The sequence below is a fragment of the Nothobranchius furzeri genome, chromosome 3, assembly GCF_043380555.1.
Source record: "Nothobranchius furzeri strain GRZ-AD chromosome 3, NfurGRZ-RIMD1, whole genome shotgun sequence".
Lineage (NCBI taxonomy): Eukaryota > Metazoa > Chordata > Actinopteri > Cyprinodontiformes > Nothobranchiidae > Nothobranchius > Nothobranchius furzeri.
In genome coordinates this window covers 48832028-48939527 of record NC_091743.1, presented here as the reverse complement: position 1 = coordinate 48939527, position 107500 = coordinate 48832028, and the positions used below count along the sequence as shown (strand labels likewise).

Sequence of the window (107500 nt, the reverse complement as noted above, 5' to 3'; positions counted from 1 at the left end):
TGAAATGTTTAGTTCTGTAAGTTCAAATTTGCCCCAAAACAGGTTTTTTTTTCTATAATTCTTTAAAATATAGGCGCCTTTCTTTCATCTGTTGATCCAAAAGAAAAAAATCTAAAATTGGCTAGAAATTGCTTTTTAGTGTGTAAATCTTTTTTACAAAATCACTGGCAACAATCTACTGAACTCTGATGTTAAACTCCTGCAGCCAATATTATTTAACTGAGATGCTTTCTGCAGGTTGTCCTGAAATAGAAAATTAGAAATAAAGAAGAAACTGTTCATGTGAATGTTTAATTTTTTCATGATCTGTCCAGCTTTCTTAAAATGCCTAAACTTTTGCCCGTTAGATGCTGTGCTGTTTTAAATCTGCAGTGATTGTAGAAACATAACTAGACTCAATTCAAGACACATAGCTGATGGTTCTTATTCTGAGTTATCACTAAACAGCAAAAAGACAGACATACATTAATAGAACAACTCATGACACTGGAGAAGTTCATGGAAAAGCAGTTTTATAGACCTTAATACATGGATAACTGATCATGTTGGTGTGAAGCGGGTTGTTGTCAGTGGTTTTAATAAAGGGAGAGATGTTTGTGGGACACCTTACATGTACATCTGAGTGAGCCAGACATGACGATTTATTTAAATGTAATTGTTAAAGCTAAACTTTAATTGGGATCGTTTAAAATTAATTTCAGTGTAATCTTTGCTCTTTTTTTTTACCCTGATTTATGTAACTAATGCTGCCATAAAAAGTCTTAAAATTGGAACCTGGAAGATGCCTTTTGAAGTAAACGAGTAACAAGCCTTAAAGGGGTTGGGACCTGTAGCTTACGATGTAAAAAAAAAAAAAAACCTGCTAAATTCTTTCCAACAGTACAGATGTGTAGTTTATTTTGTCCGAGTGGGTTTGCCGTACTTTGACGTCATCGGCAGTCGAAGGACCCCGAGCCGATCTTGCACCCGAGCAGATCCTGTACAGACACCGGCGTTTAAGTCGGACAGATTTCCCTACATGTGTAGCTCGGGGGTGACGATGGCTGAAGATATCCCGTTAGAGTTCATACTTGTTTAATGTTTTATTGTAATTCTGGTGCCTGTTAGCAGCACACACATCCTCACATGCTTGTGGGTATCATATATTGTATATGGAGACCTGACTGTAATAATAAGTAAAGGTTATCAGCTGTAGGTTTAGTGTGCTCATAGGAAACGTGACAAAAGAACACAAAACACATTTCTCTTTATGGCCTATATTGTTGTCATCATCAACATAACATGATTTACAGAATACATGTGACCAACTATCATTTTTTTTCTCCTTGAATACGCTTTATTGACAAAGCACAGAATACAACTACAAAGAAATAACAAGCTCAATGTCAGGGGGTTTCTATGGGAAAACAAAACAGTCTAACAAAAATCACATGATATTGAACAGGGAACATAAGTTTATGGTTTTGACAGCGTTCAAATTTTGAGAATGATGTATGGTTTGAATTTTTTTGATTAATTTATTGATATTGATATTATTAGCTAAATTTCATATACATAAGTTGAAATTTTCTAATGCAAAACCTTCCTTTCAGTGCTTTTTAAATGAAACCAGACAATATATAAAAACCATGTGACCAACTAACATTTCATGTTCTACCACCGGATGTTTGGATCAAAATATGAACCAATCAGATCTTAGATCAGGTGAGAGCCAGGCGTTTCCCATCATCCTCTAGGTTTTGCAGCCGGTGGAGAGCAACTGCAGCGCCTTGCTCCAAAGTCTGCGGCCGCCTTGATCTCACAAGGCTATCGTTGCCTACGTATGCATGACGTCAGAGCAAGTCGGCGTCAAGTCGGACACAAATCTAACCGGCATGCACTGCACGTCGATCACTGGTGATCGAATCTGCGCAGAACTGGCTCATCTCGAACACAGCCAATAGCCGTGTTCGAGATGAGCCAGTTCTGCGCCTGCCCATGCTCAGAACCATCTCACCCAGTCCAACCACTTCCAGTCTTGTCTCCGTTCAAATCCTGGCTTCGGACCCTAAGAACTTTTAGTAGCCAGGATTTGAACGGAGACGAGACTGGAAGTGGTTGGACCGGGTGAGATGGTTCTGAGCGCGGGCAGGCGGGCAGGTGTGGAGAATGGAGACCGGAGGATCCTTGAGTGGCGAGACGTGAGACAACTCCAGGCAAGGTAGGTGGTGCAGAGCAGGATACTAGGACAGGATACAAAAATCATTTGTTCTGGATCGCAGAGACAAAGGCAGATTCAAGGCTAGATGCTACCCATGTGAGAGTATCAACCGGCACTGGGGTTGAGTCACGCCACTCCTTAAATCCTCTGCACCTCCAATTAGTGGAACTCCCAACAGCTGTGAAGACTGCCGCGCCCACCTGCAAACACAGAGCTGAACACCTCACCAGTAGATGGAGGCAAACCGTGACAGTGCCCACCCACCCCCCCCCACCCCCCACCCCCCCAAGGGACGCCACCTGGCGGCCCAGCAGAGGAGGATTAGGCAGAGGAGGAGGAAGCACGGGAGGCCTCGAAGTCCTCAATCAGGGAGACATCCTCAATCCAGGATCCAGGAATCCACTGCCGGTGCTCAGGACCGTACACCTCCCAGTCCACCAGGAACTGCCGGCCGCGACCACGCGGTCGAACATCCAGGATGCGATGCACTCGGTAGCCGATACCCCTGTCGGCGAGGCGGATGGGTGGAGGCAGAGCGTCAGGAGGGCACAGAGGGCTGGACACCACCGGCTTGAGGAGGGAGACATGGAAGACTGGATGTGCCTTCATGGATGGAGGCAGTGCCAACTAGACAGAGACCGGACCCAGAACTTCAGCCACAGGAAAAGGTCCAAGGAAACGAGGAGAGAATTTCCTGTTGGACCCACGGACCTTGATGTCCCGGGAGGAGAGCCAGACCATCTGACCTGGGGTGTAGGTAGGCGTCGGCCGTCTGTGACGGTCAGCAATCCGGTGGTTGCGCTCAGCAGTACGTTGGAGTGCTGCACGAGTCTGAGTCCATGTGCGGAGGGCCTGGCGCAAAACCTGAGGGACTGAGGTGGAGGAAGCAGAGTCGGAGGGAAACAGAGGAGGATGGTATCCAAGTGAGACTTCAAATGGGGACTGACCTGTGGATGACGAGGTGCGGGAATTGTGTGCATATTCCACCCATAGCAGCTGCAAACTCCATCCGGCAGGATTGGAAGAACAGATGCAGCGCAGCATAGCCTCCAGTTCCTGATTCATGCATTCCACTTGCCCGTTAGTCTGTGGGTGAAAGCCGGAAGTGAGACAAACCTTGGCTCCCAGGTGATGGGCGAAGTCAGACCACACACGAGAGATGAACTGGGGGCCATGGTCAGACAGGATCTCGCTGGGCAATCCATGAAGACAGAAGAGATGTTTAATGAAGAGGTTGGCAGTCTCGGTGGATGACGGAAGGGATTTCAGAGGAACCAGATGGCATGCTTTCGAAAAACGGTCAAAAATAGTGAGAATGACAGTGAACCCTTAGACATGGGAAGACCAGTTACAAAGTCCAGAGCAATATGGGACCATGGGCGATGGGGAACAGGCAGAGGCTGGAGGAAACCCTGAGGAGGTTGGTTACTGAATTTGCATCTGGCACATACCTGACAGGCGCTGATATATTCTTTAACATCACGGTACATGGAGGGCCACCAGAATGTCCTTCTGATGAGAGCAATAGTCCTGCCAAGGCCTGGGTGAATAGAAAATCTGGCGGTGTGGGCCCAACGTATGAGAGCTCCACGGGTGCAGGTAGGGACATAGATCTTATTTGGGGGCCGGGTACCTGGATTGAGATCCTGCTGCTGAGCTTCCAGGACCTTGTTAATAATATCCCAAGCAATGGAGCCGACTATGCAGGAAGCAGGTAAGATGGTGATAGGCTCCACCTCTCTGTCGGAGGCATACTGTCGAGAGAGGGCGTCAGGGTCTGTAAGATATGACAAAGTTAAATCAAGAGAAGAATAATGACCAACGAGATTGGCGGGGATTCAGTCTCTTAGCCTCTTTTAAGTACGACAAGTTTTTATGGTCAGTCCAGATGGTTATTGGATGCTCAGCTCCCTCCAGCCAGTAGCACATTCCTCCAAAGCCAACTTTACTGCCAACAGTTCACGATCACCCACATCGTAATTCTGCTCGGCTGGGGAAAGGCATCACAAGATACTCAAAGTGTCCGAGAGGAGTCTTGAATGCCGTCTTCCATTCGTCTCCTTCACAAATTCTGACCAGGTGGTAGGCGTTGCTCAGATCTAATTTAGTGAAGATGGAAGCATCATTAACGGGTTCGAATGTGGATGATAGCAGAGGCAGAGGATACTTATTCTTGAAGGTGATAAGATTTAAGCCACGGTAGTCGATGCAGGGGCGGAGCGAACCATCTTTTTTTGAAACGAAGAAAAACCCGGCGCCCAGGGGAGAAGTGGATGGTCGTATGATGCCAGAGGCTAGGGATTCTGAAATGTAATCAGACATACAGGCCTGTTCAGGTTTAGAAAGACTGCCCAGCTTACTGGTGGGTAGAATAGCATCCGGGACGAGGTCAATTCCACAGTCATACGGGCGATGAGGAGGTAGAGAGAACGCTCGGTCTTTACTGAACACTTGTTGAATGTTGTGATATTCAGCAGGGACTCCAGTAAGATCGGGTGATTCCTGAGGAGGGTTATTGGTGGTCTGGGCAGGAAGCGGAGCTGAAAGGAGACAGTGAGACAGACAGTAGGGGCTCCAGACAGACACAACCCGGTCTTCCAGTCAATTTGTGGGTTGTGTAAAACTAACCACTCATGGCCCAACACAACTGGCGACTGGGGAGAAGGACAAATGTAGAAACTCAAAGTCTCATGATGGTTACCAGAGATTTGTAGGTTAATGGGAACAGTGCGATGCGTTATGGTTGTGAGTGAACAGCCATCCAACGAGGAAGCGCGGATGGGGGTAGACAGAGGAATAGTAGGAATTTTGAGCTGTTGTACTATGGTTTGATCCAGGACACTTCTCTCGCACCCAGAGTCCACTAGCGCCTGAGTAGAAACAGTCTGTTGGTTGAAGGAGACAGCACAAGTTAAACTGCACCGGGAATTCAGGGTGCCAGGAATTCCACCCATTAGTGATCCCGGTCCTACTGATGGGCCCTGGTTTTTGGCTGAACCGGACAATTTTGCAGCAAGTGACCAGGCTGACCACAGTAAAGGCAGAGGACTAGGGAACGACGTCTAGCTTTCTCCTCAGAGGTTAAATGCGCTTGTCCTATCTGCATAGGTTCCTCAAGGTGAGCCGGAGGGGAGTGTTGGTGGGTGTGGTGAGGTCGTTGCTGTGGAGCATCAACAGGGAATGGTCTGAAGGTATGTGTCTTGTATCTCTCCTTAAGACGTTTCTCATTGTTAGCGGCCAGCTGGACCAGGGACTCAAGGTTCTCGGTTCTCGGCAAAACGCTAATTGATCCTTGATTTTTTCATTAAGTGCCTGAGAAAAAGCGTCCCTAAGGGAAGGCTCATCTAGTGTAGAAGTGGAAGCAAGAGTACGAAATTCGATGGCGAATTCTAAAACCGATTGTTGACCCTGCTGGAGACTCCATATTTGTTTAGCTATTTCGGCTGGGGATTCGGACTGATCAAAGATTTGATTAAATTCGGCTAGGAATGTTGAGAGCGTTCCCTGTAGAAAAGTAGATTGCCGACTTCTAGCCTCGGCCCATTGTAGGGCTCTACCACGTAACAGACCGATGATGTAAGAAATTTTAACCGCATCATTAACAAAAGAATCAGGTGATCTATCGAAACCCAACTGACAGAGTAACAGAAAACAGCGGCATTTTCCTGGTTCGCCGGAGAATGTTTCTGGTTGAGGAGATTGCGTAACCCGGAAACTGAACGTGTTGCTGAACCGGAAGCGAAGCCCGAGACGAAGCTACGGAAGTAGCGGCAGGAGGCGGTGTAAGTCTCTTGTTTACCTGTCGTATGGCAGAGTCAAGCTGGAATAAGCGCTGATTAACGAGTGACAACTGATCAAGGGCTGAACGGATGGAACCTTCATGCTGGGACAAGGTACCTGCCAAAGCTGCGGGGAGTGATTCTTCAGTGAGGGTGTTTGTGTGGCCGGTTGATTCTGTCATGTTGTGGGTAATGTATTTCACCGAGGACATGAAGAATCACACGAGAGAAGAGGTAAATAAAAATACAAGTGTTTTTATTTTGAATGTGAACAGAAAAAAACTAGAACTAAGGGCGCTGCTTCTATGAACAGGAACAGGATGGTACCGGAATCTATGAAGATAAAAACAGAAGGTGGGCGAGGCCAGAACCAGAAAAATCAGGATAATATGAGTCCTTAACTAAAAGTTCTTACGGTCCGAAGCCAGGATTTGAACGGAGACGAGACTGGAAGTGGTTGGACCGGGTGAGATAGTTCTGAGCGTGGGAAGGCGGGCAGGTGTGGAGAATGGAGACCGGAGGATCCTTGAGTGGCGAGACGTGAGACAACTCCAGGCAAGGTAGGTGGTGCAGAACAGGATACTAGGACAGGATACAAAAATCATTAGTTCAGGATCGCAGAGACAAACGCAGATTCAAGGCTAGATGCTACCCATGTGAGAGTATCAACCGGCACTGGGGTTCTTCTTCTTCTTCTTCTTCTGGGGTTTAAATGGCAGTTGGCACACAATGAATGGTGCATTACCGCCACCAACTAGTGTGGAGTGTGGTCTGGAATAGCGCTCAAAAACACACACACATATATATATATATATATATATATATATATATATATATATATATATATACACACACATACATACATCAAATTCTCCCAAACACCCGTATCTCCTTCCGGCACTGGGGTTGAGTCACGCCACTCCTTAAATCCTCTGCACCTCCAATTAGTGGAACTCCCAACAGCTGTGAAGACTGCCGCGCCCACCTGCAAACACAGAGCTGAACACCTCACCAGTAGATGGAGGCAAACCGTGACAGATGTTTGTAGTCTTTTGAAAAACTGCTGGCTTATCAAATCCCCCTGATAAATGCAATAATATGAATAAATTCCACACTTACTAATCATGATTACTTGTTTGCCTTTAGGTAGTCAAACTATAGTTCTTGTCTGATTTCTCACCTGACATTGTGTTGTTCTATAGGCCTATGTAAAGTATAAAGGCAACCACACTGTCCAGTTCAGTGTTTCCCTCACAGAGGCGTAGCCGTGGCGACCCGCCACGGCTGAAATCCCACCGCCACGCCTACAAGATCCCAAGTTTTATTGCTTTTTTTTCTTTCTTTTATTTTTTTTTTCGCCGTTTCCCAAAGAAGCAGCGGGAACTACTGTGTTGTTGCTTGTGATCACAGCCGGCAGGCAGCAAGGAGGAGGAGCCAGGGCAGGGTGGTTACAGCTAGTGATGAGCGTACGGACAGGGCCAGATTAAGACTTCGTTGTACCCTGGGCCAGGCCCGGAGTGGCTAATCGGGAGGGTCTGGAGAATTCCCGGTGGGCCGCGCGATGTTTGGGCCGCATGGGCCGGTGCTCTCGTTTTTGTTTTTTATCATTTTATTTTTATTTTTTGGTGCCGGTGTTCAGTCATGGCACTGAGGCCGCCGGGCTGATCACATACGCTCCTCCCGGCTGTCTCTGGCTGTCTCTACCTGCAGGCTGCAGCTCGTTTTTTTTTCCCCCGTGTGCGCCTGTGCGCACCACGTGACCACGCAGTTGACGGAAAGATGGAAAGTAGAAAGAGCAAGGGTGGCGCGGAGAAGGCAAGAATTAAAAAGAGGAAAGCGCTGGAAACAGATGCAGCTAAATGTGCAAAAATGAGCACCTTTTTTTCTCAAACAAGCTTGCGGTCTTTAACTTCAAATGAAGATAAAACGGGTAAGGCAAGTCAAGATGTTAAACTTTACCGGCTGCAAATCACCATTCAAGTTAATTAAGCATCAATAATGAATTATATGGCGTCATGACATAACGTTATGTAATATAGTTAACAGTATGATGTGACTGATGCCACCAAACTGTCTTGTAGCCCCTCAGAGTCAAACACAAGATCCAGTAGGCCTAATAAGCACCAGGCAGAAGCCCACAATTCCAGAGCGGGCATGTACAGGTAGGATTACTTATTGAGTCAGTGAACTGAATATTATTGAAATTTATATGATGAAAACTATCCTGGCTCTATATGAAAGTGTTCTAAAATGCTAGATGATTCAGCATTGATCAGAAAGCGTGTAAAAAAGGAAAATGAATGCTGAATTGTGACAATTTTCACACAATGTAGTGTCAGAAGAAGAGCCAGGAGCCAGCAGTGAGGGTATTGCTCCTGTTGGGATAGAAGGTGAGCCAACTCATGTGCAAACAAGCAAACATCAGTTTCATTATAATAATTTTAATGTCCAAATAATAGTAGTGACCTGATGTATTTTTATTAGTAAATGCACAAAGCCCACAACAGATCGCTATTAGAATGAAAGTAAAATTAAATAAGCCTGCATATTTTGCCATAGAAAATATTTTCATTGGTTACAAAAATGTGTTTTCCATATCAAATGTGCCAAAGCTTTACAGATGATTATTTTAATTGTGTGCAGGCGAGTCTAGGGAAACTGGAAAAAGTGTGAAAGGGAGTGCTGAGTCATTTCATTTTAAAGATTTGAAAATCTCAGAACAGCTGTTTGAACAGAATGTAGATTGTTATATTGTTGGAGAATGTGTTGTAAAGAACAATGTTGGAGATGTGCACTGATGTTCAAATAAACCTACATTGTAAAGCAACTCTTTCTTGCACTGAATTACAAGGCTTTACTGAGTAGTGTGCTTTTGTAGACTATACATATAAAGTTCTAGCATGATTTTAATAATAATTCGTTAAGTGGGCCGGTCTGGGGTCTGAAACTCCAGGGCTGAAAATGTGTCCCACTCCGGCCCTGCCCTGGGCAACAATATTCAAGGGCCCCATCATCACGACCCAAGGATCACCATAATATGGTCACATACAGAATATATTACTGTAATATGCAGTAAATATACTCAATACTTGAATGCCTGACTTCACGTAACCCGCTCAGGGTAACCTTTGATCCACCTTGTGTGGACTGACCAATGAGGAGAGAGTCTTAACTTGAGGCCCTCTCTTCATTGGTCAGTCTACAAGAGACTGACTCTCAACTGATGTTCAAAGCGAACAGTCTCTGTGCTGCGCAAAAGCCCGGGTGGACAGTTTGTTTAATACAGGGTGATCATATTTCCATTTCCAAAAAAGAGGACAGGGGATCTGTGCCTATGACGTCACACTATGGCAACGCCACACAACGCTGGGACCCATTTTTTTGTAAGAACTAAATTAATATCAGATTCTGTCAATAAAAGGGCTCTAAAACAATAAATACTTAGCATATTTACTGCAAAATCTCATTTTTCTGCTTTAGTGCTGCAACAAGGTTTTATTAATAATAAATTATAACTTTTGTTTTAGTACAGCATCGGTACGCTTCCTCTGTACAGATTATTAAGGATGCATGTTTCAGCTGTGAGATTAGACGATAGGATCAATGAAAAAATAAGTTGTCACACACTCCATGGAAACTTTCAGAGAATCCACAAATAGTGGCTTTCAGATGGTTTTGTTACTTTTTGCAAGTTTAGAAAAGAAGCAGATGAGACAGCGTGTCTGATAATTTAGTTTTTCATCTGATAATATTAGAACATGTCAGTAATGTCTGAGGGGCTTTTATAAACACTGTATAACTAACACTACTGGAGAGGGTATGAATTACACAGAGGCTTCTGGGGAGCCCAGATGGTGGTGGTGGTGGGGGTGGGGGGGTCATTTTGCCTTGGCCCCCAAAATGTCTTGAAACGGCCCTGGGTGTGTGACTGAGTTGTGAAGGTGATCTGAATTGTATCAGATGTATAAATATTACACGTGTATAACTTATTGTTTTGCAGGTAAAAACGTGTAGTGGAGATAAATCTACCTACATTTTACTTTTCAACACTTTGTTTTGTTTTTTTGTTTTTATTTAACTATATTTTCCTGTCCTGTCTGTCTCTCTTCTTCCTGCATCTCCTCTAAACTCTCCAGAAAATCTGCTGCCTGGATTCTTACTTTTTCACCTCATCAGTTACTTTTGAGCAGATCAAAGGGATCTCCTGACCGCAAAGCGGAGAGCGCGTTTCGATGCGTCAGTGAGGTGAAATCACCGCAGCACAGGTGATGAGCTCCGCAGTGGCAGAGCTCTTCAAGCACAAATAAGACAGAAAGTAGAGAACATGTGCGGACATTAACGATCGTGTGTTAATTATAGTTTTTTGGTTGCGCCACTTTGAGAATGGACCGTGCGCTGGACGCAGCAGCCTGGAGCGCTGCGCACCGATCATCGCTCTGCCGCTCTCTGCTGAAAAGAGTCCATGAATGATAATATAGAATATAGGTAGAAAACTTTTTTCCGGCTCCCCTGAATGTGTATATACAGCTCCCCCATCCCTGCTCCTGGATGAAAAGCCGGACATTTTCATCAATACAAGAACCCGGACATCCCGGACAGAGTGAAAAGCGGACATGTCCGGGGAAAACAGGACGTACGGTCACACTAGTTTAATATAAAGCAGGAGATTACAGATACAGTAATTTGCTCGTGCCCTTGCTGCCCTGGGCCCTTTAGAATTTGTGGGCCCTGGGCAATTGTCCAGTTGCCCATATGGTTAATCCGGCCTTGCTTACGGATAAAGCATTTTTGACGAATACAAGCATGAAACGAGTATAAAACTCGTAAATATCTGTAATCGTGCTGAAGGAAAATCCTCATTGGGTAACTGACTGTCTTCACGCTCTGTGATTGGCCAGTCACATTGAGCGCCCGCCCCTCCCTACACACGAAACTCTGCAGCCGGGATGGGAGCTCAGTCCGCTCGGCCCAGGCATCCACGCGCACACACAGACAGTAACGGATCTCTGTGCTTGCTTCACTGTAGCCCACGTTTCTTCGGTACTCCCTACGTTTTCTTCAGCTCGCCTCTTTTTCAGTTCAATATTTAAAGTTACTTTTTCGTAACGTACGTGGTGCATTTGACAAGACAGAGCTGAAAACGGCTCGTGCTGCGTCGGTCACTGCCTCCGCTCCGGTCAGGTTTTTTAAAATTATTTTAACTCTCTCTCCCTCTCTCTCTCTCCCTCTCTCTCTCTCCATCTCTATCTCTCTCTCACACACACCTTAATCAACATTGTTTTGTTTAACTGTGTGTGTGGGGAAAAATGCCAACAACGTTAGGAAAAAATCAGTTTAATAAAAAAAAAGTTGTGTTTGGTTCTCGTATTTCATATTTCCTAGTTCCTACTGCACGAGTTCAGATACATTAATTCATGCACTTAAATATGAATGTTCTGATTTTACTGAAAAACGTGTTCTGTAAGGCTTCCTTTACTATTGTGATCAAAAATATTTAATCCCAGTTCTGAGGCTGCTCTGTAAATAGTTTTCAAATGAACAATAGTTTATAAATAAACAACTTCTGATCAATCCATATCAATTTCAGATTTCAAATAATGTATTGATGTAAACCACAACCATTAATTTCCAAATAATAAATAAGAGGTGCATTCATCTGTGTTTCTCCTTTGATCTGCATTAGTGATATTTTCAGCACCAGAACAATGAAGCAAAGAAACAGATTCCTGAGTTTGTTAGTAATTTTATTTATTAGGTGCATCTGACCTGTTCTATTTTTCTCTGAAATTAGATCAAATCAGTCCTTCTATGGGTTGTCTCCTCTCTGCACTATAAAAGTTTACTTTATTATAATGTTCACCGTAATGCATCTTGATGTTCTTAACAAATGAATAAAATCAAAGATATTGGTCAATAATGCCAAATATGTACATTTGTGTTTCAGTCATTTTTATACTGGCTTAAAAATGCTTCATTAAGTCTACTAAGCAGGGGTGTAGAGTGTTTTTAATAGGGCCAGCCCAGTAATGATCTTGGACCAAAATTCAGGGGGCAGAAAGTCAAATAAAGGGGGGCAGAAGGAGATGTTTTCCCAGACGCCAAGAAAAATTAAATGCCAAATCCCCCTGCAAAGTGTGTCACCGAGAGTTTAAAACAGAAATTATTCTTGTGCAAATATTGGTGTATTCACCTTTAATACTAGTTATTAAAATGCAGCAGTTGCTGGATTGGTGCAGTTCAAAGTGGAGTGCGTCTAATAAAACAATATTAACATAAAGGTGAGACGTGTCATAATTTCACATCCCCCTTCACCACCACCACCACCACCACCACAGCTGGAAAAATTCCTAGGGGAAACACTGCAGTTACATTGGTAATTGTAATTTCAGGATTTGTTGTGCGGCTGTCATGATCCGCCCCTGCCCTTGATTAGTCCCTATTGGTTTCACCTGCCCCTTGTTAACATGCCCATGTGTTCCTGATTTTCCCCAGTGTATTTATACCTCCTGTATGTCCTGTGTCAGATCATTGTGGTTTGTCATCGTTGTCTCGTGCTGTTCGTTCCCGATCTACCATTAAATCATTTTTTCTTTATCCATGCCTGCAGTTTTGCCTCCTGGTCAGCTCCACCACACATGGTCCCCCTCCAACTACTCCGCAACGTGACAGCGGCGAGTCATGACCAAGCTGTCCTGCGATGTCTGCCGTGCCAGCCTGGTGATGGATGCTGCATCTGCCTGTGATGACCAGAGCTACCATTTTCTGACTCTGAAGAACAACGTGGGTCTTGTGGTCCCATCTAAAGGTGCTGTGAGGGTCATCAGAGCAGCAGAGTGGGCAATTCGCCAGGCAACAGTGGGCAGACGATCACAGCCCATCAAACCACTGGAGGTCATCTACATTGTGTGCAAGAGGATCGGGTCAGAGGATGTGTTTTTGCTTGGGGAGCACATCAGTGAGACACAGTACAGAATTGAGTCTCACTCCCATACACTGTTGACATCTATTGTCTCCCTGTTCTTTAAGCTGACGATGCACCACATTGCAAGATTAGCAACTCTTGGCTTTCAGTGTGACAGAGTGAGACGGAAGCTCACAAAAGCTGTCCTTTTCAAAGGTCAGTAGGAAATCACAATGTGCTTTAGCATCTGTCAATAGATCTGCTATTTTTAATCAAAAACATGTATAATCTGTAATAAACAAGTTTTTCTTAACTGTCAGTCTGTCATTCATTTACTCTTAAATTTTTGAAGTGTTTATCTAGCACTTTAACTCTCAATTATCCCAGTTTTCTCTTCTCAAACTTTCATTTTAAATGGGGTGCAGGTTGAAGGTGTAAATAAATATAAATTATTATAACTTGCCAAAGCCAGTATATATTAGTTTCACATTACTTGCAAATATTAAAGTCAACGTAAATAAAATATAATCTGTACATATTTTGTCTTTTTGTAAATATTTTCTCAGTCGTTGAGGTTCTAGAGTTGTTTTGCTTTTTGCTTTTTTTTTGGACTGGGTGTTTTAACTTAATTTTGTTTGCTGCGTCTGTGCATTTTAATTTATTTTTTTGGTTTGGTTTTACTATTTTCTGTAAATTAATTCAGGTATTTGAGTTTTATTTATAAGTTGATATGGTAAGTTATAAGGTATCTTAAAACTTATATTTACGAGTTGACCTCAGTTTACAAACTACAGCAAGTTAATCAGAAGCACACCTTGTTGACATTAAAACAGTAAGTCTAACATGTATTTCATAGCCACGTCTCTACGGTTTCTAAAAAACAAACCGTATGAAAATCGGTAGAAATTTGAAAAAGTTATGAGTTGTTTAAATAGCGCATGCACCACTAAACACCAGTGTTAGAGGGGGGCAGCTGTCCGAAGTAAGATGGCCGCTGCGTAGGACGTCGGGGTCCATTGACGAACAGCGCCGGTGAGGAAGACGTACCCATTATCCTCATTGTGCCACCTTGTGGAATAATCGAGTAATTGTTTCAAACAGAAAGTCTTTGTTTAACCAGCAGTGGTTTGATCAAGGAATTATCTTTGTACATGATATTATGGATAAAGATGGTGAAATATTACAGCTACAGAATTTTAAATACAAATTTAATAACATTCATACGTAGGCAAAGATAAACTCGTGAGATCAAGGCGGCCGCAGACTTTGGAGCAAGGCGCTGCAGTTGCTCTCCACCGGCTGCAAAACCTAGAGGATGACGGGAAACGCCTGGCTCTCACCTGATCTAAGATCTGATTGGTTCATATTTTGATCCAAACATCCGGTGGTAGAACATGAAATGTTAGTTGGCCACATGTATTCTGTAAATCATGTTACGTTGATGATGACAACTATATAGGCCATAAAGAGGAATGTGTTCTGTGTTCTTTTGTCATGTTTCCTATGAGCACACTAAACCTACAGCTGATAACCTGTACTTATTAATAATAATTATTACAGTCATGTCTTCATATACAATATATATCCAGAAGCACGTGAGGATGTGTTTCAGCTGCTAACAGGCACCATAATTACAATTATTATTACACTCATATAATTAGACTTAAGTTTTTTGCTAAATGGAAAGAGAAAACGACTGTTAGAATGAGATCAAATGAAAGGGAGGGCTAGATGTTGCTAATGCCAAAACACTGTAGCATTTTATTTTGAAAGTATTTACAGGAAGTGTTTCTGCCAACTATTTTGTCTTTATAAGTGTAGTTTCCTATTCTCATTCTCTTCTTCCTTATCCTTAATATTAATATTTACAAGATGAATAAAAACAGGCTTTTTTACAGTTTCATCGAGATACAGAGGTTAAAAATAAAAATCAGAGTTTAGTTTTAGCTTTTCACCACTGGAGGGCGACAATCCCCCGTTCTCGCTCAGGTCTTGAACAGTCTATGTATGTATGTACAGTCTATGGTCTTGAAGCGCTGTAGCTGTAGGAATGTGTACAGTCGCGCAACGCAACTTGTAATACATATTATTTTTTTCAGCGTGAGAAATTGGAAGTGTGGCATGAGAGCGTGGATAAATGCGTGTCTCATTGCGTGAGAGCTGGCAGACCCTCTTTGCTAAATTTGTAAACGCACTTGGGTGATTTTATTTTGAAAAACGGAAAAGGAATCTATTTTGTGGAAAAATAGGTCCAAACTTCCGGCTAGATTTGGGTTTCGCAGGTCGATAAATAATTTACTTTCCTGTTCAGGAGTCCTCGTCGTCAGGTAACTTTGACGCATTTAAATGAGGACTTGTTTCCATCGTTATTAATTCCGCTCATCTTGCTAACGTTACAGCTGGGTTTCATTATAAAAGCCGTTGAGTTTCTGGCAGCAGTTATTTAAAAAAAACAATTTCCTGTTCGGCTGGCGAGCGACAGCTCAGCGTTAGCTCACAGGTAACGTTAACAACTTGGTATATCAGAGTCATGCCGCTTCTGTCGCCTGATCTGTGGGCCTTAAAATTATTGTAACATATTTTAGTGACACACAAATAGACCGCGCTGTTCTGGTTGTTTCTATTGGGAGAAGGTTGTGTTCTGCGGTTGTTTACATTGTGTACTTCATGATCCGTCTGACGCTTTGCTAACGTTATTCAACATCCGCCTGGCAGCTTTTCGCTAAAAATGTCGATATTTGGTTCACATATTCGGTTTGTGTGTGTTCCGCATCGAATATATGTGGTCCCTATGATCTCACAGTAATCATGTAAAGTACTTTAATGTAACGCACAGCATCAGTGATGTGAGCACAATAACATGCATACTTTACGTGACTGCAGCACATAAGCGCCCTCATTTTCTGCATTTTGCTTCCAGTTAATCTGACTTTGATCTTGATCTGTATTATTTCTCAGTATTTTTTATATTTGGCTTGTGATCTGAATTTCCATTCATGAATGATGAATTATTCAAGTGAAGAAACCAACTCTTTTGTCTTTAAGGACACTGCACGTTATTGTCTTTGAGTTTAGGATCCTCTTTGTGCTTAAATAATCCACAGGTTCGTATGACGTGAAGCGTTAAACACAGAAAATATCTAATTATGATTTATGAAACAGAATTTTACTGTAAATAAGTTTTAAAGAAATCATCTAATGCAGATTAAAAAGCTTAGATACTAAAAAACCTGATGCCTATCGATGCAGGCTGCTTGCAATCAAAATACAAAGAGTTACTCGAGACTAAATCTAAGTTCATTTTCCCAAACTAATCAGGGATCAGAAAAGGTTATTTTAGATTCCTAAAGGGTCATGTAACAGAGTAAGATGGCTTTGTTGTTATTGTGCAGCTCAAGGTCGAGTGAGTGAGTGAAAGTGGGGGGGATAGTAAATACCGTAAATCCTCTAATACAGGCCGGTATTCAATTAAAGGCCGGGTCTCCAATTTTGGCCGGTGTCAGAGTCAGCGGAGGTAAATAATGGCCGGTCTCTTATTGTGGCCGGATGGAATGTGGTAACAAGCAAGTACAAGCGTCCCAGCGGCAGGGTTATAGTCCCTAAATCAACCAGCAGGGGGCAGTAGGGGTTCACGCAGACATTTATTAGGCTTTTTCTTCAAGCTTTATAACGCTTCAGACACGATCCTCTATCACGCTCCTACCACACAGAGTCACGGTGTCAGTTAACCATGCTAATTCAACCCGCTCCACAGAACACACATCACCTTCCCTGTGGCTTACATAACACTCACACAACACGCAAATCAGCACATAGGAACTAGCAGAACGATAGGAAACACATATAACACAATACCCAGAATGCACCTGGCTTACAACCCCAGCCAGGTCATTACACTATCAAGTTCAAAGAGAACGTGCTGATTATGCTGCAGAACACTATGGGGAGCAGCAGTAGGGGGTGTATGAACTACAGTAATCCCTCGTTTATCGCGGTAGATGCGTTCCAGACCTGGCCGCGATAGGTGAAAATCCGCGAAGTAGGGACTCCCAGCATGCCCCTCGCGGGGATTCCCTCCACGTCGCATCTACGTCACAAACCGCGGCTATAAACGGAAGTCGCCTTTACAGCTCAGTCATCGTTTCTTCAGATTCATGATCAGAGTTTCCAACCTACCGATCAATCCAATGAACTATCAGCTCATAGTAAGTTATCTTACTTACTTCTGGAAAGCCCGGCATTTCTGTGTCACTTCGTTGACGCTCGAACGCTCGGGGGTTTCCTAGAGCAGCCGGCGTTTCACCGACGCTCTCACTTCCGCGTCTGTGAAACCACGCTCCCTATTGAATTATCGTATGATCACATTCTCTGTGATCAGCAATGCGCTGTGCCAGACCGTAGGTACTGACACGCGATCGTTCATGTCGGTTCAATTCCTTTAATGTTTTCTGTCTTTTATTTGCGCCTGATGCATTTCGCTGCATGCTGTGGAGCGGGGCGGTGCGCGCATCAACTTGTCCTCCAACGCACTGATCACTGATACGGCCGCCAAACAGCGAGCGCTCCGCTGTTTTTGCGGTCGGTAGATATTTTAGAACTGCAGTTCAAAGGTAACTCATGAGGTGAATATATATGAACCCAGGCAGCAGTTTTTCTTTAGGATTGAGAGGAGATGCAGGAAGATAATAAACAGACAGGACAGAAAAATAGTCAAATAAAAACAAGTTAGTTTTTGTACCTGCTGTTGCAACAAACAGACACCACTGAAGGTCATCAGAAGTGAGGAACAGAAAATGAAATAATTATTTTAATGTTTAGAGCAGCAGGAACTCCGAGAGGCTGCAGGCACATCAGTGAGTTTGCGGCTGCTGCGCAGGGGGAGGGGGGAGAGGGCTGAAGCAGAAACTACCGTTGTTAAAAGAAATGTGTTTAACTTTGAAAATGTGGGCACAATTTTAATTGTCAAAAACTCCAGCAAACCATTAGTTCATTTTGCTCAAATAGAAATAGAGGCCTGCCTCTAATACTGGCCCTCCTTCCAATAAAGGCCTGGAGCTTGATGAGCTTGAGTCAAATACAGGCCCGGGCCTGTATTAGAGGATTTACGGTAGATGGAAAAGGGGGAGAACATTTTAGACTTTCTGAATCAAGTTGTTGTTTTTTATCCAGGTGTTATTACCAGAATCAAAATAAGACACAATATCATGTGCTGATCAATACCATCATAGGTCCATATAATTTCAGTTATTTCTACCTACATGTAATTTAGGATCCGTAGAAATATATTCCATTAGCTTGGCCTGTACCTCTGATTGTCATTTTGGCTTTTCAGGAAAAGTTTGCCACGTCCCATCTGAGGCAGAATACAGACGCTGTGAGTGGATCATCAGGCAGTCTCCCTATGTCAGGCCGAAACGGGTCTGCCAGTAAGTCAGACTGCCGGATCTCTGAGGACTGCAGCGTCCCAGATGTTGAGCTGATGGAGCTCGGGCCACTGCTGGAGGAGGGAGGGGGGCGGCAGGCGCCCTCTAAAGGTGTCCATCCAGAGGTATGGGAGTTTTTGCAAAAGTTTTTTTTATTTTTTATTTTTTGTAGCTGTCTGTGTCACTGCAATAGTAATCTCCTGTGATATATATTTAAAGGGAGCAGCAATGCTGGCTGAGGATGACGATGAGGATGATGATGAGGTGGGAGAAGTTCTGACTTTACCTCTTCAGGCTCACCATGCCATGGAGAAAATGGAGGAGTTTGTACACAAGGTAATTATGCATTTTTAGTATATTAAACAATATCATAAATATGATTTCTTCTTTACTGTAACAACATTAAGTTGACAGGGATGCTGTGGTGTGAGAAGTGGAGCTTATGTCACTCTGAGACATTTTCTGCATTATTAAATAATGCATTGGCTACTTTAAATCACCTGATACTCAACTCATTGTCCAGCATTGTATCAGTTTTTACAAAAGGATCTAGTTTAAGGCAGGTGGATAAAATTGTTCCAACAATAAGTAAAAAAAAAACTTTACAGCTAAAAATATGAAATGTGTTTCCGTAATACCTCTAAGGCAGTGATCTCCAACTCCCTTCCCCGAGGGCCAGTATTGAGCATGTTTTAGTTGTTTCCCCTAATCCAGCACACTTGATTCCCCTGTTCAGCAGCTCATCAGGCTTTGTAAATCACTTGCTGATTAAAATCAGGTGTGTTGAAGCAGGGAAAACAGTCAAACCTGCTGGATAGCGGTCGTCTGGGAAGGGAGAGATCTCTGCTCAAAGGCATGTCTAGATTATATTTGGCCTTTCAAAATCAAAATTCTTATAATTCCACTTTTTTTACACTGGTTTTCTCAGACTCCTGTTTTAATGGGTGATTGATAATGGAGGTTTTCTTCTGTTCAGGTTTGGGAGGGTCGCTGGAGGGTCATTCCCTTCCATGTCCTGCCAGACTGGCTGAAGGACAACGATTACCTCCTACATGGACATCGACCTCCTATGCCCTCCTTCAGGGCCTGCTTTGGAAGCATCTTCAGAATTCACACTGAGACGGGAAACATCTGGACTCATCTCTTAGGTGAGCACAAAATAATAAATAAATACATTAAAAAAATATATATATTTTTTTTTTCTCGATTTAAATGTTTAAAATTTCATTTTATTTAGCTTTTTCTCTCCCCAAATTCCAGGAACGAGTCAAATCTGTTATTTTGTCTTCCTCAGGGTGGATCTTGTTTGTTTGTCTGGGCACTTTAACCATGTTGCGCCCCAACATGTACTTTATGGCACCACTGCAGGAGAAAGTTGTGTTTGGGATGTTCTTCCTGGGAGCTGTGCTCTGCCTCAGCTTCTCTTGGCTTTTTCATACTGTCTACTGCCACTCGGAAAAAGTGTCACGCACGTTCTCCAAGTAAGGGTTCATGCAGTCTAAAAATATGATTTTTTTTTTTACACGCTCACAAGCTGCTCTGATAAAACCATACAAATAAACGAGAAGATTCATCCATGAGTTCTCAGGATTTTGTCGGAATTTTGTTGATGTTGTGTTCAAGCTGTAATTTAGGTTTGCTGTGACGAACCTTTACAAGCACATGTCTTTAATTCTTCTACAGTCTGACTTTGCCATTCTTAAGTGGAAACCAGCAATTCTAGCCTCAGAGTTTCTCCTCGACACAAATGTTTAAGGTTTTTCTGCTCCGTCTAGTTTTTCTGGGTTTTTGACTGAGAGGTTGATAAAGCTGCAAGTTCAGTCAGCCCACATAGTTCTGCATTTTTGAGCTGTTCCTGATAAGTTGCAGAGGAACTGAGCTGAATCTTGCTGCTGGCATCAATGAAGACCTCTAGTTTGCCTTCACTGACTGCATTGAGTGTTGTTCTGAACACAGTGTTGGAATGCTGTTTTGAAATGTGTGAAATTGTTAGAAATTTTCCAGGTTGGATTAAAGGAGCAATATGTTATAATTCTTCTATTTAAAAAATCACTGAACGGTCTAATGACTCAGTCTTGTTGGAAGGAAGGTTACGTTGAAACAAATTTCATTCTGAGCCAGCTGGAGGGTTATCTTAGTTTTTTAATGGTTGAAGAGGGACATAGTTACTGTTTAGTATCTGCGAGCCCGCAAGATTGCAGCGTCTGCGCCGATCTAACACTGCAGCACCTTCATTTGTAATTCAACGTTAGCAAAAAGCTCGAGTTGTAGAAAACAACTGAGCCAGTAAACAGGAGCAACCCAGAAGTTATCACCCTAAGAAGCCACACTCTAACGTGTGAAGAAGGCTAGAGGCTAACATTGAGCTAACAATGAATTAGAGGCAAATAATCTTACTTCCTTTATCGAGTCGTTCAGAACTATAACGGCAAGCTAACAGTAGGACATCAAACAGCTGCATTCCTCTAATTCTGGAGACATGCTACCGTAATAAGTGTGTAAGTGCTCCCTACCATAAAACACCCATAAGTGCTAACACCTGTTTACTGTGTATGACCCATCTTTGCTTGTCATCTAGAATGTTCTCTCAGAAACTCTCAGAACAGGAGTGAGAGAGTAACTTTTTGTTTAGAAAAATGTATTGCGGTACCCCAATTTGACCTCAGGATGTCGCTTTTACTTCATTCTTACATATTGCTCCTTTAAGTTTAAAAATAAGCATTTATAATTCATTTATAAACTGTTTCTACTCTATTTTCAAAATCTAAGTAATTTAATAATTTGTGCAGGAAATCTAAAGTGTAGAATAGGAAACAGAAAAGCATTCTGTGTTAAGGTAAAAATCACCTGTTTTGCATTCTTTTGAAGGCCCTGCATTTGTCAATGTGACTTTCTCTCCTCAGGCTTGACTACTCGGGCATTGCACTTCTAATCATGGGTTCCTTCGTACCCTGGTTGTACTACTCGTTCTACTGTTCCCCTCAGCCTCGACTTATCTACCTCACCATTGTTTGTGTTCTTGGCATCGCCGCCATCATAGTTGCCCAGTGGGACCGGTTCTCAACACCTCGTCACAGACCTACAAGGGCAGGTGAGGGTGATCTGTGTGTTTGCTTCAGATTATATTTAATGTGTTGATAATTTTTTTCTTCAGTGAGTACCAGGAGGACATTGGTTAGATACTGTTTGTGAAATAAATAACAGCTCATTTTATCTTGAGATCAAATCGTAGATATTTGCAGTAATTCTAGTACGGTAATTCCTCCTCTTAGGTGTATTCATGGGTCTTGGATTAAGTGGCATTGTTCCTACCATGCACTTCACCATCGAGGAAGGTTTTGTAAAGGCCACCACAGTGGGACAAATGGGCTGGTTTTATCTGATGGGAGCCATGTATATCACCGGCGCCGGCTTGTACGCAGCCAGGATCCCGGAACGCTTTTTCCCTGGAAAGTGTGACATATGGGTAAGTGTCAAATTATTGGGCTGAAAGTTAAAGGCTTAAATAAAAAATAAGAGTGGCAAAAACATATATAAAACAGAAAGATTTACTCTAGAGAGAGCCAAAGTCACGCCCATCTACTTTCGCACCATGGGTCCCCGGAAGAACTGAAAAATTAATGCAAGTCAATGGAGCTAAAAATGTTATTTTCTAATTGCGCTTGTAATGTGCCATGGATTTCACATATGTTGTCCGTGAATTTTAAAGACACATTTTGATACCAAGAACAAGCTTATTTTCTAACGTGTGAAAATAAGTCCAAGACTACAAATTAGCATCACGGAGGTGACATCATCAAACCAGACACAGAGAAGAAACAGAGGGAAAATGGCTGTAAGTTTAGCGAACTTCAAATCCTTCCTTCAGGAGGAAAAAAATCCACCATATATCTGACCATGTGGTAAGTAGCAGCTATGCTAGAGAAGAAGAGATTCTGTGGTGACGTCGTATATGTGATGTGCCGATATCTAATTCGTAGTCATACTAATTACAAGCTTTTACCAGCTAATAAATCTCAAAATACTTGACAGGCGTGGTTGAAACACCCATCAAGTTTTCATTTAAATTACAGTACAGCATATGTGTGATCCAGGGTCTAAGGCAAAGCTGATTAGAAAATAGCTTTTTTAGCCCCGTTGACTTGCATTCATTTTTTTGTTGTTGAGCCGACTGGAAAGGGAAGACACAGATGAGCCATTCCCATCTGTACCGGGTCGGCCCAGGCCGGGTAGCGTAGGTTGTTTACATATCTGGGTGGCCTGGTATTTTTCCGGGCCAACCAAGGCTCATTCTCAGCCCTCTTCTCGAGGGGGTCTGCTTCAGGCCGACCAGGGCCAACACACCCACTGCTGACAGCAAATTCACACCTTCCATCAAGCCTCTGATTGGTGGGCAGAATCAACCCACATGGGCTTAAGACAAGGATGTGTGGAATCAACCAGGCCAGGCTGGGGCCGACTGGGGCTACCCGGCCCGGGCCGACCCGGTACAGATGGGAATGGCCCATTATTAGGCTCCCTATAAAGAAATACTTTGCAACTTTTTCATATTTAAATTTTTTTTATTTTTTGAGTCAGTATGTGCTAAAATAGCCTTTTACATGGTTCATGAAAGGCCACCCATCCCCTATTGCCCGTGGCCAGAATATTCCACTTGCAACTTCAAAGTGCCGGTCCACACTGTTGGGACCTAGAAAAAATGGAGCTGACATACCTGGCACTGCAGTCTGCTTCCAGCATGTTTTTGCATGTTTTAGATCATGAACAGCTGATTTCTTGCTGTAGTTCTTTTTTAAAACACAGAACAGTTTTGTTACCTGATTTTCCCGCTACGTTTCGTTTGCGGCTGCAAACTTCCTCAGGCTGACGCTGATGGTGGCGTCACTTCCTTCTCCGTTTATCCACGGGCAGCAGAGGACGTTGTCGCCTTCTGCTGCCCGCTCTCCCCTCTCCAACGATGCAGTCCCATGCGCGGTCCAATGTGTAAACTCCATCGTCCCTGTTCATGGTCCCACATCCACGGCTCCTTATTTCGATTGCTTCTTTTATCCATCTTTTGTATTTCTGTCGTTCGGTGTTTACGATCCTTGTGTCGTCCCAGTCCATTATATGGTTTTCTCTTATGCAGTGATCTGTTACGGCTGACTTCTTTATTGTGCTTTCTGCTTCTTCTTTTGCTGCTCTTGTGTGTTTTCGATTTGCCTCTTTCTCGCACTCCTTTCTATGTTCTATTGTTCGTGTGTTGAGTTGGCGTCCAGTGCAAACTGCAATAAAACATACATTGGAGAAACCGGACGCCAACTCAACACACGAACAATAGAACATAGAAACTACAGCATGGAATTAGAGATATGACACAGCAAGAACACACCTAAAACCCTTTTCAGATTGACATTCTGGAATATGTGTGGACAATTCAATCCGGTTTTTAGGAAGGAATCGGACTTATGTTAAGATGGATGTTAAGCATAATTCTGCGCGCACGAAGATTCATAAGAGATCTGGATGATGAAGCTCAATGGTTAAAGGAATCACAGAAGCGGTGTGAAGCGCTCCGTCCCGCGTCTAGGAGACGGTACCGTAGAAGGCAAGCTGCCATGGTTCGCTGCATGCTACAGGAGCGAGCTATCTAGGTGCGCACAGCGTCCCCCGGTCCCCTCTTCCCTGTCCGGAACTCGACCTCACCAGTCTGAAGCAGCCACCCTGTTACTAGGGGCTTCGTTCGGTTTAATTACAGAAAACGTTATCCGGATGTTTGTATTCAGACACAAAGGTCTCACGGACAGAGTCCGGAACATTTCCGTTTTTCATGGCCTGTCTGAAGGGGGCTTAAGATGTTCAAAGAAGAATACAGCTGATTTGTTTAATTTAGTGATGAATCACTTGTGCAGACACTAAGGAAGGCTGGGGAGACTTTTCAGCTGTTAGATGAAGGTGTTAAAAAGACAAACACACAGCAAGGAGATAGGCTGGGGGATGCTAAAAGCAAACCACAACTGCCTAGTCTCCCTTTAATCAGTGCTCATTTAGATTTAACATGATGTGAATTTGTGTAATACAACAAATCATTGATTCTTTAAAATTCATTGAAACAATTTTTTCATTACTTTTTCTAAACAAATCTGCTTTAGCATTTATTTATTTATTGGTGCAAAGATTTAAAACTCAGGGCATCTACAGCCATGTACACACCTAGCCGTGTTTTTTATAACCAGATAGGAAACAACTTTGGTCCAAACCACCTCATATTCAGCAAGAAAAATCATGTTCTATTTCATCTAGTCTTAGCCCTTAAGCTAGCTGCTATTGGAAGGATGATCTCAGCATCAGCCAATCATGAAGAGCTTAAATGTATGCCCACCAATGGTGGGCACCCCTTGTGGGTATATAAGTGGAGCGACTCCACTGTTCGCCTCCGTTATCTCTTCAAGCCAAGCTTAAGAGCTTCTTTTAAAGAGCAATATTATCCTACAACATTCGACTCACCGACCATGTCCAGCGACGTCAGGACCTGCCCGGCCTGCCAGACGAGCTCCATCTCCAGCGGCGACCTGCACGCCAAGTGTGAGGTCTGTCTCGGGGCTCATCACGCTGGCCTGGCTTTGACCCCCCCAGGCCTCGTGCCCGTTTTGTGCCGCTCTGCCCGTGGCTGAAAAAATCCGCCGGGTCGAGTACTTCACCCCCGCCGCCGACAAGGAATTTCTGGTGGCTGAGACGTACTCGCTGGACAAGGCCTTAGACTTCTTCAGCATCGGTCAGGAGCCGGCTGGCTTCAACCGACCGGACGTCATCGACAGTGAGGAGTACGGCGAGGCTGGCTGCCATAGCCCTTCTTCCCTCCTGGACAACACGGAGGTCGACGAGCCTCGCTCAGTGGGTCCTTCTGCCCCAGTGGCTGCTCCAGGAGCTGCCCGCCATCATCTCCGCGGCTGCGGTCCGCAAGGGGCTAGCAGTGCCGGAACTGGCCCCGCCTGAAGCGGATGATTTGGCAGGAATTTTCGGGGCAACACAGGTGCGCTGTCCAGACCCCATCTGGCCGCGCTTTCCCGCTGCCATAAGCTGCTGGTCCGCCGCCTTCTCCGAGCCTGCCAAGCTCAAGGCGCCGGTTTCCACATATGCGCCCATTACCAAGGTCGAGGGCTTCTCCGACCAAGGCTGGCCATCCGTTCCTCCACTGGAGCCCGACTTGGCCTCGCTGTTTGGCGCCAAGAACCACCTCGCTGGCCCGCAAGCAGTTCCCACTTCTAAGCATGACCAGCTGCTGACGCGGCTCACTGACCGCACACACCAGTGCACCTTCCAGACCGGCGCTGCAGGAAATAACATCGCCCTTCTTGCCTTTGGCATTTCCAAAATGGTGGAAGAGCTTGACGCTCCTGCTAAGTCAAAAACCATTATTACTAAAACTGCTGATGCCATTCTCAATCTGTGTGCTGCTGTACTCACCGGTTCTGCTCGCATTGCTGCCTGGCAAACCCTTATTCAGCGGGCCCTGTGGCTCAAGGCCCTGCCCTCCATTCCTGAACACCTGCACAGGGAGATGCTGGAAGGCCCCATCACCTCTGACATTCTCTTTGGTCCCCGTCTTAGGAGCGTCATCGAGAGGGCTCAGAAGACAGCTGAACTGTCATCTACGGTGCGAGACCTGGTCCACCCTCGGTCAGCCTCGCACTCTGGCCATTCCTCCAGAGGATGGGACGAATGGCGCGGAAACTTCAGGCGCCCAGCTGCACCGCCCGTCCTGCGGAGCCGGCCTCCCGCTTCGGCTCCACCTCAGCGGGACCAGAGAGTTGGCGGCCAACGGTTCCGAAAGAGCCAGCAGACGCCGTCTTGGCAGTCACAGGCGCAGGAACCTCGCCAGAAGCATCCACGAAAATGACTCGTTGGGGGGAATGTGTGTGCTTATGACTGTAATGTTGATGATGTTGGTTTTGAAATAAAACCCAAAAAACGTCACTTGGAGAGCACAATCCTACAGTCCTCTGCCGAATCCTCACACATGTTCCCCACACCAAGCACTGCGACACATCTACATGTTCACGCAGTCAGTCATGTTACGCGGCCGGCTGTACGGGTGCGCTCCATTTGCGCACCGGCCCCAGCCTCCGGCCAGGCCCAACTCATTCCGCTTCCCCCACAACATAGGGTGGGACGGGATGTCATGGCGCTGTCGCGACCACGCGCGGCAACACAGTGCGCAGCTCCATCCGCTGGCACTTTGTCATCCCCATGCATGGGCCCGGCTCCCACTCGTCCTTCATCCTTGGACTCCACGCTCCGCGGTGCGGATCAGCCTCTTCCAGCTGTTCCACACTCGCCCTTTCGAGCGCAGCCCTCCATGGGTCGCTCCCAGTTCTCTGGTGCGAGCGACGGCAGTAAGGGCGCGAACCCAGTCCTCAGACATTGTTCACGTGACCTCGAACACGCGTCCGCTGTCGGAATGCGTGCACGAGTGGCGCCGCCTTTGTCTCGTGAGCAAATGGATATCGGAGACCATTCATTGCGGTCACACACTCCATTTTCAGTCCGCTCCTCCTCCCTTCAACGGGATCGTGGAGACGACGTTCACGTCACGGGAACAATCTTGGGCCCTGGATTTGGAGTTGCGGGGACTTCTGTCCAAGGACGCAATTTCCCAAGTCCCTTGCGGACAAGAGCTCTCAGGCTTCTACTCCCACTACTTCGTAGTACCGAAGAAGTCGGGAGGAATGAGACCAATTCTCGACCTTTCCCTGTTCAACTGCTCCATAGCAGTGATGCATTTCCGCATGTTAACAATGAGGCAAGTCCTAGAATATGTGCACTCCGGGGACTGGTTCACGTCAATAGACCTGAAAGACGCATACTTCCACATCCCAGTAATTCCCAAGCACCGGAAGTTCCTGCACTTTTCATTCAAGGGAGTTCAATACCAGTTCAATCGTCTCCCTTTCGGCTACTCGCTAGCCCCGCGCACCTTCTCCAAATGTCTGGAGACCGCGCTGCAGCCACTGCGCACAGCGGGAATGAGGGTTTTATTTTACCTGGACGATCTGCTCCTATGCACCCGGTCCAAGGACGAGGCGTCAGAGCAAACCAGGAAGTTAGGAGAGCATCTGTCAACCCTGGGGTTTTCCATAAACTGGGAGAAGAGCTACATCCTTCCATCCCAGTCGATTGGGTTTCTCGGGGTGGAGCTGAACGCCTCCCTAATGAGAGCATGTTTGTCTCCGGCGAGAGCGGCAGATCTCACCACGGTGATCTCCCGCGTGCAACCCCGCAAGATTGTGAGAGCTCTGTTAGTCATGAAACTTCTGGGCATGATGGCTGCAGCCCACGCTGTGGTGCCGCTAGGTTTACTGCACACGAGACGCCTGCAGCGTTGGTTCATCCGCCTCCGGGTACACCCGATACATCAGAAGAGAGGTATGTTGAGGGTTCCCCCTTCGGTGAGCGGGGACCTCGCTCACTGGGGTAATCTCTGCACCCTCTCACACGGGGTCCCCATCGGACGTCCTACGTCACACGTTTCTGTGTTTACGGATGCGTCACTGTTGGGATGGGGGGCACGTGCTTGTCCCATACGGTGGCAGATCGCCGGCCCTCCCACACGCACGAGCACATAAATGTGTTGGAGCTTATGACAGTGAGGAATGTGATCAGACACTTTGCTGCCCTTCTCAAGGGCCGTCATGTCGAAGTTCACACAGACAACCAGGTGGCGGCAGCCTACATAAATCGCCAAGGGGGAGTTCGATCCTTCCCACTATTGTGTGTAGCCACGGATTTCCTGTGTTGGTCACATGTCCACCTGCTGTCCATCAAAGCCACCTACATTCCGGGGGTCCTGAATGTAGCAGCAGACATCCTGTCGAGAGGGGGACCCCGCGACTCCAACTGGCGTCTGCATCCCGCACTGATATCACAGATCTGGACCAGGTTCGGGGAGCCATCTGTGGATCTGTTCGCGGCTCGCGAAAACGCTCAGTGTCGCCTGTGGTTTTCCCTGAGTCCCTGGGACCACCCCCCGCTCGGAGCGGACGCCTTCTCACACCAGCCCTGGCCTCAAACGCTTCTATATGCGTTTCCGCCGGTCCCACTGATTCCCCGTCTCCTGGACCGAATTCGGTCAGACCAGCTCTCGGTAATTCTGGTAGCTCCCAGACGCTTGTCCGCGTCATGGTTTCCAGACGTGCAAGCGCTAGTGTCCGGCTCCCCGTGGAGGCTCCCTTGGAGGGCGGACGCCCTTCTTCAGGCGGATGGGATGATCAAACATCCTCCAGAAATAGGCCAGCGGCTGTGGGTCTGGCCGCTGAGCGGTCACGCTTAGAGGCTTCTGGGCTGCCACATGATGTGGTCACCACGATTCAGAGTGTGCGGGCGCCCTCTACCGTCGCATCTTAAGCTGCTAAATGGGCAGCTTTCCAGAACTGGTGCACGGCGCGAAATGTTCAAGTGCTCTCCTGCCAGCTGGCGGATGTCCTATCGTTTCTACAGATACTGATGGACAGAGGCCTCGCATTCAGCACTATTAAGACATATGCTGCAGCTATCTCATCCTGTCACCAGGGTTTTGGAGATAGATCTGTTTTCAATCATCCCCTCACAAAACGTTTTCTAAAAGGTGTCAGAAGGAACAGGCCTGTGTCCCGCTCACTATATCCCTAGTGGGACCTAACGGTGGTTCTGTGTGGCTTATCTGAAGCTCCATTTGAACCCTTGGACCGGGTCTCACTCAAGTTCCTGTCACTCAAAACTGCCTTGCTGCTGGCGCTGGCATCAGTCAAGAGAGTGAGCTACCTAACCGCCCTCTCAGTGGCTCCTGCATGCCTCAGGATCCGGGAAGATGGTGGGTCGGCTGTTCTATGCCCCAACCCAGCCTTTGTGCCCCAAAGCATTAACACTTCCTTCAAATCCAGGTCAATTTCATTGGCTGGACTTTTTCCTCCTCCCCATAATTCTGATGAGGAGGCGGCTTCCCACCTTCTCTGCCCGGTGCGCGCGCGCGCACAATATGTGTCACGCACTTCAGGGATTCGCCGCTCACAAAGCCTGTTTGTGCACTACAGAGATTCTTCCCTTGGGCAAGCGCTGTCGACCCAGCGTCTTTCACACTGGCTATGTGACGCCATTTCACTCGCTTACACATCATCAGGGCGGGATCCTCCTGAGACACTCAGGGCTCACTCAGCCAGAGGGATTTCCTCTTCTATGGCGCTCCACAGTGGTGTGTCGATGGAAGACATTTGTCAGGCTGCTTCATGGGCTTCACCCTGTTCCTTTACTCGTTATTATTTACGAGATGTGTCTTCAGGATCCATCACTCGTTCAGTGCTTGGACCTCAGCAGGCTGAGTGAAGGCATTATGGCGCCACATCAGCCTTGTTTGAATGAATTTCATCCTCTTGTGGATGATATTTTTAGTGGGAACCCCACTCTTCTCTCTGGCTGCCTCAGCCTTTTAAGCCCTGGGCTGAGGCTGAGCGACCCCCACTAAAAGGAGACATGTTGGGTGTGTCCATTGGTTGAGCTAACCAGTGTGGCGTAAAACCCATCCAGCTGCGCATTATTCCAATAGCAGCTAGCTTAAGGGCTAAGACTAGACGAAATAGAACGTTGGTTACGTATTGTAACCCCAGATTCTATGAGTCTAGTCGCAGCCCTTAAGCCACTGGCCCCACTGGTTCTGTTAGGACTAAGAACCATCGGAGGTGAACAGTGGAGTCGCTCCACTTATATACCCACAAGGGGTGCCCACCATTGGTGGGTGTACATTTAAGCTCTTCATGATTGGCTGATGCTGAGATCATCCTTCCAATAGCAGTTAGCTTAAGGGCTGCGACTAGACTCAGAATCTGGGGTTACAATATGTAACCAACGTTCATTGTGAAGCACATTCATAGGCAAGCCTGCAGGTGGCAGTAGTTCCCTAAATCATTGGCATCTTTGCTGAAAAGCATTCCTTGGATGTAGAATAGATGGCGGGCGATAACAGTGCTTAACAATGTCCTTAATCTGTGGTCTTCTACACAGAGCAGTAATTGAGCCTGTGAAAACATAAGAGTATAAACGCAGGTCGCATGTGTGATACCAGAGCATTTTTTTTGCTGGTAGTGCCGATGCAAAACCTAAAAGCTTGGTTATGAATTTGTTGCTGTTTGTCTTCATTTCCACGTGGATGTCGAGCTGAACCGCAGAATTTTATCTTCTCTTTGTGTGATCCCTAGCTGTAGTTGACGTCCTGTTATCCCATGTGACTGACACGCAGATGTCTCTCCTTTTTCTAGTTTCATTCTCATCAGATTTTCCACGTTCTGGTAGTGGCGGCAGCATTCATACATTTCTACGGGGTTTCCAACCTGCAGGAGTTTCGCTACGGTCTGGAGGGAGGATGCACAGATGACACTCTGCTCTGAAAGTCCCGACTGTGACTTAATTTTCTTTACAGCTTCACACACACACACACACACACACACACACACACACACACACACACAAAATGCTGCTGGAATTCGATATAGTCACTTATTACTCCTGCTGTACTTTGGATTTGCTTACATCATTGGGTTTTATTGGTCTTTCTGCTTTGGCTTTTTTTTTTTTTTTTTTTTGTGCTCCAGTAAAGTAGCATTAACTAGCCAACAAAAGGAGGGAACAGACACTTCCTGTTACTATGATAACTTTGGTTCTTGGAGTTGGTGTTTCAAACTAAGAAAACTCTTATTTTAACCACAATCCTTCATTCCTGGAACTGATCGTTTCTTTATATAATCTGTCTGTTACCCCAACGTCTTCATAATCTGTTACAGTTGCACAAAGAGTAAAGAGAGCATTAATTGTGCTAAAGCAAATGTCACAATCCGTAAATGATTCCCCATCGTGTGCAGGCTTTAGGATAATGGCATGTTTCACAGGAACATGGTATGCAGCAGTCCAGAGCAGTCACCAGATGTTGGTTTGTTTTCTGTTGACAGTGATTGTTAATCTGTTCTTTTTCAAACTTCTGATGACCACCAAGAACTCACTTTTCAGCATTAAACTGTTCTTAAAAAACAAAATTAGATTTTTTTTAAAATTGGGTTTTAAGGTGAAACTGGAACATGTATCCAGGCACTCCAGAGGAAAGAGGGTCTCTAGGCTTAGGAAGGGATGCAACTTGTTAATGCACACTATTCCTGTTTAAAACTAAATAAATGAATAAATATTTTGTAGGATTTTAAAAGGAGGAATTATATTGAATTTTATTGTAATGACCAATACTCCCAAAATATCACTTTTTAATTCCTTAACGACACACAAAAACAGTTGTGATTGTTTAAGATTCATTTGCAAATTTCAGGTTAGACTTGGATCAAATGTACAAGCCATCTTCTGTCAATTGAATAACAATTCTGAATCTACTAAATGTTTTTTTTTTGTGTGCTGGAGATTTTCTTTCTTTTGTGCTTGGTTTTAGATGCAACAAGAGGTGTAAATATCAAGTGCACCTTACTGTATTTGAATAAAATCCAGACTTTAAATCACCAAATGAGGTTTAAAATGGGTTCTGTTTGATTCCTATAGTATACTTGTGCCTTAGGCCAATGGCAATGTTTTTAAATGAAATGGCCTATCTTCACAGTCGGGTGTGCATCAAGTATTTCCAAGTACTGACATTTTTTTCCTTTTACAAAAATACAGGAAATATACAATCAAATCATAGTTAAAGTCTCAAGTCTGAGTGGTTGTAAGAAATGCTGGTAATCTTTTTTCTAGAAGATCTTATTCAAGCTTTATTACAGAGACTAAAAAATGTGTTCTTTTGACTTTGTGTAATGTCCTGTGTAGAAAAAAGATAAATAATAAATTTCTCTGAAATGACAACCTAAATATTTATTAATGGTAATATTGGAAAATTATTGTAATAAATTTTTTTCCACATGTAAAATAATGGTGTTTGTTTATTTTGAATTACATTTTTTTTCACTGCACAAGCCATTAGAGAGAAGACTTGTTGGATTTCTCAAATGTAGAACTGCCTCTGTTACTGGACAACAGGATTTATCTTTCTCTTATTGTTTATTATACAAAAAATATGTTGTCTGTTTAAAATGAAGAAAAATGGGTTTATGTTGGTTACAATTATTTTCTTGTTTTCATGCTAAAATTGGAAACCACACTGGAATTGTGTGAAGAGAAATGTCAAAGTGCGAACAAAACTATAAAACAAAAATTCAAGGGTTTGAAGCACAAAGTACAGAATGTTGTTTGTATTCTGTTACTGAATTTATTTGCTCACATCTTACAATTGAAACATTAAAACATTGCTATAAAAATCTAAAAGGTTTTTACTTTTCCTCACCTCACTGTTTTATATAGTTTAAAAAGGAAATATTGATCTTGGGAGTTATTTGTAAATTCGTTCAAATTACATTTATTTCAGAACATTTGATATCAAAGTTAATTCTCAGAAATTTCCTAGTTTAGCAGCTTATATTGAAGGCTGTGAGGTTTTTCATAATCATGTCATTGTAGAAAATTTTAAATGCTTTCAAAACGTCACAGTTCTTTGTAAAAAATAAATGTAGAAGGAATTTGTTTTCTCCGAGGTAGGAACGCCAAAGTCAATATTTGTTTCGATACGAGAGTATTTCTTGGCAACACTTCCAAGACAAGTTAGCATGCTAGCGTTAGTCGGCTAACTTTTCGTATGGTCAAGTGTTTTATATTCCAGGTAAGGCATTTATGACGATAAATTACAACATGTATATTTTAATGTGTAGTTCAGTCATTTGTCGGTAGAATTCAATGTTAACATAGATATTAGCACGAAGTGTCGTTTTATGACTTTAGCTATTACGTTCTCCCTTTTAAACTAGAAAAACAGAGAATGTCATTATTAGTTAGCCTGGCAAGCTAGACTACATAAATATATTATTTTGCAAAGCCAGCATTTGGTCTAGTTTACTGGGGTTATTAGTAGTATGAATTAATAATGCATTTTTGGTTCAAATGAATGAACGAATTAACATTTTTTAAACTTCCGCACTACAAAAGTCCAGAAGGTTTTTACTTCCGGTCCAATCCAACTGTGCCCAGCCTTTGTTGCTTTTTAGATCACAAATTCCCAAATGTCCTTGCGACTCGTCACATTTTTGAGTAGTATACTTTGAACTATTCGGGCTTTTCCAAACCTGCGATTTTGTGTTCAGTAGTCTGTTTTTGAAGAGTCGAGATGGACAATAATCAGGGGTCCAAAGAGAGCTCTGATCGAACCGAGCTGGTATCTGAGGACGGGAAGAATACCAAGTCTGTGTTGTGTCAACGCTGCGGCTCCAAGGTGCTGTGCCCTGCCATGGCTGTGTTTACAGAGACGGAGGTATGTCAGATTGCCCAACTGTGTCTACTCAGTCACTTATCTAATGGTGTTAAATAGGGTACACCCATCGACATATAAATATGGGTACACCTCAGAACTTAACGATAGATAGATAGACAGACAGACTACTGACTGCTCTGTTTAATTCTGTACAGTTCTTTCTCTGTGCATAATTAAACAGAGGAGGAGTCTGGCAGGCAAGGCTATATAGATTGATAGATTACTTAAAAGATCGAGAAAATAGCACTTGTAGTTGTTGATTTTAATTTGGTCAAGAATTTAAATTTTGTTTTTTCTGTGTGTTGATGCTTTGTTTCTATTGTAACTTGTGATTATGGGCTAGTCAATGTATTATTTAGTGTTACTTTCATGCACCTGGTCACTCTTGAGAAAGTCTTTTGTTTTATCTCTGTGAGTTTTACCTGGTCCAAATAAATAATAATTTTATATAACAGACAATTAATCTATTTAGGCATCAATTAATGAACCGGTATAAAAGCATAAATGCAAACAAACCAGTGTTGATGTGAATGTGTTCAAATTAAACTGTAAGGTGTATTAAAATGCTGCCTTTAAAGTGTCTTGAATAGTAAGTAAAATGAAAAAATTTTCTGTGTACCTGCATGTACACATGCATGCTTGCACTAAAATACAAGTTATTTGCTGAATGAATTAAGAAATTATGATTTTGATAGCTTTGATCACAGGGTTATGTTGTCTCTATTGGTGATCACAAATCAAAGCTAATCACCATGAAATGTGTGGTCCCCCCAAGGACCTTGAACCAATGGAAATTCTTGGACCACCGCTCTTTAATCTCTACATGCACCCCCGGGGTCAGGTTATACACAATAACAACATTGCCTATCATATTTATGCAGATGACACCCAGATCTATCTAGCTGTATCATCTAGTGACTGTGGTCCTCTAGACTCACTCTGACGGTGTTTGGAGTAAGTTAATGACTGGATGCAGTCAAACCACCTCCAGGTAAACAAAGACAAGACTGAAGTTATTGTCTTTGGAAATAAGAAGGATAGGATGGAGGTTGTTGCTCAGCTTGGCTCCAAAGGAATAAAAACAAAGACCCAAGTTAGAAATCTTGGTGTCATAATTGGTTCAGACCTGAGTTTCACTGGTCACATTAAGGCTATAACGACTCAGAGGTCTCATGTCCGGACAAGACCTAGAGAAACTCATTCATGCTTTCATCTCTTGCTGGCTGGACCATTGCAGTGGTATTTTGTCTTGTCTTCCCGTAAGAGCTGTAAAGCAACTGCAGCTTATTCAGAATGCTGCTACTAGAGTCTTAATAAGAACCAAGAGAACGGAGCACATCACTCCTGTTCTTAAGTCTCTACTCTGGTAACCAGTAATCTACAGAATCGACTTCGAAGTGCTTCTTCTAGTTCATAAATCACTCAATGGCATGGAGCCAGAATATGTGTCCGATCTCCTGCAGGTATACACGCCCAACAGGGCTCTGAGAACCTTAGGAAGCGGTCAGCTGGTAGAACCTCGGGTCAGAACCAAACAGGGTGAAGCTGCTTTCAGCTACTATGCAGCACACAGATGGAATCAGCTTCCCCATGACCTCAAATGTGCCCAAACTCTAGAAACGTTTAAATCAAAATTGAAAACCTTCATGTTTTCATCAGCTTTTGAATGAATGTTCTTATGCTGCACCTTTTGTACTGTAACTGCTCACCCTTTAACTTTGTTTCTTTTTCATTTTTAAATTGTATTTTCTGTCACATTGATTTTAATGTTCTTGCTTTTCTTGCTAATGGAAAGCACATTGGATCGCCTCTGTGTATGAAATGTGCTATATAAATAAAGCTGCCTTGCATTACTCATTTGTTTCATTTTTACTTTCTAAAAAATGACAAAAAATTAATTTCTTTAAAGTTTGCCGTGCAGTTAGTATAAAATTAAAGAACGGCAACTTAACCTTTGTAGAAGTGTTTGATTTCATAAACTTCAGTGTTCCAAAATCATTAAATAGACAGCAGAATTTTCTAATGAGTAAAAATAAAGTTTTTACAACAGAATATTTGCATATTAGAGGTAAATACTTAGAAATTTAGTTTATACTCAATTACTGATCCTAACTAAATCCTTCTTCATGCCTGTTTTCTCTCAACAGCTGTTCTTGCCATCCATGCGGAAAAAGAGCAGCCTCAGCACCACAGAGGGCTCAGTCGATGGTGACAATCTGACTGCCCACTGGTTAGTGGACGACATGTACACCTTTGAGAACGTGGGCTTCACAAATGACGTGGGGAGAATCAAGTATCTCATCTGTGCAGATTGTGAAATTGGACCAATTGGCTGGCACTGTTTGGATGACAAGAAGAAATTCTACATTGCTTTGGATCGAGTGAATCATGCGTAATATTGGTGCGCATGAGGACTTACAATATGTCTTGGAAGGCTATGCATTATTTTATCGATTTTCCGAAAAGCTTCACTTTACAAACACTTATTGATACTGTTAAGAACATTGTAATGAGAGAATTGTGCCATATTCATTCTCGTCATACTCGCATCAGTATGATTATTCTGTTCTAATAAAACTTTAAGAAGAGTATTTTTTAATTCAGTCTTGTTATTTTCACTGTTTTTTATGCGGACAAGTGCTGACTAACCAATCAGCTGTTGGCAGTGTTTACAGAAGCAGCGTAACTTATAAGGAACCTTTGCTGATGAACTAACAAGACTCAGGGTGTTTTAATGTTTTTAAATAATAGCATGATGCTCTTTAGCAAATTTAGAAGCACTAAACTAGTTTGTTGTACATTTTGTGTTTTATGTCAAATCACTGAAACAAACTGATGGGAATAAAAATAAATTTACAAAAAGATTAATGTAAATCAGAGTGGGGCAATAAATCGCAAATGTATCGTTATCAAAATTTCTGACTGATATCATTTTTCCCATGTCAATAAATTTGATGATAAAAATATTAAAATATGACATTGTCACAACGTGACTCAACGTAACACGTGTGAAAGTCCCATCTAGTAGAAAACTTCTTTTTACGCATGCATGTCTATTTATCGTTATCAAGGTGAACTCCTCAATATACTGTGACATTGATTTTAGTCCATACCGCCCAGCCCTAATGTGAATGCAATTCTAATTCTTCACACATACATGATAAATCCAAGCAAAATGCCTAAAATTAGCTAGATTTGTTAACGTAGTCCTTTAAAAGGTGACAAATCTGTATCCAACAGCTAACTGAATGCTGTGTCCTCTCCATATTTTGGTTGAACATGAGCTGAACCAGACCCAACTTTTTATAAACACATAACAGAAGGAAGGGTTCTCAGTTTGAGCAACTAGTGGCAAGTCTTTGCACTATTTAATTTGGTTTGCAGTTTGTTTATGCAACACTAGATGTCCTAGTTTCATTGTTTGAGAAGCAGCCAGTGAATTTTCTGAGTAGTCCATTGTTACTGTGTGTGCTGCACACCTCCTAACCATGAGCTCTGTTCAACAGTAATCCAGTCACTAATAAATAATTTGCAGTTGTAGCTAACTGAATGTCTAGTGGTGTTGGTGTCTGATGTGTTTAAGCTTCCTTTTGCATGTGTGTGTGTGTGTGTGTGTGTGTGTGTGTTAGGAGGGAATCCGTCATGGATAGATGAGTTTTGTGTTGAGAATACCATTAAAAAGGGGATTAGACAGTAGATGTGAAAGGACCACAGCTGTGCTTTTTCTGTTCCTAATCACAAGATTATCTTATTTCATTTAAAAAACCGAATCTGTCCAAAAAATTACACTACATTTGCTCCAGAGAGCTAAAAAGTTCAAAAGATACCTAGGAAGTAGGGTTAAACTAAAAAATGTCTTAAATAAAACAGGAAGAATGTGATGTAAGCAAGCGAGCTATGCAGATTTACACACTTGTGTTTTTTACAACCCAAAGACATCAGCCTTGCATAGTTTCTGAAATCCACTACCAGGAAGTCCAAGCAAAATCGAGAACAGGAACATTCAAATAACATGTGAAACAAAAGTGAGTAGTATTTTTAGCAGCAGCAGGTGGAATTTCTGAGCCTCTTGTTACAAATGTTATGCATTTAAAACTATTCATTAGCATTTATCAATCAATCAATCAATCAATCAAAGCTTTATTTATAAAGCGCCTTCCGCAACCCTGTCAGGAAGCCCAAAGCGCTGAACATGGTACAGTTGTAAGTAATTATACTGAATAAATCAACAATAAAAGAAATTCAAATTACAAAATACAAATTACATTTATAATGTAAATGCATGATTCATTAATGTACTTTGTAATGAGATTATAATAGTTCATCATCATAATAAAACTGCTGCTTCTGGACAAAGAACCAACAAAGAACTGAAGGGATGTAACAGCACAGCATATCATTAATAGAGCCAAGTTTAACATCCCCGATCAAACTGTAAAACGATATAATTCAACTAAATTACACAGGTCTGTTCAGGATTTTTATGGGACAAATGTTTGTTATAAAAATATAAACATTTGAGCATATGACTGCCTTCTACCAATGAACGAGCTTCTTCAGACCATTTAAAAACAATGTCCCGGTCGGCGCGCATGAATCTGGTGGGTGTGTTTGAATAGAAGGCACAGTGTCGTCTGATACGTTTATTCGTTCAGCCCAGCCGGGCGGTGTTGGATCAGTCCGTCACGCGGCCCATCCCTTCCTTCGTGGCACCGTATAACTTAATTCCCCGTCGTACCGTATAGGTATCAGAATCAAATACGCTAATGGGAGAGGTAATTATTTGTAAAGAAAACACGGAACCAGTAATCTATAAATCTTGAACTACGTATTTAAAAGTATGGAACGTGTGAAATTACTCGCGCACTTTTAAAATTAAATCTAAGTGTTAACGCAGATTTTTCCGGTGAGTAGGTTCTCACTTCTTTTTATTTAAAAATACGGGTTGGGTTTAGTTCAAACGATTAAATGCTAATCAATCTGTGTCGTCGAAAAAACAACGATGAATGTGCGTGTTTGTCGGTGTTTGTGCCAAATGTCTACAATATCTTGGGTGTCTACTTTTTGAAGCGGACGTACACCTTCCCTAGTTGTCACTAGCTTGTTTCCAACTAGATAATTCGTCTTTGAGTTGAATGAGTGGAGAGTGGACATGAACTGAAAGACCGACGTTTTACAGCTATCCTATTCGGTGCCAGTAAGCTTTTTAACAGATATTTTCAGCTGGAGTCTTGACGAAGATGCGAGAATGGCTCAGCCACAGCTGAATGAGTTCATTCCTCCCCCGGAGTGCCCTGTTTTTGAGCCCAGCTGGGAGGAATTCACCGACCCTTTTGCGTACATCAACAAAATACGTCCAATTGCTGAAAAAACTGGTATCTGCAAGATCCGACCGCCGCCGGTGAGTATATTTTCATTTTGACCATTGACTCAGGCTTTCTGCACGCTGTGGTGTCCGTGGCTGCTGTGGATAAATTAGCAGGATAAGTTGTGTTTTTAGACAGGTTTCAACATGGCGGATTGCAGCTCAGTAGAATAGTGAAGCCAGTCTGAGTTGGAGTGTGTTGGTAGTAACGGTCAGTAGCTCTCAGACGAGCCATTCAGGGGGGAAGAGTAGCTTATTGAATAAAATTAAACCTATAAATCCAACCGCAGACATATTAATAAACATTTAAAAACACATTTTGTACAAATAATCCAAAGTTTGCCTGTACGCAAAAATAATGTAAATTGCTAGCAAAGAACAAAGTTTTCCCTGGAATTTATAAAAAGAAAACCGTTCGATTTAAACTTCCTCTTTTAATAACGTCTTTGTTATATTTGTAAGTTTTCTAAGCAAGATGTGACGAATTTAGCCAGTGTGGGGTGACCAAGTCAGCGTCAATTAGGCCTGTTTAAAGCTGCAGTTGTCCGACATCTAAACGCTGGCTAACGTACGTGCTCGGTGACCAAGTGTTTATGGAGAAAATGTTGGCCCAAACCCCGTTTGGCTCTTGGTGTGCTAGTTTTATCACTTTTGTTTTTATTGAACTCGCATTGATTCTTCAATATGTATTTTTTTATATTGATCACATGTTTTAAATAATCACAGTGGCCTATTACATAAAACAAATATTAGATTGCTGCCTTTTTTATGTCATTCTTACGCGGGATATTATTCATTTAACTTTATTAAAACACAATAAATCTCCAAACTGAGAAAATCAAAGAACGAATCCTCCAAATATCCAAAAGACGAATTAATCATTCTTTGACCTTATTTTGATGTGTGATGGGAGATGGTAGGACTTTTATTCAAGGGTGTGCCCTTGCATTACCTTACATTAGATACGGGCTGATTCTCTAGACAGACAGGCTCTTGTTGTGATTGAAGGATTATTTGACAGGATCTCTTTGTCATCTGGAGGGTCCTGCTGGGTATGGTTTTGTCTGACCTACAGGCCTTCTGATAACATGGCAGTCGTGCCTAGCAACACTTGGGCAGCAGTAAAAACCCCACTTTGCAGGACAGGCTGGACGAGGAACTGAATTGTTATCAAACACCGGTGGGTGGGGTGACTGCTTAGTGTTTGCTCGCCCTACTGCCCGAAACAGCCCAGCTCATGTAAACAAAGGCACCGGTATAAGGTCTGAACAAAGATTGGTTACGGATTGTCTGTTTGTCCTGAAGCAAAATGATAAAATGAATGCACAGCTGGTCAGGAAGTCTACCATCATTACATGTGCATTAACGTTTAATCACATTAAATGTTATTTAAATTCATTTAATTTAGCCTTACATTACCTGCAATAATAACCTTGAATTTGATCTAGTCAGATTAAAAATGCAGCTTTGTGTTGTCGTGTGGGCCTAAGGCATTCATAAACAATGTAAAACATTTAAACAGGAAATTATATGTTTTAGGGTTCCTCGTCAAACTATTTTCTATTATATTTTTTTCTGTAAAGTTTCATAATTTAGTACAGGAAGAAAAAGTGTAGATTTGTCTGACAAAGTAACCCACCATACACACTTTAGATTATGTTTGTTTTTCACTTTTCCTTTCTTCAAAAAGGAGTTTTTAGAGCGGAAGTAAACATTGCAACACAATCTGTTTTTGATCACTGCACAGGTTGTGGTTAGAGTTTCCTCCAGGGTTCTATGCAGGTCACATTTTGACTAACTGATACTAGAAGCAGGCATGTTGCTTATTTCAGGATGTATTAGGATTAGGGCTGCACGATATTAGGAAAACCTGCGATAATCAATAACAGTGCTTAATATTGCAATATCGATGTTACTCACTAGGGCTGCACAATATATCGAAAAATTATCATCATCGCGATAACAGGACGTGCGATAGGCCCATCGCAAAGCACGTCAAAAACGGCGATAAATATTTGGTTCAAACTTTTCCATCCGTGTCATACATCAACTTTTTGTAAACCAGCTCTGTTTTTTTACAGGAAGTATTATTTGACCAATCAAATGTAGCCCTTCTGATATGCGGCCAATCAGATGGGTCCGTTCACGTAATACGCCCGCCCCCTACGAGCTGCAATGAGAGAATTTGCTGTTGCATTTAAGTGATGTTAACTATTATTTAACATTTAAACTTATTTTCAGTTTTTTTTTTATTCAAAAACCCTGGTAAGGGATGTTTTTCTGTATTTGGAGCATCAGAAAAAGTTTTATGGTGGAGGTGATGTTTTAAAGTCACTGAGAAACTGCATGCATGCAGTTTGTTGTTTTGCTGCTAATACAGTAGCAGGTGCAGCTGCATATGTTTGCAATAAAAATGTTATATTGTAATGGGATTCATGCATTAGTTTTTGTTTGCTTTGAACCCAGAGCAGACGTCACACGCCAGACGACATCAACACTGCATACTTTAGTATTTGTTCATTTATTGTGAGTAATATCAATATCGCAATATTAAGCACTGTTATTGAATATCGTAGGTTTTCCTAATATCGTGCAGCCCTATTACTCACGATAAATGAACAAATACTAAAGTATGCAGTGTTGATGTCGTCTGGCGTGTGATGTCTGCTTTGGGCTCAAAGCAAACAAAAACTTATGCATGAATCCCATTACAATATAACATTTTTATTGCAAACATATGCAGCTGCACCTGCTACTGTATTAGCAGCAAAACAACAAACTGCATGCATGCAGTTTCTCAGTGACTTTAAAACATCACCTCCACCATAAAACTTTTTCTGATGCTCCAAATACAGAAAAACATCCCTTACCAGGGTTTTTTGAATAAAAAAATCAAAAAATAAGTTAATGTTAAATAATAGTTAACATCACTTAAATGCAACAGCAAATTCTCTCATTGCTACTGAGCATTCTCTCCACTTATGTGGTTATGATATAAGGCTGTTGCTGTAATTGGGAAGTGAACTGTGCTGGGCCAAACTAGGAGAATATTAAGAATTTCTGAGGGAAAGAGAAAAACAATTGTCTACCTTTCAGAAGAGGAACTGGCAAAAAAAAAACTACATGGAAAACATGTGAAAATGTTTGGTTTTAACCCCAAATTGAACAAGTTTACATAGATCTTAAAAAGCAGCTCAGATGATGAAACTGCAACTATGATTCTGATAACAAGCTAACAAATTGAGCTAGCTCCTCTTAAGATAAGCGGCTAGCAGAGCTTCTGACTGACAGTTTATGTGCAGCAGCAAATCAACTATCCTGATTAACAAGGTTATAAAAGCTCATAAATGAAAAATCACTTTGATGTGTGGGGGAACTTTTCCAGGCCCTCTTTAGCAGGGTGGGACTGGGAGGAGAGTGCTGTAGCCTTTTAGCTGGAAGCTAACCGGAGCCAGGGGCTAACGACACCACCCGGTGGAACACTAGTGACATGAAGGTGGGTTGGTTCACCGGCACATGTCGGGAGTCAGCCCGGTAAAAATGATTAACGACACCGAGCGGATTCGCGTTCATGTTTGAAAGCAGCGCTGATTCCAGAAACCTCAGCACAAAGTGCGTTCGTTGCTCTGAGCCAACATGACGAACAAGGGAACGGTGCAGCTAACTTTCCATCCTAAGGGTCTACGTAGGGGGCGGGCGTATTACGTGAACGGACCCATCTGATTGGCCTTATATCAGAAGGGCTACATTTGATTGGTCAAATAATACTTCCGCGTAAAAAACAGAGCTGGTTTACAAAAAGTTGATGTATGACACGGATGGAAATGTTGAAACAAATATTTATCGCCGTTTTTGATGTGCTTTGCGATGGGCCTATCGCACGTCCTGTTATCGCGATGACGATAATTTTTCGATATATTGTGCAGCCCTAATTAGGATTGTTTGTTGTTAACTCACCTCTGGTGGCATTTTGAGGGGTAGCAGTTGCTCCTAAACACCAGAGTAGCTGCTGTAGTAGGAACTGGTGATGGCAAAAACTCTTATGAGTGAATTCAGGTCTGTTATGTTTTTATATGACTGTTTACTTTGGTATTCATATATTTGTTGAGCTAATACAGCTTTTGATTGTGTATTTTTTTTAAAGTAAGGATAAGGCAAGTCAAACAAATCTGTCATGCAAATATAACAGGAAATGAGGTGACGTTTTATGGGCAAGTCACATGATTTATTTAAATATAGAATTTGAAGAGTTTTGAAATATTCTGACATGTTTACTGGCCCCAATGTGACACTTTAAATCTAAGCTAACACTGCATCTAAGTATCGGTGGTGCTAGGAAAATGCAAGTTTTTATTTTAAAGAAGAAAATTTATTTCTGCATTTTAACAAATTTATAGATTGATGGAATTATCTCAAGTATCCATGTCTTCCAGACATTTAATAGACTAAGTTATTAAGGAACAAAACAGTTTGTTGCAAATTTCATGAATGTATGCAAGTTGTCAGTTTATTAAGTTACATTATAGCACTTGTATGTAAAACACAAATGTGTGGATTATTGCTTGTTTTTGTCTAAAATAATTTTTTGTTAGACTGAGTGAAAGAGAACTATGAAACTAGGTTTTTACGCTGTTGGGTTTTATTTATGCTCATCACAGCTCTTAAGCCAAGAATGAAATTATATGTGTTCACCATCGTGTTTATGTTGGTGAGAAAAGCGCATTTCAGCTTCACACTCGCTGAGCGACTTTCTCTGGTGTTTTTTTTTTTTTTAACTTGTTTGTGAATTCTCTCACTCACCGAGCTGTGCTCCATCACACTTGGATTGATGCAAAGCTCAGACTGATTTGCTAATTCTTGAATCCCAACCCTGGTTAGAAATCTTGTAGAAGATGGATGGTTTGTGTGAAACAGATTGAGATGTAAGTGATCCACAGATTAGACAGTTGGAAAGCTGTTTTTGTGTCAAAACAGTTTTAATACTTTCATGTTGTTTTTGGGTTAATAACCATGGTCTTGTTAAATAGAGCTGTGACGCTGCTTCAGGGTTGATTGAGGCCTACATTTGCTAAACAAAGCAAGTATTATGGCTCTTCTTTAATTCTTTCTGTGGGGCTTGATGCCAGCCTTTTCACTCATTCATATTGATGTCAAGCTGTTGCTCATGAGTTTCACATCCAGGTTTATTCTAATTAAAACAGCAGAGGTTTGGTCGGGCTGCTCTCATAGATTTGGTGGGGAAATTTCAGAGTAATACAGATTTTAAAGAACTGATTTAGATTTTTTAGGCCCTGATTGAGAAGGTGTTTATAAAAGATTTAGGGCTGCAACTAACGATTATTTTCGTAATCGATTAATCTATCGATTATTTTTTTGATTAATCGATTAATCGGTTTGTTATTGTTTAGCTATTTAACCTATACAAGTGATGGATGCATTTCAGTTAAGAAAAAAAAACATAAGAGAATTGTGCAGTTGACTGCAATCTATTGTATTGCACATGAACAGTCAGCAGTATAAAATGAGCTAAACAGTGCAAAATATCAGTCCAGAATAATTTTTTTAGCATTAGCTGGAAGCCTGCTCCTTCCACCATGGATAGTGGCCTCATGTCTTTTACCAGCATGTTTAGAATAGAGTTTGTAAGTGGTATGCATTGCTGGGGGGTGAGTGTCTTGTTCCCCATGTAGTTGTCCATCGTTGCTTGTTTTTTTTCTGCATAAGAAACACAAATAGACTGAAATAAGTACACATATAAAATAAAGCAGCACACACACTACAACACTAAATCAATATTATATTATTTGAATTAATTAACAATATACAGTGATCATTTATTTTGAGGGTTACGTTCTACAAAATAGCCCGCAACAGGAGATATTCAGAAAAAAAGTCCAATTTTTTTTACTATTAAAAAGCTTTAAGTAAGAAGCTCATGAGGTTTTTACTTTGAGTCGGGAGTGTTTAAATTAGCTAGAGAAATGTGAAAAATGTTTATTTTGTGTAATACTGTTTAAGAAACATGATAAAAATGTGTTGTGAGGCGTTTTACAGTGTTAGATAGTAAAACAGCCTTTTAATAGTAAAAAAAGGACTTTTTCTGAATTTCTCCTGTATTTAAAAATTGAAAGCGTACAACTATGCCGCGTTATATTCACCTGGACACAGCTCGTCTGTATATTTTTCACCGCGGAGTTGTCCTTTTTTGAATGAGGAACATAGTTATGGGTTTGTGCCGTTTTTCTCTTAACCAGAACATTCTTATAAACAGACGTGCTAAATTTGGCAAGCGCATGATTCACAACACGGAGATTCACGATTGCATCTAGTCAATCTGAAGTAGAACACCGTAGACTGACGCGGCAAAAAAAAACATGTTTAACATCCACTATAACAAACTCCGCTAAAACACTAAGTCCAGCTTGTTTATTTTCTGTTACTTACCGGGCTGGCTCTTCCAAATGACGGCTCACTTGACTGCGGTGCTCTTCCTCTGCTGCATCAGCCCCCACATGCTTTCGTCTCAAATGTTCACTTAGGGACGTCGTGCTTCCGTGCCATGCTAGATGGTTTTTGCATATTTTGCAGGTCACCCGTCTTTTCATGACATCTAGAGTGAAGTGCTCCCATACTCGTGAGGTTTTTGTCCAGGGTTTCTCTTCAGTTTTGTAGCTTCTATTTTTCTTCCGTATTTCTTGTTCCGCCATCTCTCACAGCAAGATGAGCGTCAGTAACGTGATACGTCATGAAAACCGAGGGCACTCATTGGCTCATTTCTTCTTCTACGGCTCCACTGGTAGATCAGTGGCTCACTACTGCCACACACTGGCGGCAAATTTAACAGCTTGTAACCAATGTCAGATTGTGGTAAAAATAGACTTTATGCGGTAAAATATGATTATTAAACAACTAATCGATGACTAAAAAAGTTGTTAACTATTTTAATAATCGATTATAATCGATTAAATCGATTAGTTGTTTCAGCTCTAAAAAGATTTGATTTGTGTGGTCAACATGTATGTTGCTCTCTAATTTTGTCCTGTTTGTTATCCAATCCTGTTATTTGGTTCTTTTCTGAACACGGAGTATTAGAGATTTGTTATTTACCTTTTTGGCCGATCAGTTTTAACATCGGCGACACTCTGAAGAAGGTTAGCTGAGATTTTTCAGCAAGAAGGTAAATAACAAACCTGCATTACTCTGTGTTCAGAAAAGAACCAATTACTGGATTTGTTGCTCTCCTTTTATTACATTTATTTGTGATTTTCGTAGGATTGGCAGCCGCCTTTTGCCTGTGATGTTGACAGACTGAAGTTCACGCCTCGAATACAAAGGCTCAATGAGTTGGAGGTAATTTATATCATGTATTAAACTATTTGTTACTGTAATGTTTTAGCTTAACTATGATTTTGTAAAATTTGTTTCTAATTCAAAATCAGAGTAAAGCTTCAGGATGTAATAAACCCATTGTGACTAACGCATATAAACTAAAGACATTTCTCAGTTGTTTTATTATTTTTTTCCCCCCAAGGTAATCATGTCCATATAAAGGAAAATTGTGTTTATTTAAAGCAACTTTCTTTTGTTTTTAGGCTCAGACCAGAGTTAAACTCAACTTCCTGGATCAAATTGCAAAGTTTTGGGAGCTCCAAGGATGCACTCTGAAAATTCCTCACGTTGAAAGGAAGATTTTAGATCTATACCAACTGAATACGGTTTGCAGTATTTCTTCTACCCAATTATAAACGTACACAGGTCATCAAACAGCCAGAACACACAACACAACACATTTGCTCCATTATAATCCTATTATGATATTTTTAGTTGGTGAATGAGGAAGGAGGCTTTGATGCAGTCTGCAGAGAGCGACGCTGGACTAAGATATCAGTCAAGATGGGGTTTGCTCCCGGCAAGGCCATTGGCTCTCATCTGCGGGCACACTACGAACGGATCCTCTACCCATATAACCTTTTCCAGACCGGAGCCAATCTGCCATCTGTACGTTCTTCACCTGCTTTTTATTTGTTTTAACAAGCCTCGTTTCTAATAACTGTGTGAATGAATGCTTACTGGACCACTCTGAAGTCTGTTACAGCTCAATTTCAGGCATTATTATGTTACTTTAATAAAGTCTTATAAGTAGCACTTAATTTTTAACAAAGTTAATGTCAACACTGTGTTTGAGGAAGATCCTTGTTTTAGTCTAGAGCTGATGGAAACACAGGGCTGAGGTATGTTTGGTATTCAAACATTCAGTCTGAGGTTTCTCGGCATGAACCCTGCTGCTGAAACAGTCATGCAAATTATGTTATTGCAGCTTTTTAAGCAATTTTTGACATTAATCTCAGAGGATGGACACATTTGAACAATGAAGTCCATTGAAAATAACAATTTGTAAAATTTGCAATTGGAATAAATTATTATTCTCTTAATTTAGTTGCAGTAGATCTTTATCTTAAGTCTATCCTTATCGGATTAGATTTGTGCCAATAGGATCAAGAAAAACACTTTGAAGATCAAACAAATATTAAGACATTGAGAGAAAAAAAATTTGTTTCAAAAGAAAAAGTTACGATCTGAATCAACTTCTTAAAATGAGTAACAAAGTATGTTTCCTTTTTCTGTTTGCCTCTGTGTTTTTGTTATCAATTTCCTTAGTTTCATTCTCGCTGCTCACAGCTTTGCTCTCACTACCAGATTTGCACTTACACTGTCTGGCTTTCTCCTTTGCAATCCCTGAGTTTTTGGTTGCAATTCTGACACAACCCTTTCGGGTGGGTGGGACTTCTGAGAAGTCCTCTCCCATAGGACAGTGGTTTCTCTTGAGTGACAGTTCAGTGACCCGGAAGTGATGTAACCTCCAAGACTTTTTTTTTTTTTTTCCCCACCTCGGTCAACAACATGAATTTTGAGCCCCAAACACATTATTTCTGCTGTCTGTGGTGTCTACTGAGGATCTAAAGTGAGTATTGATAATATATTTTATCTTTTCTTAGTTTATCTGTAAGTTAAGCCACTTTTTAAGTTGGTTTTAACCAGACGTTAGCTCACTAGCTAGCTGCTAAGCAAGCCATTGTGCTAGCCTCAGGACAATGGTCTATTGTTCCAGAGAGATGTATTAAAAACTCAACATATTCATTACTGGTTTCATGGAATTAATTATTGCAGTTTATGTTAATAAGTTTGCTAATTTTTCAGGAACATATGGAACATCAGAGACTTTGCAGCTACTGGAGCTAACCTGTGTACCGCTAACTTGCTACAGAGGAAGCAGCAGAAAGCTGAGCTAACAGGCTGTTTTGCAGGTAAATACTCTTAGTGAACTGCAGGATTTTTATGGTATAACTCAGACAGAATCTACATGAGCTATTGTGGGAAGACATTTAAACTACATTTACATACAGATACATGTATTTTTTTATTCCATGTTACTTGGACGGGCTAAACAAGTTCATAGTTCTGCCTGCTCCTTTTTTCAGTGAAACAAATGGATTATATGATGTAACTCTGACTGAATAATTATCTAAGTGAGTATGTTTGATAATAAATTTCTTTCCAGTATACAGATCTGACATTTGTTTGTCATAACAGGACAAATCAGATTCCATGTGCTTTCTGTCACGTGTTCTGTATTCTCATCAAAAGAATGTTATCCAGGACAGATAATCAATAATGAGTTAAATACATGCTTTTAATTAATTTTTACATAAAATCTATATTTTTGTCTAAAATCTATTTTTTTTTATTTATTCTTTTCTTTCTTTTTCTATTGAAAACTACTACATTGCATTACAATGGAAGTGCTACACGGCCTCATGCATCAACTGCAGCTGGTGAGCTAAGACACACCATAGTGTACACAAAGTACACTGCAGACAAGGGATGTAAGAAAATATCAATATGACAATATATCACGATATATTTTCCCAGTGATATTGTATCGATATTCTCAAACTGTCTCTAAAATATCAATATGACAATATATCACGATATATTTTCCCAGTGATATTGTATCGATATTCTCAAACTGTGTCTCTAAAATATCGATATGGCAATATATCGTGATATTTTTTCCTGAGATATTACATCCATTTTCTAAAGCAGTGTATCTAATTTTTGGAAGCATTTACATGCAAACATTTGTGTATTTGTTTTTGGTGCACTTTAAATGTCGACCGCTAGTTGGCAGCAGTGTGCATTGGGATTGGTTTCCACCACTGAAATTTAAATCTCGCTATTATGGTTCAGATAACTCGTGTTAAACATGTTAAGTATCAGTTTGGACTGTTTATTGAATATTCCTACAATAAATTCAGTCAAAAATACACATCCCTACTGCAGACCAATCCCACCTCATGTATTTCATATGCTGTATAATAAACCCACAGTGATGGTTATGGATAAATATCTGTACTAATGGTAATCTTTTTCCATCGTTTCCAGTTGACAAGCTTATAGACCTATTGTTCGAGTCTGTGGTGGTGGATGCTCTATCATATCAGGAGCCTGACTAAGTACCTGTGCCTGAACCTCTCTGTGTCAAGTTCAAAAGACCTGAAAGACCTGCTGTAAGCAGGCACAGGTTAAGATTTTAAAAGAACCTGCAAGGTGAACAACACAACAGAATATAAATCTTTATTATTATTGTACGCTGTACAGCTAGAGTAAACTTGCATGCTCAGAAGCCACGTATGATTACATCGCCTACAGGTTGCCTGATGCTGAACTTCGGGCAGCTGCGTGTACTCCCGTGGAACAACCGCCTGTGGGAGGAGTCGTTGTGTTGCTGTTAGGAGTTTGGGTCGGAGTCCTGGGTTTGTGTTCCCTTTAATCTCTTCCTTAGCCTTGCTAGTCACCATTGCAGAGCACCATGGAGAGGCTTACCTGAAAACTCTTCTCATGGGGCAGGCACATCCTCACACACCTGTAACCCCATCCTTGAATAAAAGCTGGTAGCTGGTCACTCATCAGTGTTTTAACCCATATCTAGCCCATGACTCTGCCGTTTTTCAAACTTACATTCTCATTTTCTATGCAGATCTATGGAAATTCTTTCCTTGAAGCTCCTGATCACACAACCATACTGGCAGTCAGCTTACTCACTACCTTCTGCTCACCCGCTTGCAACTCATGCTGTCATTCTCCCAGACTTCTGGTTGTTTCTCCACCATTCTGCTGTCTCCCGTCTGCACTACAACTTCAGACCGTAAGTACCTAAACTTTTCCTTTTGTAAGTCTCTCTTTAGCCATTACTAACACTCAATTTTACCTCAGGGCCTTCTGATCTTTAAACACTAAAACCTGTGGCTCCATCTCTGTGGTGTTTCTCAGTCTCTGCAAGCTACCTGCACAGTCTAAGAAAAACCTGACCTCTTACTAACCTCTGCTCTTCCTCGCAGAAGCTTCTGGTTCCTGATCTCCAGCAGTTACCTCTTCAGTCATCCGTCAGACATTTTAATAAACTGTTTTTAGCTCATTTGTCTCCTGAGTTTCTCTGCATGAAGGTCAGGTTATTGCAAAAATCATGACATTAGCAATTATTTTGCACCACTCTGTTAAACAGCTGATATTAATTTCAAGTGTATCTTTATAAATACATTCAATGTCAAAGTGAATGAAAGGCATCCATTCAGCTTTCGGTGTCTAATGCAGGATTTTATGGACAGGCACCAAAACAGGAAATTTATAAATTGAGATTTACTAAATCAGGTAAACCAAAATAAAATACTAATGTTTAAAGTCCAGAGGAGGGAGGAAGGCTTTATAGCAGGGGTATTCAATTCTAGTCCTGGATGGCTGGTATCCAGCACGTTTTAGTTGTTTCCCTGCTCCAACACACTTGAATCAGTGGTTGAATTACCTGTGCAGCAGCTCTGCAGAAGCCTGTTAATTATCTGCTGACTGAAATCAGGTGTGTTGAAAAAGAGTTAAAACTAAAACGTGCTGGATACCGGCCCTCCAGGCCCAGAAGTAAATACCCCTGCTTTATAGGCACAGAGAACTCCCATCATGATCCTGGAGACGGCACAATGAGATGACGACATGAGTGTGCCCTCCCAGATCACACCAACACCACCTGACCACACGGAGGCATGTGTCTGTAAGAAAGAAAAACTGGTGATGTATGAGATCTAAACAAAATCTACGAACAAAATGAATTTTACAGTTGTTTAACCTGCTGAGCATCGTCTCTCCAAAGAGCTGCACAAAGGTGCAACTGGCTCAGAACCAGAGTGCTCCGTTATGCAGGTGGTCACCTCCTCCTGCTGACACCCGAGGATTACCTACAAAAAAGGGAAAACAGTTATTAATAAGGAAATAATTAAATCAGAGCTAAAAGTTTAATTTTAGTGTGACGTTTGAGATTGTGTGAAATAAATGTGGACATGATTTTTTATTGTGGGGTCAGTACCTTGGGCGTTTCTCTGTAGCAACACGTTGTCTGGCTGACAATGAATTAGAAAAGTCACCAGTTGAGGCAGAGTTGGACTATATTACTCCAGCTAAGCTAAATGCAGCTAAACTAGACACTAGTCACCAGACTATAGTTACTATAGATTTTATTAGATTTAATGAAGGCATCAGCTGTGACATAGAAATTGGTGTGTGTTTATGTATGTATTAGGTGTGACAGAAAAAGAAGAGGGTTGTAATTATTTCGATGCCAAACAAGCTTGTAAAATACAAATGCTTGTGGTGCATTACCTAGATCAGTGCTTCCCAACTATCTCTAACCAGTACCTAAAAAAATATATAATTTTGTTGTATCCATTGTTTACATTTAGTGTCCCACTTCCTCAAGTGCTTATGTGACATCAGTTTCACTTCAGAGATGTAAAAGTGGTATCAAATGTACTGTTCATACAAACTTAAGTAATAAAACATCAGAGATGGATCTGATTTAGGGTGACAGAAAGCACATTGAATCTGATTTGTCCTGTTCTGACAAACGTCAGATCGGTATACTGGTAAGAAATTTATTATCAAACATACTAGGGATGTAAGAAAATATCGATATGGCAATATATTGTGATATTGTTTCCTGCAAGATTATATCGATATTCAAAAGCTGTGTATCAAATTTTGGGAAGAATTCACATGCAAACATTTGTGTATTTTCATTTCCTTTGGTGCAATTCAAACGCCGACTTCTATTTGGCAGCAGTGTGCAGTGGGCTTTGTTTCCACTATTGAAATGTACATCTCTTTATTATGGTTCAGATACATCACGATAAACATGTTAAGTATCAGTTTGGGCAGTTTATTGAAATTTCCTTCAATAAAGTCTAAAAAAAATTGCTGCTATTGTCTGGCTGAATGTATCGCAATATATCGTGGTATATCGTATCGTCTCCCCCGTATTGTGATGCATATCGTATTGCCAGAATTTCACCAATACACATCCCTAAAACATACTCACTTCGATAATTATTCAGTCAGTTACTTCATATAATCCATTCGTTTCACTGAAAAAGGAGCAGGCAGAACTATGAACTTGTTTAGCCCATCCAAGTAACATGGAATAAAAATACATGTATCTGTATGTAAATGTAGTTTAAATGTCTTCCCACAATAGCTCATGTAGATTCTGTCTGAGTTATGCCATAAAAATCCTGCAGTTCCACTAAAAGAGTATTTACCTGCAAAACAGCCTGTTAGCTCAGCTTTCTGCTGCTTCCTCTGTAGCAAGTTAGCGGTACACAGGTTAGCTCCAGTAGCTGCAAAGTCTCTGATGTTCCACAGGTTCCTGAAAAATTTGCAAACTTATTAACATAAACTGCAATAATTAATTCCATGAAACCAGTAATGAATATGTTAAGATGAGTTTTTAATAAGTCTCTCTGGAACAATAGACCATTGTCCTGAGGCTAGCACAATGGCTTGCTTAGCAGCTAGCTAGTGAGCTAACATCTGGTTAAAACCAACTTAAAAAGTGGCTTAATTTACAGATTAACTAAGAAAAGATAAAATATATTATCAATACTCGCTTTAGATCCTCAGTAGACACCGCAGACAGCAGAAATAATGTGTTTGAGGCTCAAAATTCATGTTGTTGACCGAGGTGGAAAAAAAAGTCTTGGAGGCTACATCACTTCCGGGTCACTGAACTGTCACTCAAGAGAAACCACTGTCCTATGGGAGAGGACTTCTCAGAAGTCCCACCCACCCGAAAGGTTTGTGTCGGAATTGCAACCAAAAACTCAGGGATTGCAAAGGAGAAAGCCAGACAGTGTAAGTGCAAATCTGGTAGTGAGAGCAAAGCTGTGAGCAGCGAGAACGAAACTAAGGAAATTGATAACAAAAACACAGAGGCAAACAGAAAAAGGAAACATACTTTGTTACTCATTTTAAGAAGTTGATTCAGATCGTAAGTTTTTCTTTTGAAACATGTTTTTTTCCTTTAGTCAATATTTTTGTTCTGTCAATTTCTTAATTTTTGTTTGACCGTCAAAGTGTTTTTCTTGATCATTTTAAGAATCAGATTCAGATCGTAAGTTTTTCTTTTGAAACGAATGTTTTTTCTCTCAATGTCTTAAAATTTGTTTGCTCTCCAAAGTGTTTTTCTTGATCCTATTGGCACAAATCTAATCCCATATATCCTGCTTTGGGGTCTTTATTTATGTAGATAAACCTATGCAGTGCACTAGGGTGTAATGAAAGTGCAATCAAAACATTCTTTTGTTTAATACATTTTATTTTTAGTTTGCATGAGTGCATTTTTTTATTCATTTATATTCTAGGGAACATTTATTGAGTTTCATTACATTTTCCTGTTTTTGTGCAGAAAGCCACACTGACCCATGACACTAAAGACAAGGAGTACACCCCTCATGACCTGCCACAACGTCAGTCTGTCCAGCCTCAGGAGACCTGCAGTATCGCTCGGCGAGCTAAACGGATGAGATCTGAAGTTAGTTTGTCTTAATTCTCTGTTTCTATGTGACCTTTTTTCTCTTCAATCAGTCACATCAGTTACTCTGACAAAACCATTTTCACTTGTGCATTTTTAAATTCTCAAAACCTAATTTCCTTGTTAGGCTTGTATTGATCCTCATCAGGGATCGTCATCAAGTTAAAATCTCTAATAAATTAGACATACTGTTTTATTTCTGCTTTTGAAACATAAATGAGCATTCATTGGATCTAATGCATTACAGAAAACATTTATACATTTTGCCCCGGTTCTTGTTCTGGCGCAGAGAGGCTGTTTCAAAAGCGAACTCGGAGGAATTCGTGAGTCTCGTCCGAATCTGAGGAGGAGAATGGGAACCTTTGTGGCCAAATCGGAACCCGGTGAGAATTTATTTATAAATAAACAGGAATGTAGTTGTTTCATGGAAGCGGTATTTATGGAGGACTCCCAAAGCCTCCTCTGAATATTCTTCGTTGTCTTTCAGTGCAAATGCCAGTCACTGAGGTGAAACAGGAGCCAGCTGAACACATGGATCCAACAGAAAATGAAGAAAATGTATTTATAAAGATAGAAAAACCTCCATCCAATAAAGTAAATGGGTTTTTATTGTTTGAAGTTAAAGATAAAAATAACACAATAAATTAAGTGTGTAGTGCTATAAATGCCTAACTGTCCTCTCCCGCTCAGGTGGACACGTACATGTGCCTGGTATGTGGTAGTGGAAGTGAAGAGGACCGCCTGCTGTTGTGTGATGGTTGTGATGACAGCTATCACATCTTCTGTCTGATCCCGCCCCTCCATGATGTCCCTAAAGGTGACTGGAGGTGCCCCAAGTGCCTGGCTCAGGTGAGCTTTCTTCTCTCCACCCTCAGAGAGCCAAAGAACAAGGGTTCCTTAAAGGACAACCACAGCACCATTATCTTCTTTTACACAAGCAACTACAGCATCTTATGGGGGTGGCCGTCATTTGTTGTGTTTGTTTTCCAGGAATGTGGAAAACCTCCTGTTGCATTTGGCTTTGAGCAAGCTGGCAGGAGCTACACCCTCCAAGCGTTTGGGGACATGGCCGACTCCTTTAAGTCTGACTACTTCAACATGCCCGTTCATGTGAGCTCACATTACCTCATGTCTGCTTTCCCAGCTTGGTGTTTAGGTTTTACTCCGTAAACGATGGACTGTGGTGTTTTGTTCCACATCAGCACTGTTTAACGACCTTCATTAAAGCTACTGCTTTTTGCTTTTCGGTGTAGATCGAAGAAGTTGGTTGATGTTTGTCTTCATATGAAGTTTGTTTTGGCTTTAGTTCAGCAGCGAAGCCAGTAGGTGGGAGGAGTGTAATAAAGCTCCAGGGCCACAAGTGTAAAATAACTTTGCTCTTATCTGAAAACTGCAGCCTTTACCTCAAACACCAATAACCTTGGTATTTTGTTCTAATCATCTTTTGTGTTTTATGTTGTTATTCAAGCGACTCTGACTCCAACTACAAGGTCTTCCACTGTTAAAGTACAATGCACACTAACACCAAGTGCTGCGTGAACTGAAACTGTTTTACTATGAGCATACAGATTATTGTACGGCTCATTAAAACGTTCTATTCTTATTACAAACGGGGTCAGTTTTACATCTTTAAGGGGAATGCTCCAGGACTGTCTGTTACTGTTTGTGTGACGAAACAAAGAAATGCTTTGATAACCGCTTCAGCTAGTCTTTTGTGTCTCTTATCAAGTGTTGATGCAGTTGAGCAGACTTCATTTACTATTAATAATTATTAAACCAGTGTTACATTTCTGTGCAAACATGCATGTTCATCATCAGCATGTTCAGGGTCTGTTGGTTTGATTTTAGATGGTTCCAACTGAGCTGGTGGAGAAGGAGTTCTGGCGTCTTGTCAGCACCATCGAGGAAGACGTCACTGTGGAGTACGGAGCAGACATCGCCTCAAAGGAGTTTGGGAGTGGTTTTCCTGTGAGAAACGGCCATTTTGAAGTCCCTGCAGAGGATGAGGTATCGTATCTCTGTCATGGGAATGAATGTGTTCTACTGCCAAAACATGTTTTTCTTTATAATTAGAAAATTTGACACTACGCGTAAACATGCAGAAAAGCCAGTTGTAAACTTAATCAACATGGACACAAATCTATAATGAAAAGGAAAGCATTACAAGAAAAAAGTATTTTAACAACAGTTGTTTGCAGTCTGCTGTGGAAATCAAACTCACAGGTTCTTTATTATATTTATCCTAAAAGTGATGTCTAGGCTGGATCTGGGTGTGAGGTTAAAGCCAAGTGTTGGGCTCTGTCTCTGACCTGCAGCATTACCTGACCAGCGGCTGGAACCTGAACAACATGCCGGTGCTCGACGCCTCGGTGCTGACTCACATTACAGCCGACATCTGTGGGATGAAGGTCCCCTGGCTCTATGTGGGGATGTGCTTCTCCTCTTTCTGCTGGCATATTGAAGACCACTGGAGCTACTCCATAAACTATCTTCACTGGTACAGAACCTTCTGCAAGCTTGATCAGCAGCATAGGAACTTGATCTGCACGATGTTGGAAGTAATTGACATTAGTCTTTTTCTAACTGCGATATATGAATATATTAAAAATAAAGGAACAACAAATGACTTGAATATCAGTTAAAATAAATTATACTTATTCCAGACATCTAGTTAAAATCTGACCTGTTGGTGTTTTACGTACTGTAGGCAGTAAATTACATAATTTTGGGTCAAATCAGTATTTGTCACAGTGATACTGTAATACTGTAGGCTTGGTAAGCGTTTGTCAATCTGCTTGGTGATGCAAAATAACGTCAAACTCTGTTCGAAGGGTTTAAACCTTTTGAGAGTAAAGGTAGTCTCAATATATGATAAACTATTACCATTGGCACTATTGAGATGTAATTTATTGAAATACGGGTTTAGTCAGCCTGAATTTATACCCAGAAATAAAACGCTTTGTTTCAGTGGAACTCCACCCACGCCCCCTCTGACAAAGCATGCCTACAACAGCAGCTTAGGCCAGTCAGTTGCTGTATTGGATAAGTTGTCCAGTGGTTAAGGCGTCGGCCTGCCGTCTGTTTTGCCACACGCTGACTTGGGTTTGACCCCCTGTGGTGATGCTCAAACATTGTGCAGCTCTAACAGATCACATAGTTTAGTTATTGATTTTAGCTCTGGTAAAATTTTGTCTGGTCACATGTGCAGGGGCGAGCCAAAGACCTGGTATGGAGCTCCAGGTTATGCTGCTGAGCACCTGGAGTCGGTCATGAAGAAACTGGCCCCTGAGCTGTTTGAGTCCCAGCCTGACCTCCTTCACCAGCTGGTGACCATCATGAATCCCAACACGCTGATGAACAACGGAGTCCCGGTAACCTGCCCATTTACTCATTAGGGTGTGAAGTAAAGCATCACCATGAGAATCAAATTCAGTTGTCAGCTTTATTTACAGAATTGTAGTCTCTGTTGCAGTTTTGCATTTCTTCTGAAAATAAAAGCAGTTTTACAGTAAAAAGTTATTATTAATGGAATCTTCTAATGACTCCAGAAAGCAGCACATTTAGTCTCCACTTTATTATCTTATAATATTTTTTATTGCCAATCTCAGATCTATCGCACCAACCAGTGTGCAGGTGAGTTTGTCATCACCTTTCCTAGAGCATACCACAGTGGATTCAACCAGGGTTTCAACTTTGCCGAAGCTGTCAACTTCTGCACCATGGACTGGGTAAGAAAATGGATTCATACTGTACAGATGTAGTTAGATGCCTGTGAATGTAAGGCCTTATTTCTATTACTATTGCTTTTCCTTTTGTTTTCACTTCTGTTTGTCATTGTTCTCTTGTCGTTCTGAAACCCACTCGTGTCCATGTTTCCTGTCAGATGCCCATTGGCCGTGGTTGTGTGGGTCATTATCGGCAGCTGAGCCGGTACTGTGTCTTCTCCCATGATGAGATGGTTTGTAACATGGCCTTTAAAGCAGACACCATGGACGTTGACCTAGCATCAGCACTGCTGGAGGACATGACATCCATGATCAAAGAGGAAGAGGAACTTCGACAAAAGATTAATAAAATTGTGAGCAGTTATTTAGCCTCAGTAACCTTATTACTAAATTAATGTTGTTTTCTGTGACTGTAAATTTGAAAGTTGTCTATCCACTAGTATGGCATCCACTAGTATAAATAAAGAGAATATTTTATTACGTATTCTTAGTTGTAGAAGACTTTTTTTATTGTCTGCACAGATGCCACACTTGGCTCCACTGTCTCCTCTTTGGCTCTGATGACTGAGTTTGTGTCTCCAGGGTGTTGCACAGTCTCGACAAGTTGATTACGAAGCACTCCCAGATGAGGCGCGGCAGTGCTGTAAGTGTCGGACCACCTGCTACCTGTCTGGCATCACTTGTGGCTGCAGTCCTGACAAGATGGCTTGTTTGTACCACGCCCAGGACCTCTGCTCTTGTCCTCATAGCAACCTCACACTCCAGTGAGTCTCTAATAACCACAACAACTGAACAAACTCACTTGTGAATTTACAGCCATGTCACCCCGCCTTTCTGTCTTAACTCCCCTGCAGCAGATTTTACATAAACGAATGGAATTATTGCATTAATGGTTTGACTTTTCCCTCATAACACCTTCCACCTGAGTCTGGGCGTCTTTTTCATTTGTGGTTTCTGCAAACCAGTTTTTGAGAAAGTATTTGACAGAGATTCCTCCCTGGTAAAAACTGATTCACTCCTGTGGTAATTATTGTTCACTGCAGTTTCAAGTTTACCCTGGACCAGTTGTATCCTCTGATGGAATCAGTGAGGCTGCGCGCCGAGTCGTATAAGGACTGGATTCGTAGTGTGCAGGACATCCTAGAGAACAAAGGAGCCGTGAAAAAAGGTGCCTCATAACTTTTCAGCAGTCTAAAACTTGTTTCAATCAATCAATCAAAGCTTTATATATAAAGCGCCTTCCGCAACCCTGTCAGGAAGCCCAAAGCGCTGAACCGTTTCCATTGTCGTTCTGACCGTTTCCATTTCATTAGTGATGATTAAATATCGAGCTGTTAAATGTGTTTGTAAGGCGTAGTTCTGTTTTTTTGTCAGGCTTGGAGGAGCTTCATAGCCTCGTGGAGCAAGCAGAAACCAAAGCGTTCCCTCGAATAGACCTGCTGGATCAGCTGCGTACGCTCACATCGGAGGCTGATAAAGTTGCTGTAATGGCACAACAGCTTCTCAATGGGAAGAGACAGACAAGGTACTAAAATCACCTGGATCACAAAAACATTTACTTTAATGAGATCTATAATTGATCTCAGACTTGCTTATGCAATTATCTCCCATTTAAGTACGTTGTTGCTGAATCCATTATTTATTGATTGGTCATTTTTGATTGTGTTATTTGCCAGTTTATAAAATGGGAACAATGAAACAAAGTTTTCGTCATAGTTGTTACAAATAAAACTAAACGAACCTTTGTTTCAGGTATCGATCGGGAGGAGGAAAGACTCAAAACCAGAATGAGTTGTCGGTGGATGAGCTGAGGTCTTTTGTCCAACAGCTGGACAACCTTCCATGCAGCATCCGGCAGGCTCATTTACTAAAAGTAAACAACATTTATTGCTTTTATTGATTACCAAAATATTTAATAAACAGCATAAGTATTTTTTATTTATTTAAATGCTGGGCACCATTGTTAGTGTGGCTCTGCCTGATGTTTCATCCCAGTAAATGAACCGATTAAGTTCATGTGAAGTCCTCAAGTGCTTGCTGTGACTTCCAGGACCTGTTGACCCGGGTGGATGACTTTCAGCAGCGCAGTGACCGTCTCCTTTCTGATGAGTCACCCAGCCCACAGGAGCTGCAGGACCTGCTGGATGTGAGTCTGGGGCTGGACGTGGAGCTGCCACAGCTGCCCTCACTGAGGGAGAGGCTGGAGCAAGCTCGATGGCTGGAGGCTGTGCAGCAGGCCAGCAGCAGACCAGACAGCCTCTGCCTGGACACCATGAGGAGGCTGATAGACCAGGGAGTGGGTCTGGCCCCGCACAGCTCTGTGGAGAGGGCCATGGCTCGTCTGCAGGAGCTGCTGACCGTATCAGAGCAGTGGGAGGAGCGGGTCCTCAGTCTCATGGATGCCAGGTAAAAATGTCATCTAAGAGTTTGTCTTTTAGCTTTTTAAGAAGCCTCCTGCCATGAGTCAGAAGCATGGACTGAGTTCTCTGCACCTGACATCAGCTCAAACATAGAGGCTGCCAACAAGCATCAGCCCACTGAGGATCCAAACAGCACAAATAATAGTTTAGCTGTGTTATGGTTGCAGTATTTTTAATTTCCTATTGTGCCTATATTAATTATACAAAAAAAAATTTACAGGCCGTATCACAGCATCGACGCTCTTGATGATGCCCTGCAAGAAGTAGAAAACATCCCTGCATATCTGCCCAACTGTCTGCAGCTAAAGGATGTCGTCACTAAAGCCAAGAAATGGCTTCATGAGGCAGAAATGCTTCAGGTAAAATGTACTTCCACCATCTGACTCGGACAGATGTGTGGATGTGAACTACAGAATAAAAATATTGTCCTTATTTGCAGCTGGGAGGGCGTATTCCTGTTCTTGACAGCCTCTCCGAGCTGGTTCTCAGAGCGGAGAGCATCCCTGTGAACCTTGAACCTCTGAGTCGACTGGAGACCCTCGTTGGTGACGTTCAGAGCTGGAAGGAGAGCGCAGCTAAAACATTCCTACTGAAGAACTCCTCCTTCTCTCTGCTTGAGGTACAAAGGAACAATTTGAATGGGATTAGTTTCAAACCTGCATTCTGATTGATGGTTTAAAATGTTTGATGTTTTCTCTTTATTTGGAAGGTCCTGTGCCCACGATGTGATGTAAGGTCTGCCCATCAGAAGTGCAAATCTAAAAAAGCAAAAGAAGCTCCTCAGCTTTGTAAGAAAATCCCCACAAAACTGGAGTCTGTGTGTGACGTAGAGAGGGTGCTCTCTGAGAGCAAAGACTCTGCTTCTGCTGTAAGTTTAACCACATCCGTCTGTTTTATCGGCCTAAATCAGAATAACTAATCATGTCTGGCCTGATCTCTCCACAGATGACCACACTTTCTGAGGTCCGACAGAGGGAAATGGAGACCCTGTTGGCTCTCAGGGCTTCAAATGAATCCAAACTTCTACCTGCTGAAAACTCTTGTGCACTCAGCGTCTGTGTCTGCCAGAAGCCCCCTTCAGGTGCCATGGTTCAGTGCGAGCTCTGTCGAGACATTTTTCACTGCAACTGCGTCACATCAGCTGCAGACCTGGAGTACGGCCAAGCCTGGCTCTGTCCCCTCTGCCAGCGATCGCGAAAGCCTCCTCTGGACAAGGTCCTGCCATTACTGGCCTCGCTGCAGAGGATTCGGATTCGCCTGCCAGAAGGGGACGCTCTGCGCTTCCTCATTGAGAGGACGGTGCAATGGCAGCACAAAGTTCAACAGGCCTGTACAGAAGGCGTGCTGGAGAGGGTGTCTGCAATGGTATGTTGAGATGGTTTAACTTCACACGTGTGGAGGCTGCTGTGTTTTTGTTACAGGATGTAATAAATCTCTGTGTTTCAGGGGAGAGTTGGCTCCAGAATGTCTTCATATCTGACTCAGGAAACAAACGGTTCATCATTTTATATAGAACACCAGTCAGTTCCACTCCAAGGTCAGCATTAATGCTTCTCAGGTGTTTTAGTAGTTTTTTTTTTTTTTTTTTTGTCCTCTGACCTCTCTTTGTTATATTGTCCCAGGACTCAGCCCTGAGCTGGAGGAGCTCATGGTGGAGGGCTTCCTGCTGCAGGTCACCCTGCCTGAGACCGAGCAGCTCTACAGATACCTGTTGTACAAACTCGCCCCGCTGCCTTTGCACAGCGCCCCCTATGGGAACGGAACAGAACAGTCTCAGAGAGGGAGTCCCCAGCACAAGGTAAAGGACAATACTTCCATTTATTTTTGTTTAGGACACCACCATTTACACAAGAAAATATTTAGAGTATGCCGACCAGAATCCTGAACTTCAAAACTTTTTAATGTTAATTTGTCTCTTCAGAACGGAGTGTCCAGTTTGAAAAGTGAGGCAGCAAACAGACAAAGCAAAAGGACTAAACGGCGTAAAGACAGCTCTGACTCTCATCATTCTGAGAAGGCCAAGAAAAAGAAGAAGAAACTCAAGAAGAGCAAAGAAAGGAGTGAGGAGTCAAAGAGGACGTGCTCCCCCTCACACACCGTATCCGACCCTGCCCTGTCAGATTCAGAGGAGGACTTCTCGCTGTGTGCTGCACCTTGGTGCAGAGAGCCCGAGGGCGACGAGGTACTTCTCTTTAGTCCAATATTCCTCAGCATCTTTTAGTATCTGGCTTCATAATTCTAGCATGATATGTTTTCATTTCAGGTGAACTGGGTCCAGTGTGACGGCAGCTGTAACCAGTGGTTCCATCAGGTGTGTGTTGGACTTTCTGCTGAGCGAGCAGAGAAAGAGGATTATGTCTGCATAAGCTGCACACAGCCGGACTATGACCGAGGAGAATGAAGACCAAAAACAGATGTTGAAGGCCGAGCAGCTGTTTGTAAACCAGCTGCAGCACTTACATGCACACCTGAACTCCGTGTATGCTGTGGCTTCTCCTTTTTACCTTCTGGCTTTGCCCTCAGTGAACATGGTGCTATTTCCCTTTTCTCCCCTCAGAGTTAATAAAGACTCCTGTCACTGTTTTTGTCACTTAGCTGGTTTTTCAGCTAATCAACTAATCCTTTATGAGACTTGCCGAGATACGGATGTGGTCAAAGAAGAACCAACGGCGCAGGGATTTTTCAACCAAAAAATGTCAAGTTTGACATTTCAGAGCGGATTTTCTTCTTCGACATGCATCAGAACAATGTGAAACTTATCTTTCTTTTGTAGAGTAAATATTATTTATCTGAGCAATAGCTGAGCAGATTAATTCAGGTCCAGTTTTCACCTGAGCTATATTTGTGTGTAGAAAAACTTTGATAAGATGCCTTCCCGAAGCAAAAACCCTGAAGATCTCACCTCACAAACCCTGTAATCTTCTACAGCACAGTCAGAATTTGTTGTCTCCCCTAAACAGAAATGGCTCTGTGATCCTACACGTGCAAAAGTTTGCACCTCATGATCTACCCACATCTTTTAATAGTTCACTGGCTGAAATATGAAGTTACACTTCCCTCTTGCGTTGTCTGCAGAGGAAGAATGCAGTTCCGGACTCCTTGTTCCTGCTGGTGGATGAGACTAGATTATATTCACAAAGTTAGAATGAACAGCCCGACATCAAAGGAATGTACATTTAGTTTTTGGGTGGATTTTCCCTGTATGGTTGAGGTTGAACATATTGTGTTGGACTTAGATTTAAGACAGACTGTGTGATTTATCTGCCACAGGTATATGACCTTTTTCTTGCTTCTTTGGATAAATAATATAATTCATATGTTGCAGTTTGCATTATTAAATAAAATGTTTGTTCCCAAATGCCTGGCCTCTTTAATCCTGTTAACCCACATTCATTATTTTGCGTTTTTTTAGGTTGGTTTTGTTTTTTTCCAACCACATCGGTAATAATAGTTGCATTTGCAGCCGAAGCCTAGAGGCTCAGACTTCCCTCTCCCCAGCTATTTGGGCCAGCACCTCCAGGGGAATCCCAAGGCGTTCTCTGGCCAGCCGAGAGACACAGTCACTCCAGCGTGTCTGGGGTCTTCCCTTGCGTCTCTTCCAAGTTGGATGTGCCCAGAAAACCTCACCAGGCAGGTGTCCAGGAGGCATCCTGAACAGATGCTCGAGCCACCTCAACTGACTCCTCTTGATGTGGAAGAGCAGCGGACCTACTCTGAGCTCCTCCCAGATGATTGAGCTTCTCATCCTACTTATCAAAAGATTATACATTACTAAGGCATTTTCAGCATACGAGAATTTTTTTAAAGACATTTCTGTATCGCATCAATCCTGACTAACAGCAATAGTGAGATTATAATACGTAAAATTAGATTTGATTTTCATCTTAGAAGTATTTCATCCATTCAACTATGGTAGAAAATATATACGTTTAGAGGATAAACTACCAAAAAACAATGTGTCTTCTTGACACAGCTGAGCCTGACAGTCTGTACTCGGGGATTAAAGCGCCGCGAATCTGCTGGCCATTTTCCTCTTCTTGTTAGCTTACTAGCTCATAAGGCTAGTCTTCTAATTATTGCGTTTGCCGGAGTAAAACAAACATATGCCATATTTAAAATTTACAGCTCGGTCATTTTAGCTGTATCGGGGCTTCCTTTCTTTCCGCCGTCATGGATGAGGAGTATTACACAGGTGGAGGAGACTGGGAAGGCCCAGACGGTAACCTGGTGAGGACGGGACTTGTTGCTGTTAGCATTAGGTTAGCCTCGGCTTTAGTGAACCGTTGACTTTCTAGTAGTTAGTTAGCTACATACAGTTAGCTGCATGCTAGATAACTGCGCAGATGGTGTATTCACTATTAATTCATTTGTACTATTTACTGTTGAGTATTTTGTGTTATTCGAATCACCAAATTTCACCATAGTTATATCTATTCTTCTGCAATTAAAGTAAAATATTCATATCGACAGACCCAGACGCCAAAATAAAGCTATATTTCAGTTTGGCACATTAAAGCTACTTCTTTTTTTTAACCAGTTTATTATGAATGAAACTAAAGGCACAGTTCGAACATACTCCTGTGTAGTTTCAGATATGATTTTTATGTAGGTTAAATACAAAGATAACCTCAATGTAAATTAAACAAGCGACAAAATGTAGCTGTTTGGGGGCAAATATTGTTCGAAAACAAGTCCTAATTGTTACTGAAGTACAAAATTGCTGTTTAAAATTGACTTTTTAATCACAAATTCAATTATATTTTTGTATCAAATGAGCAGCAAAGGTTTGCATTTAAGTAAAAGACGTACTTCAGTAGCTTCCAATTAAAAAAAAAACACATCACTGACTGCACCATGAAAGACAGTGAATGATGGACACAAAAAACGCATTGTTCAGTCCTCCATAGGAAGATCGTTGGTGTCCACATATATGTTGGGTCATTGATTCTTTCAGGATGATGTTTATGATGAAGGAGAAAGCGATGGGAAAGTCCAGGAGGACTGCCTGCAGAAATTCTCCAGCAGAGATTATATCATGGAGCCTGCTATATTCAACACATTGAAACGGTAACATTTAGCCTTAAAATACAACTATAGTTTAATATTTTTGGGTTTAAAAGTTTAGAAACTGTAATGCAGAATCAAAAAGAAGTCATGCTGTTGTGTTGCAGGTATTTCCAAGCAGGTGGCTCTCCTGAACATGTCATCCAACTTCTCTCAGAGAACTACTCAGCTGTTGCTCAGACGGTCAATCTTCTAGCGGAGTGGCTCATCCAAATGGGTCAGTAACATGTGGTTAACATTATACGTTTTGTTCTGCATTTTATTTTTCGTCTTTGTGTTGCCTGCAGGTGTGGAACCGGCTCAGGTCCAAGAGCGAGTAGAAAATCACCTCAAGAGTCTCCTCATAAAGCACTTCGACCCCCAGAAAGCTGATTCTATCTTTACTGTGGAGGGAGAGGTAAGACTTCTGAACAGTCACAAAACCTATTAGAGCATATTGTGGGTGAGAAGTAGCTCACATTTCTGCTGTTTTTTTAGACGCCTGCTTGGCTTGAGCAGATGATAGCACACACAACATGGAGGGATCTGTTCTACAAGCTGGCAGAGGCTCACCCCGACTGTCTGATGCTCAACTTCACTGTAAAGGTAAAGTACAGATGTGTGTGTTATGCTCAGTTTCTTTTCTCTATGTTATTATAAGTTAATCTACAAGACTTTATAAATCCGGTCAGTTTAATCTTTAAGGAGGTTTCCTTTTTTTACTTGTTTTGAGACCTATTAGTAGGAATCGAGGCTTATTTTGTTGCCGGTTGTGTGTGTGTGTGTGTTTAGCTTATTTCTGACGCGGGTTACCAAGGAGAGATCACCAGTGTTTCGACAGCATGCCAGCAACTGGAGGTTTTCTCCCGAGTGCTGAGGACATCTTTAGCCACGTTGCTGGATGGAGGAGAAGAAAATTTGGAGAAAAATCTGCCAGAATTTGCTGTGAGACTTGCTTCTTTTCCTTTATCCCAATGTACACGACAACTTTTGACCCCATCAATAAGGCTTATTGTGTGTTAAGTGTTTTAGTTTAGTGTAACATTTTTTGGGACAATCTCTGATCTCATCATGTTCCTGTTTTTGTTTTTTTTCCCCTAATAAATTCTTTTTTATTTAGTGGTTGTGGTTCATTTTGGATCACTTGTTTGGTGTATTATTGTCTTAACGTGGTTGGAACTCTGGGAGACATTTGTAAAATTGAGTTGATAAGAGGGCTGCGCAGTGGTGCAGTGGTTAGAGCTGTTGCCTTGCAGCAAGAAGGTCCTGGGTTCGCTTCCTGGCTTCGGATCTTTCTGCATGGAGTTTGCATGTTCTCCCTGTGCATGCGTGGGTTCTCTCCGGGTACTCCGGCTTCCTCCCACAGTCCAAAATCATGGCTGTTAGGTTAATTTGTCTGTCTAAATTGTCCTTAGGTGTGTGTGTGTGCATGATTGTTTGTCCTGTGTGTCTCTGTGTTGCCTTGCGATGGACAGGCTCTCTGTCCAGGGTGTACCCTGCCTGATTGCCCATTGACCGCTGGAGATCAGCAGCCGCCCCCCCCCCCGCGACCCTACGTGGACAAAGCGGGTTCAGACAATGGATGGATGGATGGATGGATGGATGGAGTTGAAAAGATTTATTTGCTTATTCTCTTTCAGAAAATGGTGTGTCATGGAGAGCACACCTACCTCTTCGCACAGGCAATGATGTCCATCCTCGCTCAGGAGGAGCAGGGCGGTTCAGCTGTTCGTAGGATCAGCCAGGAAGTGCAGAAGTCCGCACATGAGAGGTACTCTAGTCATGTAGCCATGTTGTTATGCTCATGGTTGATCTTAGGGCTAGGAGGTCAGGATTTAATGCATAAACAAATTAAATGGTGTAAAAGCAGGGTTTCCCCCAGAAAATGAGTTAAGCCTGGCGGATTCTGCCGTCGGGGGGTGGGGCCCGCGCTCTGTCCCGCAGCGCTCCTCCGTGAGACTGGGAGTTTTCTCACCAGTATCAGCTGATGGAGGGCTCTAGTTTTGTTGCGCCGTTCGTGCCGCCAGGCTTATAAAGCACTGGGGGAAACCCTGAAAAGTAACTAGTTACAGTCCATGTTAAAGAAGAAAGTGCTAGCAGCTTGATTTTGTGTGTGTGCGTTTAGTACATGTCAGTATCACTATTAACGCTGATTTCTGTTTGAATCCAGGGGTCATGATGCCAGTCAGATCACCCTCGCACTTGGTACGGCAGCAGCCTACCCTCGAGCCTGCCAGGCTCTGGGCGCCATGTTGTCCAAAGGAGCCCTGAATCCTGCCGACATCACAGTTTTGTTCAAGATGTTCAGCAGCATGGACCCGCCTCCTGTAGAGCTGGTGAGAATAAACTCCTTCCCATGTTTTATCCCTTGTGAAGGTGCTCTTAATTAAAACATTGGTGTTTTCTGCCTTTTAGATCAGGGTTCCTGCCTTTCTAGACCTGTTCATGCAGTCTCTTTTCAAGCCTGGATCAAAAATCAACCAGGACCATAAGCACAAATACATCCACATTTTAGGCTACGCAGCCAGCGTTGTTGAGACGTGGAAAAAGGTACAGATACATGTTTGAAATGTGCAGAATTCACATGTTTTACTTGTCATCTTGATCCACTGAGGCCTAGTCCACACGTAGCCGGGGTTTTTTAAACACGAATATCCGCCCCTCCAAAAACTTGCATCCACACCACCGCGTTTTAAAAACAAACTCTGTCCACACGTACCCGGATAAATACGTTGTTAAGGACATGCCAGACCTGTAGGCGGCAGTACTTACCCCGTTCTTAACCTCGTCCTTCGTCTGTGGTCTTCCGCAAGGAGCAGTAATTCCGCTTGCAAAAACAAACAAGCAGAAAGCGCTTGGACAATTGATGGATCGGGTAGTGACAGAGCACAGCTTTGAGGGCATCCATGATGCCGGCTAGTGTAAGCACAGTTCGCACACGTGATGTCAGCATTTTTTGTCGCGGAAAGTGACGTTGCGGACCTTAAAACTCCGGTTTTGTCTGTCCACACGCAGACACCCAAAACGGAGAAAACGCAGATCTTCACTTTGGCCGGAGTTTTTAAAAAGATCCGTTTTCGTGTGGATGACAGGCCAAAACGTAGAAAAATATCTACGTTTTGGCAGATCCCTGGCTACATGTGGACAGGGCCTGAGACTGCAGTCTTCCTAACGTTTTAACCCTCTGTCTTAATACCAGAACAAGCGAGTCAACATCAATAAAGATGAGCTGAAATCAACTTCCAAGGCCATAGAGACCGTTCACAACCTGTGCTGCAATGAGAACAAAGGAGCTACAGAACTGGTGGCTGAACTCAGCACCTTGTACCAGTGCATCAGGTCGGTCTAAAGGGAACACTGTTGAGTAAAGGATGATGGATTACAGCTTAGTGGCACTGTTGAAAGTAACGTATTGCAAAAGTAATGGCTTATAGGAATATGTTGCTTTTTTCAATAATACAATATCAGTAACTCAAGTTATATTAAGTGCTTTCAAAATGATTTGCATTGATATACGGATTAAAACATGCTAAAAGCTCTTCTAAAAATGCTACTGTTGTGAGTAGGGATGTTCAACATTATCGGTCACATATACATCAAACTCTTCAGCTATTCTCTCAAAATGTCAAAATATGACAGATCTGAGTAGGGGTAGACCGACATATCAGTTGGCTGATGTATCGAGCCGATGTTTACCGGTTTTTATACATCAGCATCGGCCGATATTTGTCCTTTAATAAAGCCAATTTAAAGTCAGGCACATCCTTGGGCAGCCTGGTGCTGTTGCAGGATTTAATTTAAATGTATTTTTACGTTCACTATTAACTTCTGCATAATAAATACTCTAAATTAACTTTATTTAGGTGTCTGACTTTAACACATATCAGTAATAGAAAAAAAATAACAGTCAACCTCTAGATCTGAAGATACTGTAGTTTTTTCTGTTTGTGGAGTAGTAGTTGGGATCTGCTGTCCTCACAGCACATGGCTACGCTACAGCAAACAAACAAAAACTAAAATCTTCACACAAAGTTTGCTTTTCTCTTCTGAACATCTTTATAAATGTTTTATCACCATAGCTTCAATATAATAACATAATAAGTAAGAGCACATTATTACTAACTAATGCACACTTCTTGGCGTCACACTTAGGGAGAATGAGATTCAGATGCAATATGTCACTTTTCCTATGAATAACTTAAATTGAAGTAGTTGTCATTTTGCACAGAAAATATTTAAAGTTTAATCATTGGAGATATGTGATGATGGCAACCTAAAATGTTTTATTTTTATTTATTTTTTTATGACAGAGGGACACAGCAAATATTGGTATCAGTGTCTGAAATTATGAGTTAGACCAGGGATTCCCAAAGTGTGGTGCGCGCACCCCCGGGGGTGCGCGAGCTGCCACTAGGGGGTGCGCAAGGTGAAAAGTGTAATGGCTGCGGAGCTCAGAGAAGTCTGTCAGATGTCACCTTTAACGTAGCCAGAAACTCATTTGTGGGTGGGCCAAAGAAATAGTAAGAGGGCACAATAAATTTAATTGAAAACAAGTATATTTTTGCGTGTGTGTCCTCCACATGTGCCCTAACTTCATAATAACAATGCGCCGAGCTTCAGCACTCTGGCCTGCGCACGCCGATATGTTCCGTATTTGATCATTTTTAACGGTGTTGGAGAAATCTGAAGGTGGCGAGTCATTCTGGCAGATTGTAATTAACACCCTGTCTCATGCAGGTGTTCTGACATTGTAAACCTCACACACAGAACATTGTGGATGTAACTAAATAAATCAAGAAATTATTCCCATCCAGGCTACTAAAAGCGCGCTGAAGATCTGAAGTTCAGAGTGTGTCTGTCAGATCAGATGCGTTCCAGCGGCTCTCGGGTGCACAAGTGAGCACATCTGGGCTGGGCAGAAGTTTAAATAGCACCAATAACGAGACGCAGTGACTTAAACTCTGCAAGTTGTGAAGCGCGTTCCATCCGCCAGCCGCATCACCAAGCGGAAAGTGAATGCGTCAAGCATAAACCAAGCTTCATGGAGCTGTGCCCTGCGCACGCACACACACACACACACACACACACACACACACACACACACACACACACACACACACACACACACAGAGATTCAATAAGCACGCACGCCGCGCAAACTCCGGCGCGCCGTCAGACTGAAGACAGAAATGAGCGCTGCCTCCTCTGTGATAAAAACTTTTAAGAGGTTTTATAACATTTTTCATTCAAGGTCAAATTAAGATATTAGCTTCTATTTTGGGATGACGTATTAAAGTCGGGTCCGCTCCAGCCAGTGACTCCGAACCTGAACTCATGCAGCATTTGTTATTCTGGTCCACGTGGCAGCGGATCGCAGATTCAGCCACACCATAAAACAGCAATAAGTCGGTCTGAGGTAAAAGTGAACATCATGGCTATATCTTGTCCCCTATTGACATTTGATTACGCACAAGTAGGTGACCAGCTCAGGTTTACGCAGAGCAGAAGGAAGGAGAGCGCTCTGGCCGCACAGGTTAAACGTTCCTACTTTAAGAAAACTGTTAAATTGCATTGTTTATGTGCTACCTGGGCACTCTAAATATTTATTTAAAATTAAATCAAAGGAAATTGTAATGGTATCGAATGCTTTTTAATTACTATTTAAAAACGAAAGTGATGGGGAAAAAGGTCGATCATATTTTTTTAACCCTGTCTGTTTAGCTTGACCTCTGATATATATATATATATATATATATATATATATATATATATATATATAGCCATGCCCTGATGTGGGGGCTGGGGGGGTGCGTCGACATGGTTGGGACATAGAAGGGGGTGCGCGGCTAAATAAGTTTGGGAACCGCTGAGTTAGACAATATCGGTTTTAAAGCCAATATCACGCATCCCTAATTGTGAGATAACTTATTGTTTATAGTGGGTTTCCAATGCCACCTGGCGAGCAAGAATAACAATGCAATGTGGATAAGCAGTTTATATAGTTAACCTGGTTGTACAAGTGGCGACCTAAAAAATGGTCACAAATATAAGTAGTTGCTCCTCTTTGTCTCAACCCTCCCACTGTCTTTATGGATGACCCCGCGAGGAAAGTTGACCATTGAGCAGGATTGATGGTTTATTCCTTGAGGTCCACGTGGCAGGAGTGAGGAGTGAGCACCACCTCACCCCTGCCACGTGGACCTCAAGGGATCAACCATCAATCCTGCTCAATGGTCAACTTTCCTCACGGGGCCACACCCATTAGGACAGTGGGAGGGTTAAAGCTGCAATGGCAAATTTGGAAAACAAAGGAGCTTAAAACATTTTAACAATGTTCTAATGTACTTTAGCTATAAATATACTTTGGAGATTAAAAAGAAAGAAAGAAACAAATTAAATTGGTCTCGCCAAACCGCCACACTTCCTTGGGCTCTCCATTCATTACACACTCACCTATTTAGCACTAGAACTCCACTGGTGTGAGAGGTTCTCCACTCAATAATATCAGAGAAGGAGAAACAGCCGGTTGTTAGGACAAACTACTAGAGTCCTAAAAAGAAAAACACCATTTGAAGTCACGGACAACAAAAGATGTTTGGACCTAGAAAACAGCGACTGGTGTTTAGTGCTATCTAGTTTGCTCCGGCATCGCGGGATTCCGGTTCCAGTAGAAACGTCTCAGGGAAGATACCCAAGGGGAGGGATTAGTGATTGATGACCGTGCAGATTAGCTATGAAGTATCTAGTTGGAGTTAAGCAGCTTTTATGAAAAAAGCTTTTATTGGACATGTTATTGTCATGTGTCTATGCCTATGTAAGTATGTCTGATCTCAGAATTGTGTGTACTGAAACTCTAATTTCCCTCTGGGATTAATAAAGTATCTTTTGAATTTGAATTGAATTTGAAGGCAGTTTGTGACGAGATGTGAGCAAAGTGCCCCTAGAAGTGCGGTTTAATTAGTAAATAATGTTATCTCTCACACATAAGACTCTTTAAACCAGTTTTCTTTTAATCAGTACTCCAATCATTTCAGGATATGTTAATAAGGACGTCTTCACTGGTCCCTGTTGATGTGTTCAGGTTTCCAGTGGTTGCCATGGGAGTTTTAAAGTGGGTGGACTGGACTGTATCAGAGCCACGCTACTTCCAGCTCCAAACGGACCATACTCCCGTTCATTTAGCTTTACTAGATGAGGTACGACAAGATTAGCGGGTGCATGCTATAGTTTCCTTCAATTTAAAGGTGGTGTGAAAATACCAAACATGATATTTCTTCTGCACAGATCTGCACGTGTCACCAGCTGCTACACTCGCAGGTCCTCCAGCTGCTCATCAAGCTCTTTGAGACGGAGCACTCTCAGCTGGACGTCATGGAGCAGGTGGGTTTCTGAGGCACCGTCACGCACAACGTTTCACCTGTCTGATAAAGTCTGAGTGATGCTTTGTTTCTACTGTAGCTGGAGCTGAAGAAGACGCTACTGGACAGAATGGTTCATCTCCTGAGTCGTGGTTACGTCCTTCCTGTCGTCAGTTACATTCGTAAATGTCTGGAGAAACTCAACACGGATATTTCCCTCATTAGATATTTTGTCACTGAGGTAAACGGCCAAGAACATACGCAGGTTGAATAAAATGTTAGTCTGCAGCCAGTCCCAGTGGATAAACACCAACCACACGTCTGTTAGATCACAACGCTAAGCTAGGTACTTAAGTTTGTTCTTTTTTTTCAACTGTGCTTTGCTTTAAACAAAGTTTATCTTTTTAAGGTGTTAGACGTGATCGCACCTCCTTACACTTCCGATTTTGTTCAACTCTTCTTGCCGATCTTGGAGAATGAAAGTATCGCAGGAACAATTCGCACCGAGGGAGAACACGACCCTGTGGCCGAGTTCATTGGTGAGTAAAAACATTTTAATAAACTTATTTACCCAGTCTAGGCTTTTCCTGGCTTTCCACCACATGTGTAATTGTCACATAACACGTGCGAAGCTTAATCTGCAGCTAATAACAGTCAACGCGTGCGTTTCCACTGGGTGTGCAGCGGCGCATCCCAGAAATTGCTAAATTTACTCCCCAGGTGCCTCATGTATCAACCGTACATAGGCACAGATCAACAGCATTTAAAATCTCTACAACTTGTTTGGTTCTTTTGCACTTCAGCAGACAAGTTTTTTTTTTTTCTCGGGTAGAACGCAGGGAATCCCCTCATGTGCTGAGGATGTAGCGTGACCAAACCTGGTTAATTAAATGTAAATGACTGAGAACAGACACGAGCACCTGGGTACGCACAGGTGGGACTTATCAGACGATTGTGGAGAAACATGCATACGAGAGGCCACGGCATGTTTCATAGATCAGGATTTTAACTGTTCGTACGCACATTCTAAATTTCACTCGTAGGAATTTAGGAGTTTCTATGAACGTTTGAATGAGGATCCAGGTCTGTTTTTATACACTTACCCTTTCAAAACATGTCAAGCTCTGCAGTAAAGATCTGACTAGAGAGGAAACCAAACACTGGTGAAATTTCAAAATAAAAGACTTTTACTTAACTAGTAGTGATGCGCCGGTATGAAATTTTTGGGCCGATATCCAATATTAAGATCACTGTTATGGCCGATAACCGATATTTGCCGAGATCGATTTACTGACATTAATGCTTCTAAAATCAGCAGATTTTGTATAGAATGAAAATTATTACAGTTTTTCTCTATTGGTTTGGCTCATTTCATGAAACAGAAATTACATTCTTAAAATAGCATGGACAAACCTCCAAACTTCATTTTATCAAATGGCAAATGCCTTAGTACATGTCTCAATTGTCTCAGTGCATCTTTGCAAATGATTAAGTACCTGTATCCTACAGTTAGCCCACATTTAGCACATTTTCCTAAATGAATAGATCTTGTAGATCTAAACTGATTAGTTGATTCTCAGTCCAATGATCATTCTCTCCAAAACATGTCAGCATGCACAACTGTAATGAAATAGATTAGTTATTTAATGAGCCGTAAGGCGTGGGATTCCATAGGAAATATGAAATCCACCTTACGGATCGATGGGTTATTTAAAGCAGAAGATTGGATCTTTTTATTGCAGGGATTAGATAACCGCTACGTAAGAGACAACAGAAGAGAGAGAGTCAAGTTTAAAAGTTAAGAATTTTATTACTAACTAATTAAACTAGACTGACTTTAAAACTAAATGTATGGTGTAACTAAAGTGGATGAGACGGTGGATGGATGACGTGTGATGTCAAATCAGAACCAACAAATCCGAAGAAGCGATTGTTCTGACGAGAAATGAAGGTGATGTTTTCGCATTAAGCTTTGGTTTGGAAGTTCAGAAACACATGAGACACCATCATGCCGGTCTACCTACCTTTCGTGGAAGTCCTCTGTAGATCAGGAATATCGAGGTCCAGTGGACCCTCTCTGGAACCGAGCCGGTAGGAAAAGCCGCGGTTCCGATCAGACCCTTCTTTGAGTTACTTCCGGGTACACGACAGGTTATTGGCGTCTGGTGAGACCCCCGGTCTGGATGGTTCAGCTTTTATTCTGAAAGGAACTGTTGTCGCTGTTGGAATAGCAACACATTTTTCAGCTTGTCGTTGTTCTTTCAGATGAAGAGTATAGATCAGGATTGGCCACTCGTCACTTTCTCTGGAACGCTTTGAACTGGCGTTAGAGCTGACGTTGCATAGTTTTATACTTCGGATGTTATGGTTTATTGTCGAATGAAAAATTACCAAACACCATCAGAACCACGCCTCCATCAGATCTGTAAGATTCTGATCGGATCAGTGAAAGGAATGTGTTATGTCTTTTAACGCTGCGTGAAATCAGTCCTGTTGGAACACTTAAAGTCACAGTACCTTTATGTTCTATAGGATTATAATAAAGTAATTAATATTTTGATTTCACAGATCGGTCACGTCTTATTTATTGACTAACACTTTGATGGATTAGCTTTAATAAAATAGAGTTCTTTGATTAATTAAAAGAAAAGAGTTCATTCTTCGTTCTTCTGTTGAGCTGAAAATAAGCAGGTTAGAAGGAATGCATGAGACCTTGAGACCAAATGTCATGCAGACTAGTCTTGAGCAAAGAAGGGAAAAACACTGTCATTCCATTCCATTACAACGACTGTCTGTTCAATTGTCATAATTGGTCAAGAACATGATACCATGAATACTATATATGGATTTCTTTGAATATTTGATACATTGATGACAGTCATTGACAGTCAGGTGATACTAGACCAGTGGTTCCCAAACTTATTTAGCCGCGCACCCCCTTCTATGTGTCGACCATGTCGACGCACCCCCCCCCCCCCCACACACACACACACATCACGGCATGGCTATATATATATATATATATATATATATAATCAGACGTCAAGCTAAACAGACAGGGTTAAAAAATATGATCGACCTTTTTCCCCATCACTTTCATTTTTTAAATAGTAATTAATAAACATTCGATACCATTACAATTTCCTTTGATTTAATTTTAAATAAATATTTAGAGAGCCCAGGTAGCACATAAACAATGCAATTTAACGGTTTTCTTAAAGTAGGAACGTTTAACCTGTGCGGCCAGAGCGATCTCCTTCCTTCTGCTCTGCGTAAACTGGCCATACTTGTGCGTACTCAAATGTCTATAGGGGAAAAGGAAAAAGCTTTAGCCATGAGGTTCACTTTTGCCTCAGACCGACTTATTGCTGTTTTATGGTGTGGCTGAATCTGCGATCCGCTGCCACGCGGACAGGAATAACATGCTGCAGGTTCGGAGTCACTGGCTGGAGCGGACCCGACTTTAATACGTCATCCCAAAATAGAAGCTAATATCTTAATTTGACCTGGAATGAAAAATGTTATAAAACCTCTTAAAAGTTTTTATCACAGAGGAGGCAGAGCTCATTTCTGCCTTCAGTCTGACGGTATCAGTCTGGCGCGCCGCAGTTTGCGCAGCGTGCACTTATTGAATGTGTGTGTGTGTGTGCGCGCGCGCGGCACAGCTCCACGAAGCTTGGTTTAAGCTTGACGCATTCACTTTCCGCTTGGTGATGCGGCTCGCGGATGGAACGCGCTTCACAACTTGCAGAGTTTAAGTCACTGTGTCTCGTTAATGGCGCTATTTAAACCAATGCTGTAAAATTACTTCTGCCCAGCCCAGATGTGCTCACTTGTGCACACGTGAGCCGTGGTTCCGCTGGACCGCGTCTGACCTCTGACAGACGCACTCTAAACTTCAGATCTTCAGCGCGTGTGAGGTTTACAATGTCAGAACACCTGCATGAGACAGGTGTTAATTACAATCTGCCAGAATGACTCACCACCTTCAGATTTCTCCAACACCGTTAAAAATGATCAAATACGGAACATATCGGCGTGCGCAGGCCAGAGTGCTGAAGCTCGGCGCATTGTTATTATGAAGTTAGGGCACATGTGGAGGACACACACACACACACACACACCACACACACACACACACACACACACACACACACACACACACACACACACACACACACACACACACACACACACACACGTAAAATATACTTGTTTTCAATTACATTTATTGTGCCCACTTACTTTTTCTTTGGCCCACCCACAAATGAGTTTTCTGGCAACGCTAATGGTGACACCTGACAGATTTCTCTGAGCTCCGCAGCCATTACACTTTTCACCTCGCGTACCCCCTAGTGGCAGCTCGCGCACCCCCGGGGGTGCGCGCACCACACTTTGGGAATCCCTGCACTAGACTAACGAACAGGAAGTGTCACACAGGTGATTTCCATGATCGTGTGCTGCCATTTTTGGCGATGGTGTGGCCACTCACATCTCCAGTCTTGGTCCATACAACACACACAAGCTCCTCATCTTCTTGGATCGCCTTTATTCTGATTTTATCCCAGAAAATGAGAGAGGTCTCATAGGGCCTCACCTACCCATTTATGTTATTGTGGGGGACAATGCCAATTCCCACCTTAGCCCACTCATTAGGGGCTGGTTTGCAACACATCCAAGGATGGCCATGGAGTTCCAACCACCTTACTCTTCTTTCCTCAATCCGATAGAGGAGTTTTTTTTCATCTCTGAGGTGGAGAGTGTGTGAGCATCATGCTCAGGATCAGCCCCCCCTGCTCCATGCTATGGACGCAGCGTGTGACGACATTACAGGAGATCAATGCAGGGGATGGTTGCGGCATGCACGCCGTTTCTTCCCTCGTTGCATCGCAAGAGAAAGTGTCCGCTGTGATGTGGACGAGATTCTGTGGCCAGACGGACAACAGCGTGTAAATAATCAGGAGGGTGAAGACAGAGGACAAGAGCGGTAGAATGAGTACAGCGACCACTGAATACGTCCTTGTTTTTTGATTTTGTGTTCATACAATTTACTGTATTCCTGTAATGTAAATTTTCTTTTTACATATGTATGAAACTTTCTTTGTGTGTGAACGAAAATGGTTATAATTTCCTTGGTAGTGTGAGTGCAAGCTGTGATGTCAAACCTTGGAGGCTACTCATTTCGGTTATATTGTTGGTCCTCTGCCATAGGGACAAAACATCTAAACACTTTGTATGGCAGCACTCACACAATGCCAAAGGGACGATGCATTTTGGGGGCACTTACTATTCAGATTAGAAAGAAATGTAGTTTTGACACATGAGTGAACTGTTTTAGGAGAGATATGAGCTATTGCAGGTAAACCATGTTGTTGTGATCAACCATCCAGGTTTATTTTGACAAAAGCACCAAGAATGATGAGAATGTCCAATCTGTGTCGAGAAATGAGCCAAAGCTATTGAGAAGGATCTTTGCCATTTTGGAGACACTGACTGTTTAAATGAGAAAGGGATTTAGATTGAAGCCTGAGTGAACAGTTTTGGAAGAGATATGAGCGTTTGCAGGTGAGCTGTAGTGTTGTGCTAAACTGTAAGAGTGTTTTGCCAAATGGTCTTAGAGGTTTGAGAATGTAATTTCTGTTTCAACAAATGAGCCAAACCAATGGAGAAAAACTGTAAAGCTGATTTTACATTATTATGTACACACACAACACACACATTTACGCTTCTGAGATGATTTCATTCACTGTTCACATGACTAAACAATCACACACCACCACCCTCACCCTCTGAAACAGGCAAACAAATGGAGATGAGATGGAAAAAATATTGGTTGTTAATATCGGCCCGGTTTTATTTATCGAACCGATACAGATATGTTAAAAAATGACTAACATTGGCCGATATCGATATTGGTGCCGATATATTGTCCATCTTTATTAACTTGTAAAAATAAAAAAGTTATTACCTTAGATGTGTGCTGCCTTATCAAGTGAATGTGCTGTAGCGTATGTTTTTTACCAAAATGACCAAAGTAAACTTTTAACTTACAGGCCAAACTTCTTCATTCAGGTCAATCTGACACTGTGGTGCCCATGTGAAGAAATTAACTTGAGCCAATATATCATAATATTATTATTAATGTTTATCATTTGTGCTTCACACTAAGAATTAACCTCTTAAGTGTTTAAGTGAAGGAGTGATTTTGTGAGGAATATTTGTTAAGACCCTTTAAAACTTGTCAAATTCAGATTTGTCTAAATTTGTCAACAACAGTTAATAAAAATAGAGATCTGCCAGCTTACTTGGTGGGCCGACCGGGTGAGCAAAGCACTTGGGACCATCCTCTCTTTGACCTCAAGGTCAAAAGTCACTCAGCAACGCGTGCGAGTGGTTTCAGACGCTACAACACCTCAGACGTGGAACGTCTAACTTGCAGACCCTGGTAGCATCTCATGGCCGGTGATATCTGAACTCAGATCCTAGGAGCCACTGTGTCCAGTGACATCACCAATCTGGCTGCCTCTGCCCCGGACTGCTCAAGAGCTGCCATCACGCGAGGGTATCATAGACTTGCACACTGGCGTTGATGAATTTATGAATAATTGATAGATTGTTAAACCATACAGTCAAACTGATTTTACAACCCAGACATCACAAGATCTCAGATACTTACAGGTGATTTCTGAGTGTGCAGTAAAAATGTTAAACATTAATAATATTTTATTGTGTTCAAACTGATAGATTAAATTATTAAAATCAACAAATACCGATCTGGTGTAATTTAAGATCTGAAATGAATCATTACAGGAAAAATATTCATTTAAACTCATTCATTAATGTATAGGACACATTATTCAAACACTGAATTTAAGCATCGTCCATTTTTTATTTTTTTATTTATTGCGATTGCCTGTTTATTGTGTTCAGCACCTTGGGCTTCTGCTAAAGATTGTGGAAGGTGCTCTATAAATGAATTAAATGAAATGAATGAATTCAACACAATATGATTAAATAAAGTTTGAAAGTCATTTATGTGTCAGGAAAGAAGAGCTTTAGTCAGAGGATAGATAAGTCCTGCGTCTTGCAGCCTTGAGGACTCGTGTCGAACACCGGATAAGTTAAGAATATTGGCTCAAGTTCATTTCTTCATATTGGCCCCCACAGTGTCCGATTGACCTGCATGAAGATGTTTGGTCTGTAAGTTAACTTCTGGTCATCTTGGTGAAAAACATGGCCCTTCGGTACGCTACATTGCAAATTCTCGCGTGATCCTGCAGTTCCCTGTAGGAAGGGACACGGTTATGCATCAGGTGGAAAGTCTGGGTAAAGCTGTTTTACAAAAATAAACCATCTTCATGCTTAAGCACTAATGTTTGCTGTTTGTGTTTTCAGCTCACTGCAAGTCGAATTTCATCATGATTAACTGACTGGGTTCAATGTCTAATTTCAACTTGTTTTTTGAGGGGAAAAAAACTTTTTTTTGGTGACATTGGTCTCTGAAAGGGTGAAATATGGACAGTAAAGACAGCCTTATCTTATTTCATGTTTTTTTTTTAAATAAAAACCTGAATGTCTAGTTTGATCCTTTTTAATTTGTTATTAAAAATGTAAATAAAAAAATGCCATTCAGCCTCAGTTTATTCTGGAAAACCATGGATAAAAACACAGTAAACCTGTTCACAGTGATTTAATGTAGACAGGAAGTGCAGCGTTACAGAACTTTGGCTGATATAAGAAACTGAATTAAATACAAACAGGATAACTGGACTGACAGGATCAATATGTGAAGCATCACGATGCATTTACTGACAGATTAAAAACCAGGAAAAACACTTCCTTGCCTAACTTGAGGTACAATTTGTTCAGCATAAAAACAGACCCGTAGCATTAATCTAAGCTTAGCATCAAATGCTTATAAGGCACATTTAAGGTTGTTTTCTGAACTGTAGTGCAGCGTTGTCAGCAGCTCACACTGGAAACACTGCTCTCTTTGGCTGAGTAGGTTGCATTTATGAAGTAAGCCATATACTCTAAACATTATAAACTCCAGAAATTAACTAAGTGGTTCCTCAACAAGCAGCGTTTGATCTTATCCTAAAGACAAAAACAGTTTTTACAGGGTATCTGCAGGTTTAAGGGAGCCAAATTTAAGACTTTTTAAGGTCACTTTCACCAAATTTAAGCTGTTTAAACAGGGCAGCAGTAGCTCATCAGGTTGAGCGGGTTGTCCAGTAATCGGAAGGTTGCAGGTTTGATCCCGACTCCGGACAGAGAATTCTGCGATTGTGTCCTTGGGCATGACACTTAACTCACCTTGCCTGCTGGTGGTGGTCGGGGGACTGGTGGCGTCTGTGCTCAGCAGCCTCGCCTCTGTCAGTGCGCCCCAGGGCAGCTGTAGCTACATCGTAGCTCATCACCATCAGGTGTGAATGCGTGTGTGTGAATGGATCAATGATACACTGTAATGTAAAGCGCTTTGGAGTCCTTACTCTGACAGGCACAATACAAGTGCGGGTCATTTATCATTTTTAAAAATTTACTTTAAGCTATAGTTTCCAGCTATTGCCTGGAACCGTTGCTAACCACGCCACGATCGTGGGATTAGTCATCCAGTTACCATTTAACTTCCACTTCCCCATGGCGCAAGCTCCCACTGGCTTAACCAGCTAACGTGCTCATCTAAAAATAGCTCCCTTTCACAACCAACTGAACATGTACGGTTCCGCTTACGCCAATGTCATACACAAAAAATGCTGAACACTAACTAGAAATTCACGAAAATTTTATAGAAAAAAAAATCTTGTTTATTGGGTCCTTGGTCATTTAAGACCTCTGGAAACTGTATTTAATGATTATTTGTCATTTTTAAGGATTTTTAAGGCCTTAAATTTGGAAAAGCTAATTTAAGACTTTTTAAGACCCCGCAGATACCCTGTTTTACTGCTGCTCAGCAAGAAAAAGGGATGGAAGACAGTTGAACAGACTGTAGTAATATCTGGTAAACATCTTTGATGTGACATGCACTGATTAAAAAAAATCTGAACTCATTCCCTTTCAAACAGATTACAAAAAGCTTCCCTTTTCCCCTTGATGGATGGCTGAGCTGGTCTAAAGATATTCTTTAGGGACAATAGGGTCTCCGTACATGCAGTCCTCCTCCAAAGCCAGGTTGTACTTGCTGCCACTTCCTCCTTTGTAGGCGCTCGTTACGATCCTGAGCCAGCCCTTTTCACCCTGAGGGGGATCAAATATTTAGTCCATTTGAAAAAAATAAATTCAAACTTTTTATTGCATCGTCTTCCACGTTTGTCAGAAAAGGGCTAAAGCTGAGATTTACACGAGCATTAGATACAAACATAAAGCTGACACAGGAAATGCTTGTGCACCTTTCTACCCGTGTGCACACAGGAAGTTGGGCTTCTGGTTTAATTATTCTTCCAGCTCGGGACTTACCCACGGCTCGCCCCAGGAGTTACGGACCACCCAGTACTCAACGCCGTCCTCCACTCCCCATCCTGCCACCGACACGATGTGATTGATGAAAGCTTCCTCCTGATATTCAGAGTAGACTCCTCCTGCGTACGCGTCCAGCTTGTCTGTGGCCATTATCCCACAGCTAAAGAAAAAACACCACAGGTTACATCCCGTTTCTGGATAATGATGAGGTAGTTTCTGAAATGAAATGCAAAACTAGACTGGAACAAGGATCCTTTTTTAATCCTGCATGATGATAAGATGTTCTACAGAAACTGAGGTACATTTAAGTTCAGAGTCAAAGACAGGATGAATATCAACTAATGAAGCAAAAATGTCAATCCCTTTTTTATGCTTATGGCTCCTTTAGGATAACAGTTTATTCAACAATTTAATTTTAGATCTGTCAAATAGATACTTCCTTTTCTTTTTGATGCATCAAAAGTAAATATGACTTGCACCTGGTTGCAAGTAAAGACACTATTCAGATTTTTGTATAAAACTGCACCAAATTCCAAGTATTTGCACTAAAATAATGTCCAATGACCTTCTTTCAATCATTTAATCCATGATTTTTCAATCCTTGTCCTTGAACAGTGTTCTGGTGACAGTTTGCCACTATGAAAGCAGCAGAGTGGAAAAGGAATTCCTTTGTTTCAAACCTGATTGGTCCCCTGGCATAAATCTCAGCCATCATCTTCTCTCTCCCGCTGACCGATCCATAATCTCCCACCTTCCACAGGGTGTAGTTCTTGATTATGTTGCACTGTCCAAAGGTGGTGCATGTGCCACATTCGTTGAAGGGATTGCAATCTTTAAGGAGACACAGCATGCACGCCTCATACTTAAACATATCTGCAGAAATTACTCTGTGCCTTGTGACACACTTACCCTGATCTTTAGCCTGGTAGTTATTGCAGGTCTCATCTGGGATGCCGTGTGTGTTGGCGTACTGCCAGACGCCACTATGATCCCCTCCATGGCAGGAACCGGCATCGGCGCAGTCGACCACATGCTGGATGGAGAGGTAGGCTGAAGGCCATACTGCTTTACGCTTAATGTTGATGCGATCTAAAGACAGGAGATAAATCAAGAAATGAGCAGAAGAACCAGTTTCTTTTTAGCCTCTCTGTGAAAACAGGAAGTGGAGCTTCCACACCTGTGTGACATGTTGCGATCTTGTGATTTAAATTGCAGCTAAACCACCATGACTTGGCATTAGAGATCAACTGATATGGGTTTTTCTGTTGCCGACCCGACATCTGCTGCAGATTTTTGGTGCTGATACCTAGACATTTTTTTTCCTTATTTACATGCTAAAATGTCACTAATGACAACATTTCTGAACCAGAATCGGTTTTTGAACACTGAATTGAACCTTTTTAATCTTAATTTTGTGCACCCCTCAGTAGTGAAATCAAACACTGACTGAATAAAACATGGATGTGCCCGATGGTAAATCGAATTTACTGGCTGTAAAGGTGAACTATTTTTTTACGTTTAACAACGGCAAAGGTATACAGGCTTTTATTTTGACAGCGTCATAGCAACCGTGGCTAAGTAGGGAGACACAACACAGAAGAAGCAAACGTAAAGACGGAGCAAAGGGTAGACTATTAACGGTTCACGGAGAAGAAGACACAAAGTTTGAAGAATACTTCTGTCTAGCTTCAGTTGATAAGGGGAACAAGGTTTGTAACTATAATTCAGAATGTTATGAAAACGGAACGTGAATGGGAATCTATATGATTGTATTAGTTGTGAAAAAAGGCTAGCAATGTAATCAGTTATGCATTATAGTTTAGTTTATGATGAAAATGTTTTATTTATTTATTTTTTGTTTATGCCTAGCTCTTACGCTGGTTGATACGGACGGCTCAATAAATCATCATTTACCATCAGTTCTGGCCTTCTCAATATTGACTGAATGCTACACTGGCAAATAAAAAAATGGTAAATATTGAACTAATTACTCTTGTTTTAAAAATTCTGATAACTGAACTATGCGGAGTCATACCTGCCATGGCGCTGGTGCTGCCATGAGCCCAGCAGGAACCACAGTACTGAGGAATGTGCTGGTTGCGTGTCGTGCTGACAAAGTTGGTTCCATTGATGTTCCTCCAGTCCCACGCCTTGGGCAGATCTGAGATGTTTATGTACTCATGAGGTCGAGGAGCAGTTCTGTAAGGAGAAGTGGTTTTAGGCAGATCATGTTTTCACACTTCTGTTTCACTTCTTGAGTTAAAAAAATGCATGCTTCTCAAAACTAACTGTGTAAACACTTGAGTTGATTACAATCAAAGTAAAATAAAAATGACTCAATTTTTGCACATCAATTAATTTACTAAACAGGTAAAACTGAAGAGATATGTTTTACAATCAGGTGTTTATTTTACAGCTTTTAGTAAACAGGACATTTGTGTAAATCAGTGCACATTTAAAATCTTAAACCTTGTATTCAAAAACAGGGTAAAAAACTGTTAAGAGGAAACAAGTCACATGGGGGAATTTTCATATCTGCTAGCTGTGAAAATTACTCAGTTATTTCATTTTATAGTCATCTAAAACATTTTAAAGTCGGAAATCCTCAGTCATATCAATTCTTTGCTATGGTTGTGTATATAAATTAATGTTGGGAAATAGGTTTATTTTAAACATGCACTTGCAATTTATTTTTTTCACATGCTTTGCAGGTAGATAGCATGCATTTGTGTTTTAAAATTTGCATTTGACAATTATTCATTCATTATTACTTTATCCTGCCAGTAGGTGGCAGTGTATGGACACTAGTCTACTGTGGTGACTGAAAGTATACCATCAGAAGAAGTCCACTCACTCACCACTGAGCATTAAAGGGTTAAAAATCTGTCTGCTTGCGCGTCGTAAAAACAGCTGCAGGGAAATACTTCCTCCGTTTATCTTTAACCAAACCTTGTGATGCGAGGGATGTATTGCTGACAGATTTTTTTAAAATCTCAACTGTGATGGGGAAAACAGTCAGAAAATGGAACGAAAACTACTAAAAAAACTCATGACCAACAGAATTTCACTCATTCTAACTAAACCATATTATTCACATATTGTATAACTAATGTTGCAACTTTATACGCCTAAACATTACTGTTAATGTAATTGTTTTGTCACGCGCTGGTTTAACTATGTGCTGACGAAAGCTAACAGCTACCATGCTAGTAGCCAAGTGAGAAAACGGCACTTTTAATAACTTTTTTAAAACATTTTCTTAACGTAACTTATCTGTTACTAAACAGCAGCGACCCCTACCTCAGACCGAAGTCGTTTTTCCTCGGGGTGCGAACATAACACGGCTGCTGTTTCTGGAAAAACACTCCAGCCGAGACACCGAGCGAAAACAGGACCACCAATGCGGCTGTGCGAGCCATTATTCCCCCGGTGAACTGTCACAGTTGTTCAGAATCAGGAGGAGAGGACGGACGGAGCGGGACTTCCTGGAAAAGAATCTGGCAGAACCAGAACACTGGTGTGTTTGTGAATAATTTCAGTTTTTATCAGCCGGTTCCGAGCAGCTGTCACATGACCGCAACGTGTTTCGTGGAAAGTCACGAGACGCACAAGAAAAGGCAGCGATGTGCTGCGCACGCACACGCAGACTCAGGTTGGCGCGTGTGTGCCACCGCTGCCTCTTTTATCATATACATATTTAAATGTGCACGTGCTCTTAGTGGTATATACCAAAGGTGTGACCAAGTCACTGCTTTGCAAGTCACAAGTCTTTCCAGTCAAGTCCAACTGAAAGACAACCAAGTTCAAGTCGAGTCTAAAGTCAATGATGTGGAAGTCCAAGTCAAGTCCAAGTCCTTAACTTTGAATTTTCAAGTCATAATCAAGTCATCTGTCCAACTTCAATTTAATGACAATGATAATAAATAAATCCCAGAAATAAAGCTTCTTAAAGCTCTATGTCGGGCCACTCTTGTGGTAAAATATCAAATATGCTCAAGTCATCATCAAGTCAACCGATGCAAGTCGCAAGTAATTGGCATTCAAGCCCGAGTCAAGTCAAAAGTTTTTATAGATTTGATCAGGTCACGTCAGAAGTTATTAAAATAATGACTCGAGTCCACACCTCTGGTATATACTCAGTTCCAATACCTCATGTTAGATTGTGAGTACTCACTCAATAAGACGTCAGCAGGAATAAGTCTTTTGAGCATCACCTCATTTGTCATGTCTTTGATGGCTGCATGCCTACAGTAAAACCGTTTTTGGAATGATTGCATTGAAACTACATTTCATTGTACCGAGACGCTGGTTCAATGACATATACAACTATTTTATCCTAACAAAAGAATTTCTAATAAAGTTCTAATTAAATCTTTGACTTTATATGAGTGGTCATCATTTGTGGTGAAAACAGAGACAAATAACTTGGAGACAATTTGTGATGATAAAAACTTGAGACAAAAATCAACATAGACACCTAATAAATCTGGAAAGAGAATGTTCAAAACTCACATGCAGTGCTGTGTAAAGTATTGGCCCTGTTAGATTCATGTAAATGCTTAAAACAAGCATTGTTTGTCAAAAACACCAAGACTTTCATAAAATAATTATGTGGACAGGTGAGACAAAAGTGGGGCTTTTCAAAAGTGTCCAGTTACATAAGGTTTAAAACTAACACTATTTCAGAATAAGAGCATTATACTAACAATCAAACACGGTGGTGTAAGAGTGATGGTCAGGGGCTGCTGTGCTGCTTCAGGACCTGGACCACTTGCTGTAAATCTGTTTCTCAACCCTGTCCTAAGTTTTCAGCACACCTGATTTACATAGGCTCCTCAGGAGGACACCAAGTACTGCAAATACAGGTTAATCACTCATTCACTTAAGTCAGATGTGTGGCAGCAGACACACTGTTGTTTGAAAGGGCAACATGGAAAACATGCAGGACAGTGGTTCCTGAGTACCAGGGATGGACCTTTGACCTTTAACAGGCCATTCAGGCTGGAAACCCCTCCAATGTGAGTGAATTTAAACAGTTGTGTAAAAACCCCAGAGGTGTCTCAGTACTGTTGTTGCCACCAAACAAGCTATGAAGTTTCTAAGCATATGGAGGAAATTGCTTTTCTATAAAGGACCAGATTGATTTAGATCTTTGTTTTATTTAATAAAATCAAACTCTTAACAAAAAGCATCTTTGCCTGTTTTTTTTTTTTTTTTTGTCAGCACTGTACTGTTTGTCGTGTCAGGAGCATTTACCTGCACCTTTCACATGATGAGTGTGTTGGCAGTTTGAAGGTTTATGACACATGGGGACAGATGGCACAGTCTTTTATTGAAATATGTGATTGTCAAAGTATTTATGCAGGAATCCCGTTAACTTTTCAACTTACAGTTAAAACATGTCATAATTCATCAAATCAGGAACTGTAAAAACTCTAGCTCCGTTTGGGGGCAGAGATCACTAAGTGCAGTGGTTACAGATCACAAATCCACTAGTTTCCACAATGTTTATGACGTGTAGGGCACACTCGGTTAGTCGCATGGATACAAAACGTCCTGCTCATGAGGTGGTTAGTTGAAAGTAAAGTCTACGAGGTATGTAGTAAAATCTTAAACTGCAGTTTACTGGAAAGTCTGTCAAAGAGAATTACAAAACAATATAAATCACCACAGAGAACCTGAACAAACATCAATGAGACCCTAAATGCAATAATCGTTTCATAGTAAAGAGGACATTGGAGAAGCTATGGAGGAGATTAGTAACGAAGACAAGTGTGAGGCAGCCTTTAATCGTTTACTCCTCATCTGATTTACAGATTTTCTTTTATTCTCTGAAGCCAAATTGTACCAAACTGTTTCAAATGAGCTCCCAACAGATAGACAGCAGTTGTGGAATGAACCGTTCTGTGCTCTACACCAGTCGTCGTCTTTTGCAATCCCGCTCCATCTGGTCCTCGGCCCGAGCGGTGGGAGCACCCAGAGGAGACACCTGGTTCAGCATGGAGTCATCAGAGGCCTGACCAAACAGCGCCATGAGCAAAGCTACACCGAATCCTGTAGCACGCTCCCCCTGGAGAGACAAAAATGTAGGAAAAACAAATAAATAATTAGAAAGTAGTTAAAAAAAAAATTAAAAAAAATTAATAAATAAATGTTTTTGTTCAGTTATTTTAAATACGTGCAAACTGCAACAAATAGTGAAATGTGAGAGAACTGTAGCTGAATCACTTGATCGGTAGGAAAATTCACACAACGATCATCTGTTAAGTCTTTAAAACACTGTTGCTGTGGAGATGCGTTCAGTTTTTAAACCATGCAACAAACACATGTTTCGAACTTCAAGGTGTAACCTTGTAAAGATAATTATGTATCTCTTACTTCAAAGTCCAAACTTCAACATCAAAAGGAGGAGGAGCTACCCTGTGATTAAAACCAACGCTGGGACTAAGGCTAGAGGAACTCACGGCATGAACAGGAGAAGCGATGTCAACATGGACCCAGACCCCAGGCCAATCAAAGCCCAGGTGGGAACCGATGAAGAGGCCAGCACAAGAGCTCTGGGCGTTCTCCCGGTCCTAATGAAACATGACAAAGACTGTGAATCCCACAGCTGAGAGAAACGTCACCATGCCCTGTGTTGTCTCGCTGTCACGTACAGCCACAGAGTTCTTCATGTCAGCCATGGCAGAGGTAAACTCGCTGAAGTGCAGCTCGGGACAGTAAACCAGAGGGTGAGCGAGATCACCGCTGCTACGACCCGCGCGTACGCACGCCACCTCCCACTGCTCGCTGTTGGTCATCACAGCAGCGTGGTACTTCCCTGTGGAGATTCCCTAAACAACAGGAAACAGTAAGAGTTTTACAGACAGACACAAAACCCATAAAAGGCATTCTCTCTTTAGGGAAGATCCCCCACCTGTGCCCCCGTCAGAGTGGCCATGTCCAAAATAATATCAGCAGACAGGTCTCTGGAGGCGTACACCACTCCATCCGCCAGCACCAGCCTGCCTTCTGCGTCAGTGTTGTTGATTTCCACTGTCCTTCAGAATAAAACCCCAAAACTAACATGTCCGACGTGTAAACCGATAACAGACAGACTAAACCAGGAGCGAGGACAGATCAGAATGTAAATGATACCATTTTTATTTTAAAAGAGTCTCACTTTCCAGAGTAGAGGGTGTGGATGTCATCAGGTCGGGTGGCTGTGGGGCCCACTGCGTTCTCTGCCAGACAAAACACTGCGTGGAGGTTGTCCTTAAAACCCTAAGAAAAGACAAAAGTCTGAATAAGGAAACGCTTTCAGCTGCAGACAAACAGACAGTTTGATGAGGTTACATCACCTGTTTAATCGTGGCCTTGAAAGCTCCCAAGATGGCTGCAGCGCCACCGCAGTCTCTCTTCATCCCAGGCATGGTAGTCTAACAAAAAATTAAAAATACCATTTTAAAAGTGTGCTTTTCTTCACGTTTATCAGATCAGATCAACTTATTTTAAAAAGCCCATTTAAAACAAACCAAATGATGTATACCACAATAAAGCTAAAAATCAATAGAAATGGAAACAAAAGCTGAAAATACACATTTGTATCATTTATATGGATCTTTTTCAAGCCATTAAGTAAAATAAAGCACTTTCAGACCTGATAATTGCTTAAAAACAGCCTAAAGGATTACGGAATGTTTGGCTAACTGACATGTTTGCTAAAACGTTTAGTTTTAGTCTTTATTTAAACAGACAAAATTATTATTATTTTTTTTTAGGTGACCATGAATCAGCTTATTCTGTTAAACCAGATTATCTGTGCTCACCGGGTTAAACTTAATTTAGCTTTACAACCATTGCTATTGCACATCCACAGGTGAGTGGGGTCTACCTTTCCCTTGATGCTGAGTCCACCGGTGTCGTACACGATGCCTTTGCCCACCCATGCAATGGTTTGTGTCGCCCCATCGGGTGTGTGGCTCAGAACTGCTAAAGCAGGAGGATGCTCCGCTGCCTTTCCAACCCCATAAATACCTGAACAGGTGCAGGGTAGGGGGAGACGACATCTTCAGCACCAGCGATCAATCACGGAGCTGACAGACCTGAACTAGCAAAGGTCCCATATTTAAAGTTTTCAATAAAACATTTTACTTTTACAGAGTTAAATGAACACTTAAAATAAATCGATTCAGCTGTAATTATATGAGTTTAAAACAGATCACAGTCATTAATAAGTGAACTCATCATCTCACAGTTTATGGAGAAGTTGGAAGGATAGATCACATTAAGAATTAACGAGCCTGATAACGGTGTGAATCGGGGATCACCAACACTTAGCAGCTCATGTTTTCTGTGTGAATTTGATCATCTGTTATTGATTTAATTACAGAACTGATTTAAAATTGCACTTTCCCAGAAGTAAGCACAATCTGCGGTCACCTAAGACTGATATGAACTTTCAAATCAAATCGCTCATTGAGCTGATTGTATTTTTGCTGCTCCTGTTTTCATCACCTTGTTGTTCAAAACTAGAGATCTCTTGATTCTACCTTTAGCTGTTGCACTTTTCTCACATTTTATAAGCCGCCATGTTTATTTGAAGTTCATTTAAGCCCAAAGTAGCTCCAGAGCTAACGTTCTGCGCTCACTGGGTCTATTCAACATCGGTGCATGGCAGGAACATGACCCGACTGTAACATTGGACATAAACTCTGTGCTAGGTCCTGTTTTTACCTTTAGATCTCGCCGAGTCATGCTGATACGCCACCGGATCAGTGCGTTGCTAAAGTAAACATGCTTTTAAATCCCACCTGTGTTACTGTGAACAATGGGATATGGCAGAGCTCTACTTCACATCTGGTCATGAAACGTGTTTATTACCACAAAAAGAACACGACTTTCTACTGATTTAGCACCCAAGAACTCCTGCCTTCTACATGCTCCCTAAAATCCACAAGAACTTGGAGAACCCACCAAGTAGACCAATAATTAGTGGTAATGAATCAATCACAGAACCGGCCTCTCAGTTTGCAGCAGATTTTTTTTCATCAAACCATTTGTGTCAGAACTGCCTTCTTTTGTTCAAGATACTACACAAGTACTGAACGCACTGAATGATATAAAGAACATCGGACCAGGACTTCTTGTTACTATGGACGTGGAGGTGCTACACACCAACACTGACCATACAGAAGGACTAGAAGCACTAACCTATTACCTGGACCAAAGGCATTCAGAAGATATGCCTCCTTCTTCTTTCATCCTTCCGCAAACAATGTTTGAGAGAAATGGTAATATTGTGTATCTGGAATGAATTTTAGATCTTTAAGTCCACCTCATGAAAAATCGGAGCAGAAACGAAGGTGTTGCGTTTATATTTTTGTTGAGTGTATATGTATACTCTGATTGTAATGTCTATGCTGATGAGATGATGTGGTGGGGAAGAAACTTTGATTACATTATTCTGCTGTGGTCTGGGTCAGAATCAGAACTACTTCAATTTCATTCATATCTGAACAATACTAAGAAAAGTTTGAAACTCAGCCTAGATTTCTCCTCATTTGAAATTAATTTCCTAGACCTGAAAATCTCAAAAAATGTGAATGGAGATTTACACACTTCCATTTTTAGAAAACCAACTGACCGCAATACAATCCTTAGAGCCGACAGCTTCCATCCATCATGGTTAATAAACAACATTCCTACTGGTCAGTTTCAAAGACTTAGACGTATTTGTGACACAGAAGAAGAATTTGGAAGGAAAAAAAATGCTACAGATATGAGCCAGAGATTTACAACAAGAGGATACCAGCAAAGAACCACACTCAAAGTGAAAGACTAAAAGCCTTCCAAGAGAACAACTATTGGTTCCTAAAGAGAAGAACCCACAAAGATCAGATGGTGCTTATTTTGTGACACAATTCAGTCAGTGATCAAGCCAAGATTAAACAAATAATTACAAACAACTGGGATTTACTGAAAAGCGACAGCACTCTTAGGGAAGCTCTCCCAGATACTCCTACTATCAGCTTCAGACGAGCTCCAACGTTAAATGATCAGCTTGTTCGAAGTCACCTTCCTCCACAGCAACAAAGAACTTGGCTCTCAACTCGAAAAGGTAGCCATAAATGTGGAAACTGTGTTCATTGTGACAACATGACTAATACCAATTGTTTTGATATTTTCTCAGGACGCACCTTTTACATTGATTCATTCATCAATTGCAGTATTTTCATTTGTGGTCTACAGACTAGAATGCCCATGTGGCTGCTTCTATATTGGGAGAACTAAACATGAGTTAAAAGTAAGACTTGCAGAACACAAACAAGCAATCAGATCCGGTATTCCTCTATATCAGGGGTGTCAAACTCATTTTAGCTCAGGGGCCGCATTGAGGGAAATCTAGTCCCAAGTGGGCCGGACCAGTAAATTAAAAACAACTTCAGATTGTTTTCTTTGTTTTAATACAATCCATTTAAAACAAAGCTGGAGCCTGAGGACAGTGTATCCAAAATAGTACAACATCTGAAGTGTACTTGAAAATTTGAAAAACATTAAAAATCAATAAATGAAAAAAAAAAAAAACATTCCTTAGTGATTCAAAGAGCTTAAAGATCACATGGCTAGATCAGTTTCATGCAGCACTTAAAATATATTTGACTCACTTTACTTTTACATCTTTTTGCTTTCGACAGCACATCAATATCAGAAGTCACATCCTGAGTGGCGGCCAACTTCAGGATGTGATTCAAGTTCTTGTGTGAGCCTTGAGCGCAGCTTTGTTTTATTTATACTCATTACAGAGAAAACTTGCGCACAAAGATAAGTTCATTTTCACTCTACATTGTAAAGTTTGAAAATAAACCGTCTCGCGGGCCGGACTTAATCCGCTTGCGGGCCGGATCCGGCCCGCGGGCCGCATATTTGACACCCCTGCTCTATATCCTATGGCAGTGCATTATAAAGATGCAAATCATGGAAGCTGCAACTCTCTTAAAATCACAGGGATTGAACATGTAAAACAATCAATCAGAGGAGAAGATAGGCTTAAAAAAAACTCTTGCAAAGAGAATCTTTTTGGATTTATATTTTAAAAGCTACACATTTTCCAAGTCTTAATGGAGAATTGGATTTTGCTCCTTTTTAATTCTGTTTTCTTACTGTATTTGTACTGTTTGTCTTTAAGTTTGTATTTACTTACTTTTCCTTTTTCTCAATTCTCAGAGGTAATTTAACATTTGTGAGTATTTCTCCTCATAATAGGATTTTTCAGAATGTAAAAAAGTGTTTTTTTGTGCGATACTGGTCATCCAATCATGGTGCTGTCTACCTGCCCAACTTCAGGAGGCGTCACTGATTGGCCTTCTTTACAAGGAAGTGAGAGGACCTACAAACATTTTGAGACCTGACGAAGGCCCTGTGGGCTAAAATGCGTCGGCAGAAAGCTTTTAACCATTTAAGCCATGTATCAATAAAGGCTTTTTAACTGTCCATCTCCTGAGTGCCTCAGACCTCTTTTTGCTATACATCCGTGTTTATTAGCTGTGAGATTTGCCAAAAACCACGTGTCACTAAGTATTGATAAATTTTACTTCAACTTGGTTTTCAAAAATGGAAATAATGTTTTTTTTTTCTTTGTCTGAATGTTTTTGGACATTGTTGAATCCGGTCGACCTGTTACAAGTTCAGCTACTGACAGCAAAGAAAGCAACAGAGTCACAGAACTAAAGAGAAGTACCTCCGAATCCTTTTTGTTTCAGTTCCTCTCCACGAATGATGACTGGAGTGATTCCAAGTTCAGACCCTACAGCTTTTATTTCCTGAAACAGCAGTGAAAGTTCTTAAAACCCTTAAAGATGAAGCTCATCAGGGCAGCAACCCTTCACAAACATCCAGTGAAGGATCTTAACGCCTCTAATGGTGAACACATTTCTAGAAATCAGGGAAGATAAATACTTACATCTAAAAAGAGGTCAGTGTTCATCTCACTGCACGGTGCGTCCACAATGCGAGCTGCCAGACGTACGCCATCAGCGGAATTGGACAGACACTAAACAGAAGAACAGATTTCAGGCTGAGGCACAGATGTGAATTCATGCCACTCTTGGAAAAATCGACAAGAAAAACGTCGCAGAGCGATACCTCAAGTTCTGCAGCATTCAGAGGACTGCTGTCATGACCAACGATCAAAAATTCCACCGTCACGTGCTTCTTCTCAGTCCTGCGTGAGGATGCAGAGCGGCGGGAAAAGAGAGGGAAGGCTCTAGCGATGGCACAAGAGGAGGCAAAGACATCCGAACGCTCACACACCATCTAGAAAAGGTCGACAGATTCACAGCAATCAGTGTTTGAACCACTTGATGAGATTTAAAAGTCACAGAATAGCTTTTTGTGTTTATAACTCAAAAGACTCCTTGGCAGTCAGAGAAAAGGATGACAGAAGAAATAAATTATTATTATGAATGATCACAAGCAAATAAACGTTTAGAGGAAGATACTGACCACAACACAGCGATTGTTCCCTCCGGGGAGGCAGGATCTGATCAGACGAAACACAAAATGAGAAGACGACGGACTGTTGTGTCTGCTGACCCGAGAAGGAAGAGCAGCCACCACAGCTTGATTCAGGTAGAGGGGGCAGCTGTCGGTGGGGTTTGGGTTCAGAGTACCGAGAGCTGCCTGCCAGACCTGAAAAGACATAAATCAAACCTTAAATGTCTAGTTCTCTGCAAAGAAACTAAAGCATTGTTCATTCAGCCTAAGCTACATAAAGTGACCTGGAGCACACCACATTTTTGGGAGGGGTTTACAATTTGTGGAAAATGATATGCATGAAGATGGAAGCACAGATTCAGAATCCAGTATTCCTGATGTGAAAGACTGGCAACTCTATAACCACCTGTGATCCTTTATTACATATTCAACACTTGTTTCAGTGTTTTGTTTGGATGCAAATTATTAAATAAATCTCTGTATCAACTTCAGAAAAGTCACCCTTTTCGTATTTATGGAGTGGAAGCCACCTGTGTAATGCTAACATTCAATAAAACTATGTTAAATACAAATCACCAGAGTAGTTTTAATAAATGAGTTATTAAAGTCATGCATGTCAGCAGCAGAAGGTTAAGACGTTCTACGTGTGAGTTTTGGTGCAGGGCATTTCAAAAGGCTCATCCAGACCACAACAAGCCGCAAGCAGGAACCAGATCAGTGCATCAGTTCCGGTCTCGGGTGGTGTCAGCTCTTACCTGATCAGGTGAAAATAAACAACCAGGAAACGGGGACTTTAACCCCACGAGTTAAGCAGGCTGTACTTAAGAGAATTGTAGTTAACGATTGCTGGTTAAGTTGATTAAACAGCTGGGCTATTAATCATTTATAAAACGTGTGTTAGGAGCTTTTGAGTTTTTTTTTTTGTCAATGACAAAAACATGACGACTCGAAAAACATACAGAATTTGTGTATTAATACAAGTAAACAAGTATTTGCAAATATCGTTATTAGTTTTTTCGATCAAATCTGACGTCAGAAACGTTGTTCTTGTGTAAATAACATTAACTCCACATTAGCGGAGTTAGCTTGCGTGGTCTGCCAACGGTTAGCGTGATGCTAACGCTCAACTCTGATCATCTTTGTAAAACAAAAACAGCTACCTCTTTGTTAACCACTGGCTGTAGTTTTCCTTTAATCTGGCTCCAGCTGACTTGCTGCAGGTTGGCCTGCTGCCCCATAATCAGGACCGGGCGACTCTGCGGCTCCGAGTCGCCGGCAGCCGACTTGAACTCCAACACCACGTTCGCCATCTTTGTGACTCGCTGAGATGTAGCGGGCTGATGATGGTAGCGTCATGCTGCATTCATGGTCAAATGTAAACTCGGAAATGAAAAATTTCCATCGGTAGAAATCAAAGTGGAATGCCACCAGAATTACATTTGTCGTGTTCACAACAATCTAACTTGGACAATTGTCCTAGCACATCCACAACCCAACCTTACATCTGACCAATATAATTTTGAGTGGGGGGAGAAAGCACTTATTTACATGACGGGTATGATAAAAGCAATGATCTGCCAGCTTTACTGACCTCTACGGAAGCATTTTTGAACTACACGAATAAACCAAAATCCTCAAAAAATGTTTCACTCCACTGCAGTTTAGTTTTTACATACGTAGTTTTTGTGTACTTTATTTAGTGGAAAAATCCAATATATTTGTGATCAATTTTAAACACAACTTTGAGACGGGTTGTAATCATAGCTCCTCTTCAAACAAACCTAACTGGTAAACAAAACCTAACTTTCATGAGTCAAATGTTGGAAAACCAGGAATTTATATTAATGAGGTGTTCACCACACACATCTGCTACATACAACAATGTGGTTTAGAGATTTGCTTTTCTTCTAATGCTAGAATTCAGACTATTTTGGTTTATCAATCTGATAAGAGGTGCATGAAGTGAAATATGAAAGCCAAACAAAAACTGAAAAATTTAAGCCAAGTGTGAATTTGCTCAAATACAAAACATTCAGTCAGTATTGATTTTCCTTTATATTCCAATAGATAAAACAACACAGATCTTTATTACACCAATAATCTCAGTATGATGCAAACAAACACGCTCTACACATTCAACTACTACAAAGGAAACTTTCAAACACTTCAATGCAGCTTTTCTTTGGAAACACAAAATTTTCTTTTCTACAAATTTGATATAAATGTGAAAAAATATTTTTATTAACTTGAGATGTAAAACTAAGGCAGGATGCAAATAATCATGTGCAAAAAGCCACGTGAGATCAAAGCTAGCATAACTAGGGAAAAAGTAGAAGAGGAAACAGGGCCAGCCCAAGCCTCTGTGGGGTACTAAGCAGGTTTCTTTTTGCCTCCCCCCCCATACCAACAAGCCAACACCAGATGATTCATCATTCCTAGGCTACACCATTTGTGTAACATACTCACTACCATTTGCATGTTTTGTAATTAGCTTATAGCTTACAAGTGTTATTATTGCTATTGATTTTAACTTTACGGGAGTAGCAAACCAACAAAAATGATCTTAATTTGCATTTTGAAATGCAGAGTGTTATTTAAGCGTGGTATATTAACCTCTTTGAATATAACATCAGCAGACAAACACTGAATTTACAGTAAAAAAGGTAAGTTTATGATCTTTTGTTTTTCAAATGTTAAATGTTTAAAATGTGCTGAACTGCTAAATAAAACCAAATCACACTACATAAAATAATATTAGTTTTTTCATGTGAAATATTTAGTTTGTATTATTTAAAATTATTAAGACATTTTTTCCTCACCTTACTTGGGGGCCCCTGGTGGTGTGGGGGCCCAAAGCAGTCGCTTAATTCACATATGCCTTGGGTCGGCTCTGAGAGGAAAAGTGTGTTCTATAAATTTTCTTCATTTTCGTGTCAAATAATGGACACAATAATAATCAGTTTGCCTGAATAAGAATCAAAAACAGGTGAAATAAAAATAAATAAAAAAAAAACTCTAAAATGAAATGTATTAGTGTTTTAGACAGAGTGACATCATAGGGTACAAATAACTGGCAAAAACCACCTAATTAAGTCTAAAATCATCACTACTCTCTAAACCCACAAAGTCATTAAGTAACGATAAACATCTGTGGGTGTGTTCTTTTCTTTTGGTTTTAAAATTAGTGTATTTTCCCTGTTTCTTGTTTTTACCCGATTGTAAGACATAAACAAAATAAAGATACATTTGGTTCTTGGAACCTGATATTTGCACCATTATAAAAAATATATCATTTATTATGGTGAACATAGTCTTTAGTAAAAATCTAATGTCACATATTGTTTTGACCTTTTCACATCTGGCTTATTTAAATGAAACATGATTTTCTCTGAGAAGCTACACAGCTTAGGTAACGACATCAGCACCTTTCGCCAAGGGCAGAAGGACCTGAGAACCATTCTCTATAATTCTGTTTTCTAGACATGACAAATAAAAGGTTTACTTCAATTTCCTCATATATTCTTATAAACACTACGACTACATCTAGAGCAATGCCTGTGGCTATTAAACTATAAATCACGATAAAACTACAGTAATATTTATATTTGTGCAGTGTTTACTATACTCTCATTAGGAAAATAGTTCTGTTAATTGCATAAATTGTTTACAACATCCATTAAATCTTCTGTATATTAAAGAGGCAGTTCTCACATCCAACATCCAAACATTCCTGTTCAGATTATAACAAAAAGTGTTTTGTTAGTTTTTTAGAGAGAAACTCCTGGATTTTTCAGCTTGGGTCTTATTTTTCCCAGTTGAAGCTGTAAACAGTTGATGGGCACTCATCTTTAGACCGACAGGTTAAAAACACAGACTGGTGACCTGAAACTGCTTAAAGCAGCATAAAGACAAAGTTCAGCCGAGGATAAATGTGTTTGGTGGATTAACGCCCACTGATGGGAGCCAAACAGGCCACAAATCTATCAACCCTGATGATTCACTGAACTCATCTGTCGTTTTACAGATTTGAATAATTTAAATAAAAACTGTAAAAATGCAAGGTTTGTAGGCGGATTGGTGCTGCGTCTGCAGTAATTTACCGGTCGAGCTACGTTCCAACCCTCACCAATGGTCACGAGCTTTGGGTAGTGACTGAGAGAACAAGATCACGGATACAAGCGGCCAAAATGAGTTTTGTCTGCAGGGTGTCTGGGTTCTCCCTTAGAGACAGGATGAAAAGCTTAGTTGTCCATGAGGAGCTCAGAGAAGATCCGCTGCTCTTCCACATCGAGAAGCCAGTTGAGGTGGCTCGGGTATCTAGTTAGGATGGTGAGGTTTTCCGGGCACGTCCAAGGCCTAAAGGAGAACCCAGGACACACTGGAAGGACTGTCTCTCAGCTGGCCAGGGAACGCCTTAGGATTCCCCCAGAAGAGCTGGCCCAAGTGGCTGGGGAGAGGGATGTCTGGACCTCTCTGCTTAGGCTGCTGCCCCCACGACCCGACCCCAGATAAGCAGACAAAAATGGGTGGATGGAAAAACGGTAATATTTGTTAACGTGGTTCTAAGACAGGAACGACGAGCTAACCGCTAACATTTTCTCCCCTGTGAGTGTTGCTCGTCTTTATTGAGTATTTTAAGAGTCCGTTTGTTTTTTACTCTGGCTCAAAAAAAACAACACATCACCCATGAAATCTGAGTTCTAAAAGGTAGAAAACAGGTTTAAAAACAAGGCTAGAGGCAATCTCTCGGCACAGAAAAACTCAATTACTGAACTGCATGTAGAATTCCCAGAGTCATCGTATAAAAGCTCAATAAAAACAACAATAATATAAACAGAGGTGTTGCCAATAACAAAACCAGAAGTGGTGCCCAACAATAATTTACAACTAAACAAAGGAAAAACACTCATCAGGTTGAAAACTCTCCAAACGACTTTTTCCCTAATACCTCTAAAACACGAATACTGACTCTGGACCAGGTTCAAGTAGAAGATGCTTGTGTATGTGTGCTCATCTTACCTTCATTCATCTCTGATGCTAAATCCTTCATGACCATCACTACTGCGCATGTGATCCAACAGATCTGCTGATTCTAACATCTTAACATCTAAGACCAGATTTCAGAGCAGTGGTTGTTACATGTGCATGGGTACGTGTGTAGCAGAATACCACACATGTTTATGACCTTTAGTGTTAGCGTGTTATTTAACTCAGGCGTGGCACAGATTTCCACTGGACCCGCAGGCAGCAGCGATGCCACAGTTCTTCAGGATGGGGCCAAAATGGGAGGTTGTGCTGGTGTCGGTCTCTCTGGGAGAATAAGGCTTCATAGTGGAGAGGATCAGAGCCAGGCAGTCTGCCACGTTCTTGTTTGGGGCGCAGGCCAGAGCTGGTGTGTGTCCTGCAGAGGAGCGACAGGTTATGGATCAGCCTTTGGAGTCATGTCAGGAAACATGGATTCATATTGATATTGTTGTTTACCGTCCTCATCTACGGCCATGACAGCTGCTCCTCTGCTCAGTAAGACCTGTACGACCGTGGCCAGGCCTTTCCTGGCTGCTATGTGAAGTGGCCTACGTGGAAGAAAAAAATCAAAGCATGGATCAAACCCCCTCCCCTTAAAAGTCTAGTTCAGGTAAATGATTTTCATCATCACTTAAAACATTTTAAATTGCATTTCTGAATAAACAATCACCATCTTAGATAGGTTCCAGAACAGCTTGTTGGAAGGAACTGGTTTTATATCCAACAGGAGTGATGAGCTAACAGCTAGTATGAGAAAGGTCTAAAACAGCTCAAAGCTCCAAAACCTTTGATGTTAAGTTTAGAAACATTTAACCCTCTCACTGTCCTGATGGGTGTGACTCCGCGAGGAAAGTTGACCATTGAGCAGGGTTGATGGTTTATCCCTTGGGTTCATGTGGCAGGGGTGAGGAGTGAGTACCACCTCACCCCTGCAAGGGATAAACCATCAATCCTGCTCAATGGTTAACTTTCCTCGCGGGGTCACACCCATCAGGACAGTGGGAGGGTTAAACGGCTGTCAGTTTTACATTTCACAGTTACTCCAGGAGCAATATTAAGAAATTCCTGCTGAACCTGACCTGGAAGCAATGGAAGCTCCACATTTAGCTGCTGCACCATAAAATTAATTCAGGTTAAACTCAGATTAGCCGTAAACTCATCACTCTTGCAGGATTTAAATGTGGTTTCTCTGACTTAAAACCATTCCTTACTCTATCTACCAGATATTAAAAAAAAGTATTTATTTACACAGAAACACTCTTTATGAGATCTTTTGAATTATTGATTAAAGTCCCATAGTTGTCACACACAGTGGTGTGGTGAAAATTGTCCTCCGCATTCGACCCATTCCCATGGGAAGCAGTTAGCTGCAGACACAGCCGCCATCGGGAAATAGTTAGTGGTTTAACCCCCCCCCCACACACACACACACACACACACACACACAATCTAAACCCTTAAAACTGAGTGTCAAGCAGGGAGGCATTGGGTCCCATTTTTATAAAGTCTTTGGTATGACTCGACCGGGATTTGAACCCACTAGGCCACTGAGCTGGTAACAATAGATGAAAGCAGGTACAATAGCTAGTGACCAGATCTACTCACATCTGCAGAGCGTTGTTTCTTGCATTGATGAGAGAGGAATCGGTTAATTCTCCCAGGATCATCAGAGCACACATCTCATGACCCTGTCGATAAAAACTCAGTTTATGAGCTTAAACAAAGTTCTTCAAAAGTTTTAAACATAACAAAACCTTTCGATCTGTAGTCAAAGCCTTCAAATTCATGTAGAAAAACCTTATATTAACTTATAGTAACATTCATGCACATTTCTGCATGCAATGTGTGTGTGTGTGAGACCTTGTTGCAGGCTAAGTGAAGTGCTGTGTTGTTATTAACATCCACCAGGGTCAGGTCTGGCCTCGCCTTGTGCAGCAAGAACTCTGAAACACAGAAATTGAGCTACAACAACCCCAATGATACAGGTCAAGTCCTAATTGGGTGTTGGATTGTGCAGGAAGAATAGTGAGGCAGACGACCGCAGAGATCAAACCTTAAACACAAAAACAGAAAGAGAGCATCTTTCTAATGTAAAATGACAGAAGTCAAAGTTCAGCCACGAACCGACAGCTGCGGTCTGTCCGCTGTCTGCAGCAACCATCAGAGCGGAGCATCCAAACTGGTCCACAGCGTTGACCTGGGCTCCCCGGGCCAGGACCAGTTGGAGCCCAGCTACATTGCCTGAATAAGCAGCTGAATGCAGAGGTGTCCTGCAAAATGAAAATGAACGATTTATCTCCTCTGAACATGAAAAGGTACTAAAAATAAAATCTAATGGATAAAAATTGGTCACATTTATGAAATAGATACATTTCATCAGCTGATTGGAAATGACTTCATGTGTTTTGTTGGATCTTTTAACCTCCTGAGACTCCAATTTGTATTTGGTTAGCTATTACAGATTAGTCAGCTCTCCTAAACGTCACAATAAATAAATAATTTAATTAATTTTAAAAAGCGCGCGCACACACACACACACACACACACACACCTTCCTTTGGCATCGATCATGTGGACGATATGAAAGCCAACAGTCTTCACTAGAAGCTCAGCCGCAGCATCATGTCCGTTGATCCTGTGTAAAAAATCAACATGTTTTAAAACTTAAAGAATAAAATCATCATAATAAACATTCACATTTAGGATGTAGGGGTTTGGGGGATTATGGGTACTCACAAAGCAGAGTGCAACGGTGTGAAACGATTTCCTTCCTGATTGCTAAAAAGTTTGTTTTCAAGTAAAATACGTAAACATCCTTCATGCCCTGCAGAACACAACAAGCAAACGAATAACTGCATTGTTCTACCACCAGTTAAAAAGTGGAAACTAATGGTCACCATGGTACGCAGCCCAGTGTGTGGGTGTGAAGCCTCTGAAGTCCAGCAGAGAGTCCAGAGGGTCGGCTTTCTTAGCGGCCTTCAGTAAAGCGCTGAGCAGCGCGGTGTGGCCGCGGGACGCCGCAAGGTGCAGCGGCGTTCTCCCCTGAGAGTCTCTGCATAGGACAGAAGCCCCATGTTCCAACAGAGCGGAGACGCAGTCCTCGCTGCCCAGCACGGCCTGCAACACAAGGAGACAATCTAACGTGAGACAGCTTCTGGACGTTTGGGACATTTGAATTGTGACGTGCAGACACTCACAGCTCTGTGCAGAGCAGTAAAGCCTTGTTTATCTGCCGCGTCTGCATTTGCTTTTTTCTCCAGGAGAATGTGGACGCAGTCGTTGTGATGTCCCAAAGCAGCCAGCATCAGAGGCGTCCTAAAGACATGAACCAATTACAGTCATCTAGTTTTTGTGAGCCAACAAAAGCCGTTTCATTCATTCACTGATCGATTTAAACTCTAAAGTCAAGGTTTAAAGTCTCAAATGTTTTCTGCCACAGAAAAACTGTTTTCCAGTGATTGAACAAAAAATTTAATTTAAGCAGCTAAACTGTAAATTGGTTAAATCCGCACATCTGATGTAAACCAATCAGAATGCACTCACTGTCCCCGAGCGTCCTGACTGTCCAGCATGTCTGCGCTTTGTTCCCTGTTGACCAACAAAAGCACACAGTCCACTTGGCCCTCGGCAGCTGATGCATTAGGATTAGAAAACAAAAGACGATGAGACATAAACATCTGTGGCAGGAAACTGACCAACAAACCAAGCCCACCTGCAGCATGCAGAGCTGTCCACTTCTTCTTGTGATCCTTCAGCGTGTAAGAGGCCTGATGCTCCAACAGAACCTCCACACATCTGGAAAAACCTCTCTGAGCAGCAAGATGGAGCGCAGTTTGTCCTTTAATGTCCCGCACGTCCAGACTCACCAAAGTCTCGCACAGCAAATGCAACGCCTCACAGTGGCCGTAATGCGCCTGCAGCAGCGGAACACACAGTGAGTGTGCAGCAAAGGCCTGCAGCAGCTTGTTTGTTCACGAGTTACTCACAGCTAAGTGCAACGGACTGACTGGAATATTGCTCTCAACCTCTTCGAGACAATTAAAGGAAATCTCCAAAAGCTGCAAAATAAATAAATAAATAAAACCCGTTTGATTCAGGTTCAGCCTGCAGGGAATAATTTAGGAAGAAATGTTGTAAAAACTTGACTGACCAGCTCCAGATGCTGTTTGTTCCCGTAGGCTGCAGCGTAGTGAACAGCACTGTAACCCCGACTGTTCTTCAGGATGGGGTTTGCCCCGTTGTCCAGTAAATAGTCTAAACACCTGAAACACATAAATAAAGAACAGTCTGTGTTTCTAATGTACTTTTAAAGCAGCAGAAAGGAAATGTTCAGTCATTACAGGTGTTTTTCATACTCATCTAGGAAATAAACTAACAAATGTTTTCATTTTCATCTGAGCTTCACCTTCATCACCATCTATTTAAACAGGAGCGCAGCAAAGGCTTGATTTTCTGCATGACATTCTGACTTGCTTTAGCACCCCCTAGTGTCTGTTTGTAGAACCAAAAGCAAAACCCATCTCCTCGCTGTGCGTTCATCTTTTTAAGAACAGCTGAAATGTCTCCCCAGCCTTCATTAGTGTCTCCAGGAGTGATTTATCACTAAAGTAAACAAAGCTTATGATCTAAAACATGCAGGAACCAGACGGCAGCACCAGGTATGTCAGCTCCATTTTTCTACGTCCCATAGAGCAACCCGCCAGTCTGAAGTTGCAAGTGCGATTTTCTGGCCACAAGGGACGATAGGGGCTGGGTGGCCTTTTTTTTAACCCTGTAAATGGTCATTTTGGCACATACTGGTTTAAGAATTTTTTTAAAAATATGAAAAAGTTGCAAAGCATCCCTTTAAGAATAAAAAGCTGCTATTAAAAAAAGCTGACTTGCTTTGAAAATTGAGACTTACAGAAAGGCTTCTTGTTCCTTTTCTATGCTGAGGTTCGTTTCATAATTTGCTCCCTCTCTGTGGAAAAACAGGATCGTTATTTGAATTTTAAACAAAGATAAAAAAAAAACTGTCCACATCCTGCTGTCCTGGGTACCTTTGATTCAAACGTAAAACACAAAAAACGCTCACCGACAGAAGGTGTGTGAAGCAGCAGCGTAGTGCAGAGGGCTGCAGCCCGTCAGATCCGCCTCGTTGACCTCTGATCCGGCTCTCACCAAAGAAATAGTACACTGGCTGTTCCCATTTGCTGCAGCGTAGTGCAGAGCAGATCTGAACGACAAAACAAGAGAACAGATGGAATATTGGGTTAAAAAATCTATTCAGTTCTTACCTGAAGCTTTTAAAACACAGCTTACCTGCCTAAATTGTCCTTTATGCCCAGTTTTGCACCACTGCTTAACAGCAAATTAAGACATTCAACATTTCTGCAAAACAAAATGTAATCAGGGTTATTATGATTGCTAAAATATCTTATAATAAAGCAAGTGAAAGAGCAGTATATTTGAAATGCCAGGAAACAATTAAGAGTTGGTTTAGTTTAACAAAATAAGAGTTCATGGTGTTTTCCTGCACATGTCACGACCAAAAAACCAACGGTTGATTAGTGGATAAATCTTTCATCTGCATCTCAGATAAGGTTTGGTCTTTAAGGTAAATTCATTAAACATGTGATCATCACTTACCCTCCAGAGGCAGCAGCATGCAGGCAGGTCCTGCCCTGATCATCAGTGGCATTAACATCAAACTCTGCTGCTGGGATTTGGCGAGCTGGTGACATGTTGTAAAACTGGTCTGAGTCAAAAACATCTTACATTCAACAGAGTTCTGATCGTTTTAGAAACAAAACCTGATAAGCTGAAGAGACCCTTACCGTTGGACAACAGCATGTGACAACAGTCAGGAAAGCCACAGAGAGCGGCCAAATGCAGCGGAAGCATCCCATGAATCCCCTGTCTTTAGTTAGAGACCACAGCGTCAGTGTGAGGTTGACAGGGAGGGATTGTCTGAAATATTATGGTTCATAACCATTTATTCATGCCAATTTCCACCAGTTGTCTTCCAATTTTTATTGTTGCATTTGAAACTTATTAAATAGTTGCCTCATTCCAGAATATAGTGTTAAAACCTTGTTAATTAACAACTAGGATCCAATAACCAGACTTTTATGACTACTAAACTCAGGCAGACTGGCCTGCTTCTGTCGGCGCCGTTTCCCAGCAGAGTGCTGATCAGCAGCTCCTGACCATATCTGGCAGCTACGTGAAGAGGAGTGTTTCCGTTCATATCCACACAATCAACCTCTCCACCTACGCAAAAATAGGATTTTATACATTTCATGCACATTTTAAAGTTTCCTGCTGAAATATTTATTGTGATTTAAAGCACGTTACCGTTTTGGATCAGAATCTGGGAGCCTGTGAAGTGTCCATGCCTTGCAGCCACGTGTAAAGGGCTCTTCCCTTCTTTATTCTGTTCCACGTAGGTAAGAGAAATGACACAGTTTAAGTAAAGTCTTCAGAATGTCCCTCTGCAAAATATCTACGTTCACGTTATACCCTCTTTATAAGAATCACCTGCATGTTGACATCTGCACCACTGCTGACCAACAGCTCAAGACACAGGACCCCGCTGGAGGAGGTGGCAGCCAGGTGCAGCGGCGTGTTGCCATGGTAACTGGGTTGATTTACGTTGGCGCCACGGTTCACCAGCTCTGTAACTACGATGTCTTGTCCCATCTGACAGGCCATGTGGAGCGCTGTGTTGCCAAAAATGTTTGGTTCATTCATCTGAGAAGCAGCAGATCGGGGGGGGGGGGGGGGGGGGGGATTGTAACTTGATGCACAAAAGTCAAAAATAATGACTGCTTGAGATCAAAAAACCAAACATGCCACGTGTTAAAGCAAAATTAGTGCACCACACAGGATATGCAACAAAATAAAATACATTTAAGACACGTTACCTCCACCTTAAGCCTCATGAGAAACTTGACCACATCTATCTGTCCGCTGGCAGCAGCGACATGAAGCGGAGTGTAACCGCGCTTATCTTTGCACATCACATCTGCAGTGTGAGACACGAGCAGCTTCACCACATCCAGATGTCCTGGAAGAAAACGCTTTCATTACCAGAGAGCTCAAACATGACACCAGCAGCTCAACCAGGACTATAGTTTGATTTTTAAAGACAACTCATCCTTCTGTTAACTCTGCAGTGGCATATGGGTTAGATCTGAAAGCTGTAACAGCCAATCAGATGTCTGCATTCGCTACAAAGACAAACAGTGATGCAACATTTGCTGGCACAATAAAAATGACAGCAGGCTTCTCCAGAAAATACAAACAATATAGGTTGAATAGTTACCAATTTTTTAAGCTAAAAAAAGATGGAACAAAACTACAATATAAACAGGAAATGTTAAAAATAACTAAGAATATTAAAATATGATTTACTCTTTTTTTTCCCCTCTTCAGTTATGGACCTCATTGTGTCCAGAACAAAGCTCTGATGACAAAACTGTCCAATAGCGTGCACTCTTGAGCACTAGGCCAGCCTCTTTTGATGTTCTCACAAAGTCACTGATAATTAGTTTTTTTTCTACTCATAAAATCTGTACAAACATCCCACCCACCGAGGTGTGCAGCCCAATGAATTGGTTGCCGTTCCTTCTTATCATTAGCGTTTGCACTGGCCCCTTTACGCAGGAACAAGTTCACCATCTGCAGAAACACAGTCAGTGAATATGGGTGTTTATCTTCATCTCCAAGTATACTTCATATTCTTTAGACTGATTTTGTTTACACGACAAAGTAAATGCAGCAAAAAGTAAATATCGTTGCTTCTAACACAATATTATAAGAATGTCACATAAATTATTAAATTGTATCTGTGTGCAAGCTGGCCTTAAGGAAAACTCAACAAAACACCAGAAATAGTCACCTCTGCGTGGCCGCTGTGCGCTGCATGATGTAGAGGTGTCCTTCCTGATTTGTCTGCAACGTCCAGGCTGCAGACGTGTGGGATCAGGGTTGCAGCACAGCTTGTAGCCCAGTTTGCAGCTGCCATGTGTAAGGGAGTCTGCCAGAACTTGTCCCGAGCGTTGACTTCAGCTTTATGCTTCAGCAGCAGCTCCACGGC

At 41.8% G+C, this 107500-nt stretch overlaps 8 protein-coding genes and 1 long non-coding RNA gene across 14 annotated transcripts in view; 6 read left to right on the top strand and 3 right to left on the bottom strand.

Moving 5' to 3' along the window:
• The window catches only part of LOC107373474 (calcium-binding and coiled-coil domain-containing protein 2-like), a 3100-nt gene extending 1852 nt beyond the window's left edge, over positions 1-1248 (top strand). The window contains 1 exon segment of the mRNA XM_015941603.3: positions 1-1248. This exon segment is cut by the window's left edge and continues 1464 nt beyond it. The gene's annotated coding sequence lies outside the window, so the exon portion shown is untranslated.
• Positions 1249-15082: 13834 nt separating this feature from the next.
• adipor1a (adiponectin receptor 1a) lies at positions 15083-30939 on the top strand. Of its 2 annotated transcripts, XM_015959720.3 has the most exons (9): positions 15191-15207; positions 15280-15380; positions 18213-18428; positions 18523-18639; positions 19280-19451; positions 19598-19784; positions 21207-21394; positions 21576-21769; positions 30570-30939. In XM_015959720.3, the coding sequence occupies exons 3-9, from the start codon at positions 18282-18284 to the stop codon at positions 30696-30698; spliced, it is 1134 nt and encodes a 377-aa protein (XP_015815206.3). In that variant the 5' UTR covers positions 15191-15207; positions 15280-15380; positions 18213-18281; the 3' UTR covers positions 30699-30939. The 2 variants fall into 2 exon arrangements, with proteins under 2 accessions (XP_015815204.3, XP_015815206.3); XM_015959718.3 differs by lacking the exon at positions 15280-15380 and having other exon boundaries at positions 15083-15207.
• Positions 30940-32894: 1955 nt separating this feature from the next.
• rabif (RAB interacting factor) lies at positions 32895-36231 on the top strand. Of its 3 annotated transcripts, none has more exons than XM_015959722.3 (3): positions 32895-32995; positions 33474-33640; positions 35788-36231. In XM_015959722.3, the coding sequence occupies exons 2-3, from the start codon at positions 33497-33499 to the stop codon at positions 36034-36036; spliced, it is 393 nt and encodes a 130-aa protein (XP_015815208.1). In that variant the 5' UTR covers positions 32895-32995; positions 33474-33496; the 3' UTR covers positions 36037-36231. The 3 variants fall into 3 exon arrangements, with proteins under 3 accessions (XP_015815208.1, XP_015815209.1, XP_070405363.1); XM_015959723.3 differs by having other exon boundaries at positions 32902-32995; positions 33477-33640; XM_070549262.1 differs by lacking the exon at positions 32895-32995 and having other exon boundaries at positions 33326-33640.
• A 2518-nt stretch (positions 36232-38749) lies between these two features.
• kdm5ba (lysine demethylase 5Ba) lies at positions 38750-62962 on the top strand. 2 transcript variants are annotated; one of them, XM_015959724.3, is made up of 27 exons: positions 38750-39041; positions 46278-46355; positions 46598-46720; positions 46830-47003; positions 53791-53916; positions 54206-54299; positions 54404-54510; positions 54607-54765; positions 54907-55026; positions 55765-55923; positions 56232-56413; positions 57125-57287; positions 57525-57644; positions 57800-57994; positions 58224-58405; positions 58685-58809; positions 59016-59166; positions 59394-59514; positions 59692-60047; positions 60282-60420; positions 60501-60680; positions 60771-60929; positions 61007-61426; positions 61508-61598; positions 61684-61859; positions 61983-62243; positions 62325-62962. In XM_015959724.3, the coding sequence occupies exons 1-27, from the start codon at positions 38889-38891 to the stop codon at positions 62460-62462; spliced, it is 4452 nt and encodes a 1483-aa protein (XP_015815210.3). In that variant the 5' UTR covers positions 38750-38888; the 3' UTR covers positions 62463-62962. The 2 variants fall into 2 exon arrangements, with proteins under 2 accessions (XP_015815210.3, XP_070405353.1); XM_070549252.1 differs by lacking the exons at positions 38750-39041; positions 46278-46355; positions 46598-46720; positions 46830-47003 and adding an exon at positions 49779-50211.
• On the top strand, positions 47828-49580 carry LOC139068856 (uncharacterized). Its single transcript, XR_011520112.1, has 5 exons — positions 47828-47967; positions 48204-48310; positions 48485-48532; positions 48807-48838; positions 49449-49580. It is a non-coding gene; the product is annotated as an uncharacterized lncRNA (long non-coding RNA).
• A 1110-nt stretch (positions 62963-64072) lies between the features above and the next one.
• nelfcd (negative elongation factor complex member C/D) lies at positions 64073-80094 on the top strand. 2 transcript variants are annotated; one of them, XM_015959728.3, is made up of 15 exons: positions 64073-64288; positions 65016-65128; positions 65233-65342; positions 65413-65522; positions 65603-65710; positions 65897-66049; positions 66745-66875; positions 67275-67440; positions 67520-67654; positions 68304-68443; positions 72186-72300; positions 72389-72484; positions 72563-72703; positions 72872-73001; positions 79858-80094. In XM_015959728.3, exons 1-15 carry the CDS (start codon positions 64232-64234, stop codon positions 79890-79892), a joined length of 1740 nt encoding a protein of 579 aa, XP_015815214.1. In that variant the 5' UTR covers positions 64073-64231; the 3' UTR covers positions 79893-80094. The 2 variants fall into 2 exon arrangements, with proteins under 2 accessions (XP_015815214.1, XP_015815215.1); XM_015959729.3 differs by having other exon boundaries at positions 64191-64320.
• Positions 80095-81384: 1290 nt separating this feature from the next.
• Positions 81385-85487, bottom strand: ctsz (cathepsin Z). The gene is made up of 6 exons (XM_015959736.3): positions 85222-85487; positions 83957-84120; positions 82831-83010; positions 82602-82752; positions 81919-82081; positions 81385-81699 (listed from the first exon to the last, which is right to left on the bottom strand). Exons 1-6 carry the CDS (start codon positions 85338-85340, stop codon positions 81574-81576), a joined length of 903 nt encoding a protein of 300 aa, XP_015815222.1. The 5' UTR covers positions 85341-85487; the 3' UTR covers positions 81385-81573.
• Positions 85488-87232: 1745 nt separating this feature from the next.
• On the bottom strand, positions 87233-95745 carry npepl1 (aminopeptidase like 1). The gene is made up of 12 exons (XM_015959735.3): positions 95556-95745; positions 94405-94590; positions 94045-94215; positions 93863-93952; positions 93641-93722; positions 89795-89937; positions 89262-89339; positions 89084-89184; positions 88838-88961; positions 88578-88754; positions 88386-88496; positions 87233-87991 (listed from the first exon to the last, which is right to left on the bottom strand). Exons 1-12 carry the CDS (start codon positions 95703-95705, stop codon positions 87833-87835), a joined length of 1572 nt encoding a protein of 523 aa, XP_015815221.3. The 5' UTR covers positions 95706-95745; the 3' UTR covers positions 87233-87832.
• Positions 95746-99425: 3680 nt separating this feature from the next.
• The window catches only part of LOC107385672 (serine/threonine-protein phosphatase 6 regulatory ankyrin repeat subunit C), a 10602-nt gene continuing 2527 nt past the window's right edge, over positions 99426-107500 (bottom strand). The window contains exons 5-28 of the mRNA XM_070549253.1: positions 107303-107500; positions 106995-107082; positions 106326-106468; positions 105940-106152; positions 105757-105835; positions 105558-105672; positions 105237-105319; positions 105049-105157; positions 104722-104790; positions 104495-104635; positions 104324-104380; positions 103571-103682; positions 103407-103478; positions 103133-103334; positions 102964-103051; positions 102618-102735; positions 102318-102537; positions 102157-102244; positions 101972-102055; positions 101545-101690; positions 101281-101363; positions 101026-101108; positions 99877-99968; positions 99426-99796 (exon numbers count right to left, since the gene is read on the bottom strand). The exon at positions 107303-107500 is cut by the window's right edge and continues 3 nt beyond it. Of these exons, the coding sequence (XP_070405354.1) occupies positions 99606-99796; positions 99877-99968; positions 101026-101108; positions 101281-101363; positions 101545-101690; positions 101972-102055; positions 102157-102244; positions 102318-102537; positions 102618-102735; positions 102964-103051; positions 103133-103334; positions 103407-103478; positions 103571-103682; positions 104324-104380; positions 104495-104635; positions 104722-104790; positions 105049-105157; positions 105237-105319; positions 105558-105672; positions 105757-105835; positions 105940-106152; positions 106326-106468; positions 106995-107082; positions 107303-107500 (2874 nt within the window). The 3' untranslated portion in view covers positions 99426-99605. The remainder of the gene's footprint in view (positions 99797-99876; positions 99969-101025; positions 101109-101280; positions 101364-101544; positions 101691-101971; positions 102056-102156; positions 102245-102317; positions 102538-102617; positions 102736-102963; positions 103052-103132; positions 103335-103406; positions 103479-103570; positions 103683-104323; positions 104381-104494; positions 104636-104721; positions 104791-105048; positions 105158-105236; positions 105320-105557; positions 105673-105756; positions 105836-105939; positions 106153-106325; positions 106469-106994; positions 107083-107302) is intronic.

Coding starts and splice junctions, on each gene's coding strand:
- adipor1a (XM_015959718.3), top strand. CDS start 18,282: ATGTCAGGCCGAAACGGGTCTGCCAGTAAGTCAGACTGCCGGATCTCT. Junction 18,429..18,522: donor CTAAAGGTGTCCATCCAGAG/GTATGGGAGTTT, acceptor ATATATTTAAAG/GGAGCAGCAATGCTGGCTGA. Junction 18,640..19,279: donor TGGAGGAGTTTGTACACAAG/GTAATTATGCAT, acceptor TCTTCTGTTCAG/GTTTGGGAGGGTCGCTGGAG.
- rabif (XM_015959722.3), top strand. CDS start 33,497: ATGGACAATAATCAGGGGTCCAAAGAGAGCTCTGATCGAACCGAGCTG. Junction 33,641..35,787: donor CTGTGTTTACAGAGACGGAG/GTATGTCAGATT, acceptor TTCTCTCAACAG/CTGTTCTTGCCATCCATGCG.
- kdm5ba (XM_015959724.3), top strand. CDS start 38,889: ATGGCTCAGCCACAGCTGAATGAGTTCATTCCTCCCCCGGAGTGCCCT. Junction 46,356..46,597: donor AAAGGCTCAATGAGTTGGAG/GTAATTTATATC, acceptor TTTTGTTTTTAG/GCTCAGACCAGAGTTAAACT. Junction 47,004..53,790: donor CCGGAGCCAATCTGCCATCT/GTACGTTCTTCA, acceptor GTTTTTGTGCAG/AAAGCCACACTGACCCATGA.
- nelfcd (XM_015959728.3), top strand. CDS start 64,232: ATGGATGAGGAGTATTACACAGGTGGAGGAGACTGGGAAGGCCCAGAC. Junction 65,129..65,232: donor ATATTCAACACATTGAAACG/GTAACATTTAGC, acceptor GTTGTGTTGCAG/GTATTTCCAAGCAGGTGGCT. Junction 66,876..67,274: donor CAGAAGTCCGCACATGAGAG/GTACTCTAGTCA, acceptor GTTTGAATCCAG/GGGTCATGATGCCAGTCAGA.
- ctsz (XM_015959736.3), bottom strand. CDS start 85,340: ATGGCTCGCACAGCCGCATTGGTGGTCCTGTTTTCGCTCGGTGTCTCG. Junction 83,011..83,956: donor CAGCACCAGCGCCATGGCAG/GTATGACTCCGC, acceptor TCCTGTCTTTAG/ATCGCATCAACATTAAGCGT. Junction 82,753..82,830: donor CTACCAGGCTAAAGATCAGG/GTAAGTGTGTCA, acceptor GTCTCCTTAAAG/ATTGCAATCCCTTCAACGAA.
- npepl1 (XM_015959735.3), bottom strand. CDS start 95,705: ATGGCGAACGTGGTGTTGGAGTTCAAGTCGGCTGCCGGCGACTCGGAG. Junction 93,953..94,044: donor TGAATGCTGCAGAACTTGAG/GTATCGCTCTGC, acceptor TCTTCTGTTTAG/TGTCTGTCCAATTCCGCTGA. Junction 88,497..88,577: donor ACATGAAGAACTCTGTGGCT/GTACGTGACAGC, acceptor ATGTTTCATTAG/GACCGGGAGAACGCCCAGAG.